Below are 144,179 nucleotides of genomic sequence, written 5' to 3' on the forward strand. Positions count from 1 at the left end.
GGAAATGTCTTAACTTCCCTTTTAATTTTAAAAGATAATTTAACCAGAAATCTTGGTTGACAATGTTTTTTTTTTTCTTTTAGCACTTTGAATAGACCTTCCTATTGCCTTCTGGGCTACATAATTTTTGAGGCAAAATCTAATGTTATTTTATTATTGAGGACTCCTCCCTTGCATGTGACCAGGTGCTTCTTTCTTGCTGTTTTCAAGATTCTTTCTTTGTTTTGGGTTTTAACAGTTTGTTTAAATGTCTTTTTCTTTCCGCCATTATGTCTTCAAATATTTATTCTGTCCCCCTTTCTTTATTCATCTGGGACTCCCAGTCCCGCTGTACCTATGGTTCTATGCCTGAGGGCATCTCACAGGTCTCTTATGTTCTGTTCATTGTTCATTATCTTTTTTTTCTTTCTGTTATGCAGACTAGACATCGCAACTGGGATCTGTCTTCAAGCTCACTGAGTCTTTCCTTTGCTGGCTCAATTCTGCTGCTGGGGCCTTTTAGTGAATTTTTAATTTTAATGATTGTACTTTTCAATTCCAGAATTTCTATTTGTTTTGTTTTGTTTGTTTGTTTTTAGTGATTTCTGTCTCTTCACTGGTATTCTCCATTTGGTGGAACATCATTCTCATGACCCCTTTTAGTTCTTTGGCCATGGTTTTCTTTATCTATTTGAACAAATTTAAAATAGGTGACTTAAAGTCTTTCTGTATGAAATTCAACTATTGGGCTTTATCAGAGCAGTTTTTATTAATTGCTCCTTTTTCCTATGTATTGGCCTATCTTCCTTGTTTCTTTGTATGCCTCATATGCTTTTGTGAAAACTGGATATTTAAAATATTATAATGTGACAACTCTGGAAATCAGATTCTCTTCCTGCCCCAGGGTTCATTTTCTGCTAGTTGTTGAGTTTTGTTTAGTTATTTTTTTATGAGCTAATTTTGTAAAATCTGTATTCTTTGTCATGTTTGGTCACTGAAGTATCTCTTCTGTTACCTTAAGGGTCAGCCAGTGATTAGACAATGTTTTTAGATTCACTCCGTGTATGTATTGGCAGGACATGTTCTTAACTGTCAGTGAGGCAGTTTGAACTTGGCCTTAGCCTTCACTTTCCACTTGTACCAAGCTTGAAGGTCAGCCAGAGGTGAGGGGTTGGGGCATTCTCAGGTATTTCCTGAGCCAGTAAGTGTAAAGTTCTGGGCATGTGCGTGGCCTTAGAGACCCCAGCAATATGTCAGAGGTTTTTAAAGTCCCCTTTCCCCAAAACATCTCATTCCTTACACTTTCCTTCTAAGTGCTTTGTTTAGCCTGTTTTACCTCAACTTTCTTCCACTGCCCCAGGCAACAGCAAATAATACATTTGTCTATAAATATTTTTGACAAACAGTGCCCTTTTAGCCAGTTCTCCAGGGAACCACCATGCAAGGTTAAAAAAAAAGAAATCCCTCAACCCTCAAAGTCCTTTTCTTTGCAAATAAGGTCCATTCTGCTTCCTCTAGTCCTGACATCTGTACTAGGAATGTGGCCTGTTATCTTCAAGGTCACGGCCATGCTAGTGAGTAGGGAATGGGACCAGAGCAAATTCAAACACCACAATACTGGGCTCTTACTGAGAATCAACCACATTTTTTTCTTGATCTAAGCATTCCACTCGTTGCTGCAAGCTATTGGTTAGATTCCAGATTTCCAAGATTGTTGATTCTGACAGTTTTTGTTAGGATTTCTGCTGCTTTCACGAAGGGACAGACTTTTTCATTTTTTACTGCACCATTTTTTCTGACCTTCTCTAAGCAAAATCTCCACGCAGGTATAAGTCAATGAAAGCTTTCTGTGAGCTATTAAGTTGTTTTTGCTATTGTCGTCTTACTAACACCCTATTATTTCATTTCGTTTTTTTAGTCGAGAGAGAATGTTCAATTTTATAGGACACTTTATAGACCATTTCCTAGAAAATAGCCATGCATAGAACAAGTTCCTCTTGCCTTCTAAACTCAGCCACTGACACTAAAAGTTGTTTAGTAGGGCTGACTCGTGATCGCGCCTATGGATAAAATACCCGTGACTGGCCCACTAAGACCGTGGGCATTGTGATTATTAATGCCACTTGGGGGGAAGGCCTTCAGGGTACACTTTGCGGTGTTCAGCTTATCTTTCCTTCTGAACACAGTCGCTGTGACACTGATGCATCCGACACTGCTGTGTTTGTATCACTGAAGAGTCACTCTGAACTATGATTGTCCCTTTAAGAGACTCGCAGGCAATGATGGGACGTAAAGACGCCTAGGAAAAAGAGAGCAGAGCGTGCAGAAAACAAGGTTAGTTTTCCTCACTTGACCTTTACCAGAGAGAATTAAGCTCAGATGTTTCAGCAGTGGCAGCTTTAGAGGATGCCGCTCTTCCTCTGTGTTTAGAAACTCCAGGGGAAAGGCTGCAGGGACTTCCGCTCTTCTCTCCTCTTGCTGCCCCCATGGGGCGCGACCTGATGTGAATGTCACGGGTTAGTCCAGAACCAGGAACGTCACCGGATCGGGGTTCCAGAGAAATGCCCTAAGTTCCTCCCCAGAGCTCTCGGGTAAAGGCATCCTTGGGGGTGCCTGCAGGTGACGGTTTGCCCATTTCCTCTGTGGATGTACACGTGAAGAGTGACTATAATAGTCGTGAGGGAGGCAGGCACATAGCATCCTTGTAATTTGCTATTTGAATTGTCACAGAGCATCAGTATTGACGGCAGGAGTGGCATTCCCGGTCACAGGGACATTGAGGGCCCAGCGGTGAAAGGAGTCCTGCTTTCCCAGGCCAGCGGTCGCTTTTGTTCAAGTTCATGCTCTTTGAGATAAGAACCCCGATCTTATTTTAGAATACGTGTTCTAAATCAATGGGAAAAATCAAATGTCTTCGGCTATCCTTAAAAATAAATTTAAAAGGGGAAGCAATAAAACAAAAAGAAAAATCAAATGTCGAAACTTAGTACTCAGTCTTTTCGAAAAGAAAAGGCATGCCCATGTAGGGACTGGGAGGCATACAGATTCCAAGCACAGAGTGTAAGGTTTTCAACCTAATGCCGCCCAGTCAGCCAGCCCAAAGGAGCACACTGTAGGCGCTGACAATGCCCCACTCCTTGGACACAGAGCAGCCCAAGATTTACTGGGAATGCACAAGGAGCCTTTGCAGAAGAGCAAGGGGCTGCTCCCGAAAGAGAGATTAAGATCCCATTTCCCATCCTTTGAGGAAATCCCAACAGAGATTAGTAGGCAAGAAAGCTCACTAAGATTTCTTTTGGGAGATGAAGACCTCATAGAGAGGGGCTGGCACCAGCAACAAAGCACGAGGTCAGGGGTGAAGGTCAGGGGTGAAGGGATAGTGCTGTCAGAGGTGAACTTCTTGATAGTGAAGACATTAGCAAGGGGAAAAATGCACAAGAGGCGGCAAGGGGCAGCACCCCCTGGAGAAATCAAAGAAGAGAGGAGAAATATGTGAGCTAACGAGCTGGAGCTGGACTGGAAATGTGGATGCTGGAGCCCGCTGAGGACCCGCTACGCAAAACCCCGGAGCTGAGAACCAAACTCCCAGCAAGCAAGAATGGAGGTGCCCGGCAACTGGAAACCCAGTGGAGCCTGCCCAGCACATGGCCCTGTCTGGGCATCTTCGGGGCAATGTGGTGTGGGGCAGGCCTCTTGGCGCTCTGTTAGGAAAGAGGGGGCTAAAAACACAGGCAAAGCTCCCAGTCTGAGCAAATGCCACATTCTAGGAGGCAATTTAGTTCTGCAAGACGCGTGTGTTCCTTAAATCAGCCTTAGGCGTGGCTCTTTGAACTTGTGCCGTCTGGTCAGCAAATCAAGGTGACTGGGCAGAAAGGCGGGGCCAAGGGGAGAAAGTGCAGGGCTTGAGGGGCTGTGCCCTCCATGTGGCTGGGGAGCCAGGAGGAGGGACTGGCCATGGGGGAGGATGGAGTGCACGGAATGGGTAAGACATCAGAGGCGTAAGGGTTTCATCTGACTGCGAAGCCCAAGGTGCGGTCCTCAGAGAGAACGAGAGGAGCAGGAGGCATATCTTTAGAGGTGAGGATGATGGACTTTGGCAGGCTAAAAGTCTAGCGTGGTGTGCATCATCCGTTTCAGAGCAGGCCAAGGAGGATGAGGGCACCGAGAGGAAACGGTGGTAGGGAAACACTATGAAGCTCACGAAGGAAGAGCCGGCCCGTAACTCATCACTTAGGCCATCGTTGCTGGAGGTAGGTCACATATTTGGCAATGAGCTCTACCGCAGGCAGAGAAAAGACAGACACACCATCTGATGACATATGCATAGTGGCCATGAGATAAGAATAAACCAGTGACTTTGGCAAATGATGTGTTTTCCTAACAGTAAGCCTGAGGAAAAATTCCTGCTGTGGTTCTTTAAAACGAATGTGTTATGTGCTGTTGTTTCTAGAGTCCGAGAGGAATTTAGTTTTTAAGTCTGTCATGAAACATCTACATCTCTGTACACACACACACACACACACACACACACGGTCCCCTGAGTCGATCCTTCCGTCACCCTTCCCTGGCCCCACAAATAATTCTCTGATTGTCCAGATCTCCCCATTACCCATTAAAGTGGCTTCGGTCTTATCCTGCCTTCTCCCATTAAAAATTAACTCTCTAGCCTAACTTTTCAGCACCCTGATCTCTCTAAGCAACTAATCTGATACACGGAACATTTTCCGGAAGCTGTGATAATGAGTTAATATGTTACCACTTCTGAAAACCGTATTAACTTCACGGCTTCTGGTTGTATGTCAGGCTAGAGATTTTTAACTCTGGCTTTTGTTGAGCAAGAACGGTTTTCCTTTCTTTTTTTTTTTTTTTCAAAGACAGTGTAAGTGGCCCGCTAACATGTCAGATGCATGCAGAAGGAGCTGCCAGGCTAAGGCTCATTTATTTTTGATTCTATCATATGCTCGTTTTATTTGTGGTGGGTCCTTGGTAGGCAAGTTACAATTTAGTCCCTGGTCAGGAGGAATCGAGTGGTGGTGGTGGCTGAAGCTTAAGATGAGCAGTTAGAAATCAAAAGCCATGAAACTACTAGTACGTTTGCAAGCTAGAATTACACCTTCCATGGAACATCATCCGAAAGAGACATGCACAGCAAGGCGCAGTCGTTATGAATTGCGAGGAACCGGAAGGTCAGGGTGGTCTGCTTCCATCGCGTGCCAGAAGGAAGTTCCCGGAGGGCTCGCGCATTAGGATAAATGTCATGCTTCTGAGCATAACCACGCACGGTGGTTACATTTCTGCGCCATAGACTAGTCTCAGCCGACTGGGGAAAAGTGCAGTAAAAACTTTTCCAATGGTCAGCTTAGCTTTATGAAATGTGGGTGAAGCACAGGTGAGCTTGTATATAAAGTGTACGTGGTCTATTCTCAAATATCTCGACATAATTGTGGATAGTGAATCCTTAGATTATTTTGTTAGTGTTGTTGTGATCGTTGGATTTTTAGCTCAACTCCCCAGTTGCAAAACAGCTTCCTGAAACAAAACAGAAAAATACCAAGACCCAGAGAAGAAATTTAGGGGCAAAGGGCCATTCAGGGGCTCTTGTGTTGATGTGGAGAATAACGTTCTCACGATCCAGTTACCGAAGGGTGCTAAATGGGAAGTCTGAGATTTTCACTGTTTATATGTTATCTGTCTTTTAATTGTAGAAAGTATCATGCATATGTAAAAGAGAACAGAACAGTATAAAAAATCTCTGTCCACTCAGTTTCAGTAGTTATAAAAGTCCTGCCCTTCTTAGATCTATCCCAGATTTCCCACTTCCCACACATACTATTAATCATAGTGACAATTACTTTGTGGGTAAAATCATGACTATTATTATTATTATGGGTCTATTTGGGGTATGTTACATCCACAAAAAACGAACTGAAATCTGGGCAGTGTAATCTGGCAAATGGGTACAACTCCATAACCCACGCCCACTGTGGTACGGGCCACAGAACACCTCCACCTCCTGGGGAGTGCCTGTGGTTCTGTTCTCACACCCTTCCCATCCCCTAGGCCCGGTTCTGACTTTTCTGCATGGTTTGACTGTTCTGGAACTTCAAATAAGTGGAATCTTAGAATTTACTTTTCTTAATTATTTTACACTAGCTGCTTTCATTCAAAGAAGGCTCCTGGGACAATAATTCATGCTAGTCCATGAATCGGTGATTTATTTTTTTTAAGATTTTATTTATTTATTTTTAGAGACGGAAGGGAGGGAGAAGGAGAGAGAGAGAGAGAGAGAGAGAGAGAGGGAGAGAAACATCAATGTGCGGTTGCTGGGGGTTATGGCCTGCAACCCAGGCATGTACCCTGGCTGGGAATTGAACCTGTGACACTTTGGTTTGCAGCCTGCGCTCAATCCACTGAGCTACACCAGCCAGGGCTAGTAATTCATTTTTAATGCTGAGTAGAATTCCATTGTATGACTATGCTACAATTTGTTCATTTATTCTCCTAATTACTCTTTTAATTTCTTTTTTGACCTCTGAGTTGTTATAAAATGTTTTTTTTAAATTGCCAAATATTGGGGACTTTTCTACTTTTTAAAAAATATCAATGGTTAATGATTTCTGATCTATTTCCATTAAAATTAAAGAGCATGACCTATAAGATTTCAGTCTTTTGAAATATATATGTATTTTATATATATATTATATATATACTGAGACATTTTAAAAATGTTCTAGGGCTCTACTATATGGTTTATCTTGGTAAATGTTCTATGTTCAAAAATTTAAAAAATGTCTATCCTGGCATTGTTAGAAATATTAGTATATGTATGTGTGTGTGTGTGTATATATTAAATAGTGTCAGTAAGCCAGCATGATTAATGGTGTCATTCGCATCTTGTGTATCAATCATTACTCATTATTTTTGTCTCCTGGCTCCACTGAAGAGGGTGCAGGAGTCTTTAACAATAACTGGACTTGTCTGTTTTTGTTCTGGCCTGTCAGCTTTCCCCTTCATGCATATTGAAGATGTTTTTCAGGTCACACAGAAGTATAACTCTTCTGTTTGGCTGATGTACTGGTACTTTCGCCATTTGCAGCTCACCTCTCTCCCTGTGGTTAAACCTGCCGTCTTGGAGTTGATGTTCCCCGACATATAATACAGCCAGTCTAGCTTCGTTGTTATTAGAGTCTGTGCAACGTAGCTTCTTCCAAATTCCAGCTTTCAACCTGCTTGTGTCTGGAATTAAAGCATTTCTCTTGTGGAAAATATATACTTGGGCCTTGCTTTTATAATCAATCTGAAAATCTTTGTCTTTTAATTGGAGTGTTTAATTATTTACATGTAATATAATTATTAATGCAATTTGATTTAGTTTTTCCATTTTACTATTTGTTTTCTTTTGGTCTTATCTGGTTTTTTTTTTTTTTTTTGCTCCTTTGTCCCTCATTTTCTGATTTCTTTTGGGAAAATTCAATTCTTTTACAGTATTTAATTTTGATTCCTCAATTGGCATTCCAGTGCTTTGCATTAGTTTTAAGGTGGCTGCTCTAATCCTGGCTGGTGTAGCTCACTGGATTGAGCTCGGGCTGCGAACCAAAGCATCGCAGGTTTGATTCCCAGTCAGGGCACATGCTTGGGTTGCAGGCCACGGTCCCCAGCAACCGCACATTGATGTTTCTCTCTCTCTCTCTTTCTCCCTCCCTTCCCTCTCTAAAAATAAATAAATAAAATCTAAAAATAAAAAGTAAAAAATAAACAAATAAAGTGGCTGCTCTAGATAATATATGATCTCTAAATGAACACAGTCAACTTAGTGTTAACATTATACTGCTTTACATACAAATAAGGAAAACTTGCTACAGCATGGTTACTCACAATTATTATTTGTGCTATTTTTGTTTAAGTGCTACAACTAGTCACATTATAAATTGCTCTCATAATGACTGCTGTGTTCATGAAATTAATAAATAGATTATATATGTGTGTATTTATGTGTTTTTAAATATTTACATATTTGGCTAGAGACTTACAGTTCTGGTGACCTTTATTCCTTCCTTTGGATCCAAGTTCCCACCTGCTGGGTAATTTCCTCCCAGCCTGACAACCTTCCATGAGCGCTTCTTGTGTAGGTCTGTTTCAGTCTGTCCTTCAAGAGGAGACCCTCCTCCGGCCTCTGTCTGGTTTTGGCAATTCTCTCGGTGACTTCAAAGAGCTGGGGGTTCTCGGGGAGCTAGGGGACAGGACCAATTTTGTAACTGTTATCTGCAGCAGGCTTAGTCTAACCGAGCCACGCCACCATTAGCAGAAGCTGAAATCCCACTGTTTATATTTTAACGTACTGAATTGTAGCCCTATTTATTCATTAAGGAAACACTTCTTAGGACGTTAAAATGTGCTGGACATTAACAAAGACATAGCTTATTCAAGGAATTCCAAGTGATTTAATGTCGTTAGGAGACAGAGCGTGCTGGGGAGAGTGAGGAGCTGAGTCTGTGGCGAAGAGCCTTGCAAACACGCTGGCGCCTTATCTGGTGGGAGATAAGGAGCTGTTGACGGGCCTCAAGCAAGAGAGAAACATAGGCAGATGTGGGCTTTTGAAAAACCAAGGGTACAGAGACCAGGGAGCAGTCTAAAATTCTCCAGCAAGACATGGCAGATTATCTACCAAGGAAAAGCATCCCAACGCCCTGAAAGAGGCAGCAGGGGGCAGTATTCAAGCTCCTGGACCCTGGAACCAGACTGCTGGGATCCAGGGTCTCTCTGACTCCGGCCCTGCCACATTAGACGATGTAGGTACCTTGTCCACAGCTCCGTGCCCTCATTTACATCCCACAGGTCACAACTGCTGTGTCCTAAGAGTGCCGGGGGTACGAGATGCATTAAAATACAGCCAGACACCTAATGAGCACTATATGACTATAATGTTTATTTATTCTCAGATCGGTTGGTAGCACTATTTGGTAGAGAAATACAATGAAATAAAAATTGTCAAAGGGCTTGAGGGTATATGGGGGAGATAAATGGTAATGGAAAAACACTATAAACATAAATAAATAATAGAAATGTTCAACGTGCTGAAGAAAAGATAGTCGATGTTGGGATTTTATTATCTGCTTGAATAATCATTTAAATACAAGGTTAGAAAACCAGAAAAAAATGTAATACATGTAAAGAAGAAATAAAGATTAAGGTATCAGTATTTGTAATTATTCATCATGCTCTGTCCACAAGGTATTGAGAGACTGTTAAATGCCAAGTAATCTTTTCGGTTATATTTAACTATATCGACATATGCTAACTAAGTTAGCGTTCACAGAAGCCCCACACGGAGGAGAGAGGTCACCCACAGGAGATCTGATGGGCAACCAAGAGCCGCCCCCAGAGCAAGCCTTGCCTGGGAGGCCTGCAAAGGCGAGACAGGCCTTCAACACGAGCCATCTGCTCCCTGCTCCCTCCTGAGCCTCTCCTCCCCGCACGTCTGTTTACAGACCTTATCTCCGAGAGGCGGCCCTGGAGCGCGGGTGGGGTGGAAGCAGACGCCTCTCTTTCTGCGGGGCTTTGGTTTCCGTCACCTCCCCTGGTGGGTTTCCTTCCACAGAAAGTGCCGACGCACGGCCGAGTCCAGGGCTGAACGAAACCCAGTATTCCAGCACCAAGGACTGGCAGGCGGGCGGGTGAGAGCACTCCCAGGGAGAGCACTCCCAAACACCACACAGAGCTCTGCTGTTGCTTTTGGACACGTCGTGCACACATTTCTCCCAGCGCTGGAGTCTCGGCGAGGGGTGACGAAAGACGGAGGAAGCGGTACTCAAGGTGGAGGCCTTGACTTTTCAGTGGCTAAGAAACAACAATCGTTGGTCAGTTATCCAGAACCCTAAGCTGACAATCATGAAACAAAAAATAGCTAAGGAGAAAGAAACCCCAAACATGCAGATCAGGCCTGGCCCCTGCCACCTAAATTAGTTTTCAAGGTCAGGGGGGCCCTGGCCTTGTCCTACAGCTGCCATTGTGACACCCAGCTCTGCGGTGGGAGCTCCCTCCATCCAAAGACTGTGGGCTTCTGAAGACTTCTTAGGGACCCCTAATTTTAAATCTCCTACAGGAATGTCAGTCTGATGATGAGAGGGTTAAGCTTTTTGTCTCTTTTAGCTAGGATGCATGAACCTAGGTATTTACTCTCTCACATTCTCTGAAGTTTCATTGCCGTTCCAGTGGTCAAAATCCCCCGAGATTTCCTCCCCACTGGGGTTCCTAGGCATTTTTAATGATGTCTTTTCCAGACGACAAAGTCTCTTGTGTTTTTCGGTTGCACAGTGGCTGCTTGGGGGGATATGGAGGAAATACAACTCACACACGCCTGTTGGTGGTAAGACTGATTACGTGGCATGATCCGCACGGCGTGTCCTGCCACATCTGCCCGAAGGGCGGCAGGGCCCACAGCTGGGGCACAGACACTGACTATGTAACCTTAAAGGGGGGCCTGTGCTGTGTTCACAATGTGAAAGCCAATGATCGCTCCTTTGAGTCTGCAAATACCACTGACCTTCTCCGCTTTGCATGAGGATCGCGAGTGTCAGAGACGAGCATTTCTGAACAAACAGCAAGGCCCTGCGACCTTCTCTTGTAACTAACCATGCGCAAGGGTGCCTGTACTAGTGGAGAGGCAGGTTGGCACTCAAGTGAGTTTTGTTTTTTTTGCTACTGTGAGAACCATAGCTTTCCAGCAAACAGAAGTGTCGTTCCACCTTGAAAACTAGCACGCACTGACTAGGCTATTCAAACCTCGCAGCAAGGTGTGAGCGCATGAGCGAGCTTGTAAGTGTTCACAAGGTAACACTGGGCCTTAGCCTCGGGCTTTTGCCCACGGCCACCTGCCCAGTTACCGGGATTAATCTGGCGCAGGTGGAACGTGCACCTGGAGACATCCTCGGCAGCCTTAATAACATGTTTTCACCAACACCGATAACACACAGCAATCCATTTGTCCTGCTTGGGGTGGGAGATTTCCCGTGAAAGGTTTGCAAGCTTCACCTGGAGGTTTCTGGTGCAGCTCAGTAGCCATTCGGAAGGGGCCGGCGATCACCCTCCGGGGGTGTTTTTCAACAACTCTTGCGATGCTCCAAAGCAAGTGTTGTGCCTCAGAGAGCATTTCTCAGCACGAACCTTGGAGAGTTTAAGGGTCAGTGGGAACTGGCGTGCTTGATACTTGATTGGAGCAGCTGTGTGGATTCCCACTCCTGTTTTTTTCCCCCTTTTAGTTTCACTCCTTGAGGGTGTGAATACTTTCCACCCCAGTGTCTGACTGTCGAGTGAATCCCCTATATTCTGACCGTGGGTGGTTCAGAGAGAGTGAGGGAAGAGCCGCAGTCACGTCTGCTCCGGGAGCTCCATCCCCAAGTTCTCTGAAGTGGGTGCGGGGCCCACCCCTACCACCTGCTCCCCACTGTGCTCATCTGTCTGTTTGGGGGCGTGGCTTCCAAAAATGGTGCCCAGGATTTACAGTCATTTCAAATTCCTCTGGTTTCGTTATGGAATTTGGGGTCTCTCAAATCATACGCAGGGAATTCACGGAGCTTTTTTCCATCTCATTTTCTTGGTCCCCGAGAACACATAAACAAATTGATGGACATTCGGAAGCCCTGAATTACATGTCCTCAGCACTGCGCATCGCTGTCTAAAGTTCTGCCCATCCTACACAGGCTTTGACAGTCTCTGAAAATCACTCTCGGCTCAGACTGTGATCAGGGCTCAGACTCCACCAGCAGGGTCTTCTTCTGACCTGGTTAACTTCCCGGTTCCTGGCTGCCTAGAAGGGGTGGGAGGCTGGTTGGAGGGAGTGTTGGGGCAGGGACCGTGGAGGCCACCGTATGGAAGAAGAGGAATAGGGTGATAAAAGCATTTAGGCTTAAGTTATGAAGTGGGCAGACCTAAAAGAGAGACGACCCCAGACCAATCAGCCCACAATCTCTGATGGTGCTCAGGTGTGCGCCTCAGTTACAGTCGGCAATCAATAACACATTAGCTGCAGGTACACGGCATGGTGGTTCTACATCCGTACAACTTATGACGCCATCCTGTGTGAAGTCCAGCACCCCCGGACATAACGCAGACTCTTGTGAACATCCCCACAGCTATTGTGAAACCCCCACTGTGCACTTTTTAACCCCCTAAAATCGCCTCTTGGTATTCCAAGTGCGATTAAAGCGAGAAACACCGAAACGGGGGATGGTTAGAAAGATGCGCCAGCTTCTACTTAAGCCTTCCCCCAGTCAGGTCTCAGCTGTCCTCTTTGTCAGGTTTAAAGGTGAACACGGCACACGGACCCAATTTGCACAGACCAGAGAGCGAGAGGGACAACCCACCGATAGCCCCCGCATCCCGACACATCTCAACGAGCTCGGACGCTGGGGTGGCCCCGAGGGGACACGTTTAATAAAGATAAATGGCAAAGCCCACGCCTGGGACACAGTCACCCGACCTCACAAAGGCAGGGCGGTGCGGGCGGGACGAAACAGCAACACCCAGGGAACGTTCCTGAGGAACGCAGTTGGTTTTACGTGGACCCTGAGTCAACGTGCGGATCTGGCCGCCAGGAAACCAACTCGGCCTGCGCTGCGCCAGCGGCTGCATTAGCGTCCGGACGCCGAAGACCCTTGCTTCGCGCCTGTTGGCAGACGCTGCCCACCGAGTCACGCCGTGAGCGGCGTGCTAAATGGAGAACAAGTCAAAATTAGATTGTGGCTGACGAGGAAACTAGGAGTTGTCCTGTTACATTTTTTTTCCCCCCAGGGAGAACATAGTATATTGCTCAAGACTATGGACGTTCGCTCAGGTTTATCACGTCAAGTCCAGAAGTCAAAAGCCATGAAGAAATGGAAGGCAAGGCTTTTCAGCCACCTTGGCCGTCATCATCGAGGGGAAGGGGCAGCCCACCGGCCTGAGGGCCCCCGTCCCTGCAGTGATTTAAGCCTTCACGTAAGCGATGCGTGAGGGGGTGTCAGAACTTGCACACAGTTCACCCTGATTAAGAACGCCTCCTCTCCATCGGAAAGTTTGTGATCTGCGTTTCTAAAGGTAGCTCCGCAGTGGAAGGGAGCCTCTCTTCTCAGCAGTGGTGAGCCGGCAGCCTGGTCCTCTGCCACCTGCACCCTTGGCCAGGCCCCGGAGACCACCAGCACAGTCAGCGCCACGTGCCCCCCGCCGCCCCCCCCCCCCGCCCCGTGGTGCTCCCAGGGGCCCATGCAGTCACTTGTTTGCAGATGTCACTTCTTACAATATGCTGACCACATGTCTCTCTTTATCAGCCCCTTGCTCGTGTAAACTCAACTTCTTGCAGAAAGTGACCCTGTGTCTCTTCGCTGTTCCTGACCATCTGGGCCCGAGGTTGGTATCTCCGCGGCCCTCACTGCGCTCAGAGGACTCGGCAGTTCTCGCCTCACCGGCTGCACCAAGTTCCCAGACCGAGGGACCGAGGGACAGAGGGGCCGGGCCCGGTCCCAAAGTCCCGGCGCGGTCCGCGCCATTGCGCTGACTCTGTCTGGGGCCCCAGCGCTCCGGGTCCATGTGCAAACCTGGAGCTGGGAGCGGCGGGCCGGGCGTGCGGGAGTCGGACAGGCGCCCGGGCTGCCCCGGACAAAGGGGCTCCCTCCTCCCCGTGAGCTCCTTTCTCCCGCTGCCACTCTGCCCAGCGTGGACGTGTCGCCTCAATGATGGGCCCGCGGTCCGCCAACCCCGGGACTGAACTGGCTCCTCCGGCCGCGGCCCCGGGCCGGAGGGAGGGACCCAGAGGCTGAGGAGGGGTGGGAGGTGGGGCGCCCGGGAGGAGGAGAGGGCATCGGGAGCTGGAGGGCGCGCGCTCCGAGGAAGCGCGGAGGGGAGGGCGGCGGGCCCGACACGCTCCCTCCCTCGGCCTTTCTCTCACATAAGCACAGGCAGAGGGCGCATCAGCCATGCCCAGCCCTGCGCCCTCCGCGCCTCCCCGCTCTCGGCCTCGCAGCCCCGCGCCCCGCCGCCCGCTGCGGCCGCCCGGCGCGTTCCACTCCTGGGAAGGGCGGGGAGGAGGGGACGCGTGCCCCGGGAGGTTGGAGGGGCCGAACATCGCGGGGGTGGGGGTTTCGGCCTGGCCCCCCTCCTTCCCAAAAGCACCAGCAGCCACGCGGGCCGAGGAGCCGTCCGCCCTCGCCCCGGCCTCACCTCGCCGGCCCCGAGCGCGCGCGGGGAGCTCGGATGTCCGGTTTCCTGTGAGGCTGTACCTGACCCCGTCGCCTCTCGCCCGCACTGGCTGGGACGGCGACGTGCGACGTCGCGAAGGCCGCCTGCGGCTCGCCCTCGGGGGTCAGCGCTGGGCTCTCGGGCGGGCGGAGGGCGAGCAGCGCGTCGCTGCGCCCTGGCCGGTCCACCATGCGCCAGCTGCGCGCCTTGTCCCTGGCGTGTTCCCTGCTCGCCGCCGCGCTGCTGCCGGGTCCGCGCCGCACGCCCGCCGCCGCCGCAGCCCTGGAGACGGGACCCGGCTTCTCGGACGCGGAGCCGGAGGAGGGCGAGACCCAGGTGGGTGCGGACGCTCGGGTCGGGCTGCGGGAGGGGGTGGGGGGTGAGGACCCCGGGCTGAGCGACGTGTGTGCGTTCGGTGTCACCTGGTGTCCGCTGGATCCCAAGTTTCCAAGCGGACTTAATGCTTCCTGGGAGCAGAGTTTTCTCCTGGTTTCAGACAAAGTTGTTACCAAGCAGAAAAGCGAGTTACGGGAGGGAAGGGCCCAGAGAGCTGGCTGGGGACAGAGATCGCGGGACCGCTGGGAGAGCCGTGCCCGGGCTGCGCCCAGTGGGTCTTGAATCGGCGCGGACCCGGAGAACCGGGTCCACAGGGGTCCCGTGGCTCTTTTGCCCCCGACAGAGTAGTGGGAATCGCGCAGCTCCGGGGCTGGGGCCGGGACGCAGCCCGGGAGGCGTGTAGCCGCACAGCCCCGGGTGGTCTCGGCGCGGTGCGCGGCTCCAGAGAGGGGGGGAAACGAGGAACCCAGGGACCGGGCTGGAGCGCCTGGGACCTCCGAGTTCCTTGCAGAAGACTGGTCGACCTTAAGCCCACAGGTCACAATCGGTCACGCCTTTCCAACTTAATAAGCTCTGCGTTTCTGAAATGGGGTCGTAAAGTTCTGAAAAGTAAGGTGGGTTTTGTTTCGTTTTAAATATGTGACGTTTTCACTCTTTGCCTAAAAAAATGTTTCCAAGAGACTTTGGAGACATTGTGATTTGCAAAGAGGATTCTGTGTATTTTTGCTTCTCACTCGCTCCCGTGAAAGGCTGTCTATTTACCTAAGAAGTCCAGATCTGACGTAGGGGTGGAACAGACGCTTGCGGACTCGAGTTCTTGAACTCCTCAGGTTCCCTATTGGACACATTCTGGGAAGCTTCCCTTCCAAAGCTCGTGGTCCCCTGCCGGGGGGTGGGGGCGGGGGGGGGACTGCTTTGCTGGACTTCAACTGGTGGGAAGAGGAGAAGCTGTCAACCCGGAGGTGACTTCATTGATTGACATGAGCTAAATATATAGAAATTAAATCACCGTTACAGCTTTATTTTGAGAGACGTTTTAAGGCTGAAAAGGCTTATTTAAAAAAACAAAAACCCAGACTACTTTTGCCTTTAAATTTTCAGGGAAAGTTTTCAAATATCGGACCATAGGGGTCAAGGAAAAACCTGTTGAGTCCAAAACAAAGTGTGCGTTAACTGCAGAACAGAATGCATCGGGTGAATTGTAAACTAATTTTTAACGCACGTGTTTACACAGGTATCTGTAACTAGTGTCATGGGGATGTCTTCCTCGTCCTTATTAAATGTCACCAAAAGGTAGCATCGGACCCACGGACACTTTCTGTAGTTTCACTTTCTGTTTCTGCCAAGTGGAACTGTTAAAAGCAATGCCCGTGGTAGCTCGCTTCGGTTTGCAGGAGGAAAGCGTGAAGCAGGAGGTAAAATGAGAAGTCTTTCCTGATAAGCTAAGAGCCCTAATGAGAGTCGCTCAGTGCTGGGACAAGCCTGGAGGAAGTGCATGCACGTGTGTGTGTGTGTGAGACAGAGAGAGAGAGAGAGAGAGAGAAAGAGAGAGGTGTAGGTGCATGGTTGGATGGTAAGAGTTCACTTATTTGTAATTGTCCGAGTCGTCTTCCTCAGTGATGTAATCAAGTGTTCCCTTTGTCAGGAAAATCTCGATGCATTTTTGTTCCCTTTTCTCGTGTCATCACCCTTTTATGTCCTGTATGGTGGGGGTGGGTGGGCACTCTGCGGGCAGGGCGGACTCTTGCGCACGTGGTGACACATCACTTGAAGTCCCTGAGTTCCGCGGACGGCAGGGCGGTGTGCCCTGCCCTGCACTGCAGCGTCCCCAGTGTTTGAGTAGAGGGTGACGGGCATGTGTCACGCATGCCCTCAGTGCACCTGCAGGAGGCGTGCCCCTAGTGGCCTAAACAATCGCCTCCTTTCGTGTTAAGCCCTAGCCAGGAGCTGATGGTTCCTTTTCTGTGAACTATGTAAGCCCCAAGAAGAGATTTCAGAAGGTAAATAGAAGACCCTAGATACACATGACCTGCAATAAAGGCAACTTTTGGTAATTTACACTCGGAAAGCTTTTTTTAAAAAATATTTAAAAATTACAAAACAACTTACTAGCTATGAACCAAGATTAGCCATCCAGTCCCTCACCACACCCCCAAAGCTGTTCAGAAAATTGGAGGTAAAACCACAGATGGAAACAAGATATCCTTGGTCCTCCGCTTACATCTGAATTTATTAGGTTCCTCTTTCCAGTTATCTGTGTTTGTACGACTTCCTCAAGAATTCTCAAGTGTCTCTCTGAAGGGTGTCAGCATCAGAACAGTAAGATGAGCACGGTGTTTCCTATTGTATAATTAAAATTAACTGTACGTGATGGGAAAAAAGAGAAAATATTGAAAATCATCATCACACTAAACAAAACTGCAAAACCTAGAAGAAGCACGAGCTTGCAGCCTACAGTCATTGGCAAACAGGGGATGAGGCAGGGCTGGTTTGTAAGGACAACAGAAGGAAGAATTACATCCCATGAAATGTGCCTGCAGAACTTTTCCACTAGAAAGTGGGTTGAACTAGGAGCGTAGACCCCGAGATCCTCCTGTGTTTTCAGAGCAGTAAATGCAGGGAGAGCACATTTTATATCCCAGGGGCCTATGTGAAAGACCAAGTTCAACACAAGATTTACGGTCTGTGTTCACTAACTGAATGAATAATCTTAACAATGAAATATGATTGAATAAATAAATGGAACATCTTATTTTCTGTTTTACACAAAGGACTTCAAACATCCCTACCTTGACAGTTTACATGGCAAGGAAGTAGATTAGCTTAATGTTGATAACATTAATAGCTATTTTTAGTTGCTGTAATAAAAGCACATACAGTTTATGGGGTCTGTCACAAGGAAACTTCATAATAATGACAGTGAGCTTGCTACATGCCAGCGTTTCTCCTCCGCTGTTTATAAATCTGCATACTTTTGTTCTTGATTGTTTTTTATTTACTGTTTTACATTCATCAGTGGGGATGTTTTTCAAAATACCATCTGTGTGCTGACGGCAGCAGAATTCCTTAGAGGTCTTGAATTTTTTGTTGTGTTTTTTTTTTTACTCTGACATCCATCAAATCCCCGGGCTTGGGTCGAGGCATATACCGTTTTACCCACCCTCCTAAGTCATTCTCTTGCACAAGGACAGCTCCAGACTCACCAGTCTGGGGTATGGAGCAATGATTCATTTCATGGGCTTCATCATCTTCATTATATAATTGTCGGGTTTGCAAGAGAAGCTATAAGTCATGGGCATCTTAAGACACATAAGCCATTTTTTTCCTCTCTTCCAGAAGCTCACAACTCAGGTAGAAAAGAGAAAGGCTGTAGCACAAAGCCTGTGGGGGACATCAGGAGAACGGGACCAAAGCATCGTCCGTGTCCTGAAGTTTGTGGGAGGGAGTCGTCCATGAGGCCCAGGGGGTCTGGGTGCCCGGGCAGAAGGCAGAACTTGAGTTGTAACTTGGACGAGAATTTCTATCGACCACAGGCGCCCCCTTCAGGCCGTGAGTGGGGCAGAGGCGAGAAGGCAAGTAGGACTGAGGGGTTGGTTCTACAGGGTAGGAGTGAAGGCTCTTCAGTAGCCCTGAGTTTGTAGAGGCGGATGGGGTCGCAATGCGTACGGCCAGTTGCAGGGATCTGGCCGTCGTGCTATGGGTCATGGAGGGTTGGTTATCCATGACCTGGGCACCTGAGAGACATGGCTAGTCAGAAGGCTGTTGAAGTCAAGTGTGGGGCTGATCGGTGGTCAGGACTCTTGCTGGGGTGGGGCATGGTCTAGTTAAGGAGCGACAAGAACATTCTAGAAGAGACAAGATGAATACAGTGCAGCGGGGGCCGTGAGAACAGAGGAAGAATCTGTTAGCGGAAGAACCCATAGAGCTGGTGAGCGGTGATGGGAAAGATGAGGGAGAGGAAGACACTGGTGTTGTCATCAGTGTTAGGATCATAGGACAGGGTGGGGCCTGTGGTGGGGTCGCAGCCTTTCAGAGGAGAGGCTGGTTTTCATGGACAGGTGAAGGCATTAGTTCAGAACTCACTATAAATTTGACTAAACTAAGGAGTCTTTGGAAAAGCGACTTAAGCTCTACAAATTTCCATCTCATTAAAGGAAAATAATTGTCTAGGATCAACTGGACTTACGCCGCATAATATACCAAACATATTTAAGTGTTTGACAAGTATTATTACAGTCCCTAAAGGAAATTGAACAGAATACGTCCCCCGTTGCCCGGCGTTAGAAATGAGAAGGTAAATGTCATTCAAGTACAATAGGCCATGAATGTGGCGGTGATGGTTGGCCCTTTCCTTGCGTCTCCTCTGAGCTTGGTGTTCAGGGCCCAGCACATTTCCCTGGGGGACTTCAGATCCCGTCCTTTTCGGCAGCCACCAACCATCAGTCTTCGGAGAGGAGGAGGCTCGCTCTCAGGGAAATGCGCGGTGTTGGTGCGCGCGGACACCTTTGGATGCTCCTCCTCCCTTCCTCGCGCTGCACCAGTCCGTCCACGTGAGGGGCTCGGAGTCTGACCCCTGCCGGCCCTTGCTGAGGAGGGCAAAGACTGCCACGGAAGAGTCGGGTTCTTGCCCCTTTATCCCTGGGTGTCTGATGCATTCGCCCTGAGTCTATAGCTGTTGCATTTGGTGTTTCCCTTAGAGGACAGGAACGGGTGCTGGTCAACCTCCAGTCTCCTAAAGGGTTGCAGGGCCCAACTCTGAGTGATGCGAGGGACTGATGTCTTTGGGCGTAGAGAATTCAGTTCTCTTGTTTTGCTTCTTTGTAGCCTTTCTTCTGAACTCCAAACATCTGCCAGGCAGCCATTGGTTCACGAGATGGGTAACCTCGACATTGCTGTGGAGGGCCCAGCTCGTGGCCGGTCTCGGCAGCCTCTCTGTGGGTGTCCCTTCCTTGCCCTCCTTGGGTGACCCGAGCAGGTGATGGAGTGGGGGAGCTCTCTCTGGAGTTGTCAGCGTGGGTCCCACCTGGACTGGGATCCTCCCCCTTCTTACCTGGACGCCTGGGGACCCAGGAGCGGGTGTCAGAGGGAGGAATGTTTCCTGTGGCCCCAGCTGTCATCATCTCCAGCCACTGTAGGGGACGTCACAGGCTCCGATGACCCTCTAGATGCCTTTGGATGTGTGGAGAAGGCGTTTCCATAACAGTGAGGTGAGATCTGCCCCACCCCAGCACTGCGGGTGCCCAGCTCCGTGCTAATCATGAGTTGGCTTTCCCTTTGCCGCTGCACCTCCCCCGGATGGATGCTGTTCCGTCTCATGAAAGACAATGACCACGGACTTAACCCGGAACAAGAATACAGCTTTTCGTTTCTTTTGAAAAAAACGTTAGCAGCATCTATTTTAGAAACACATGGGTTTGGGCCTTCCAGGATTTGGGAGACCCGCCGTCCACCCTCCCTTCCTCCTGCGAGTTGCGTAGCCACGTGAAGGCAGAGAGAAGTGTGACTGTGGGTGAGGGTTCCCTTGTGCATGTATGCGTGCCCCCATCATGCCCCGCAGGCCGCTCGGAAATAAACCTGGGCTTCCTTCCGGGACGTGCCGCCCTGACTAACGAAAGCACACACATGGCCCACTCCGCAGCAGTGTCGTAAGGGTGCAAGGGTGGCGCCTAACTGGGGTCTAATTGCAGTGAAAGGCTGGGATCGCACCTACGCCCAGGGACCTGTCACAGACAGTTGGACTTGGGAAGGACAGGTGTTAGCTGGCGGAGGTGCCGCACCTCCTGCGCGTTCCGAGGCTGTGGTCTCACCTCTCACTGGTCACAGGACCCGCCGTACACGCACGCTCTGCAAATACCACAAACACGCCTACACTCTGGTGCATAACACAGACTTGTAACTTTGGGTTTGTGTAAATCGCTAATCAGGGGATCATCGACACATTGAAAATCATGTAGCAGAGAGCTTCATACAACAAGAGGTGACAGTTCTTTTGATTTACAACGTAATTCCAAATTACCATAAATACTTTACATTTGCGTAATGGTGTCTCCTAAAACCGACTCGCAGAAATTATCTGGGTAGTTTCTATCTTCAGTGGGTCGATTTTTTTCGGGGTTTGTAGTTTGATGATTAGAGAGCAAAGAGACTGTTACTCAGTTTGCTTTTTGGAGTGCCCACCCCAAAATCCATCAAATAAGTGCCTTAAACCTGCCTCAAAACATGGGTGGATTCGTACCATTCCATTGTGCGGACTGTGGCTTGGGGTTTTTCATGTTAGCAGGGCTTCATGAACCCCTTGCTGCAGTCCTGAAGTCCAAGAGCTCATTTCCCCAGATTATTTGGTGCTGTAACCCTGGCAGGATCTGATGTAAAGGTATTTGTGGTCTTTACATATGCTCTGTGTTTGAATACTTCTAAACTTCATGCAAGAACTAGCATGGTAGTAAGTCTGAGATGCTGCCACAGGCCCTGGGGGAGGGTGGCGGAGAGCGCTCTCAGCTTGCCCCGTGGGTTTCCTGGAGACTTTTGGAACTTGGGGTTCTTGCTGTCCCAAGGTCTGCGGCCTCTTTCGCAAAGGGCAGCCTCAGGCCTCAGTCACCCGATTGTCCCAGGGACCCCCTGGCAGGGAACCTGGAACTCTACACGGAGGCCGCGTGCACACGGCTGACTCCCCTTCCCCACGAGGACCTGGGTGATGCCTGTTTCCACCCATCGGAATTCTCCCGGTTCAGTGCGCTTGCTTGCAGGGGCGTTTTAATTCGTTCTCGCCAGCGGGAGCTGCAGGGCGGGGCAGGAAATTACAGCACAGCCAGGGACTGAGAAAATGCGGAGTGGGTGACTCCTCTCGGTCACAAGCCTGCCCTCCTTTCTGAGAAACAAGACGGGAACTCAGTAAAACACCGGAAAGAAGTCAGCCTATAAAATGCCTGTGGCATCAGAGACTTTGTACCAGTCTGCTGATTTAGCAGAAGTTGTGGGCCCGGCTGCTGGGGAGTGCGTGGCGGGTGGGGGTCAGGTGGGCTGGTGTCAGCAGAGCTGGGGCAGAGCTGGGACAGCCGAGAAGAGAAGCTGCTGGTGGCACACACCAGGGAGGGAGGACCTTTCAGAAGGCACCACTGAGTGAGAGTGGAGACCAGAGGCAGTGACGTCAGGGCGGTCAGGGTGCCGAGGACCTGGGGATGGAGCTTCAGGGAAACTGAGGGGACCCTAGGAAGACCGACCCGGAGCAGGACTGAGAGCTGAGCTTAGGTGGAAAGCCCCGGGAGCCACGGAAACTCTGCAGTGAGATTCTGGAGTGGAGTGGGATGTGGCTTTGTGTGGACTCCTGGTGCAGATGTGCCTGGACAACCGGATCAGAAGCTGGTCACCAGCGTCCCCGAGGCCCAGTGAGCTGCGGGCTTCCCTGGGTATCGGCTGCGTGACCCCACCGCTCAGGTGGTGCCCCGTGTGGTGCCTGCGTCCCCCGGAGGCTGCCGACTCCTGATGGGACCAGGGACAGCCTCTTCTGACCCTGGAAAACACCCATCACCGGACTATCTGGAAACACTTACGAAGTCTATTAATAACAGGCATCTCTGCTATGGTGGCTCGCATTCCAAGCAGAGCAGTGTAAATAGTGGTCACGATTAGAAACACTCACACATACACTCACACACTCACACACACACTCTCACACCCCCACAGCCCCCCCCCCATACACCTTGTAACGCTGTTCTTAAACAGCGTCACCTGGACTGAGTGTATTTTCCTAAGTAAATATTATTTTTAGACAATCTATTAAAAGACAGTGTTTTTAAAAATCAGAGCGTATGAGATTAGGTTCTCTGTCATTTCTATGCTCATTTGCAGGCCAGCTGGCAGTTAGGAAGAAAAGAGAAGTAACCCTAAGTTGTCCCAGCAATTTCTTCTTTTCAAAGGATACTCCTGAGCATTCTTGCTCACAGCAAGACTGGAAAGAGGGGGCAGAGAGGAGCTCTCAGAGGAACAGCCCGATTACTTTGTAGCTGCTCTTATCACTGTTTTCTTAACGTGCCAGAAAAATTCACTCGCACTGGGAGGGCCCTGACCAGAACACGGACACGCTGACAGAGGAATGCCCAGGCGTGGGGTTTGGTGTAAACAACGGCACCTCAGAGGGTAGGAGGCCGACGTCTCATCAAGTTCGACGTCCGTATTGTCCTCCGTTGGACAGGTGGGGAGGAAACACATCTCGGAGTCAGTCAAAGAGATGCGGCTTGCCGTTTCTGTATCATCAAGTGCTTTACCGTGAACTGTCCCAGGCTGCCATTTCTGTGCATTTTATGCGGTAGCGATGCACACACTTGGGAGTGGTCGGGGCTGCCCACGAAGCTAGCTCTTCTTCTGACCTCAGACCACATGGTGTGGGGGGGGGGGCAGGGAGGGGGAGACCTTGCTTCACATGTCCTCTGCTGGCGCCCAGCGCTGTCCGTATCTCTGCTTGTCTCAGTCACGGCACCGTCCCTTGCTCCGGTGACCCAAGGCCTTGGGTGGACAGGCAGTGAGTGCGGTGGGGAAGGGCACAGGCTCTGGCACGTGACTCTCTGTGCTCCAACCCTGGCTACGGGGTTTCCCATCCCGCCTTTGCCACTTACGGGCTGCGTGACCTTGGGCAAGTCGCTGAACTTCTCTGTGCTTCCTCTTCTCGAAAAGCAAGTCAATGACTAATGCCCACATCATAAGGTTATTCAGAGGAATGGAGAACAGAACAGAACCATCTCCTAGCACCGTGGCTGGTGCATACAGCATCCCGTGCATTTTTGTCAAATCGAAGGGCTTTGTTATCCAGGGGGGAGCACAGGTGTCAGTACTGTGAGGGCCATAGGGTGGGGGTTCACATCGGGGGTGTGATCAGAGCCCCGGAACCCGTCGTGAAAGGAACTGCGGCGTCCTCTTGCTCAGAGCTCCTTGGAAGTAGAAGTGGCCCATTGCGATCACATGCCAGATGTGCAGTGGTTTCCGACCGCTAGTTTACTTGACCACAGCGCTGTTGCCTGCGCGGAATATTTTTAATTCTTTCTGTGTGTGTCTGTTGTGTGTATTTAGTTACTTTATCCGTTCAAAGTCCTCTTCCAAGTTTATGTTTTGAAAAACAGAACACTTATTTAGGTTCATGTTTGCTTATGGGTAATTTTATTTATGGCTTCCCTAAAAAAACAAACGACTCCTGTCTCAGAGCCAGATTGGAGTTTCGGGGACGGGAGTGATTCATTGCCTGTTCTCTCTGAGTCCTGGGCCTTTCTTTGAATCTCGGCGTCCCTCCGGGCCAATGTAGAAAGTTGTTCCAGGCCCAGTTACTCATGAGTCATGACCGTCACACTTCAAGTTGGGCAATTGGAAGCCGCTTCAGGGTAAATAAATGTTCACGCGAATGACATTTGTCCTTCCTCCTACACGCAGGCAGAGTGAGACCTGTACCTCTGGAGACCAGCGCTGCGCTCCCGTAGGAGACACACCTTTGTGTCTGGACCCCGTGAACACAGCGATGTCCCTGTGGGACACACACCTGGCACCTCGGTTAGGGGGGTGGAGGTGCAAATAGTTAAAATCGGCACCACAGGCGGGGGGTCCTGCCGACCGGACAGTGCGTGCTCTGCTGTGATCCTAAACGGGGGACAGTGGGAGTGGGGCAGCCCCCAGTCCCACGGGGGCCCTCCAGCTCCCTCCCGCAGAAGACACCTGAGAGTCACCTGTTGCCTTGCCCTTGCTCCTGATTCTAGCTTTGTTCCGCCTCTGCGAAGGGCCCACGGCGCTGTGGTGGGGAAGAGGTGCACACACAGCTCATTTGTCCAGTCCAGTCCTCCTGGGGCTGACCGAGGCTAACGGGAATTTGACTTTCTGGTCAAAAGTTGCCATGGTGACTCGTGAACCAAGACACTCGTGAGCTCACATTGGATCTGCACTGTGCACATGAATGGCATGCACCACCACGTGCCCTGCGTGTTGCACAGAGGTATCCCGTGCTTGCTCAGTGAGTGGGTCATAAATGAGTTTGACTGGACATCTCTGTGAAATGCCAGGCAGCCCGTTGCCACTGGTCCAAACCTTAAGGAGCCCCAGTTACATAACGTATATGGGTGAGACTTTTCTATTTTGAAGACAGTGTCACCCAGACGTCCTAAACGTGATTTCGGTACATGTCGCTGAGGGTTTCCTTCAGACCTAACGGTGCACGGGTGTCTGAAGCCGCGTGGTTTCCCTTACGTTGTCCATCCGTTTCCACATTCAGACTGTGCCTGGTTTCCTGAGCCTGCACCATTAGAGCTTCTGTTAAGTGAGTGCAAAGGGGGCCGTTTCCTCTTCTCCGTCGGTGCTTGGCTGTCCCGCTGCCACGTGAGCCGCCCGTCCTCTGTGCAGTCGGACGAATGGGCGGGAACCCCAGGCTCCTGGCCTCCCTCCTGGAAGGTTGCAACGACCCCTGACTTAGAGACGATGCCTCTCTCCGAAGTGTCCCACGGGGCGGCTGTGCCCCAGGTGCTGAGAGGCCTGACACCACTGTGTCATAAGCCGGCATTTCGGACACATCGCACTATCTACTCTCCTTTACAAACTGCACGTGCCTTTCTTTCCCTTTATCCCATCTTTTGACTCTAGTATAATACAGTGCCGTTAAATTAAACATTTTAGATCCACTCCAGGCAACTTTTGTTCATGATAAAATACTCATTTTCACCACTGCCAGGAATTCTTGTTTATACCACCCTGCACTGTGATACATCAATGTCCTCCTACAGAGAACGTTACCTTTCAGACTGCAATTAGATTTTCTTAGGGTGCCTTTAAATTTGAACTTAAATTCATTTGGGAAATTGGGTTCTGCAGACTCTGTAGTCTTTACCTCAACACATCTTCCCACCATGTTGGTGCATAAATGATACTTTAAATCATGCTGGCTTCGATTTTAGTTTAATATGACCTGGGTTTGCAGCTTGAAAAACTTAGTATATATACTGCGTCCATAAAACCAGGAGTGCTCACTATCTGTATATGGAGTGGGCATTTAATGCGAACAACCAGAATTTTTTCCAAACTCTCATCAGCTCTTTTTTTTTCTTCTTCTTTTTATTGTGGTGGTGCGGAAGTCATTCTTTGGAAACATGTGTACTTTTATACTGATTTTATCAAATGGATTTACTTCACTGCTGCCATTCGAGTTCAGAAGAGTTCAGGGGATATGGCTAGACTGACTGATGGGGACAGACAGAACCTGTGCACGTGACACGGGAAACTGAGCAGGGGGGTTCCTGGGCTTGCAGGCCGCAGGGTGTTCTGGGGCGGACCAAACGTCCTGCAGCAGGGGCGAGGCGCGGTTAAAACACAGCTGAGTCACGTTTGGTTGTGAAAACTTCTGTCTAATGAGGTGGGTAAGTAAGAGATCAGTGTCGTTCACGATAGCCCTTAGAAGGCTTTAGCATTTCAGCAAAACAGCGGATGTTTTAGTCCAAACTGTTTCACTGGGTAATTCCTACTCGAATCACCACTTGACTAGAATAGATGTCGTCCTGATAGATGCCTGGGGATCGTGGACTTCAGTAGTTGGAGAAAGGATGCTTTGCGTTTCCAGCCCCTGCCCTCCCACAGCATGCTTTTCTAGGGGAGAGTCGTTTCCTTACTCGGTTCACTTTTCTCTCGCTGTGCCTTTTCTTTACGTTTGGCATTGTCTGCCTTGCTTCCAGGTATAAATGGGAGCGAACGTCAGTAGCGAGTCCTCGTAACTTGCGGCTGGGCTCGCTCGTCGAAGCTCACCCGCAGGGCTCTGCCCGCCGACCGCGAGAACCGAGTGCGCCGCGCCAGGCTTCTGCGCCTGGGAGGCACGTGTCCTGCGCCCCCCGGGGGCTGTGTCCCTGCCCGTGTATCCTTCCGATCGCAGTTCAGGACCCTGGTGGTTATAATGGCGGGCACAAGAAAAAGCTGTCTTACTTTGAACTATAAACAGATGACACATCAAGTTCTTAGGTTGGGGGAATCATTTACAACTTGGTTATAACTCCAAGCAGAAGGAGCCAAAGAGTTAGGTTTTGAGGCACATTCTGACTGTAAAATAGGTGCCTTACATGTGGCAAGAGTAACTTTTATACCGGTGTCTGTCACTTTATAACATTTATTAATTTCACTGAGTAGCTGTTGCCTTCCACGTGTTCAGGTTGAAGGTATTAAGGAAAATAGGGAAAAAAATTCTATAAAATTCCAAGATGTACTGTTTCATGTATTTTAAAGTTTACATATACATATATATATAACTATGTGTGTTATATATATACTATATATAACTATATAACCATATATATATGGTTCAATGGAAGTATATATATTATATATATAATAGTGATTAATTTTTTAAAGGACTAGCTTTTTAAAAAATAATTTATTTATTTATATTTAGAGAGGGAAGGGAAGGAGATAGAGAGAGAGAAACTTCAATGTGCAGTTGCTGGGGGTCATGGCCTGCAACCCAGGCATGTACCCTGACTGGGAATCGAACCTGCGACACTTTGGTTCACAGCCCATGCTCCATCCACAGAGCTACGCCAGCCAGGGCATGATTAATTTTTATGAGATGCAAATATAAACAAGAACTGAGACTTAAGCAAAGTATAACTAGTAATCTAGGCCAGTGAAAAAGGTTATACAAACCTCAGGCAGTGGCTTCAGAATTCAATGAATTCACAGCATCTCCATTACTGGCAATGCCAGTTAGCAAGTATCGAAGTATGAAGTGTCTTCAATGAGATGAAGAGCACGAACTGGGCCGTCTGTAGTTGAAAACACTCATTCAAGATAAGTAGTCTCATAACTCTAAAAAGGAATACTGTGTGAAAGTTTGTACCAACAAATCCAGGTTGTTCATTCGATACATCCAGAAAGACAAAAGCAAACAAAATGAAACAAAATGCAAGCGTGGTGAATGCTAACAATTTTCAGTCTTGCCATTATCCCTGGGTCATCGCGTCCCACTTTATTCGAAACGACAGCCCGGGAGCTCCGGTGTGGTCCGATGGGGTCAGATCAGAGATGCTTCTCTGTCCCTCCGTGGCCCCCTGTCCCGTGTGCTGCAGCCCTTGGGCGGCCAGCCTGCCCGAGACCTTGGCAGCACCTGGGAAGGATCACAAGGCACAGGCGTTGGGGTTTTTGCTCCTCACAGACCTGGTCATGTGATCATACCTTGGCTAGGCTGGTTGCTGTTCATCTTCTTAGTGTAATTCAAAGGGTTCAATGGAAATCTTAAGCATAGTTGAGACCAACCTCTGACGTCTTGTGTTGCCAAGTTAAAGAAAAACTTATTTCCCAGCTCTCCTTGCAGCTAGTGCTGCCATAGGGTCGTTCTGGCCAATGAAATGTAAGGCAACATGTAGCCAGGGATTTATGAAAAAGTGTTATTTTTCTGATAAGGGTCTGCCTGTCTTTCTATTTTCTGCCCTGGAAATCAGAAAATCCCTTCTAATTAAAAAAATTACTTTATGCTTATCAAAAGAACTCTTTTAGACTTATGCAGACTAAAATTTTTATGGTTATTAATGTCAGTCAGTGAGTATGGAGTGCCTTTCTAAATTTGTACTTAATCCCTTGCCTCTGGAGCTAAAATAATTTAATGTGCAAGTTGGATATAATCTTTATATCCAGCATTCTTTGCTGACTGATGGAATCCTTTAAAATTCTACGTTTGTATTTTGTAAATACTTTAAGAAGTGGCCACATTTTGAATAAATAAAAGTTCTGTGTATTAGGAAAACTATACCTTTGGCCCTTTTTGCTGTGAAAAGGGTTAATCCCTTGGGTGTGACCCTGACCAACTCTCATTGTTTTGAAAATGGAAACCAGAGAGAAGAGAAAGAGGATTCTCACAGGCTCAGAGAGAAAGTTAGATGAGAAGTCTCAGAGTGGCTGGGGAAAAATGTGCAGACAAGAAAATATTTTTATGTCTTCCTCCAGGTTAATGAATGCTTAAACACCTGGGCTATTCAAAACTTGCGCTGGAGTGTGGGCTTTGGAGCCTGGGTCTGTTGTCCTGCCATGACGATGGGAAGTTAGGAAAGGATGCTCGTTTAAACCTGCAACAGCAGGGTGTGCAGCCCACGGCACATACCCCAGGGGGACGTTTAGGGGTGATTTCAAAAATGGGTCTTCTAACCCACAGAGTAGCCATTCCTAACCCTTCACCCAACACAGAACGTAAAGGCATATAATCCCTCCTCCATACGGGTGGCTAACATTCAGGGGGGAACATTCACCACCAAATAATAAATACACGATACTGAAGCTTAGTTTAAGGAATAGTTTACTTAAACGTTTTTACAGAGCCACGGCGTGATCACATGACCAAGTCTGTGAGAAGCAAAAAGCCCAGCAACACCTGTGCCCTGTGAAACTTGTATTAGTGTCTAATAATAGTTTATGTTTAAACACAACACATTTCTCTTTTAGTTAGGTTTTTTTCTTCGCTGTCAAATGTGGAGCTGGAGCCCACGGGCCAAGGGGTAGTAACTCAGGGAGAGCAGAGATTTTCCCCCGGACAAGCCTTCTCCCTGAAGGTCACTTTCTGTGTCTTAGAGCTGTGGATGTGCTCCCTCCTGTCCGGGCCGGGGGTCTTCATGCTCTCAGCCACACCATTCCCTGCCCCGTGGGCTGTCGGCCTGTCTGGGAGGAGCAGTGTTTGGGCCAGGTCCCCCTGCCTCAAGGTGCTGGGACTGTATCCGTTATTACAGTCTGGTCGATCTTGGTCCCGGTCTGAGGCTGGACCAACTGATGCCCAGGATATCCTCCCCTGATGGTCTAGGGCATAAAAGCCAGCACCCGGCATGAGCCTGGTGTCAAACACACCATGTGTTTTAAATCCTTCAAGACAGCCTCTGGGCCGAGTCTATTTTCACTTCCTGAGTTTCTGGAGGGAGATCATTTTCATTTCGAATATTGGGCGTCTTTTCCATTTCTTGGTTCTCTGACATGTAAAATTTCAGTTTCATATTCTGCTTCACAGGCTGTAGTCATTTTGCATATGCAAAGATCCTTTTTTGGGCACAAAAACACATGTCAGACAAACTGAGCACATGCAGACTGCTTGGTGTCACCGAGCATGGCACACTCAGAAGCCCAGGTGACAGAAGGAGATGAGGCTCTGGGCGGCCAGCACAGGACAGGGTGCACAGGTGGCATCTTACAAAGTGGTCCACCTGACATTTATGTGATGTTGCTAGCCAGTGTTACCTCGATCCCTTTAATTTTAAACAGAAGGGATTCTTTGGTTCTGGCTTCTGAAGTTATTAACTACAGATTGTTTTCAATCATATTTAAAACCTAATACCCGTAAAGCTGCCTTTTCTAGTTATTATTGAGTTTAATAACTCAGTTGCATCAGCTAGAATTTTTATGTAACATACAGTTTCAGTCTGTTAGAAATCATATCCTAAATTATACATTAAGTAGTCCTGTGGCATAAACTGTCCAAGAATTATAAGTAATGGCATGTTGTAAAATCAACAGATAATATGTATCATGGATTATCTATATTTTTTTCTTTTTCTTAACCATGTGCTGGGAAAAAGTAAATTCTAATAAGTATATGTGCTTGTCATTTATTCAGTATTCTAAAAAATGAGGTTGTTTTCATAAGCGAATTATCTGGATACCTGAGAATTAGCAATTTTAAGTATTATAACTCAGATTTTTATTGCGATGATTAAAGTATATGAAACATAACCTCATCTTCAGGATTTGCTATAATTGTAACAAGAGTTACCGCTACTTCCCATTCCTGCCAGCACTGCTACTGGGTGCAGATGTCTTTGTACTTTTTAAAAAATGTGCTTTTATTCTGTATTTTTCCCTTCCCCTAAGGCCTTTCTTTACTTCTGTTCCTTGATGCTGGGCAGGTGTTTTTGTTTTTGTGTTTTGTAGCTATGGCCACACCATGAAAGAACAGTTTGTGAGCTTCTGGCAATCTTACCAACCAAGAGCATCGGTTCAAATCTAGCTGCACTGGCTTAAGCTAATTTTAGTGGATTTTTCTCCCTAAGGGGGAGCTAAGGGCTGGTGCACCATGGAGCTCCATTCTGCTCTCAGTGCCCCAGATGCCTGTTTCTCTCCCCTCATGGTTGCTAAGCGAAGCTGATTCCTGCAGAAACATGTCTGGTTTCAAGGAAGGAAGAGGAAGGAGACAGGAGGTTGTGCCTTAACAGAAAAGGAAGGCATTTCTCAGAAGCCCCGGGTAGATTTGCATTTACACTTAACGGACAGGCATCTCTAGCTGCAAGAGAAGCTGGAAAATCAAGTGTACGCCTATCAGACAATGCTGGGGCTCTCTTTGTAAGGAAGAAAGGAGGGCGGATTTTGAGCAATAGTGATTGTAACATTGGATTGATGATTTCTAGATTCCGCCCCCCCAAAAAAATTTACTAATTTTTCCCCTGAGGCTTGCGTTGCAGCCACGGTCCATTCCTGGTGTACTCTTCTGAGAGATTAATGCTTTTAACCCAAAAGACTGAGAATCCGGTTTGGAGATACAGTTCTTATATGAAGCAGGTATAGAACATGAGAATTTCAACTTGCTGGTTTTATCGTGTCAGAAGTTAAGAGCAGCCACAGAGAAGGGGAACACTTGGGCAAGCAAATGTTTTTGAAAACTATTTCAATAATGTCGATATCAGTATGAGATAAATGAAATAATGCCAAATTAAATAAATACAGCATTTTTAAAACTGAAAAGTTTTAATAGATTGGTAGTGGTTTTTCTTCTACTCTGTGTTTTTGGTAAGGTTGGGCACAGAGGATTTTCAGACTTGACCTACCTTCTTTCTAATGGCGTCATCTCCACTGCTGAGCATGTGAATGAAGCAAGGCTTCCTTCATCCGCACACCCATTCCTCCCTGTCCAATGAGCTGGACCAACTTGGTGTTAGAGGAGATCCCCATCTTTCTTGTCCTCGCATGGGTCCCTATGAAAAGCGGGGAGCAGCTGTTGTCAGCTGATGACAGTCCTGACTGGTAGTCCTGACCACTGCACGGTCCTCACAGAGGACGAGCAGCGACCACCCTCCCAGATGGAGTGTCCAGAACTTACCACCAGACGCCCGGAGGGTCTGTCTTCACCCCGAGTGGCCCCCCTCCTGTGCTGTATCCTTCACTCCCTGAGACAGAGAAATGGGGGCGTAAGCTTCCCTAAACGTAGTTAGTGCATTTCTACTGCTGTTGGGAACCTTTCTTTGATGCTCCCCCATTTTCCTTAATATTTCATCCTATTGATTTTATTATTCAAATCTGTAACCATATATATGTTAAGCATGTTTTTTCCAGGAAGTGAACATGTATCAAACTTAACGAGAATTTGACATGAAAAGACATTTCAAAGAGGGAGGGAAACAGCTATGATGAGAGTATCTGAACTTCGAATCTGACCTTGTTCAATTTCCATAGCATCCTCTCATACATGAGTATGATTTAACCGGTTTATATATTTTTTAAAAATTTCCCTTGCCACTGAATTATTTGTCCTTAATCTCTTGAAGTATTCTTCTTATTGTGCCTTACAGGCGATTGTCATATATGCTGATATTTCAAAGTAGTCCCCCAATAGAGCGTATTTGATTTCAAATACTGACTCTTTTTAAAGTGAACTTTCTTGGAAGACGTACATTTTGCATGTGTGCTGGTCATTTGCGCATTCAGGTGAATGAGACATGAGAGCCGTTGTGTTGGGGGAGAAGGAGAGAAGAAGCGGGCCACCCCGAGGGTCCCCTGGAAACCTAACCGGAGCCAGTGCCCCGCTCCGATGGCGTGGGAGGGGCAAGCAGCCGCTCCCCGCAGGGAAACCGAGATGGGACCACAGGCCGCAGTGTGTGCGGCTTCTGTTGGCTCCACATCCTCATCACGTTAAACCAACTCAAGGACACACTGTCGCTCACCCAGGAGCTCAGTTCTTTTTCCGAGGCAGCCGTCCAGAGCACACCAGGAAGGAAGTAGACCCTTTCAAAGGTGACAATGTATCCAATACTGTTTTTTTTTTTTTTTTCTGGCTGGAAAGTCTGCGCTGAGACTGTATTCCATCCTGCTTTCTCAGGAACATGCCCCATTCAGGCCACTGGAACAAACATGCCGGGTTTGAAAGCTGACTTCATGTGTAGCCAAATACACCTGCGGAAAACATTTAGAAAACCGTCCTAGTGACTAATATCTTAAACCCTTTCTACAATAGCGATGCCGGTAATATTAGGGTGGACCCTTTGCTTTGGCTTTGACTTGTCCTGTCGGAAAGCAGACTTCGAACGGATAGCCAAATATACTTGCTAAGTGTGATTAGAAGAGATTCTTCTAATATACAAACTCCTTTGAAAGCCTGTTCATTTTAAGCAATGATATGGATTGAAGTCTTTAGGTAGCTGGGAAGGGACATTAAGCTACTTTCTGTTAGTTTAACTCTTTTTTTTCTTTTTTAAATTTATTTTTTATTTTTTAAATATTTTATTTATATATTTTTAGAGAGGGAAGGGAGGGGGAGAGAGAGAGAGAGAGAGAGAGAGAGAGAGAGAAACATCAATGTGCGGTTGCTGGGGGTCATGGCCTGCAACCCAGGCATGTGCCCTGACTGGGAATCGAACCTGGGACGCTTTGGTTCCCAGCCCATGCTCAATCCACTGAGCTACGCCAGCCAGGGCTTAGTTTAACTCTTTAAAAAAGTTTCAGTGAGTGGGCAAAAGGAATAAGGTCCAGATATGATGTGAAGTTTGTATGTCTCGCTTACTTGAATTTTGTTTTTCTAAATTACCGTTTTCAAGATCACACAGGACAATCAGGTAGCTGTTAGGTTGCCTTGTAGGAATGCGTGCTATTGATGTCTCTTTGGCACAAGTTACTGAGAAAGGGTGTTTTCAGGGAGCACCGGGCCCACAACCGGCCCCCGGAGAATGCGAGTGTGCCGACTTGAACCCTCCTGTTGCATTGTATATTGTAGAGCGCTTAGGGCTGTTGAAATGGCCCTCGGACTTCGGGGTCAGAACTGGGGTTGAATTTAACCCTGCGCTTAGGAGCTGTGTGATCCTAGTATTTCGGAGTCGGTTTATTGTAACTGGGTGAAATGGTGTGTATCTTATGGCATTGCACGCGAATGCCCTTCAGGCACTGCCCTCGTTAGCCCCTGGGGGAGCGTGCGTTCCCATCGGGGCCCGTCACAAGTGTCCCGCCCCTCCCCGTGGTTCTCACGTTTGCCCGCAGAGCCCTGAGTCCAGGTGTGTGTCCCCCACTCAGGTTCGGAACAGAACACCTCCCGCGCCTGCGAGTGTGGAGCAGGTGTGCTCCTTCAAGTCTTCCGTTGAGTTTTGCTGGCTTTTGCACTTCGTGTAAGTGGAATGATGTTTAGGCATTCCTTCGCAATTTGCTTTGTTCACTTGACATCAAGTCGCTGTGATTCATCTGCGTCGATATTCTGTAGTCATAGCTCCTTCATTTCCCTCACTTTCCAGTGCAAGATTGCACTGCGAGTCCATTATCCCACCTATGTATTCTCTTATGAATGGAAAAGGTCCATTTTTGGATACTTCACTTTGGGCTCTTTTTCCTTAACTCTGCATTTGAGTGGGTTGAAGGTGAATTTCTCTGGAGCAAATGTGTGTTGTTGTGTCAGGCACCTGCGGACAGAGTAAACACAGCCCACTTCCTAAGGTATGTTTCACGTAAGCCTGCTGGAACCACAGGGGAGACTATTGGAGAATGCAGACCGGGGTGAGACTCCCGTGGTGACGTCACAAGGAGGCGATTTCTGCCCTTCTTTCTCCTGGAGCAAATGCGGAGACCTTGAACTGTTTTGCTGTCTCCTGTGGACATGAGATTTTTTCCCTAGTTTGCCTGTGGGTTGAGAAGACGCTGTAAACTTGGGGGGTCCTCACCTAATACGGGGATTTTCTATTTGACTTCCCATTCTAGGGGAGTTCTGGGGTCTGTCTCTTGAGACGTGGTCAATCTCAACACCCAAGTTCACCAGCCAGAGCTCCTGCTCCCAAGGTGAATGTGACCGGAGTGCTTGCGTAGTCTCTGATTCCCCTCTTTCCCTTTAGTTTTGATTTCCCGGGACCTTTACTTTCTTTTTGCATATTCATTATAATATGGAGACACATACACACATTCATTCATAGATAGATGATAGATAGATAGATAGATACACTTTTTTTTTAGAAAGAATCTCTTCCAGCAAACTGGTAGACACAGAAGTAACTCATGCATATTTTATAGGAGATTCTAGATTGTATGACCTGAAGGTGACCTGTAGGGCTCCTGTTCTGGGTCTGCGTCCGCTGCCATCCGCTGCCATGGCCCCTCCCAGCTGCTCACCCATGGGCCTCTGGGGTCACCGCCACAGGGTGAAATCAACGTACTTTCTCACTAGTGTACTATTTAACTTTCTAGTAATTTTAGGACAATTCCACAGAAGATCAGTAATCCTAACACTGTTTTTCTCCCAAAATTTTTCACTCACTTTTGTTAGACCAATAATAGGAAACTGTAGGACCTTTTCACTTTGGGTGACAAATCGCCTTAAATTCCTGGCGCCCTTGCCCTTGCCCATTGAGCAGGCAGATCTTTGGCATGCAGACTCCCTTATACTGACTTTGAGGGATCTTGCCTTGTGGGAAACAAGTCCTGTGGTACCCTGAGCCATAACGAATGGCATCCTCGCTGTGATCGATGATGTTCTCTGGAGCTGCCTCAGTATGGCGTTTGTTCGGGTCCTTAAAACATAATTCTTGGTTTCGGAATCAGCATATTACTTATGAGTGGCATACGTCTAGGGAAATTAATGCAACTTTTTCAAACCCTACACGCAGGAGAAAAATGGCCAGAGAAATGACTGATTCATTGTGTGTTTCACAGAGCAGCTTTAGGTTCGGGATGAAAAAAGTTCGGGACCAGACTTGTGAGGGGGAGGATGGATAAGAAAGGGAAACAGTAAAATCTCATGATGGAGTGGAATTCTCGTTACATTTCCTTCTTACGCCCTACTCGAGGGAGGCTTCCGGCACTCAGCTGATAAATATTTAGGCATAAGCATAAAACATCTGAAGACATTTCAGCTGCTCTTAATTGAGTCAGATTATATCCTGTAACCACCGAAAGGTGACTTTGCCTGGAGAAAGTGCTGCTTCTTTGGGGAGTGGCTATTAGAGAAAAGCCTATTGCTCAGTAACCTAATTGAAATGTGTGCATAAAATTTAATGAAAATAGCTGTTTATTGTGAGTTATTTTTCTAAAGATAGAAAATTTATAGAACTTCCAAAATTTTTTAAAAAAGAGAAACATATTTTAAAATTATCTGTAACATTACCACGGGAACTTATCATTCTTTGCTCTATATTTTCCCAAGCCACATTCAGAGAAAATAAGATCATGCTTAAAATATCATTTTATGTAGCTCACTTTTAAAATGTAATATTCTCGATTTTTCAGATCCTGAACTATTCTTGAGAATCTGATTTTAATGACTCATCGCCTCATTTCTATTTATTTATTTATTTGTGTCCTTGCTGTTAGCTATTTTCATTTTTTTGTGTGCAGTACATATTTCTTTACACATTTTCTCTAGTAATTTGGAAGGTCTGCCTTCTTCAATGATATTTACCTTTTACGTTCTAAAAAGCATCTTCATCTAGCTTATTGTGATTATCCCAGTGACGGACTTTATCTCACGGGAAGACAGGATGAAACATTTGCTGCGCTGCTGTCCCCCAAGAGCATGTCCAGTTTGGGTGGCGTAGTTGGAGACTCAAGACCTAAGGTTGTTTTTATTAAATTTTCATATTTTACAGTTTATAACTTCATGGAAATTACAAAAAGTTTTACAACCACATTGCACACGTATTTCATGCACGTAAGTTTACACATGTGCAATTCATGTGGTTTATATGCAAATGTGTTTTACAAACACATTGTCCATGTGTTTGTAACCCCATTGGCATGCATGTAGACTGTATTCTCTGTGGAATGTTTCTGAGCTCCCTGTGAATTTTTTGTAAGTTATTTCGATTCACTTTTGAGTCTGTTGAATGATGCCTTGCAAACAAATGTTAAGGGAAAAAGTAGGAGTATATGAAATCAGTGCAGGAATTGTGTGTTTGAATCCTCACACACGCGCGTGTGTTATTCTCTTCCCCTTTACTCACACCTTAACTGTGAAGTACCTTGTAGTAGAATCAGAGCACATTGCCCCCCCCTTCCCCTCCCCACCGGGAACAACAGCCAAAAGCCCTATGAGCATTCTTTCATTGCTCTTTGGTGTTTATGTCACAGAACTGAAAGCTAAAAATAGAATTTCATCTGTGTAATTATATGATTTCCAGTCTTTTTGGATGTTTTAAATTTATTGTTGCTTTCATATTATGGGAGGCCCTTCTTGTCCTTGGAGTTTTCATGGCTTCACTGGGGCGTGTCTAGACATCACTCGGCTGGGTGAGCTCTCCCTGGTCCTCAGGCAGGTAAACAGTGACCGCTGTGCCGTGGAGCTTTCATGAACTGGGAATTGCTGTTAATAATGTTATTATCGTTAATATTAGTTCCTTAAACGGTGCTCGTCTCTAGTTCCTGTTGTTTTCGCTGCAATTCCTATCACATATGTTGAATCTCCTGGAATTATTTTTAACATTTCTAATTTTCCTTATTATTGTTATAATCTCATGCTTTTCCTCTGAATTCTGAAAGAATTTGCAAGGCTTATCTTTTACATCACTGATTTTTTTTTCCACAGTGTGTCTCTTTAGCATTTTTAAATTAAGTAGTCTGAAACGTACATCCATTTTAACTTTTCTCATTTATCTTTTGTTTCTGGCCCTTTTTTGTGTGTGTAATTTTTAAATAAAATCTTGTGTTATGCAGTACTTGAGAAAATGTTACTTATTTTAACTTTCAAAGTGAATTTTTGAGACTTGTGTTCTTACACAGCTGATATTTTCTTGTCTGATCTCCATCCTTATAAATGAATGAAAATTGCCCCAGAGTTCATGTTAAGGTGGGCTTCCATAGAGGTTATGTGAATGCTTGTTGTATAGAACATTTTACATCCAAACTCTAGCTAAAAAAGTTCTGAATTCTTTCAGCTTTATGTCTCTTGTTTTATGCAATTAAAACTCTCTTTGCATGTATTTACATCAAAAAGAATCTTGGAGGAATGGACTTAGAAATATGCACTCAAGTCACTATTTATATATGTTATATGTAAGATTGTAAAGTGAAAAAAAATAGCAAAAAACCAGACATCTATATGATGGGCTGTTGCAATATGCCACTTTTTAAAAAAATAATGTTCAAAATATCCTAATGGTTAGATTTTTCCACAAGTACCTCTTTTTCTCCACTCTCCTAAATGAATTGGCCGAACCCCCAAATACCAAACCTAAGAAGTCTTTCCAAGGGGAAGCCTGTCCAAAGAATTTCTAAATATAAACTGAAAATGTATCTCAATAATTTTAAATTTCTACAAATAGAAGAGTCATCGAGTTTCTACCTCCATAGGATGTTATTTGAGCTTTTTGTATATTTGTGGCTCGTTACTATTCAGTTGGGACTTTTTACTGATCATTTTAAGGAAGGAAGACAATTTTCATAACTTTGTAACAACGAACATTATCCTTCTAGAGGGAGTTGGTCAGCACTTTAGAAGGTCCCTTGGTCATGTCAAAGGGAACCCCTACTAGTATATCTGAATACAATGCTGTCATCCGCTGGTTGATGGTGACGGATCCCGGCTCTGCCGTCACTGGGCTTGGATGGTCGTGGGATGAGCTCACGAGAGCTGGGGAGTCTGGCAAGTGCCAGTCAAGTTCAAATGCATGGAGAAACCGGGGGTCTGCTTCAGGAATGGCCATGAGGTAGTATGAGCACAGAAGGAGATTCGAACTTGAAAACCCAGGGAGAAAAGAGATGGGCAGCTCGGGCAGGAATGAAGTCTGGGATCTGAAGGCCACACGGGGCAGGGGGTGGACACCAAGGGAAGGCTTCAGGCTTCGGCTACAGGATGTCAGCGACACCTGCTCGTAACCGGGGCTGGAAGAGGAGCCCGTTTTCTGGGGACACACTGCCCAAAGCAAGAAAAAGCTGCAAGTCCAGAAGGGGGCCTATTTGGGAAGCTACTAACTAATGTACTTCACATTCTCACGGGCATGGATCAAGATTGATAGCCACATTGAATTCAACATGAGTCAGCAAGAAGCAGGTTTCCCAGCACCGGCTGCCAAGACTAAAAGGATGGGCACGTCCCAGCACTAGAGGGTGTCCGGTGTGATTTATGCTTCGTGGTTGTGCATCTACATGGGAATTTACTGCTGGGAAGGAAATTTAACTGCTGGGTCTTTATTTAGTATTTCAGACCAGCATGATAACCAAAGTGTGGCGTCTCAGAAGGATGAGGGATAAATCTTAATAAGAAAAACTTAGTTAAGCATATTTATCCTCTAAAAGTGAGGCCTCAAAAATATGAGGGGGTATTGTTTGCTGCTGCTAACGAATTTTCCTTCCCTCTACTAATAACTCATATTTGAGAACATATTTATTTCTCACTTGGATGGGACTAGATCTAAATCATTTATTTTTCTCCTAGAGGTTAAACACAGAGGTTATGCACATGATCAGATGGTCCACAAATGTATGTCACTAAGTGAATGAGTAATTTATGAAAGATAACACCAAGACATAGGCTACATCATTTATGAGCTACAGAAAATGTCCTGTGAAATTATGCTTTCACATGTATGGAAGTAAAAGAAAAGGCAATATATTAAATATAATGAATAATATTTCCTGAAAAGATACCGAATCTATAATCAGGATAAATTTCAGATAAAGAGGACTATTGCGCTGAAACACAGGAATAATTATATGAGAACGAGATTGATGAGAAAGAGTTAAACCCTGATGAAAATGCTGAAGAAAATGAGCAGATGGTATATCCAACTAGAAGAAAGAATTTTAAGAACTCAAACTCAAAATGATGAATAATCCTAAAAATGTTAATTAAGAGCAGAAACTGTAATTGAACATGTTTTTGTTTGCCTGATACTCCTTCGAGTCCAGTAGTCTAGGTGGCACACACCTTTGACTTTACATTAGAATCTACCTGTGACTTGGCTAATGTCACTCTGTGTCTCGCTTTCTGTCAGTGTCTATTGAAATAGCTGTTAACAGATGAAACTGCCCATTATGGTCAAATGTCCTGTGCATGGCATGGCACGATGTAGGTGACAGCGGATGACGTCACTTCTGTATTGATGGCCTAGGTTTGTTTCTCAGACCCAGACACCCCCTGAGTGCTGAACCGCTGTACGGCCATGACCCTCAATCCCATTCATTGGGCATTTAATATACGTTACCTTCAAGACTGGCCCCATGTGCACGTCCCTTTACGGCCCTTGACATTCTCTGTCCAGTTCTGCTAGTGATGTGGGTGTGGATTCTAAATGGTGCTCAGGGGAAGAAAGTATTGTTAGTGAGTCATTGTACTATCCATGTCCTTCCTTCTCCTCTCTCTTAACATACTTTCTCCTACTGATCTGCCTTTACATTCTCCTGTCAACCAAAACTTATCACCCAGCTACCATTTGCTGAGTGCTTCCTGTGTGCTGGTTGTTGAACGAGGCACGTGATGTGTAGTTGTTACAGTGAATCTGGGAAACATCGCAGAGTTTTCACTTTACTGCACTGTCTACACCCTCTACCAGTCCATCAGCAAGTCAGTCTATTAGCGAGACAGCTTCTCTCCCCCTTAAATGTGTCTCAGCTCGGTGCGCCTCACCGCATTTCAACTGCTACCCTTCTCACTTAAGCTGTCTTCATCCCTTGCTTCAATGATTCTAATACAACATAATCGTCCTGTTTCCACTCTTCATACCCTTTGAATCGATGCCAATGGCAGCCAGGGTGTGTTTTCAAAATTGTAAACAAACTAATATCATCTGTCTGTCTCACCCTAACGCTGGCTTCTTCCCATAAGGTGTGGACTGAAGTCCAAGCTCCCCAACGTGGACTGTAATGGGAGTAAGACTATGGTTAGGGACCTGGAGATGGAATGGCGATTCTCCTGCATGATCCGAGAGGCTCCAGCATCATCGCAAGAGTCTGATAAGTGAAAGAAGGAGGCAGGGCCGGCAGCCGGGAGTGATGTGGTGTGAAGGAGACTCCCCAGGCCATTGCTGGCTTTGGAGAAGGAGTGGGGACATGAGCCAGGGAAGGCGGCAGCTTCTAGAAGCTCGAAAAGACAGATGGGTTTTACTCTGAATCCCCCTAAAAGGATGCGAGCCCTGCCAACACCTTGATTGCTGCCCAGCAACAACACTTTGGCCTTCCTACCTCCAGAACTGTAAGATGATTTATTTGCACCGTTTTTATGCAACTACATCTGTGGCCTTCCCCCCCCCCCCCCCCCCACCGGCAGCAGGAGGAAACTGACAGCTGTAATAAGACGAACAGACCTCAGTGCAAACTCACAGGTGTCAGGTGGCCCAGGCACACACATAGTGACCTGAAGTGCGTTTCAGAAACCAGGATGGTTGTCCTCATACGAAGGCATTAGGACACTGTTGGCTCTGTTCCCTGCGAAGGTCACTACATCCTCGTGGCTTTTTTGTTTTATAACCGGAAGTTTGTACATCTGGCTCCCCTTCAGCTTCTCACCCGTCCCCCCGCAACCGTACCCTCTGGCGACCATCAGTTTGTTCCCGGTGTCTATGAGACTGTTTCTGTCTCGTTCCGTTTGTGCATTAGTTGTTTTTATTTAAGACTCCACATATAGTGAGGTCCTACAGCACTCGTCTCTCTCTGACTGATTTCACTAGCTGGATGCCCTCTAGGTCCATCCGTGTCGTCACAAATGGCTGGGATCATCATATTGTACACCCGAAACTAATATAATATTGCACGTCATCTATACTTTTAATGCTTTAAAAAAACAAAACAGAAAATCCTAGTGAATTTCAAATATATACACACGGTGATGGACTTTGGGAGGAATTTGGCATCTGAGAATGCAGAACTGGTTTGGAATTCTGCCTAATTGCTCCCTATTTGATCTCAATCATTGTTGAATTTCCCTTAGCTTCAAACTCATCATCCGGAATGTAGGGACGGTGACCTCTTCTTGCTCCTCTCGGGAGTTCGTTGTAGGGGTCAGTTCAGAAAATCCACACGAAGGTACACTGTAGGCTCCGGGAGAGGGCGCGCCGTCTTTGCTGGCTTTGTTAGCAAATGGCAGTGCCAAAGAGTTCGTCTTAGAAATCAGAAACCCAAAGGATATAAATTAGGCCACATCATTCTAGTTAATGTCTACATTGCTTGGTGTTTCTGAACGAAAGGAGCAAGTATATCTTATGTTTACTATGAAGAAGTCATAATTCTCTTAAAAGATTGAAAAGGGTCATTATTTTTTTTTCTGTCATGTGTATTTTTAAGTTGCAGCTTTCTGTCCCTTGCTTAGACATGTGTTAGAGCAGCTCGTTTACGTGGGAAGAAAGACATTGTCGTGGGCTCTGAGATGCTGAGCTCCACGTTGCCTGCTGCGGAGAAGTTATAAACCTATGTTCTGGCGTCAGCTCTTCTAAAACATTAGCAAAACCATGTCCTGCATCTCCCTGTGCACGTGTCTCAGCATTAGCAAAGTCTCTTCGGGACTCAGGAGACAACAAAGCCCCTCTGATGACAAGGTCGTCGGAGCTGCAAGTCCCTGAAAGAACTGCCTGCTGAGCAGCGTGGCCACCGCGGCCCAGGCCGCCGGGACTCACCGGAGAGGAATCCACACCACTAATGAGTTCCAGAAGGTGCGGTCGCTGGTTTCTCTCTTCTGGAGTCCTACAGATAAGGGCTTGGTGCCCGGGGTGTTTATGCTGGGGGCGATACATCACTCTTTGACACCCCCTGCCCCTTCCAAAAATAAGCCCCGAACACAACCATAATAAACAACAGGCTGTTTGATTTCTAGACAGCACCGCCGTCACACAGCCCGGAGGAATGCCGCAGCTGCAGCCCGTCACTTCAGTGGCAGCCGCGCGGGCTGGGGCGGGAGGCAGGGAAGCCTGGGCGTGCCACGGTTTGTCCTTCTTGTGGATTTCAGACCACTGCTGGCAATGCCAAGTGGCTCTCAGGACCTGTCCCCGTGTGTTAAGTCCCGGCCCCATCAATACATTGCGATGTGACTCATTCATTGGACAAGCTGTGTTGCCATGCACTGTAGTTTGGGTGCTGAGCTAATTTATTTCTGCTTTTGTGTTTCCCGGTATTTATGATCCATAAAAAGATCAGCATCATAGTTCACGTAAAGCATGATTCAAATCAGTTTATTTCACTACAGTGACCCATAACTTTGATTTGTATCCACCTTGATTGGTTTCTACCTGCATCTTATGCCCCCATGTGCCCCTTGTTAAACTTGCAGCACCATGCTCTTGGATTTTATACACGATGGCACAGGTACAACCTTGTGAGGCCTGTCGATGATGTCAGAGCTCTGAATTCGGAAACGGGAACCGAGAGCTAGGAGCACGCCCCTTGCTCGGCACGCACTGTCTTGCGGCGTGAAGCGCGGTCCAGTCCTGCTGACTGTCTCCCGGTCTCGCAGCCTTCCGTGCAAGCCTCGGTGGCTCCGTGCTCTCAACCAGTAAAGACATTCTGCATCTGCTTAAGAAATAGAGCAGACCAGAATTCATGAGCATCTGGCACCTGCCTGACTTTCGTGGCTCTGTGGGAATAACTGACGCAGGGCGCTGACCTTTGATAACCTCCCGTGGCTGTTTGGGATTTCAACAGTGGCTTAATATTGTTGGAGCTCTATTTAGAATTTTAATGCTGGGACCGTACTAGAAATCACAGCACTAACCAACACAGCTCATGTCAGCTGCATAATTTTCCAAAAATATAAACACGAACAGAGAAAACAAATCAGTGAAATAGAAGAATTAGGAGGAGGAGGAGGGGGAGATTTTCCAGAAGTAAATTATTACTTAGCAAGTCACAGAAACTGAGTTCTTAGTAACTGGTAAATCGAAAGGGATTGTTTTTCCCTTACAAATATTGATACTGCTGCAGTCCAGAGAACCAAGTCAAAACTGCATCACCAAGACTCTGGAAGGTTCTCTCGGATAGATTTGCCTTCGGGCTGTTCAGTTCCAAAGCCCATGTCCTCTGTATTTTCTTTCCAAGTTCAGAATTTCCATAGGGCGAACTCGGGGGCGGAGCGTGGGCTCCTCTCTCCTGCTCAGAGCGAAGGGTAGCCCAGGCTTAGCTGAGGGAGGGACATTCTTTGTGAACCAGAGACACTCTGCCTGTCTCGTTGATGCGAGTGGTTGCTGTGAGAACACAGCTACTAATACACAGGAAGTGCCCTGTGGGGTCCTTGTCTGAATTAGGGGTTTCTGCTCCTCCATCTCTGGCCAGGTCTCCTCCCCGCTGTTTGATGTTGGGCCCACTGTTTGACTTTATGCTACTGCAAAGCCCTAGGAGGGACAATATTATTTTTCAGAATGAACCCCAAATTTGCCCTCATTCCACGGTTCTAGCTCTGTCCCCTGAGGAACAGAAAACAGGCCTTCGCATGTCAACCCAATAACCATTTGCAGGAAGGCATCACATCTTCCTTGGAATAGATGCCGCCCGGGCCGCCCTGGGCATGGCCTGACCTTCAGATTCTTCCTGTCACTGCTGTCCTCATTTGGGTCATTCCCGGCCGTCTAAAATGAGCTGTCCACCACGCAGGGCTCCATCTGCAGTCTGCCCGTGACAGACCCAAGAGGACCCCGAGGCAGTTTTAACAGGACATTGCATTGTTGACTGGTGATGAACTTGTTTGGAACTAAAACATCCAGACTTTTTGAAGCCTGCAGTGCCCTTGTAAATACCTCAAACCCAGACTTTTGCACATTAGCTACCCCTAGGCCTGGGTGTTTGGTGCGTGATTGGAGGCCATCATGCAACGTGGCCGTTTCTGGAGACAGATGATGGAGAGGACAGGAAACGCGCCCTCCCCCCCCCCCCCCCCCCCCCCCCCCCCCGCCAGTCCCTGCAGGCTGGGGCTGAGCACCCTGCACAGGCTGCCGTGGGGGAGGGGTAGCAGTCGCGGGATCGGAACCACAGGCAGCGCTGGTCCAGAGAGGGAGAACTGGAGACCCAGTGTCTCCAGGAGGCGGCCCAGGAGTTCGTATTTTTAACAACAAGGGAATAAACTATGTATGTATAAATTAAAGCCTCAGAACCACCGGTGTAGTGAGGGAGAGCAGACGCCATGGCTGTTCGAGCTCGTGGGTGGACTCGAAGGATCTGAGTGATAAAGCTTCCCAGGGGACTCAAGGGAAAGGTGACATCTGGAACTCCCCACGGAGACGTGGCTGGGGCGGACTCAGGGCGACCTGTCCGGGGAAGGCCACTCCATCGGAGTCTCCCCATCGTCCCACACGCTGGACGCGGGGAGGAGTCAGACGGAAGGTTTACCTTGTGCAGGCTACAGCCCGGGATTATAAAACTGTGAAGTTTAGGGATTTCTAAAATTATATAGACAAAGCAAACTATAGCGCAGTTAGCACAGGCTGTGAAGTCCTAGGAATGTGGGTTGGGACCTTGTCTTCCCTCCCCGCTGGCCGTGCACCCTGTGCAAGTTATTGAACTTTTCCAAGTTGATTACCTCCATTACCTCATCTGTGAAATAAGGGGAACGTTATCTACTTTGAAGGACTGTTGTAGAGGAAGTGATATTGTTACCGAGCTAGCACGAACTCTGATCCTCATCAATAACAATATTAATAATTATGCCTTATAACAAGGTTATGCGTATCACTTGTCCTCTTCCTCATCAACATTATCATTGTTACGTATGACCAAAATATTGGGGTAGAGATGCCGAGGTCACTCCTGCTGGACGTCATGCTTGATCCTAAAGGTCACATCACCTGTTGCTCTGCCTCACACTTGCCCCTGAGTGGTGAAGGGAATGGAGAGCTACTTTGTCATTTACAAAAGGACCTTGATATTTCACAAGGAATGTTAGCACTAGGCACTTTAAGAAAAGGTGGTATTTCTTTCTTCTTAAATCCTGTATATGCTTCCTGGGATTCTAGGGCGTCCAAACCATGGCCCACGGGCCACATACAGCTCAGGGTGGCTATGAATATGGCCCAACACAAAATAGTAAATTTACTTACAACGTTTTTTTTTTCTGCTCATCAGTTTTCGTTAGTGTTTGTGTATTCAATGTGTGGCCCAAGACCACTCTTCTCCCAGAGTGGCCCAGAGATGTCCAGAAGGTGGGACACCCCTGTTGGAGGTCCTGATCGTTCTCTGACTTCCGGCTAGAAGCCTCACTCAGCACAGATCCACACTCACGTGAAGTGTGGTTCTGGGGAGAGGCTGGGATTGGACCACTGCCTTCACTAAAACAGTCGTGTAACTGGTGACTTTGTGGCCAGACAGAGTAGGTGAAATCACAGCAATGTGTTTCCAAGATTAATTCGCTGTCAAATATTTCCAACACAAAGTGATTGTTCTTTCTTAGCATGGGACCTTTCTTACACTTAAATTTTATTACTGCCCTCAGCAAGCGAAGTGCCCAGCCAGGTGATGACTTTAACAACGGATGACTAATGGCAAAGGTTTCTTGAAATTGTGGCTATTTTTTTCTTTCTGGGGGTGACCAACATTTCTGGACACCGAGACTCTGATAAGTGTGTGTGGCTTTAAGTATAGTACGGGAGTTTGGGGTCACAGGTTAGAAACAGTGTTTGCTCCACATTTACTCTGCTGAGGTCTGATGAAGAGTTCAGAAGGGTGATATTTATTTAGCTCACAAAATAAATGTTTGGAAATCGCTGAATAATATACACTCTTAAGTGCCTACATGCATTTGTCATTCATGAGAATAAAACAATAGAAAGATAAATGTAACATAACTCTCCATGCTGCTGGATTTTCAACTTTATGTATATAAAAGGTTTATATGACATACATTATTTATATATCATTGTCATATATATTGCTTTATATGTTATATATTGTTTTGCACATATATTTATATATTATATAGATTTTACAATGACTACATAATTGGCCATGATTCATCCTATTTCTAGTCTTTTGTGATTGCAAGGCTTTTAATCATTTATCCTTATTTTATAGTACTGTGTAACTTTTATTGACCATCATTTCAATTATTTTAATAAGCAGGACATAGCCATACTGCTCATACACTTTATCACAGATATTTCTCCCAAATATTTTCAGCATTTGTATTTTAGTAGATAAAAATATATACTTTGCAGACCCCCTCTTACCACCGGCTCGGTCCTGGAGCTCAGAGGGTTGTGCGGGGGCAGGAGGGAGCACGCGCAGTGAGAGCAGGGCGGGGCTCAGTACCGTGTTTTCCTCGGCCTGCCTTCTCCCGGTCTTCCCTCTTCATCCGGTCGTCCTCTTCTCCTTCCCCTGGGTGGGGGGTCTTCCTTGAATACCTCTGGCCTTCAGTGTCTGATCCTCCCACTTCCCTTCGTCCCTCACCCACGTGGGCTCCCCTCCAAGCTCAGCCCGCCCTGGTTGCTTTGGTGTCCGCGTCACTCCTGTCTCCAGCTAGGAGACGCACATTCTGCTCCTTCTCTGCTTTCCTCACGTGCAACTCATAGAAGTATACAGATGTATTTTAAACCGAACTTGGTTATTTTATACAATGGGATCCGTAGGTTATTTTACAATAACATGAAGGAATAACACAGTATAAAATAAGTTATGAGGAATGGCAGTGATTTTTCAAGGAGACTTTTATTAAGTAAAAAGCAAAGCTGTCCTTTAAAAGTTTTATTACAACTACTTTAAGATTATTCTGTTCAGAACACTCATTCATATTGTTTGTTTTGGGTCCTTTTTATCAAGTAAAGAAACATTTTTTCCTCTTTAGGTAATATTTAATCCTGAGAATTATGTGAACACTAAAAGGCAAATTACTTCCTTGGAGACATTGAATAAATTCTGGATTAATTTATATCTTACTGATCTAAAAATATTTCATATTTCACATCTCAGCATTAAATGAACAATGGTAAAATATTTTTAGAATATTTTCAAACAAAATTCCTCTATTAAAATTCCCTCTTCCTTTAGCAAAACATCTTTACATTTTTATGCTAGTTTGCATTTTTTTTCATTGTAGCTTTACATTTTATTTTAGGATGTTTATCAGTTAATGTGAGAAAATGGGGGTTCTGCTATATCATCACTCAGGTTTATAAGTAGTGCATGTTCTGTACAACCATCTAAAATGTATACATGGATGCATTATATATTTTGATTAAGAGTAGTGTTTTGAAAATAATTGTTATCATTTGCTGAAGTAGAAAGATTACTCTTTTAAAATGCATCCTTAACAATAAAATGAGTTATGCTTCACTGTGGAGCACACTGGTAAATATTTAGTCTATAGTATCCTTCTATCGCTCTCTGTTTAGCTAAGAATTGTTTCTAACTTGGTGAGTAGTCCCCTATTTAGAAATATGAAGAACACTGAAGCAATTATGAAATGCTTGATTTTTAGAAGAAGAAACATTTTAAAAATCACAAGAGATATTCTCACTGACATGAATATTTACATCCAAGGCAGTCTTTCATGCCTTATATGTGTATGAATTTCACTTTAGACACAGCGGGGAGGAGGGCTGGGGGCTGGGCGGGGACGGGAGAAGGGTTAGAAGCGCAGATTGGCAGCTGGACAGCGGTGACGAAGACATAAGTACAGCAGAGGGAGCAGAGTCAATCATACTGAAATCACTGTGGGTGGTGCCAGCTGGGCACTAGGATTATGGGGGGGAGTCACTTCATACATTATATAATTGTCTAGCGACTGTGCTGTACACCTGAAACCAATACAAACTAATGTTGAAAGCGAACTATCGTTGAAAAATAATAATAGCAAATGCATACTTCCCTTGGAGCCACAGAGAAGATATCTGTACACTTATGGAGTGCTCCTTATGTACGCCTGGAATTATACTACATTCTAGGTACATATCATCTCATAAACGTCGCAAGAAGTTGTAAGGCAGATGCGTTTATTGTATCTTCTTTCCGATGAAAGTAATTGCGTCACAGAGAGACTAACTCATGTGTGTGCTGCTGGGTTTTACCGCTGAGGATAAACCTAAAAACCCTGTTCTTCTATATTGAGTACATAGACAGGCTAATCGTTTTTTTAAGGTTAAATCAAGAGAAAACATCACAAAATTTAACAGCAGGATAATTATACAAAACATGGTCACCTGATAGTGAAATACAGCTGAACCTTAACAAATGATGAAATTCACAACCCTCATTGTCCAAAGCATGCAGACTTTTATTTTTGTTTTAGTGATTTTGGTGCCAATTATGCCCATATTTTCCTTCTTATTTAAGAAATAATTTTCAGGCCTGGCGTCCTTACAGAATTCTCCGTTTACAAAAATTAAGGCAAGAGTTTCCATGGTGGTGGTGATGGCCCAGGATGGAGATGATGCCTCTTTCCTAGCCAGAAACAATGGATACAAATCCGTGTTTGAGTGAACAGTCACATCTCTCTCAATTAAAGCCAATTTGTTTCCAAAACATTGCTATTTCAGATATTATAGGAGGCTATTTAAATGGGCCAATTTATATAAGATAGATTTCAAAAAGATTGTGAGAATTTTATGTAGCTCATTGAAAAAAATGTCCTACTCCTTTGGAATAGTGATGTTGAAAATGTTGCAAAGGACAGGCACGTCTATCAAGCAGCGGATGGGACGCCGCCCGGGCAGCGTCCCCTCACACTAGCAGGTCACTGTGAGGTCCTCAAAGAGTACACTCGCGGTGCTGTGTCCAGGATGTCACCGTTCAGCACGCTGAAAGTCCTTAAAAGTGATGTTCCGCAGTCTCTTGCTCCATCGGATTCTCCCTGTGCACCAACATGGGCAGAGATTATAGGCAAAGATAAGCATTTCATCTCCGGGAAGATTTGCTCAAAGAGCCTCTGTCCAAAACCTCTAGTGCTGAAAAAAATAAAAGCTAGCGGTGGTGTAGATGTGCTGGGATTTTGTTACTTTTCCTTTCCCGTCCTGTTTTATATGGTGTAAAGGGTAGAACTGGATCAACTATGAGTTAGAATTCTTTTGACATCCAAAAAAGGACAGAAGTTATTCCATACTGTCAGACTTTAAATTGTTTAAGTAAAAACACATGCAAAGAGTAACCTGACCCTGGGAAAGCAACAGGAGTGCAAAGCCATGAGATATTGCATATTATAAGGGAGGGGCAGGTTGGCGTGTATTATCCACCACCGACAGTGTGGGGAAAAGCACTGCATGAAAGAATGTCTGAACAGCCTCTGAAGGAAGATAAGGAAAGGAAGACGTTCTCATTTGTACCTGAAAGGGCAAGAGAATGTTGCTGGTAAGGGATGTGTGTGTATATGCATGCTCACAAAAGCATGTGCCTTCTAAACATTTTCTTTTCAAATAGTTTTTGCTCTCCTTTAGGTTTCTCCCACCTAACTTCTGCAATTTTTTATGAGATTCTTGTACACATTCCTTTCACTCAGTTTTCCCAAGAGCAATTAGTCAATGCTGACTTCACATGAAGCTTTGATGACCCATAAAAATAATCATTAGTTTAAAAATTTAAACATGATGTTTATTTTAAAAGATTTTGTGTATAGCCCTCAAATGTGTTTACCATACCTCCATGCCGACAAACAGAATGGTTTCTCGGACAGAAGGAGAACTCAGCAAGGACTTGTTGAATAATGATGACGGAAATTGCTACACATAAAAAGAAATGAATAATCAAGAGCCAAGATATGAATTTCAAAATATTGCTTAAGTTGCCAAAAAAATGCAAGATGGAATGACCATGTAAACATGGTCTTGAACAATGAGCACGGTTCTGATGAATGAGGAGAGGAACGAAGGGATTGAGGAGAGACACGGATTGCTAGTGTCCCTAGTGTCCAGGGGCAAACACGCAGTGCCCTAGGCAGCCGGTGTCTTATGGAATCGCACAGCTGACACCCATATACATTATTCACCAAACCAGTGTCACCCCGATACACTTAGTTACGAAGCAAAAATGAAAAAGGTAATTGCATCCTCTTTAAAAAAGCAGCTAGTTACACATGTGGACAATAAGAACTGTTTGTCACAGATTCATGTTGGGGACAGAGGGAGAGAAGCTGTTTAAAAGGTTCAATCTTACTTACGGAGGCTCTTGAAACTTGCATACTCCGGTGCAATTACATATGCTCAACTATCGGGTTATGCCCCTCAAACTAATTGTTGAATTATAAGTTTGATACTTTTTAATTACATGATACACAAGAATAGTTAACAGTACAATAGTGTGATAGTGTCACAGGGCTACTCACGGAGAAGCCATGCCCTCCCACGGCCTCTCCTCCCCTAAGTCCTGTGCTTCAGAAAAACCACCTCTTTCTCATCTTTTCATGGTTGCTTTCGGTCGTGACCTTCATAGCATCATTCTGGGACTTCCTTGACTGTTTTGCATTTAGATGTGATCTCTTGGCTTGTTACTAAGAAGACAAGGGTCTGGCCCATATCCCTTCCCTTACCTCTCCTCTCATTGCCCCACCCCCGCCCAGTCCATGGACACATTAAAAAACTCCACTGAAAATTGGTGACAAAACCTAGCAGTTGATGAATGAACTCCATTGTCTTCTTTTCTCTCTGCTGGAGTCCTCCGTCTCTCTCCCGGCAGCAACCAGTGGGCTCCAGGTCCTGGGGGCAGCTCTTCCTGTCTAGGAGGAGAGCGCCCACCTCCCAGACCGTATGTCTTCCTCTCCCTCAGCTGATGCCCTCGTTTTCGGAAGACGGCCGTTTCTTCACAGCTTTGTTGCAGTAGAATTTACATCCCACCCAATGTACTCACCGTGATCAGTTAATGATGTACGGACACACAACAATCACCATAACCCGGTGTTCTAACGTCCTCACCACTCCAGAAAGTCCCCTCGTGTTCCTGTGGTCACCCCCTCGCCCCACTCCCAGGAGCAGGCAGCCACCAATGTGTTCATTTCCTGTACTTTTGTAATGTTTTGAAATTGCTTATAAACAAGATTAGACAATATATTGTCTTTTGTGTCTGGCTGTTTTCACTTAGCATGATATCGTTGAGGTTCCTCCCCGCTGTGGCGTGTGTCAGTAGTTCATCCTCTCGGTTGCTGAATAGTGTTCCGCTGTGTCAATAAAGCACATTTTACTTACCCATTTAGACAGTTGACGGAGTTTTAAAGTGTTTTCCAGTTTGGGGTTACTATGAATAACGTGACTAAGAACACTCACGTACAAATCCTTGTGTGGGCAGTTCACTAGCAGTGGAATTACTGGGCCATATAAGTGTGTGTATGAATATTTTAAGAAACCGTCAAACTAGCTTCTAGGGCGTGTATGTTTGCGTTTGTATGAGCAACCCATGAGGGTTCCAGGCTCGCCACCGCCTCACACATACTCGGTGTGTCATTCCTCTGATCACAGCGCTCTACCCAGTGTGAGTGGCAATGACCTCCTGCCTTTAGCTCTGATGCCAGTAAATATTATGGATAAACTGACAAAATGTGTATACCAACAGCTGTGGTCTAATAAAAACTAAAACCCACAAGTTGAAAAGTTTGATATTACTTCACGACATCCTATTTGTCATGACCCATCACTGCCATGGCTTGTTAGCTGATCCAGGAACTGGCACCTTAGAAAAGCCTGTCGGGTGTTTTGTCATTGCAAAGGTGAGGGACATACAATCACCTATTTAATCCTCACCGATGCTGAACTCGGGGAGAGGTCCCCACTGCCGCGTCCTCTGTGGGCTTCGTGGTTGTTGATCTTGCTTTCTTGTTTGGTAGCTTTTTCTTTGGGTCTTTTACAACCGCCTTTTCCCCTGCTTCCCCTTCACCTGTAACTAGCAGTGTGGCAGGTCTCCCATTCTGATGCAATGGGGACGGTTGGGAACCATTATTTTTTTTAGCTAATAAGAGGTTTCAGCCAGGTAGGGTTTAGGCGGCAATCCAGCAAGGCTCTGCACACTGGAGACACAGATGGAGCCGAAGGGAGGAGGTTCCCCGAGGTCCTGGGCTTCAGATTCAGAGCCTGAGGGAGAGACAAGGGCGACGCCAGCCTTACTGAGCTCTGCAATCAGTTTGCAACTCTGCTGTCTTTGGGGAGAACGGAGCCTAGAGGTGTGATGTTTCCGTTGCAGCATAACTCTGTCTTCCCTGTTCTGCCCCAAACCATCGACTTTCAGAAGGCAGTCCTGCGGCCCTGTGCTTTCACTCGCCTGGCATCACATAAGGGAAGAAAAAGGCAATTAAGTGTTTTACATTTTTCAGTGAAATAAACACTGAAGGGGTCTTCAGTAGTACCTTGTTAAGTAGTCCTTGCACGAATAAACACTCTTTTTGTTACTTTTTATGAGGCCTGTTTGGGTCAGGCTTTTTCCTTTCTTCCTTCCTTCCTTCCTTCCTTCCTTCCTTCCTTCCTTCCTTCCTTCCTGTCTTTCTTGCATTTTATTTTTAAAAGATGGAATTTTAAACCTTTTTAAAGAGCTGACTTCACATTTTTTCCATATGAAAATGAAATAGAGCAGTTTGAATATTAATATGAAATAACTGGTTAAAATACAAATGTCATACTGTTTCTTCAAATGTGATGTTGGAAAAGAAAGTTGTGTTTGTTTTCTTACTCTCTGATTCAGGCTAAAGAGGGAACGTTCCTGAATGAAACCTTAGTCACCTTAAGAAAACAAACACATCATTATCAGTAGTTACTGCTTGGCAATTTCAATCAAATTTGAGTTAAATGGCCTTCAACATTTTGTCTAATGTTTCTCTTTGGCTTTAGGAAAGCATTATTTGTAGAGTTGTTCCATGACATGAAAAGCGACAGGAAGCTGCTCACACCCCTCACACCTATTCCGTCCCTCCGTGCCGGAGGCCAGGTCTGCTGCAGAAGAGAGTGTGCACAGCAGGTGACACAGCGGACCTGGGGGTGTGAATCAGGTGAAGAGTAAACTAGCTGGCGTTTGCAACGCCCAAATGAGACAAAAAGAAAAACAAGGCGGGTGCTAGCATCGATTGTGTGAATGGGGTTATTTGGGGAGAGGGGAGAGAAAGTTGGATGAGGGCATTTCGGTCGAGGGGCCAGAACACTGCAGGGAAGCTGGGCCGTTTCAGCTGAAAGTGTATCGAAGAGAAAGCACCAGCCACGACTGGTGCCAGGGCAATATAGTTGTTGCTGTGGGAAACTTGAGAAAAGGCTGGGAGCTTCGGGGACACCCTTGTCCTGTGAGGGTGGGTGGGGTGCCACAGGGCCCACCCCTGAGAGGGGCCCATCCCTGAAGCTGCTGAGGCAGAGTACATGGGCGAGTGGTGTCATTTTGTGGGCGTGTATCAGGGATCCTTCTGCTTTGTGTGTGGCGGAGACCCAGCGGGGCAGCTGAGGGGACCCATCGGGAGGGTAATGCTAAGAATTAGCCAAGACAGAGCGAAGGCGTAAACCAGGAGGTCGGCAGTGGACTTGGAGAAAACTGGTGTGTTGTGGAGGTAAGATGCTTAGTGCCTGCTGATAGATCCTAGTTAGAAATGAGGGGGAGGGAGATGAGTGAGCCCCGGCTCAGGCAGTGGGAGAAACAGGGGAGGAAACAGATTTGGAGAGGAAACTCACCGATTCCAGTTCAGAAGTGTGACCGTGGGGTCCTGAGGACTCTGGTGGCAGCGCCTTTGAGGAGAGGGTGCTGGGTGCTGGGTGTCGCGTGGAGCCCTCAGACGTAGCCCTTCCCTGCAGTGTCAGACCCGGTGGGGGTCCTCGGAGGGGAGCGTGAGCTGGGTGGTTGGGAAACTCTGAGCCCGGGGAAGTCTTACAACACCTGGGATTATGGCTCAGAGAGGTCAGCAGAGGTTACTGAGAATGGCGGCCGCTCCGGGGAAGAAGAAGCAGAGACGTGTGATCTCGGGGGACAGAGAGCACGTGGCTTCCAGGCAGCACCAGCACGGTGATCAGTGATCACAGGACGGAGGGCAAAGCAAAGCTCACAGGGGAGTTGTGGGACCCGGTCCCAGGGGGCTGATGGGCAGAAACCAAGGTGGACACGTGGACAAGGGGCGGGAAGTGGGGAACGGCACAGATACAGACAGCGCTCCCCAAAACTGTGCAGCTGTGAGGGGGAGAAGGGACATGGGGGAGGAGCTCAGGGGGTCCTCCGTTCCCGGACAGTTCTTCTCTCTGTGTGCACGTTACCTCTGACCGCGGGCTCGTACTGGTTTTTGAACTCGGGGGAGCAGCAGGTTGGTAAGTAACAGGAGCACTAAGGTTGGGAGAGCGTGTGTAGGTGGGTGAGTTGCTGCCCACCGTCTTCTGTTTTCCTGATGGAGTGTGAGCCAAGCTTGTCCACCAAACGCAGGGGTGAGAGACGGAAGGGAGGGCGGTGATTTGAGATCAGCAGGAGGATGAACGGGCGTAGAATAAAGGGACTAGCCGGGACAACCCTTAAAGGAAACGTCCTTCTGATGCTTGTTAAAATGCCGAAGGACGTCTGTTCTTCCGGACTTGGTCGGGCTGAGTGAAGGTGTGTCTAGAGCAAGCAGACAGGGGTCTCGGGGTCCCCCGCGAGGTGTGGGCGTGGCTGTACTTTTCCCGAGGCTGGGGGAGTGGTTCTGCCCTCAGGCGAGCTTTCCAGTTCTTTAATGATGAACTGGATACGAATGATGAATCTGTCATCCTTTTTCTAGTTTGCCTGAGTACTGAGTGTGTATCCTCAGAATAATCCAACAACATACACACACACATGTTCACACATACATGCATGCACACACACCTTCTAGAGTTCAACTGTGGCCCAGAACGAGCACCATATAAAATAAGTGCATGGGTAAGTGACTTTACAAATAAAAGCACATAGACACTGTGTGCTTTTGCCAACCTGGAAAGAAATTCTTAACTCGGTTTTAATTATAAGGAGACGTTGCCCAGCCCAAGGGCTAGTAAAATCACAGGCTGGAATTTTTGTGCTTCAGACACAGTACTTCTGGTTAAATAATTCGGCGTTGTTTTTCACTCAACACTGTGTCATAGCAACAGATTCCATGCCCTGCCACTCCAGCCCACAGTCTGGAACCCTTTAGCCACACAGGCGCGTGTGCCACACAAGCGGGTCATCTGGAGTGAATCGCCATATACAACACAGGTGTGCCTGAGAGCCCACAGATTCCCTGGAAGGAACAACTTGAAGAATCTTAGCGTTAATATTCTCAGTTCTCAGAATAAATGTGTATCATTTCTAGCACGCAAAGTCAAGGGAAGGAGAGACTTGGTTACAAATGGCAAGCCTAGGACAGTCTTTGACATACAGTAGTCCTGCCATAGATGTCATAAAGTCATAACATTTTCCATCCTTTGCTCTTTATTTAAAATAGCTTATTGGAGACAGGTGACTCCTTAGTGTACTGGCCTTCTTCTTAAGTGTTTTACAGATGTCTTACTTACACATATAGTAGCTTTGGAAGGTACATTTTCTTGTCTATGCTTTTTAAAAGGGGAACCAGAGTTTTGAGATTTTAATAATATCACCATTATCAACACTTACTAAAATTTTACGATAAATAAGCATGGGGCTACTTACATGCCTTATTTCAAAGTACCTCATTCAGTTGTTACAGCCATCCTCCTAGTTCCTATGGGGCTGCGGGCCTGGAAGGCGCTCACACACAGAGTGAGCGGAGACGCTGAGACCCCGCACAGGTCTGTCTGTGCCCCCAGCGCACGCTCTTAGCAGAATGGTGCAGCACACATGCGCGGCTCTCCAGAATGCGCGGTCTGCTTGAAAACTCAGAACTCAGGCCGTCATTTTATTAACAACGTGTCTCCATGCATGCATCATGTAGTTTTAAGTAACAGGTGCGTGTGATTGGCTAAAATGAAATTTTGTACAGCACACAGGTTTTAAGTGAGTAAGAGTTACTATTAAAGTATCCTGTGAGAATTGAGGCTTTTAGGATGTTTAATGAATATCCCCTCACATAATTACAGGCCGTGTGTTTATTGCTATCACCGCACTGTACAGTGAGTAACTACAGCTATCCTTGCGTGCCTAATGCATGCAAGACACTGAGCAATATATTTAACTTATATTATTGAATCTCCTCAAGTCCCTCGGATTTGTTGCAGAAACCATTATTGACATTGCATAGAAGAGGAAGGAAATGAAATTGCAATTAATTTTTGTACATCAGTGATAAAACTTGGGGCATCACAAGTATAAATCAAATAATGTACTTAATCTCAAGATTAATTATAAATGAATTAATCTGTTCTAGTGTGGTAATGGCATAGGGCAGGCAAAAAAAAAAAAAAAAGCAATGGTAAGAATTCAGAAGTCCGGAAGCAAACCCAACCTGCAAAGTCATGTGATTGATAGCAAAGGGACCAGTGCAGTCCTCTGAGCTTTTCAATAAATGGTGCTGGATCAATTATATGTGAGAACAAACAGAATCTTGACCTCCACCTCACACTGTACTTGGAAATTAAGTCTTAGTTAATTTTTGGTCCAAATGTGAAAACTAAAATAATAAAGACTCTAGAAGATAATGTAGGACATTTTCATGACTTTGCGATAGGTAAAGATTTTTTTAAAGAATGCACCAAAAGCACTTACCATAGAGAAAAATCCAGACATCATTTATATTCTGCACTTCAATTCATCAAAAAAAAAACACCATACAGAGAATAGTAATACTGTTTCCATAGTGGAAAAATATGTTGGCAATACACACATCCAACAAAGAACATACACCCAGAATATGTTAAGAACTCTTACCGACCAATAACAAATAAGACGGCCAACAGAAATGAATAAAAAGCTTTTAACTGCTCCCTCTTAGAACCGGGTAACCAATGTCCAAATGACATGCAAGCGCCCCGCACCACCAGCCCTGTGAGGACCACACACTGAAACCACAGCAGGACACATCAGCACGTCCACGCCAGAATGGCTAATGCTGAAAACCGACATGATGCATTGTTGGCAAAGACGGGGCGCGAGGAAAATGTCTCTGTGACTCCAGGGCATGTAAATTGATAAATTTTCCAAATTAGTTTGGAAAACGGTTAGATCGTATTTATAAAGCTAAGCATATGCATACCTCATGAACCACCAATTCTGTTTCCACTTATATACTGGCCCCCCAAAGTACACGCTGTCCATCAAGAGGATGCGGAGTGTGGACGAGAGAAATAAACTGCAGAAATCCAGACAGCAGAGAGCGAGACAGCAGTGAAACCAGCGGCTCCACAGAGCAAAGGTGAATGTCACCAAGACCAGGATGAGAAAAAAGACCCAGCATGCAGTGCTACATGCTGTAGGGACCCCGTTTATGCATAACTTGAAAAGGACTAAAAACTAATGACTTTGGTACAAAGTAGAAATGCAGCCAATGGTAACCCTGGTGGAGAGTTAGAACTAAGGACAAGAAGGGGCCCTGGGATGTGGCCCGTGCTCCATGTCTCGGCCTCGCTGTGATGACAAGGGTCTGTTCAACTTGTAAACCTTCTTCTGACTGTGTCCTTGCAACTTGTTCGCTGTTTGGTGTGACTATTACTTGCCAGATAAAGATTTTTTAAAGCATTATAATTGCTTTCTGTATTAGAGAGCATTAACATCAATTGGTCTTTAAAATATCAAAGAAAAAAAAGGAACTTTGCAAAAAGGAAATATTATAACCACCCATTACAGTTTTTAATTTCAAAATAATTTTCTGAATAAGCATTTTTTTTTAAAAAATATGTAAAACCTGGTTTTGAGATTGGTTGACTTTTCGGCAAAATAATTACAAGCAATTAAAGGAAAATGGTTATGAAACATTTGAATTTATTTACCCAGGAAGCCTGTGTCTAAACCACTACATTCTCTTCTTGTTATGAAACAAAGACTCTGCTGAGAAATGCTTGTGGAAGAAGGAAAATCATAAATTACCCTGGCCAATAAATACTTCCCCCTAAGAATGTTGCCATCACTCAGTGCAGCCACTGCCATTTCCCGTCCCCTCATTCCCTCGTTCTGATGTCCCTGCGGGCTCCACAAGGTGAAGTTCATGCAAATGCTGAGCCTTGGGACAGTCTTAAGAGTCCACTAAAGACAGAGCCCACTCTTACTCAGCTGTGGGGTTTCCCAAGAGCAGCCCCACTCTCCTGTTGGCCCAGATAACACGTTTTGGGGGGGCCCTCCTGTGCACACAGAATGTGTAGCAGCATTCCTGGCCCCTACTTACCAGTGTCTGTAGCATCATCCCCCTACCCCAGACTGGAAACAAAAATGTCCGCAGACCTCGCCAGGTGCCACTGGGGGACAGTCGCTCCTGTTGAGGACCCGTGCTTTTCCAGATGGCCACCAGAATATCCGAGAAGGAAGTTTCAGTTCCTTGGCCTTCCCTCAGCAGGCAGTAAATGTTCTTATTTTTGGCTTCAAATACCTGGTGCTGTTTTTGTTTTTGCAATCATATCTGGGGGGGAAAGTAGGAATTAATGTTTCTGAGGTCATTTTGCCCTTCTGCAAGGAACGGAAGTGGATTCCATTTGTGAGTAAGCGGCAAGCAAGTGGCTGTCGGTGCTCAGTGCAAGAAATCAGCGTGCACAGTATCCACGGCACTGATTGCGCAGATACGACCGATCGTCCACTTTGGCATTAAAGTAGAAACTCCTCTCAAAAATATGAGTGGTTAAAATATTCTCTAAGGCTACTGAACTCAGATTTAGATGAAATAAACATTTGATATTTTCATTTAATTCATATAGGTGATACACTAAAAAAGTAACTTTTTCTTTTAAAAAAATAAAAAATGTATGCTATCAATAATAGATATAAAAAGTCCACTCTCTGTTATGGCATTGTTTTCAAAATTTATACTAAAACATTTCTGAGGATTAGGTAAAGTCTATTTGAAATGTAAGCATCCCAAACCAAACCTCCCAGTGTTAAACGGACATTCGGATACTCCTGTTCCCAGGGTCATCAGTGTGACACATCAGGTTGGTGCAGACATGGGTGGTGGGGAACCCGGGGTGGGGAAGAATCCTGATCCGACACCTTCACCGAAACATCAGGTCAGATGATGTGCTGAGCTTCTGTAAAACATTCCCACACTTCCACTCCTGGGAAGAATGCCACTTGATTTTCCACGTTTATTTATGATTCTCTACATCTCCGTTCTGCCACCTAGCCCAAATTTTGCTTTAAAAGGGTCACTTTATTTTTTAATTTTTAACTCTTTTTTTATTGTTGTCCAGCTACAGTTGTCCCATTTCCTCCCCTTGCTCTCCCCTGCCTAGCCCCAGCCCTGCTCCCGTAGTCAGTCCCCACTCCGTCGTCCTTTTCCACATTTAAATAATTAGAATATACTTTCAAAATTGACAGATTTGCCTAGCAGGGATTGTTAGTGAGAAGAAACAGGACAACCTCAAGTTCAACTGTCACACAGCTACCATAGCTGAGTCAGAAGCGATGAATAAATGAGTCCCTTGGCTTTTTCGGGGAAAGAGTAACTTCAGCCACCGCTGATTCTAATGATTGGCTCTGAACCTATTTTCAAGGGAAAAAGAAAGAGCAGCTAATGGGAGCTTAGCTTGGACCGTGACATCTGCCGTATGATAGATTGATTCCCACCGGTAATCTGCTTTTGTAGGGCAAAGAGACGATGAAGGAGATGAATAATATGAAAAATATTTCCTTTTAAAATTTTTAGGACATTTCCTATCTTATTAAACTGATACTTTGACCAAGTAATCTTCCCTCTGCTTCATTTTATGAAATTGTCCATGACAATGTGCATTTTTTCAAATATAAAATATTACTTAAGCCAGACCTTTAAAGATAACATTTGCATTTTAAGATAAATATAAGTGTCCCTTACTTTCCTTTTGAACATTGGCTTGTTTTTCCCCTTTCCCCCTAAGTAGAGACATGATAGACAACTAATAGGATTTGCTTAGGACTCTTTTTGGTCACTTTGTGAAAATGCAGTAGTGTGCCCATGAATTTTTTCGATGGACACTTGCCCATTCTTTCAGTTTTGAGTATTTGGGAAGAGTACATGCTTTTAAGTGAGAGGAAATTTTCCACAATTCAACCATTTGCCTTTTTTCATGCATTTTCAACACTATGAAAGTATTAAATGAATGTTAAATTTGCATATAGCATAGCCTTTAACTTGAGCGTTGTTTAAAAGGACTGTTGACACTGGACTGCCATCTCCAAAGGTGCCAACATCTGGGTCACAGTGGTGCCAGAAGGAGAAGAGCAAGAAATTGAAAACTGATTTGAAAAAGTAATGGAAGAAAACTTCCCTAATTTGGTGAAGGAAATAGACATACAAGTCCAGGAAGCACAGAAATCCCCAAACAAGTTGGACCCAAAGAGGACCACACCAAGACGCATCATAATTAAGATGCCAAAGGTTAAAGATAAAGAGAGAATCTTAAAAGCAGCAAGAGAAAAGGAGAAGGTTGCCTACAAAGGAGTTCCCATAAGACCATTAGCTAATTTCTAAGAAGAAACTTTGCAGGCAAGAAGGGTTGGGAATGAAGTATTCAAAGTGATGAAAAACAAGGACCTACAACCTAGGTTACTCTACCCAGCAAAGCTATCATTTAGAATGGAAGGGCAGGTAAAATGCTCCCCAGACAAGGTAAAACTAAAGGAGTTCTTCATCACCAAGCCATTATTGCATGAAATGTTATAGGGACTTATTTAAGAAATAAAAAATCAAAACTATGAACATTAAAGTGACAGCAAACTCACAACTATCAACAAATGAATCTAAAAAAGACAAACAACCAGCCACAACAGGAAAAGAATCATAGATATGGAGATCATTTTGAGAGTTATTAGCTGAAAGGGGGGAGGGGGAGAATGAGGGGAAAAGAACAGGGATTGAGAAGCATAATAGGTAGCTATAAAACAGACGGGGATGTTGAGAAAAGTACAGGAAATGGAGAAGCTGAAGAAGAACTTACATGCATACCCCATGGACATGAACTGAGGGGAGGGGCTGCTGGAGGGAATGAGGGTGCCAGGTGGAGGGGGGCAAAGGGGGAAAAATTGGAACAACTATAGTAGCACAATCAATAAACTGTACTAAAAAATAAATAAAATAGTGGTGAAAATCTTTTAATTAAATAATATTTTTATTTTTAAAGGAAAGATACTGATTTTGTGCTTCAAATATTAGAAAGGGGAAACTATACCTATTTAGAATGTATTTTCCCCATCCCAGATGCTTGGCTGAGGGTGAGGGGAGCCGTTACCTGCATCGTTAGCAGGTCCAACGTCCACTGTTCAAGTGTCACATACCTGGGCTCTGGAGCCGGGGCGATCGTGGCAATGTAAAACAAACAGGTCACGTTGCATTTCACTTCGCAGATAAAATTAAACAAAGTGCCATTTTTCTATAATTTCAAAGCATGATTTTTAAAAATGTATTTTTCTTGGGTATAGTAACTACTGGAATATAATACGGATGTTCCACTTAATTGGATGCATGAATAGAGACATTTAACTATTTGGAAGCAGAATTCTGATCACACTATGTCTTCATACAAGAATAAATATTGATGATCAGTTTTTTTGGAAACACTGGAGGATCTGCCAATATGTAAACTTTTTGTGATGTTGATGTTGAAATCCCATTCTTCATAAGATTATCAATTCTAAAAGAGCTTCTGTAAAACTGATTCCTAATTTCAAGCATCCTGCTTAATTATATTTTATTGATGCTGATGACTACAAAGAAGCAAAGGATGAGAATGAAGTTCAGTTTAATTTTATTTCTGTTGGAAGGTAACACAAGCTTGAATAAATTTTCAAACTTATAAACTTTACATTTATGTAAAATAACTATAAAACAAGCCACTTCAAAAATTATTGTTAAAATTATATCACACACTTCTTGTCTTAAAAACAAAGTATGTATTTTAATGGTGGGATTTAATTTCATTTTGATTGTGGTGACGATTCAAATTAATGTACTAATGAATAGATTGCCATGAAACTTTATATGATTCAGGGATGATTCAGAACATTTTACCATGGATCCAGCACACATAATGTTAAACCTAAAGGTCTTTCGGTGGCCCTGTGTACAAGTCCTGCATTCCGGTAAGTACTTGACCTTGAGTGTTTCTCCGACAGGCGTATGCGGGCAGAGACCTGGAGGAGCAGCTGCGGGAGGTGTCCAGTGTGGACGAGCTCATGACCGTGCTCTACCCGGAGTACTGGAAGATGTACAAGTGTCAGTTACGGAGAGGGGGCTGGCAGCAGGAGGAGGAGCAGCCCAACCTCAGTACGAGGACAGAAGACACTATAAAATTCGCTGCCGCACATTATAACACAGAGATCTTGAAAAGTAAGAATGGGGAACTGTGTATCTAAGAAGGGTTATACATACATCAACCCAGTGTGGGTTGCCGGCCTCGGCCTTTGATTTCAGCATTTGTACCACTGAATAGTTTGGGGCCAACAGTCAATATTGTTTTTCAAATACAGCATTTTATGATTTCACTGTGAGTGGTTGAGATAATTGTTGAAATACGGATAAAGAGAGGAGAGTGCATGCCTATCCGTGCACTTTAATGTTTTTAATTAGGTGAAATGTCATTGCAAAATTTTAAAACATGTAGGTATATTTTACATTGTGAGATTAATCATGCAAACATTCTGTATCTTGCAAAGTAATTTAGAAATGCTTAATTTCTAAATCATTCCAACTCATCTTTTCGAGTACCACGTGTTGCCTTATTGGTTCACAAGGAACAGGCTCAAGAGGGTACTTTGGAAAAGTCTCTGAGAGATCCAGCAAAACGGGTCACAAAAAATTATGCTGTTGCATAAATTGGCATAGTATAAATTGGTAGATTACTTTAAAAAAGTAATTCCCTTCTGTTATTAGAGATTAACTTCTATAAACATTTGAGATTGCAAACTATTTTCAGAACAAAGCCAATCAAACAAAATGGCTTCCTGGTTCAATAATGAATAGTTTGTCCTTTTTTCCCCATAGGATTTTATTTTAGGGGAAATATGGGACAATAGACTAGAACATTTAAGACGTACATCATTTGTAATGCAGTAAAGAGTCAATGGTGATGTGAGTAAACCACTAAGTCATTGGAAGCAAAATTCTGAGAAAAAGCATGAAAGGAACAGGAAAATTTGACTTTTCTGAAAACAAATGTAGCTTGGAATGCATGTTCCAGTTGATGGAAAATACCCTTGTGTTTCAAGTAGCTACCACCAACCTTGACATTACCCAGAATTGCCAAATAGCCCGCCTGAAACTGATGTTTGAATTGAGCCCAAAACCATAGCCGTGTTCTCATTTACACCTCCGTTGAAAAAGAAAAGTCAAATCCTGTTCCTTTTCTCTTTGAGACCATGCAAACAGTGCATATTACGGCAAATGAGCATGACTGCCTCTGCGAACCTTGGCAACATCTCCACGTTAAAGTGGTGTTTTCTTCGGTGGAGAAAACCAAACATAAGTGCTGGGGAGTGTTGATGTTATTTTAAGAAAGCATAACCCTAATTCAGCTTGATGCATGGCCGTAGAAATTTGAAAAACACATCCTTAGCTACTCTATGGTGTTTGATAGTGGATGCCAGTTCACGGGGCCATTTAGGATGCCGTCAGTTATTTCTTTAAAGTTGTCTCTGCAATGTTGATCCTCAACCCTGAAATCAAATGTCAGTGACATCCGACTGCTGTGGGCTGTTTCCGCCGTGGTGGCTTCTGTGTAACCTCTGGCCTTCCCTGTGACTCGACAGGTATTGATTATGAGTGGAGAAAGACTCAATGCATGCCGCGTGAGGTGTGTGTAGATGTGGGGAAGGAGTTTGGAGCAGCCACAAACACCTTCTTTAAACCTCCATGTGTGTCCGTCTACAGATGTGGGGGCTGCTGCAACAGCGAGGGGCATCAGTGCATGAACACCAGCACAGGCTACCTCAGCAAGACGGTAGGTGTCTCTGCCCGCAGCCCCGCCCCGCCCTCCCCAGCCCTCTGTTTAAGCCGTGCGCCCCTTACAGGACCTTCGTGCAGTTCGGAGTGTCGGGTGTTCTCTTTGGGGATGGAGTTCACTTCTCGGTATTTTGCGGTTCGGGTGATATGATATCACAAAGTAACTGATGCCCAATGAACTCACACACCGTGGTGTCAAAGCCAAGTGGAGAAAAGAATAAATATGCATAGGAATGTGTGTGCATTCGCATGCACGCAAACAGATACACGCATGCATACACATACACACACATGTTGATCTTTGAGGACAAAGAGTTTCACTTGGCAATAAATTATTTTTATTTTTAATCTATTTTATTGATTATGCTATTACAGTTGTCCCATTTCCCCCTTTATTCCCTTCTGCCCTGCACACCCCCTCCCACCCGCATTCCCCCCTTAGTTCATGTCCATGGGTCATACATATAAGTTCTTTGGCTTCTCCACACTATTCTTAACCTCCCACTGTCTGTTTTCTACCTACCATTTATGCTTCTTATTCCTTATACCTTTTTCCCTGTTCTCCCCCTCCCCCTCCCCACTGACAGCCCTCCCTGTGATCTCCAGTTCTGTGGTTTTGTTCATGTTCTGGTTGTTTGCTTAGTTCATTTTTGTTTTTTCTCTTTTTTTTAGGCTCAGTGGTTGATAGTTGTTGATTTTTCTTTCCTCAGTGACATATCAGATACTGCTCAAAACTCTCCAGAAACATTGCATTCTTGGGACGGAGCCAGCACTCAGCTGGGGTGTTGATAACGGCTCTTTTCTGATTGGACGGCTCAGGCCAGCTTCAGTTCTGATTGGCTGGCACAAACATTCTAAGTTGTTAAATATTTTGAAGGACACTCTTCCGTAGTTGAACTCCTTTCACACGGTTCCCAGGGCCTTCAGGGTCCGGCTGCTACCTACATCGGCAGCCTCAACTGTCCCAGCTTTCCCCATCAAATACTACTTTCCCCCAGCTCCGAATTACGTTATTCTTTAAGTCATGTCAATATCTCTTATCTCCAAGTCATTACAACACTGTGCCCTGGGTTCGAAACACCTCCCCGCACCCCATCCCCGGGGCTCCGCTGGTCTAGCTAACTGCTACTCTCACGTAGGCCTAGACGCAAACGTCACTTCCGGTCCGTGATAGCTCCCCTTCTGCTTCTGTTGCAGCACCATTACCTTATCTCTCGGATGGTTTTACTCCCCAGGCCCTAAACTCCACGAAAGCAAAGCTTGTGTTGGGCTATCTCCCTGGGGCAATACAGCCCAATAGTTGGCACACCACGAGCAAACGCTTGGCACTGGTAGAAAGGAGCCTTAAAGAGAACAGATTTGAGGTCAAAGTTAGAGCACTGCATATATACTGATTTTGGAGAAGGTGAGTGGCATGTAGGTGGAGCGATCAGAAAAAGCCTGGGCGTATCATCCTAGAACTCCACAGCAGTGACTGGGTCAGTAGCTGCAGACTCGGAAGGACACACACCACATTGATAAATGTGGTTGGAAGCCCTGGTGTGGCTGGCACTGCTTAGAGAACCGATAGATCAGGAGAGGAGAGGGAAAGCCAGGATTCGATCCTTGATAGTCCTTTGATTTTGTAAGTTCACGCCCTTCCCCCTCCTGAAGAAGCCACTCAGACTTTCTACTGCAGTAAAAAAGGGTAGTTTTAATCCGAATTGAATTGTGCGAGTGTGGCGAGACCCCCACTATGTGCAGTGGGCCCACGGGGACACGTGGGGCCTAAAGGAGTGGGGCTTGCAGCTGAGCCAGCCGATCCAGTAACAAGAGCAGGCCACGTGTTGGCGGAGAAGAGCAAAGGTCTGCGGGAATGCAAGTCAAGGAGAAGTACACACCCAGGGAGAGCGAGGCGGGAGACTCCTGAAGGCAGCGTGAGCTTGCACCAAACGTTTTTACTGTTGTGGAAGCTTCTAGAAACTCGTGCTCAGGGAACGCCTCTGCCCGAGTTTATTGTATGATGTTTTCAGGGCAGTAGAAACGGGAGTGTGGGGCGATCCCTTTCAAACACAAAAGGAAGTTTCTTCACTGCTCTATTTTCGAAGGAAACAGAGTTTGTGTTTTGTTAAAGCGTTCCAGACACATCGTTTAGCAACACAAGTCACCTGTTGGAATCATACACGTCGTAAGGGCAATGGACCCTGAGTCAAGTGACACCCACGTGTTCTGTGGAAACGTCACAGGAATGCCTTTAAGGGCTGCACGGAGGGCGTGTTATCAGAGTGTGTGAGGAGCCTGGTTAGGTGCAAAGTGGAACCATCTGCACCCAGCATTCCAGGGGCCTAATCAATAGCACCTGCTCTGCGACAACCCCCTCCCCCACACACACATACACACTCACCCAGGGCCACTGAACCCTTCGGGTGATTGGATGGTTTTGCCACCTCTTCCACAAACAGATCCTTTCAGTGTGTGTTCTTATGAGCAGTTGTGTATTTAAGAGATAGAACCAAAGAGTAGAAAGTGGATTCTGCACAAGGTCGAATGATTCTATGATGAATGTACCAGCAGAAGAAAGTCATCTGCCTCTGAGCCAGACATTTGGATTGAGAAGTCAGTTAAATGTTAGCATTTACCTTATGTATTTGCCCTGAAGACGGGAATGAAACCGAACTTCTGAATCCCCGGGGCTTTCGTGGGAATCGGAGCCTCCTCGCTGTGGGCATTGGAGGCAGGAAGGGAGGCGGCTCCACCTGGGAGTTCGGTCTCTGGCTCATCCCGAAATACCTGAACAGGATCAGTCACACTTCTATGTTACTATCTTCGGGAGCAAGGGCTCTTCTCTTTTTGAATCATGTTATAAAGAAATAATAAAAGCACAAAAGCATTGCAGATTATATTTGAGTTAAGCTGGGGTTTTCATAAAATTTTCTTTGACAGCAACATCTTTTAAACCTAAGAACAGTGCACAATTATGGACTGAAACTTAAAGGTGCCATTTTGGACTACAGACAGGGATGGTGCTTCCATTAATGAAGCAGAACACTGTGGCTGTCTGAAAAATTAGCTGATTACATTCATATGTATTCAACAAGTGGAATGGGTTTGTTTTGAATCTTCGGCTAATTAATATTTGGCATGCACACTTGTTGAAAATCAGGTTTTATCCAGATGGGGAAAACTCAATACCAATAACAGCTAACCCAGAGTTTCTTTAGGAGTTACATTTGCCTCAAGAAAAAAATTAATGCATCTGTTATAAGTAGCACTTTTTTTGTCAAGTCAAAGTACTGATCGTGCCCACAAATTTTATGCAGTTATTTCTAAACCTCTTGGATGGCATTTTTGTTATAGTGTTAGCACTGAACATACATTTTATGGATGATAATATCTTAAAATTGATGCAGGGCCAGATGTAAATCTGTTAGGGTCTGCTCGCCTATGTTCTTCCTGGACCAAATTAAGCTCCACAGGCCCTAGGTAGTTGGCTATGTGGATGATATGCTCAGTTGAGCAAAAAATAAAATGCAAAAAGTAAATGCTCAGTTTTCACTTTTTCCCATTTGGGGGTGGGGGATTATTTCTTTAAATTACTGTGTAGTGTTTCTATCCAACTTTGTCATTATTAATCACACACTCCAGTGGCTACAGATTGCTTCCACGCTTAATTAATAGACTCCAGGTTGGAATATTTAAATTAAACATGGTTGTGAGCCACCATGCTTTGGAGAGAACCTGGTTCTATTTTGGGATGTGAAGGTGTAAAGGGAGGCATTTTTTGGTTGCCTATTTGTACGGAGTTGAGCCAGGATCTTCTCAGTAAGGAAGCCCTGCACCTCTTTTCTTGAGTAGCCCGCAAAATCAGCAGAAATGGGAATCATTGCTTTACAACTGTTGCTATGCTGGGTAAACAACCCATTGTTTCAAAAAGTGGCTTTTTTTGAAGTTCATTCTTGTCGGTGAGAATCAATTCTTAAATATTGTTATTAAAAAATTCCAGTTGATAGCAACAAGGAAACTCTCAGTCGGAAACGATCGCCACTTCCTTTTTAAATTACAGTTTTGCAGAAAACACAATCAGGGTTTTTTTTTTATAATTATTATTTTCCAGCCTTGTTTAAATGCCCCCTTTATGTAAGTTCTTTTGATCCTAAAAGCCGGCAACTCATTAAATAGGCATATATTGATAGATTAGCATCAGTCTCCATAAGGAATTTTACAGTTATTGAAACCCTAAATTAGATACAAGTGGATATCTTAAGAACAATTCACTTTATAGCATAAAACTATTTTAGGAAAATTGTCATGCTCTAAATATCAAATTCCGATTGCCACCGTCAGTCCATGCTGGCTGAGCACACATATGCATGCACACAGTGTCAGCTCATGCCGAGTACATGAATCTTGCACTTGATGAGCATAAATCTGAATTGGAAAATACTATTATGTACACATTAAAGCCCCAAAATAGTCTGACAATAGTGTAAGAATTCTTATTTTATCAAAATGTAAAGAACCTATTATTGCCTCAAACACTGATGTGTTTGAATAGATCGTGACCCTTCCAGAGAAAATTATAGAAACTGTGTTGATTTAGCTCTCCATACAATGGCAAGCACAGGTTTCCAGAAGAGGGTAAAACCACAGGGTTTTGCTCCCTGACAGCATTTGTGGCAAATTAGGGGGTGTTTTAAAAATTCTAACACAGCATCGTCAGCTGTGTGACGAGTTCTCTAGTTCACTCCCATCGTTAGTTTTGCTCACCTGTGAGGTGCACAGATTGATATCACTCAATCTGTGTTCTTGACAGTCGAGCAAGGCACCTGGCATGTGGTTTCTTATAGGTTCTCAATAAGCAGTTACTGAAAAAAAAGATAAGGAACAATGTTAAACAGAAAATTTAAAATTTGTAATTCATCTACCAAAGGTTCAACTCAATCTTGAAGGCAAACGGGGAAGACACGGGGAATCCAAGCAGCCCTATTATGAAATCCCCGTATTATTGTCCCTATTTTATACTGCAGTGGTGGCCAAGGGAAGTTGGGTAATTTTTCCAAGTCATGGGAGCGCTAAATTGGAAATTCAGGACTCCCATTAATGTCTGCCTGGTTTTGAGATCATCCCCTTGGTTATTCTTACCTCTCTCGTGGAGAAGGGAACCCGCCAGTTATTTTAACAGCATATCGATTTACTTTAGGAGGGGGATGTGTGAGCTTATAATGTGATTCTAATTATTAATACTTTTAGTTCAAAGAAATTTACATTTTTAAGCACCTATTATCTGATTAGGAAAAAAGACACATGGACATTCTTAGTAGCATAGGCATTACATATAGCTATATAGAATCCACACTCACTCAGTAAAGAAAACAGAACTTACGATGCTTGTTGTAAAGGTAGTGATTATGTAATCACCGGAAATGAAGACTGTCAATCAGTGCGTGCACTTATGCACAGAAAGATCTGGAAGGTGGCAGACGCCGGTCGCTGGCAGGAGCCGGCTGAGGTGCAGTGACTTCCCGCACCTGCAGCGCACTCTCGGATGTCCCTGGTTTTTCTGAAATTGACACTCACATCAAACTCAATTATTAAGAATTTCCCTACTTTTGATATGGGTCACAGACACCTTTCTCTGGACCCCACCCTCTGTTCCACACTGCGGCTCGGTTAAGTAGAGAATTAAAGAAACTCCCTGAAACATTCAGAGTCAAAATTTGGAGGTAGAAATGTTTCATAAGTTTTTTTCTTTGCTTTACTGTTTTGACCTGTTTATTCCTTTTGATAGAATTAACTGAATTTAGCTGATTAGCTGCCTCTTTACACTCAAACAAGAGAAATGAAACACCAATCATGAAGGTTTTTAATTTTATTTAATTAGTTACACTATGGGTATGTTTTTCTCCCAAGCTTTACTGTAGTTTTTAGCCAATAGGAAATAAAACACTTCTCTGAACAGTGATTATTTTTTTAAATCCCTCTTTACCTGCCCCTTTATGCTTCTAGTAGTGTGTCTGCCAACATAGATCTCTTCTCCTTGGAAATATAGAGTCAGGCTTATTTTTCTAGGAAGATACTTACTTCGTGGGCATTTAACGGACCTTCATTCCACTGGAACGTTCTTCCCAGCCCCAGGTCTCAACACACACTTGGTACTCGCAGGTGGGTCCCAACTGTGAGCAGATGCCCTGGGAGCCACTTGAGTCTCACTGTGGCAAGATCTGAGCTCTTGCTTGGGGACACGGGTTGGGTGGGGTCTGGAATGGCCACCCTTAGGCCTGGAAAAACATCCTTCACTCCTCCGAAATAGCCCTTATCTCACACAGCGCCTTATCCTCCCCTCTCGGGCTCTGTTCTGCCTCGTGTCACTTGAGACATTGACAAATCCTGCAAGGATCACTTGCCAGCGTAAGCCAAGTGTCCCCTGCAGCCAGAGCCATCCGAGCCCGTTCCTCCAGTCACATGGGCTGTCTCCTGTCTGTCCACTGCACGGGGCTCTTGTCCTCACCGCCCCTGTCCTGCCCCAGTCCTTAGAGCTGCTCCTGGTGCCCGGTTGTCTCCACTCTGGCCTTCTGTACTTGGTGTCCCTGAGCTCCTGGCCCCTGTGACCTCAGACACCTTTCTGGAGCTCTCCTGTCATTCTCGGTCTTCCCTCGGTTTAACAACTCCCCCGTCCGATTCTCTGCGTGCCCACGCCTTCCCAGTTGTACTTACCAGCTCATCTGCCTCCTTCCACCCCTTAAAGGGTCCCCGCCCCAGGTGTCTTTGACTAGAGATTTTATGATCTCACCGGGTAATCTAATCAATGCCCCAGACTTCAATCACAACATCAGTATGGGTGATTTTTAAATGGCTCTTCTAAGCTCCAGGCACAAATATCTACCTGCATAGTAGACAGAAAATCTAGGCTCTTGTGAGCTGGGCTCGACAGCTTTCCACTGCTGCCACTGTCGCAGAGCTTAAGTCATTTGCAAAAGTTAAATATGGAACATGTTTATAAGATAAGAAATGGCTCATTTTCTAAGTCACTTCCTATTTGTTTTGTAACTCAGGTTGTTCCTGTAGGGTCCACAGATGTCATGAGGAGTACTGTTCCGTTTGTGGGCACTGCAAAATTATCGTTCTTAAAATAGTTATGCATGGTGTAAAGGGCTTCTGCCAATGTGGCATTTCACCTAATAAAAGTTTTTATGCACAATGCATAAACAAATGTCTCTTAGAGAAGAAACAGGTCAAAATCATACTGCTGGGGTGCGTCGAGGTCACATGCTGAAATTATTTATGTAGAACGGAGCATTCTGTTCTATTCTGGAGCATAGCGAGAATCCAGAGAATACATGCAACCAATTAAAAACCCCACACCTACACAGTAACCACTGTGTGTGCATCACATCCATATGTATTAGCTTATGTAGTTTTTATAACGTTCTCATGAACTCTGGGGCCAAATATCCTCTTCAGCTTTGAGAAGTTAAATGATTGTTCAAGCTCACACGACTTCCAAGTGGGGTTGCTAATCCAAGTGTCCCCCTGGGTGTCTGGGAGTGACCTTGTGCCCGTCCCTCCTAAGGCACCGAGGCTAAGAAAGCAGCTGGCATTTGAAATGTATACATTTTGAGTGAAAAAAGAATCTGCATTTTGTAATGTGGGCATTTCTGGATTTCCTTCTTCAGCCTCCTTTCAGTAGGTCTCTCTGTAGTATGGACAGCATGGCCAGTAGTCATGTTTCCTGGGTGTTTTCACTGACCTCCCACTGTCGGTGTGAAACCGCAGCCAGGCACCGAGTCCCGGGGCTCTGGACTGTGTCTTCTCTCCTGCGCTGCTCCGATGGCCATAAAAGTAGCAAACAGCACGTGGTTCCGCTGTGGTGACGTGGCTACGGGCGGACCTTACCAAGGAGCCGCTGGCCAGGGCTCCGAGTTCACCGTTGTGACTGGCCATCATTTAGATTTTGAGGGCCTTGAGAATTTTTTAAGTCCACGCAGGTTTCCTTAACGACTCATTTGTCCCCTTAAATTTAGTTTTCAATGTGAATGGTTTAAAGCCTTGTTTCTGTAGAAGGAAGAGAACTGGAATTCCCCACAAGGAAGGCATTCAGAAGGAGACTTTGGTTAAAGTAACTTGTGAGACTCTAATGCACAGTCGTGGAAAATGTCCTGCCTTATGTTAGGCTTATTATTTCCCTACTACCTTTGTCAGCACGGCAGAAACAAAGCTTTCTCTAGTCAATACTAGATGTGGCTTTTTTCTTCTTTTAAACATAATACATTTATAAGAGATCACAAATGCATGTAGAACTGCCCCGGGGGACAGATGCAATTTGGAATGAAAACCAGTTTTACGTCTGTGTGTATTCAGTTTCTGTATGACAAGAGTTAACCAAACATTTCTAGCTTCGCTCTTAGATCACAGAGAAATGTATGTCAGTGCCACTTTCTCACCCCCTGGAACAACCTAAGACGCTGAAATAATTATTTTTCCTTGAAAACATTGGTCTGCCACATCTCTGCTCTGGAATCATTAGCTGGTTAACGAAATTCTAATGTGTTTTACAACAGTGACAGGAGCTGAGTGTATGGACTGTGGATGAAGCCGATAAAGGGTATGGATTGGAAGCAAAACAGTTTTTGCGCCGTGAACATAACACTTTCCTCGTGCATGTAGCAGGCAGCGCTTGACCTAATCATGAAGAATTCCTCCCGCTCTTTTCGGACTCCGGCATCCACCATAACATGCTGCACACCACGATCTAATGTTTTCTTCTCTCTGTCCCTTCTTTGTAGTTGTTTGAAATCACGGTGCCTCTCTCTCAAGGCCCCAAACCCATAACGGTCAGTTTTGCCAATCACACGTCCTGCCGCTGCATGTCTAAGCTGGACGCGTACAGACAAGTGCACTCCATCATCCGGCGGTCCCTGCCGGCCACGCTGCCGCAGTGAGTATGACGCACGCTGCTTTTGTCTTGTCTGCGTCCTGTGCCGCGTAGGCAAACGCTGTTCCGCGTGACCCAGTGTATTCAAGGGAGTTTTGTGAAGTCTGCATTAACGCGTGTTGCCTCCAACACAGAAGAAGACAGATTTAATCATGTGCCAGGAAAACAGCATTAGAGAAACAGGGAAGCCCGCCGTCCAGCACTTGCATGTTTTACTCATGTGTCCATAGTTTCTCCTGCACCATACTACACTGTTTGAGGCACGGAGGGACAAGCAAGAGTAAACAGACCCCGGGCCTTAGAGGAAGCCAGGTCTAGACTTGAATGCAGGCCCGCCACCAGTGAGCCGTTAAAGACCGGGTATTTCACGTCTCTGAACCTCAGTTTGCTTCTACAGAAAGTGTCAGGATGCAGAGAGAATTGAATAAGGTGCTGAATGCTTTACAGTGCTTAGCACCATGTCTCGTATCAAAGAGATTATCATAAAGGGCGGATGCACTTTTATCACGAAGATTCACACCTGACTCATCTCCTTGTCTCTGTGTTTTTCAGTGTGTTTTTTTCACCTCTAGCTACCATCAGAAATGTATTTTATATTCCAAGCCAGTGCACACATAACTATGTGTGTGTAAGGCATATACATATAGTTTTTTAAAAGATTTTATTTATTTCGAGAGTGGAAGGGAGGAAGAAAGAGAGAGAGAGAGACATCAATGTGTGGTTGCCTCTCACATGGCCCCCACTGGGGACCTGGCCCTCAACCCAGGCATGTGCCCTGACTGGGAATCGAACCTGCGATGCTTTGGTTTGCAGCCCGCACTCAATCCACTGAGCCAGCCGGGGCACATATACATACAGGTTTAAAGTAGACAACTCCTTAAGGGGACAGGCGTGGGAGACACAAGTGTAGGCCTTGGGAACAACGCATGTAGGTTACAAGGGAGGAGAGGGTGTGTCGGTAATTTTAAAAAGACAGGAATATGAGTTTGAAAAGGATTTAGTTTTTCACGCGTAGTTTGAGTGTCTGTAAGAAACCAACGTGACTGTTCAGCAGGCAGTGGGGCGTAGAGCTGGGAGGAGGGGGGTGGGAGGTGTCCACTCATGTGGTGGCTAGGAGCATATAGTTGATAGAGAGCAATTGGGAGAGACGAACTCAACCAAGGAACGTAGAGGAAGTAAGCAGAGAAAATGAAACCAGGGGAAACATCAATATTTAGAAAAGCATTAGAGAAACAATTGTCTATGCAGGGGACTGAGAAAGAGCTATCAGGAAAAAAAATGAGGGCTCAAGACTGAGAGAGAAAGATATTACGAAATCCAGAAGATATCACAAGAGCCAACCAGAGTGCAAGGACACAGGGGTGGTGAGGCGACCAACTATTAGGAAAAGCTCAAGAATGAGTCCGCTCGCCAAAGGACGTGCAGTCAAGATAACATTGCCCGTCATGCATCCTGTCCCATGTGCTGGGAGAGAGGGAGCGTGTGTCTGAGGAGGGAGGAGAGAAAGTGAGAACGGAGACTGATTCCGAGCGGCATCTGAGAAGCAGAGCCACAGGGGTTAAGTAATGTCTCCGGCGTCACGGGACGGCAGTGCGCACTTCACAGACTCAGTCTGTGCTTTCGGCCAGCTCGTTCCTTCGGGGCTGCAGCCCTCGCTGCATTGTTAACCTGGCTCAGTCAGAAAACTTCCAGCATTTGTTAAAAGATGACAAAAACAAAAATGACATATCTGTCTATGCCAAGTCAGAATTTACCAATTTTTTCCATGTTTACTTAAGATACAACCCAAAGGACCAAGTCACCATTCTTTTTTTTTTTTTCACTTTATTTTTATTGTTGACACTGTTACAGATGCCCCTACCCCTTCTGTGCCCTTCCTCCACCCCCTCACCCCTGCCTCCTCTCTGGCCCTCACCACACTTGGGTCTGAGTCCATGGGGGATACACACATGTTCTTGGGCTGATCCCGGCACCTCCTTCCACCAGCCCCCTCCCCTCGGACAACTGTCACTCTGGTCCGAGTCACTATTCTTAATCCCCCAGTGCCGGAAGTGATCACTACCAGAAGTTGTATTATTTTCATCCCTGCTCTTCTGGTTTTTTGGAATATGGGTGTGTTAACACGCCACAAGAGATTGTATAGTACAGCTTTGACTGACTAACGTTTTTCATGTTAAAGTGGCCACCTTGCCTTTTTCTCTCAGCAGTATGTTTTAATCACATTGAAGTCTGTAGGTCCGGTTTGTTCATTAAGTAGCTGTGCAGTATCTCACTGTTTAAATAAGTCAGCGGAATAGTCATGCTTATTCTGTGACAGTACAGTACAGGGAAGGCCGTCTGCTTACATATGAGGAAGAGAAGAAAATGTCGCAGGTGAGAGATGAATGCACTGAAGATAATTTTATCCGGTGGTAGATTTATTGGTTAGTTAATTGGTTATCATTGTCAAGGTCCCTCAGTGTTTCCTAAAAGAATTAGCCCATTCTGGGGACAATGAATAGACCAGAGTAATTTAATTGGGTTGCAATCTTAATTCATACATTTATTCTCCGTTTTTGTGTAACACCATCCAATGAATGCCTATTGATGTGAATCAATTTTCTCGGATAAGAGACTGCAGACCCTGAGGCACGGTTTTTCTAAGAGGAAGCTCCCTGTGCTATAGCGGGAGCCTGCCATTGGCCTGCCTGCTCCGTGCCCCTAAAACGCAATAACCAGCATCCCCACGGCTTGCTGATTGGCAGGCAGGAACCACAGCAAAGAGCACGTGACTGGGAAGATCGATCAGTACACCCTCTGCACGGAGGTTGTGTCTGTGAGGTTACCCGGAGGTGAGAGCTGTCAGATCAGGAATGTTGTGAAGCTGAATGTCAGGTTCAACCAAAGCACATCGATGATGGTTCTTAATAAATGTCCATGTTATTAGACTAAGTCTGCCAGTTGTTTTCTTAAAATTCTTAATAGCATGTTTTAGCAGTTATAGTTACAGGAAAACAGAGCAGAAAGTATGGAGTTCCCATCTAACCCCCTACCCCCTCCCCGGTAGCCCTTATTATTAGCACCTGGCATTAGGGTGCTGTGTTGGTTACAAGGGATGAACCATTATCAACACATTGCTAACTAAAACCCGCACCTTACCTTACGATCTTTTGGTTGCACACTGTGTGGGTTTTGACAAATGTATAATGAAACGTACGATGACAGTACCATACAGAGTATCTCACAGCCCCCCAGCCCCCTGCCCTACCTGTTCAGTCCGCCCTCCCTTCCCCCAAGCCCCAGGCACCAGCCAGCACTCTGACGTCATAGTGCTCTCTCGTGCCCTCGACACATGTTCTTATTGTCATTTTTTGGTTTTCTTGTATTGTTTTTCTGTTACTGAAGCGTGGCTGCGACAAGGCAATGAGACCAGTAGCTGTCGTTGAAGGACCTTTCACTGAATTCTTGGTTCCTTACCTTTATCTAATTCTGTTAGTTCCAATGAAACACAGAGACAAAAACTGGCAAGCTGGTAAATCCAGTGACTGCTAAATCCCCCTCTTTTCAGCCTACCGCACTTTCTCCACTCCGTACATCCAAGCAGGCGAATTCAGAGTAAATACAGGAGAGTGGGAAAACAGGCCTCTAGACTTCTCTGCTCCCCTGGGCTGCTGTGGCCCCCTGCTAGCGGCGCCCCACTCAACCACCAACAGCCCCGGCCCGGGCCAGCCAGCTGGTGACCAAACGGTGTGACTCCCGTTTTACAGCCAGATCTCAGCCGGTGGCTGAGCTTCTGCGTATGTCAAGTTACTGCTTTAAAACCATCATTTCTAGCCACATGAAAGTGAAGGATTAGATTTATAAGCCCACTTTTTCATATTAATGCAACTGTCTTATTAGCCTGTCAATGATTAAGCCTGGAAAAACAGTTATAATGAAATGGTTAAAACCATGGAGTGTTCATTTATCAGTCCTACTTTCCCTCTACTCCTTCCATATCCTGCCCATCCCCTGCTCCATCTACTGTTCTTCCAGTCACAGGACTAATGGGGCATGAGCAAACAGTAACATAAACAGACAGGAAACAGAAATTAATGTGAAATCGATGATAACCAAGATAAAGAAAGACAAATGTATGCATTTCATTTAGATACATCTCTGTTAAATATGTACCTTTTGTTTTAGACAATTTGTACGGAACCTGAAAAGGAACGCGTTTCTGATTTCTAGGTGTGGTATTGGAGATGTTCTTTAGTAACACTGCATATATTTAGCTACTTTCTGTCCCACATTAACCACTCTTGCAAAAATATAAGCAACCCCTTGCCTGTGTAGATGGTCAAGCGTATTCAAGACCTGCCACGATGAATCCAGTAAGAACACCATCCGAAAGGCTTTGCAATAGCACTGTTGAAACTTCTCCCAGGGCTCCGTGGTGGTGATAATGACAGAGTACGGTTGCCCTCCCAGCAGCTGTCCTGACAGCAGTCCAGAGCCAGAAGGGCCCGGATTGATGCCGTCCCAGAATGTGATAACTGCAGGCTGGAGTCATGCGTACCACAGTGGTCCAGATGACATCCACCGTGGGCATTTAGGAACTCAAAATTCTGTTTGATACTTATCGAAAATGATCGATGTGGTCCAAGTTCTCCTCATTGGTTTCCTTAATGGAGCACAGAGCATCCTACTGGATGCCCCACTGGAGGCTTGAGGATGCTCTGAAGGGCGGAGAGAGCTGGTAGTGCACGCTTTCAAAGGGATGTTCCGGGATCCCGTTCCACATTTAATGGGACTTAGCACACGTGGGCCATTTAAGGAGCTGCACTGTGGGCTGTAGGAGCTACATGGTGGGCAGAATTTGCATCTGTTGGGTTGTCGAGAAAATAACTTATTCAAGGAGCTGCCAATGAGAGTATCTGATTAATAGCACAGTCCCTCTCCAAAGAACGAATGTGCTTCTTAAAGAAGCCAGTGAGTGCTGCAAGTTGCATTTGCATTCAATTAATGTTAACATTCATTTGCAATGATCTATGAGATGTTTAGTAAAGCAGGTCAACAGTAGTTTACTGTAAATCAAGATGCAGTTAACTTTTTTCCAATGAGAAGTGTATGACAAAGATTACGGTTCTTGGGAAAGCGGCAACCTTCCAGCTCTGTTCTAAGTGGTGCCACGTGTGCGGTGGCGGTGTGTCTTCGTGCCCTGCACAGGGACTTGGGGAGTCAGGGAATTTCCCAGTGCATAGCAGCTCGAGTGCCAAAACTACAGAAGATGAGGGTCGAAGAATTAGTACTCCCCAAAGTCCCACTACGCTGCTCACAGTACGAGAGCCAGGATCACGACCCGACATGCACAGTGTACTCTAACGGAGCACATTTGCAGCAGATTAATCTTTTACAATTTCAAAGAAGAGATAAGTGGCAAAATAAGACTGATTTTTATCATGCAAGCATTGTTCTCCAACACACATGTGTATCCTTACATTTTTGTCCTCTAATTGTAAGTAGCAATGACTATCAAATCAGCCTAATGACTTTTTAAAATAATTATTGAAATGATTCTTAGAAAAACATCTCTGTCCTTCATATAGATTATAAGCAGGACTGTGGTTTTGTTTGCAGGTTTGTGGGTGGGAAGGGAAAGTAGGAAAGTCGGTTTACTTACACAGGATTCTCAGTATACATCTTCTTACTGATAATTGCACAGTCTGCTTTGCTTTCCAAAATGTGTCTTTGAGTCAGTGTTTTATAAATACCCTATACAAAATAACTAATTTGTAAACATTGTAATATGTTCCACATTAATATTCATAACAAAATTTTAATAGGATAAATGTGCTCTGGAGATTACGACAAGTGGGATAGGATTGTGCTAAATCTTTTATCCACCATGAAAACATTTCCTTTTGTACTAAAATGACAGTATTTTGGAAAGTGTGTCTCCTACTTTTTTAACATGAGAAGCTTTAAATGCTAAGAACTTGTGACTCACATTTGGAGCAGGGAACTTCTAAGTAATTGTGAAAATGCATTTCATCCAAATATATGTTTCTCTAATTAAATGGTATATAGCAGGATTTCAAATTTCGATTTTGAAATATTTGCTAACATTGACAAGTAGCAGTTTCTTATTTTTGGCAGTTTCTGAAGTCATGGTTTTCTAGAAATTTAAGTTTTAAAAATATTAAAATAGTCTTGTTTTATACAAGAATTAAGTTTATCCGTGAACAATAAACTTGTTCAAGTTTACCTTGAACAAGCCACAGGTAGCAATAGAGAGGGTTGAGTGGGCACAGTGTTTACCATGCGACATAATTGAGTGTTAGTCTGAAAGTTCCATTTTTATCAACATGAAGTGCAAAAACTAAGGAGTTAGTATAGACAGATTATATGAAATTATTATTTCACTCTATAAAACTAGATATCTTGCTTTGTATGACATTTCCAGAAATATAGTCTTACACTTATTCCTACATTTATTTCTGCACACAGTCTGTACATTTAAATTTACATTTTTGAAGACATTGAAATGTTAGAGAGAACAATATAGTTTTTCCTCACCACATGCAGGGAAATTGTTTTGTTTCCATACCTGCTTCGGATGAACAAGTGCATGCACATTTGGAACCCCCACACAGACTCATGAAGACACACCCCTGCGGCTGGAAACCTCAGTGTTCATCAGTCCACTTGGGCTAGTGAATCAGATGACTCCTGACGCTCTTTTTGGCCATTTCCATAGTTTTGATAGAGGACTTTGTCACTTTTCCGAAGGAAGGAAGGCAGGGAGGGAGGGAGGAACTGAAATAACAAAAACCCTGGTCTTTCTGGTGGAGTGTCCAGTGGGAACTTTGCATTAATGGACCCTTGACAGCTATGGGCATCTGGGTCTCAGAAAAACAGTCAGTGAAGGTGCCTGTGTGAGAACGTTTCCTGTAAAATTCTTTGAAAAAGCTAAGTTGGAAACAACTTCAATCACTGCAAATAGGGGACTAATAAAATAAAAAATAATACATCCATTTTATGGACTGCTGCAACCCCCGGGAATAATGGAGCAGAACTTCACAAGATGACACACGAAGGTGTCCATGATGTTTGTTTAGTGGAAAATGAAATTCTGGAGTGATACGAAAGGCTTTGTCCCGTGTTCACACAGACCAGAACACTGCGGTTATGCAAATAATGCACATGCCTTGAAGAGGTCAAAGTCTGCAGTGATACAAGAAGACCACACCACGGACACTGGCCACGTCTGGGATTAGACTCTGACAGTGGGTGTGGGCGTGGCACTTCGCCATGCTTCATTTCCTGTGCCCGTGCATCATTTCACAGCATTCCGTACTAGCGTGTGTTGATGTTGTGACACAGAGGTGACAGATTCCGTCTTCTCCATGCCACTTGCACTAACGCTGACTCGTCTGTGTCCCCCAAGGTGCCTCGCTGCCAACAAGACCTGCCCGACGAATTACACGTGGAACACCCACGCCTGCAGGTGCCTCACTCAGCAAGACTTGGCATTTGCCTCTAGCGCTGGAGACGGTAAGCAGAACGGTGGGGGGGGGTTCTTAAGGTTGTATTTATTTATTTTTAGAGAGAGAGGAAGGGAGGGAGAAAGAGAGGGAGGGAAACATCAGTGTATGGTTGCCTCTCGTATATTTCTGGAAATGTCATACAAAGCAAGCTATCTAGTTTTATAGAATGAAATAATAATTGCATATAATCTGTCTATACTAACTCCTTAGTTTTTGCACTTCATGTTGAATACTGGACGTATAGTCTGCAACCCAGGCATATGCCCTGACTGGGAATCGAACCAGCGACCCTTTGGTTCACAGGCCAGCACTCAGTCCACTGAGCCACACCAGCAGGGCCAGAAGGGTGTTTTTTAGGACTAAATGTCCAGGGTCTCTATTGTGATGAACAGACACTGTAATGTTAGTCCCATGCACAGGACCGAGGGCATCGTACCCTGAGTTAAGTCACTATGTGATCGGACCTCCGTGGCCTCACACTGATGTTAGGCTGAACTCCTTTGTAAAGCAGCATGCCCGGGCTTGCGCACAGCCCTATAATGAAAACCCTAGAAGGGAAGACACTCTTACTGCTTGTAGCTGCTTTCCACCACGCGAAGCATAGTAAGATGTCCCGCCTGTGTTTGTCTAGACTCGGCGGATGGGTTCCATGATGTCTGCGGACCGAACAAGGAGCTGGATGAAGAAACTTGTCAGTGTGTCTGCAAAGGGGGGCTCCGGCCTTCCAGCTGCGGACCCCACAGAGAACTAGACAGGGACTCATGCCAGTGCGTCTGTAAAAACAAACTTTTCCCCACCTCGTGTGGGCCCAACAGAGAATTCGATGCAACCACATGTCAGTGCGTATGTAAAAGAACCTGCCCGCGAAACCAACCCCTCAACCCCGCGAAATGCGCCTGTGAATGTACAGAAAATCCACAGAAATGCTTCTTAAAAGGAAAGAAGTTTCAACATCAAACGTGCAGGTAAGAAATCTTCATAAATCATACTTACTTCTCTTCCCTGGAAATAGTTTTCTCAGCCAAAAGCCGTCTTCTCAACCCAAGTAGCAGCTGCTTGTTGTTAGCGTGAAACCGGTAAGTGCTGGAAGATGAACTCGGATGTTTCTGAACCAGCGTCAGACTTCCATGAGACAATGTTTGCTCCCAAACAGCAGGAAGGGGCCCTGGAAACCCAAACCAGATCCACGCTCAGAATATCCTCTGAGCCCTCGTCCCGGAGGCGAAGGCAGTGGCTCCCAGCACCCGCTGGAGGGCAGTCCCCTGTGGAGCACTTTCAGATACAGCCGGGCGGTGCACCCCGGCCCCCGCCGGAATGACGACCCCATCCGATCTTAATCAGAGTAGGATGACTGTTCTAGACACAGATGATTTTGCCCCGATTTATAAAGGCTGGGACAGTGCCACTTCCTGTGGGATTGAATCTAAACCTAAAAATATGCAAGCAAAGCGTTCCGTGGAACTAGAGAAATAAATTAATGTGCTGTTTCAGGTCACTCAGGGCTCATGCCCTAAACCTTGATTGTTTTCCCTTCTTCACCAAGAAAAGAAAAATGGGGCTTTTGGACTCGAACCCTTTCGAGGCGGGTCCTGAGGTTCTTCCCCTCTCTCCTGAGAGCAAGGGGGCAGCCGGGGAAGCCAGATTGGCCCTTGGGCGTTCCTCCCACATTCCTTCAGGGATTCTCCGCCAGTCTTGCCTCTCCTCTCCTGACCTTGAACACCTGAATGCTGTTGTCCTTTGCCCTCAGTTTATAAGTTTCCAAACATCTTCTATCTTACTGGCATCTCCCTGTGATGCAGGACACCCTTGAGCAGCCAAGATCTGTCTTCCTTCTTTCCTGAGTTGCTCCAAGGCTTCTGTGTTCGCCTCGTTCTATGTAAAACGTTTTTGCTATTAAAGTTGTAAGATTGCACAGGTTCCCAGTGGACGGCATCATAACACATCCTCAGTATGTTGCATCGTGTGCTCATCACCCAGGGTCCCGTCTCTTGCCCTCACCGTATATTTGTCCCCCGCCCTCGCCCCTCTGGAAACCGCCCATCCATTCACCTCTTTCATCGCTTACTTCTCCACCAGCTGTCATGTGGCTCATGCCCCAGGGTTGCACGGTGAATGTCTGCTTACGGTGTCCATGGACTCTTAATTGCCAGCTCCAGTAGACGCTGTGGTCTTTACGTGAGCTGTCCTTTCTGTGGCCTTCCTCTCAGCTTTCTTCTGGGTTTTCACTGACATAACGTAGTCCTTTCCTGGTGTCTCTGAGTTTCCAGATGTCCGTTCCTCATCACCTTCCCTGGCTCCTCCTCTTCTCTTCCGTCCACGCTGTAAAGACGGTGACAACACCCGTTCAAGGGGTGACTGGTCATGTGACTCGACACTTACTTTTCCGTCATTTATGATTTAGTGTCTGCATTCGCACATCCATCGCTCTCTTTTCCTCAGTCAGTAAAGCACCCATGTTTTTGATTCTCGAAAGTTTTGTGCTCTCATCTTACTTTATATTTCTGATGATCTGTCCACACTCGCATTTTAGCTGCTACATAAAGAGACTTCAATGAATCTACATATGTCATCGATGTCTTTTTCATTGTTTCAGGACACCTGATAAGGAGCCTTTTTTATCTTTAGAATATTTTAAGCAATAACTATATTGTAATTTTACTTGCAAATCCCTACTGCACCAGGGTATTTCAAAAATGCAGAATATAGATGTTAAATCTTATTAAACAATTTTGTGTATTGAATCTTCTTGAGTGAACCTAGTTAGAATATATCAAAAAGCTTAAAGTTCTTATGCTTCCATAGTCTAAGCAACAATTCTGTTCTTCTCCTGAATTCTTATATGATTTTAGTCAAAAAGATTTCTATCATTGTATTTCTCCTAATCCTAGCTGCATTGTTTCATAAAGATTTTCCTCTACTGCTACTTTCTCTGTGCTCAGTCTTCTAAGTGTGTACTTCTAGGTTTCATGCATATACTGAAGCAAAAAATAATTTACCATGTTTTTCTGACCATAAGACCCACCTAGGTTTTAGAGGAGGAAAATAAGAAAAAAATTTTTGAAACAAAAAGTATTTAATAACATAACATAATATTTTACCAATGTAAATGTAAACAGAACTCAACAGCACCATTAACAACCATTATTCCTCCCAAATTTGGGGGGGAGATGCATCTTATAGTCTCAAAAATACAGTATATGTTGAAAATATTTATATTCATTTTTTCTTGATACTTACTCCAAAATTGTGGTGGGCAGACTATATATCCTTTGGCCCATTGCCTTAATCAACAATTTTCATTGCTCACTGGGAATTGTATTTTTTAGTGAAGGAGTAACAGTGGTCTCCTAAAATTGCACTTGTATTTAGAAGTTTAAAAAATAATATTTTAACTGCATGTGCTGTCTTTGCTGAAGCACAAGAAATGAAATTATAAAATCACACTTACAGTTTTTCTGAAGTGCATTTGCATTTCCATGTCAGGTCATTTGCATTTTTCCTTGGACCCCCCTGCCCATTCCCACGTGTTAAGCAAACACAACTCAAAAAAAACAGTCATCTTCAAAGAAGGCCCCACCCCTCAGAGCAACAACAGGGCATTGGATGTGCTTGGCTGCCTGATCATGTATTCTCCTCCACCACCAGACCCTGGAAGTCTAGCGGAGGGGGAGGGGTCCCCACGGTGACCTGGTCCCTCCCTTTGCACATGGAGCCCAGGTGGACCGGGGCTGGCTGGGTTCAGGCGCTGCGAAGTCAGGGTTCGCTGCAAGTCTCAGACGCTAATGAGGTCTGCCTTGCTTACGTGATCACACTAAATGAGCAGACCTTAAATAGATGCTTCCAGCATTTCCATTTCTGTTAGGAAGCAGAGAGCACTTCAAAAGCACTCATGCTGACAGCTCTTCATTCTCCCATTTGTTACATCAGCAACCGAGACGCTTGGGGGTGGGGGATGGGGGTTCCATTCCTCTTAAACTTTGTGATGGTAAGCATGAACTTGAACACCTTACCAACCTATAAACCTAAGGGCAATTTTATGACAAAATGAGTGACTTCGCCCTAGTTTAAACTTTAGAAAACGCAGGAGTGTGTTTGCAGCCTAACCAGTTCCTGGCCTTGGTCTTGACCAAAGTGTGCGTCTCTGCGTCTCCCCAGTTGTTACAGACGGCCGTGCGCGACCCGCCCGCGGCACTGCGAGCCGGGACTCTCGTTCAGCGAGGAGGTGTGCCGCTGCGTCCCCGCGTACTGGAAAAGACCACACGCGAACTGAGAGTGGGCTGGTTTCCAGTCCCTCGAGTCTCTGCCGCGGAAACCCGAGCTGCCCCTTTGGAACTGTCTGGGGACAGAGAGACGTCTGAGGGGCCACGGTGTCACGGTGTCAAGGACGGGAGCAGAGGATGCCTGACCCGCGGGGTCGCCGCCACGGCAACGGCTGGGACTCATCTGCCAAGGGCCTCTCGTAAACACTGGTTTCCCACCGAGGACCCAACAGCCGAGGTTTTCCTGTTATGGTTTAAAAAAAAATAATGACTATATAATTTATTTCCACTAAAAATATTGTTTCTGCATCCATTTTTATTGCAATAACAATTGGTAAAGCTCACTGTGATCAATATTTTTATATCATGCAAAATACGTTTAAAATAAAATGGAAATTGTATTATAAGCCGCTAAGTTCAGCCCATTAGCGTCCTTGCCCTGTAAGCAGAACTCACTGTGGTGGAACGTGCATCTCCCCTGTCCTGGTCCTTTCTCTCCAACCAGATGGAGGCTGGCACCGCCATGCACACGTGGGAGCCCATGCAAGAAAGTTTCCCAGGGGTAGCAGCTGCTATCATATTTTATTCAAAGTTATCTCTTAATATATATCGTGATTCAAACCATTTCAGCACATGACACCCTTGAATGTAGAGCCCAGTGAATCGGTCTGGGACGTGCCACCTTCTTAGACAGTCTGCTTCCTCGGGGCGGCCACGTGACTGAGCCGTGTGGTGCGCGAGAGCCCTCAGGATCTGGTCGACCATTTTTAGCTTTGATACGCTTTTAAATTCCATTAATTGTTTAGCTAATTAAAAAAAAAAATCTCAGTTTGGAATGAGCCCCTAAGGCCATGGAAGGAATATTAGAACCTGATACGACTGTTCCAAGTTATCAGCTTAACAGTCATCTAAACTATGTGTTAACAATTAGTTTCTCAGAAGATACAGGGTAAGCCAAAACATTACTAAGCCAAATATTAAAGCACAAAGCGTGCCAGAAAAAAAAATGTTTCATTTGTCCCAGGAGATGTAATAATTTTGGTCAGAAGCAAAAGTAACATGGACAAAGACGATACATTGCCAGAGAGACTTGCAATTTTATGTGGACTGTAAAAACCTCACTGCACCCCATGGTAATAATCGACACTTTGTGGTGCCACTTTGAAAGATGGCCTGGAGATACGGTGTAACGATGACGTAGTGTGTATTAGCAAGGCCGACTCAGCAAACAGCTGAAGCACACCGTGCAAGTGTCCACAGCTCTCAGAGACCCTCCGGATTCCCGTCCCACCCACCTGCAGGGTGAAGAGCAGGAGACGCTGGGACTTCCCAGGGCCGGTCACCACATCAGAATCTCGGGAAGTCTGTAAACCGAGTTTTACGTCTAGAAACCTAGGGCTGCACACTCCGTTGAGAAGTCTCCAGGGAAAAAAAGATTTTGGTATGCAGTTGTATAAGGTCTAGTTTCCAGACTTTCTTTTTTTGGAGAGGGGTTTTGACGCTGGCTGACTGGTTGAGGGAAACGGATTCCAGCATGCGAATTTCTAAAAATAGCCTGGTTCCCCGATTTGCACTCACTGCACACATCAGTGTGCGTGCTGACCAGGGACAGCCTTCGCGGGCATCCCAGCGTGCACCTCTCGAAGGGAAGGGGGCAGGGTCGCGCTCTCTGGTCCTCCTCCGGAACCCCTGCTCTGAAGGAGCTCTCGAAATGGGTAGGAGAAAGGAAGCAGGCGCAGGTGAGAGGCCGGGCGACGGCGGCTATTTGAGTGTGTTGCCAGAGGTCATGAATTCCGTACCTACGAAGTTCCAACGTTCACCTGCCTGTGGAGCATGCCCTACTGTGTGGTCCCCTGGGAGCTGGGCTTTCCTTGCAGGGGTGTTCAAAGGATGCTGTTCAGGGAGTTTACTTTTTGAACTGGAAATGAGAATGATGTAAAAATAGTACATTGCTTTGCTACGGTAGAAGAGAGAGCATTGATATGTCTGATTTTCACAGGAATTCCAGAAAGTTCCAAGTAAATCCAATGAGTGTATCCTAAAAGTGCATATAGTACACCCAGAAAACTGTTTGAGGGAATCAGCGATACTTAGCTTTATAAAGTGATTGCTGGCTGATCTGTTCTTGAATTGTTTGTATGTTGGATATTTTTAAAGAGGGGAATGATTTTCTGTTAACTTGTGTAACAAGTGCAATTTGGTGGCCTGAAAATCTACAAAACCCAAGGTTCGCATGCTCTTTTCTATGTGTTCCACAGAAAACCTCAGTGCTTCAAACACACAGAGGAGCGGGGACCCTGGACTGGGAATGACAGACCGGGTTCCTGATCCCGATTCCTTGGCCGAGTCTCACTTCGTCTCCGAAAGGAGGGAGCTGAGTTAAAATCGTGTACAAGGTCCCTGCTCCGATGTTACAGAGTCTGTGCTGGAACCCTTCCCAGGGTGGGTGGGGGAGGAAGAAGACAGAACATTAGTAGGAGCTTCAGGGGAGCCCCATTCTTCCCATCAGTGACCCCACGAAGGGAAACTATTAATCTGGTAAAAGTATTGCTGTGTAAAAATTGTAAGTGAAATATCTGTCTCCTGTAATAATATAATTCCAATCCTACTTCTTAAATTCTAACTAGTTTAGTTAGCTCTAAGCACTGAAATTGTATCACACGTGGAGACTTTGGAAAACTGCTTTCAACTGTTGAAAGAAGTAGTATCTTGAAAAAGCACCACCAAGCCGTTTTCATGAAGCATAAATTAAGATTCTGTTGACCACTCCCAAACCTCGGTCAGATGCACATGTACTTCCTGCCTGTCACCCCGACAGGCTGTCAAAGCAGAACCTGACTTCTAACGCTGTGCCTTCCGGAGCCCTGATTCCTGGACTTGGTTGGCTATGGGGCCTGGTCTCTGAGCACACAGGTCCCGATGCTGGATGCTGCCCATGAGCTCACCCACCTGGGCCGATTACCTGTTGGGCTGGAGGAGCCATGGTCCACACGGGCACCAGTGACGGTGCTGATTGACGGGAGGGATTGTGAGACACCATGACGCACTTCATTTAAATTCACAAAACAATGAGTAGCTGGGTAAGACTTCAAAATTGCCTCTATCAAAAATACTTCATTTTACAAATGCAACATATACATACTTTTCAGAGGAGGAAAAACTGCACACGCTGCACACGCTGTGTTGTCGGACTTGAGAACAATATTGTGAAAGTCATGGCATCTGTTTCACCGTCTTAAGGCAGCTGCCTGTTTTCTTCGTCTTTTTGAAAGTTAATTTGCCTCGATTTCAAATGAACCTATTTAAATTAAGCAGAGATGTTTTTGAGGGCATTATTAGAAAGGCAACTAGTAGCTGACATGTCTTTAAGGTTTTAAAAAAAACCTTCAGAGCCAGGTCAAGTCTAAATCCTCCTGATGGGGATGGCAGGGAGCCCGTGTGTTTCCATGACAACTGACCCCCCCCATGCGCCTCATCCTTTATACTTCTTATCGCCTTCCTTTGACAGCCCGCCCCCACCCCAGGTGCTAATTTTTTCTCTTTACATTTTAGGAATCTTAAATAATGACCTCTAACCCCTCTTTTTCTCCTGCTCCCATCCCCCAGTGTTTCTGCTCCACAGTATCTTGGGGTCCCAGTGCAAACACAAGCACCGGGAGCAGACAGGACTTAGGGGGCACCTTGAATGCTCCTACTCTCTCCCATGCTGATACCCCCTTAAGACGGCAGTGTGTCTCCATTTCGATGGTGTGTGTGGGAAGCCCATTCCTCAGTAGGACGCAGGGCCAACCAAGGACCACAGATTCGCATTTGGAACTGCTAATGTGAAGGAGGAAAAAGGAAGAGAGAAAAGAAATGAAGAAAACGTGAAAACAGGAAGAGGGAACCAGAAAAAAAAGGAGAGAAGGTCAGAAAGGGAAACAGGGAAATGAGAGGAAAGGCAGGCACACTAGAAATGTAAGGAGAAGAGGAAGATGTCTCCTGACCCGTGGGGACAGGGATGGGAGGTGAGGTTGAATTCTGGAAAGGCGTGGGGAACATGTCTGCCGTGTGGGAGCGAGAATGTCAAAGGCAAAACGACGACAGTATCTGTCGCGCAGTCCTGGAAGGGGATGGCGCTCGTTACTAAGGAAACGAGATACATGCCTTGACGGCTGTTTGAAAAGGTCAATGGGAAATAGCCTGAAGTGGGACACTGGCGGTATTTGGCACGAAATGACTTCGGTCTTGTGCACATAGACACCCTGAATGCCACATCCCACAGCGTGATTCCCAGGGCCGCCCGTCGCCTGTGAGAAGGTCACGGCAAACAAAGAACCTCCTCATCTCCGAGCTGCAAGCAGACGTCTTCATAGGCATTTCAGATCACGTGAAAATGTCATCGCGATGTGTTTTTCCTAACAAGTTAAATGGCCGGTTTGGCCCATGTGAGAGAGAATGACGGGCTCTGTTCTCTGGGCTCCATGGGGTGGGCGGTCTCGATCCCCTACCCCCGCCCCCCGGGGCACGAGGCACGAGGAGTCTGGCTTCCTCCAGATGCCGGTTTGCCCATCCCGGGTTCTCTGGGGGAGCCAGGGCTTCTTCCGTGAGCTGAAGAGGGGTTGGAGGGTGCAGAGGTCTCTTGGACAACCCAGCCTCCTCTCTGCACCTGGGACAATTCCAGGACTTTCAGTTAGGCCTAAGAGGGGTTTCCAGACGACCTCCATGAGAGGTCGTCTTCTCATGTTCACAAATAAGGCACCTGTCACTCTGAACTGTTCAAGGTTCCCCCTGAGACAGGCAGCGGAGTGGCAGAGTCCGTATGAAGACACGGGGCAGCGACAGGCTGTGCGTGACCCACAGACGCCCAGGGTGGGCACCAGACCTGCCCTCCTGGTGCCACCAGGGCTGCCGTGATTCTAGTGGGTTTATGCCAACATCTTGGGGGGGAAAAGATTTTGTTTTTTTTAAAGGCCCTTTGCAAATTCTTTTTTCAAGCAGTGTGAAATGCGACATTTACCTTATTGGATTACTTGAACGAGCTCTTGCTGTCTGCCAACGCCAGCATCTCCCATGGGTGCAGCTGTGGCTGCTGTTGAGGCAAAACCCTGGAGCATCGCGGTGCCTCTTCTTGTCCCGGGAGCCCGCCTGTCCTGCACATGCCCAGTGTTTGTCAGAAGGCTGGCATGGCCTCGGCTCGCTGTTCAACACGCTTCGCTCTGTGGTCGTCTGCTCAGCTGCCATAACAGAACGCCACCAACTCGGGGCGAACCCACAAACACCTGTTTCCTCACAGCTCTGGAGGCTGGAGGCCCCGAATTGAGAGGCCAGCAGGCCCGGTTCCCGGTGAAGGCCCTCTTCCTGGCTGGTAGACGGGTGCCTTGTCTCCAGCTCACTGAGTCCCCACGTGGTCTTTGCTCCGTGTGCCCCGGTGGGAACGAGAGCCCTGGTGTCCCTGCCTCATCATGTAAAGACGCCAGCCCTTTTGCATCAGAGCCCCACCCTTATGACCTCGTGTAACCCCAATTACATCTCGGCACCCTATTTTTAAATGTGGCGACACGGGGGGTGAGGGCTGCAGCATATGGAAGTGGAGGGGACATGGTTCTGTCCGTAGCAACCCACCCTTTACAGGCAAATGTTAGAAGTCCAGAAAAGGTAGAATATGATCGAAACACTTTGACACCAAAGAAAGTGTTTATCCAAAGGCAGATAATGCACCTGGATGGCTTTGGGGACTGGACTGAAGGAAAATTAAACAAGATCTGCAGAGAGCATAATTAATTCTAGAACATTCAAGCTATACCTGAAACTCCACCTGAGAAAGCTGGTTGAAAAAATAGGCTAACTGAACTATATGTAAAAATGATAAAATACCTGTATGTAGAAGCTGGGTTTTGCTCCCAACTTGGGTCTTAAATTTATCTGCCTCTGTAGTTGGTACATCAAGATAGCTCAAGTTGTAATGAGCTTATGTTGAACCGCAGCCTGATTCTTTCAGACGTAACTGAGACTGTCCTTACAATGGCAGAAGGCACCTTGGAGATAACTGTGGCTGCCTATGGTTTCCGAAGCAAAAGGTACAAGCTGGTGACCCCAGGCAGCATTACAATTCTGCAAATGACCAGAAAGCAAAGCCTCAGTTGTTGATTTCAAAGTCCTTAATTTTTTGGTTGCTGATTGAAAATGGCAAAGACATCCATGTTTACAATAGTGTTCACTCTGCAATAACCCCTCAAGAAGTAATTTCAATCATTTCTGGTAGTTGCAAATGCCAAATCCTCTTTTTAGCCAGAATTAAAGTGTTCACACACTCAGACTTATTTACAAACTTCAACAAAGTTCTGAGAGAGCAAATGTTGGTATTCAGCAAAGTACCAAAAGATCAAGGTAAATATTCTAAGAATGAGGGGTATTTTGAACATCATATTTTTTTGTAAAAAAAAAGCACAGACAGAAAGAAAACAGATGTGAAAAGAATTTAAAAGCTTCGGAATATTAATGCCATTAAGCTAGAAATAAATTTTGTATTCAAATTTCTACTTGATTAAGAATTTCTCATACCATTGGCAGAAATTTCCTTCATTAAAAAAAGTGCACTTCTGTCAGAGACTTTAGAAAGTCAGTGTAAGTCAGTGCTTTTCAAACATTAACTCTGAGAGAATTCTTGCTGCATTTTGTGAAGGCGACACGATCTGGAAAATGTCACCGAGCAATGGCCCATGTTCCTGGGCATCCGTCAGAATGCAGGAGGCAACACCGGGTCCTGAACAGGCAGCTGGGTTGCAAGAGCAGACGTAACTATTAAAGAGCCGTCGGAGGAAAAATACCATAACTCTGATCTAGCTGTGTTGGGCATTCTCATCCATTTCTAGCAGATTTGACCTCGATTTTATATTCTTTTTCCTCTCAAAAGGAAATAAATGTATAGAGAGTCCCTGAAATCCAGAGTACCTTTTCTGACAGAAGAACAACAGAAGGTTCAGTCAATGTGGTTCAAAGCACAGTTTTTTCAAATGGGATCAAGGTCGTTGACATTCTTTGTCAAATGACCCATGACCCTTGGCATTGCCTTTGGCTGTAGGTGTGGGGTGTATGAAGTGCTTAATTGTCCAAAATTGAAGACCTGAAAATACGCAGGATCGTCATACTCTGCTTGTGACATAGTCAGTGTCTGAAGATTGGGATCTATTGGAAGGGAAGAGACTTCTCACAGGCCAATTGAATTCTTGTTGGTGATTGATTGATCTAGGAACTTGAGGTGGACCATTAAGTGTGCTTTAATTATGATCTTATATTTTATATGTATCTACACTGATTCACTAGGCTTTTGTTCAGGGATAAGACCTTGTCTTTGGAGTTGGATATTGGCTTTTTTGGTTATATGGTACTTAAAACACTTTGTATATTTTGGAGGTTTTTACTGCATTAAAGGGGATTGAGAAACTAAAGTCACTTGCAAAGGAATCCAAAAAACAATTCTTTTCTTACATTTACCATAAACATTGATAGTTGGCTGCCCAGAACTAATCGGCAACCCTTTTTATAATTGGCTTTCCTTGACTGAGCTTTTCCAAAGCATTTAATCTGTGTCCTTAGAGTTTATATTAATTTTTCCATGCATTATGGTTACTTTTGAAGAAAAACATTGAATAATTATGCACCCATTCATTTCGCATAGTAACTTAGAATGTGGACATGACCAAGTTTGACTCATATAATTCCATAAGCATGAAAAAAAGCATTTTTGGTAACTAAAATAGATGTAAGCATTCTTAAAAGGTTTCACACTATGAACTATGATGTTTCAAAAAGCCATTCTTTCACTCTTCCAGACTTCCCTTAAATACATAAAAACAAACAAAAATACGAAGTTAAGTGTATGGAAGCAGAGAACCTAAAACTGATAGTGTAAGTTTGTCAGTGGCGGTCTTCCTAGATTTTCTCACTTGCTGTCTTCCCAGTGACTTCGCAGTCACTCGGGACACACTCAACACTTACATGCTTACCTTCTTGGAAACGTTCATTCCCACTGCCCTTTTCACTTCCTGCACCCACACTCTCCCCTCCCAACCCCCCCCCCCCCCCAGCAGCAGGTCTCAGCTTATCCCTGGGAGACCTCAGAATAATGTGTCTGGTTGAAAGCTGAATAATGTCTGTTAAAAGCTTATGCTACGTGGGATAAAAATAATAAAGGAACAAGAATGTGACCTCTGACCTCTCTGACCTGTCAAGTTGCCTTTCCGGGTCCACTGCCATTTACGGTTTCTAAACAGAAGTCAAGTGAGTTGTAGGTAACAGTAATTTAAAGCATTGTACCCAGAAGTCTTTTATGTGTTTTTCTTTCCATAATGTTGGTATAAACAATAGTCGTATTTGAAAAAAAAAAAGGAAGGACCGTAGCAGAAATAATCTCAAATTTTACTTTTCTTTCTTGCCCTATTTTCTTCCTCCTTTTGTGCTTTGAGCTGAGAAAACTTCTGAGATGCGCACCCCGCAGATGCGCCCATTTGCTATGGAGCCATGTGCCCGAAGGAGTCTTAGACTGTCAAGCGTGATTCCAATACATGATTTCAATAAATCTCTAACCATAATTTTATTTTGGTGTGTGTCCCTTCCACAGACTAAAATATTCAAAGGTCAATGTATCTGTTCAACTTAAAAATATTTAATAAAGTCCACCATTTCTTTTTCCATCACCACCAAAGGGACCGGATGAGTTTTCTTCCGCCCGTTTGCTGTGAATGAGATGGAGGAGCTTCGGGGCATCAGACAGCATCTCATCCGCCCCTGTCCCGCAGCTCTGCAAGGACGTTGCGGGGGTCAGGCCTCACGTTGTCCTGACTCTGTACTTGCATGCGTGCACCCTGTCAACCTGGCCCGCCCTTCGAGAACAGTGTAAATTCCCCGTGGCCTCGTGAGCTCCCACACTACACAGCTCTCTCTCTCTCTCTATATATATATGAAACCAGACATTTCCACGTAATTCCATATTCTCTCCATTGTTTTCTCCACAGCCAGTAAACTCAGCAAGTTAACTTGGAGGTCATATCTAAAGAGAAAATCTCAGCTGCCTCCCAGTAAAGGAATGGGTTTCATTTAAATGTTTCCTGTTTTCCGTCTATTGCCCGATAGGACCATTGTGTGTAACACAAAGTCCGCCTCGATTAGAAACTGGCCTGCCACAATGAAGGTGCGGCTGAGACGCAGAACAAGCACAAGAAAGGTGAACCACTGGGAAAAGAGGGTGGATACAGTTCTTACTTGGGAGCTTGGAATGTCTCTCGTGGAGGTCCAGGACGTTTGTCATTGGACTGACAACTGGAAGCCATTGTTCAAAGACCAAACAAATGACAAATGAGGAAATTCAGTTTATTTTTATTGTTTTGCATTACATAGATGGAAAGATTGGCCACAAGCATTCACCTGTTTCTATGTCGGACACGTTATACCCTAAGCCATCTACCGAGTTGAACGGCATGGCGCCAGGGTATCAGCCCGCTTCAGCTCAGAACATTCCCGAAACGAATACAGTTTGAACAGGAATGTCCGGCCCCTGTTTGTGTGTGTCTGTGGCGGGCCTGCGAGTTCCTGATGCTGACTCAGCTGCTGGTGTAAGGATGAAGAGTGTGTTTTTGCCCGTTAGAGCGAGATGCTTCAAGTGAAACAGGAGTGAAAATGTCTAACACAATATCCCCTTGCTCCTCTTCGGTGCTTTTAATCTTAAAGAGCTGCATTGTCTGGTGGTGATGTCTCCCTTTTTGTCATCTGGTTGGCAATTGCCTCTTGGTTTTCAGTGTTTCCTCACCCACTTGTTTTAAGCTTGTTTCCTGAAACCAGCATATGGACTCTGTCTCCCATAGAAGAGTGGGACATGTTCACATTTTCCTCAATGTCTTGTATTAGCCGATGTTATTTTTCCACTGTACTTTCTATCATGCTTTCCTTCTTCTTAGTTTCATTGGTCTTACCCACAAAATCCACCTCAAATGCCCACTGCATTTGTGAACTTCATTTTCTTTCCTGTCGGTCACAGGTGTCTGTTCCACCGTCTGCCGGAAGCAAGACAAAACAGACAAACACCTTCTTCAATACCATCCGTCACCCTGCAGCCCCCATCAGTGAGACAACAGGTTAAAACCTGCTCGTTCCCATCCTTTCTTCCCCATGGGGCCAGCTCCCCTCCCCTAGGCCGGCTGGGACCCCTCGGTGGGGTGACCCGCAGCTCCCACGCTCACCTGCGCAGGGTCTCCGCTGTTTTCTGGATTTCACTTCCCAGCACTGACCTGAGGCCACCCACCAGGTTTTGCCGATGAAAGGTGAGTGGGAGTCCTCCGGGTGGGGTCTGAGCTGAGTCAGTGAAAAGCTTTGGGTGCTTTTCCAGCCTCTCCCTTCCTCCTTCAGAAAAATCATGCAGCAGCATTGTCTTGAGATGGCAGGGCCACAAAGCTCAAGTGTTTGATGTTTGGGAGCCGGCAGAGGTCGGCTGTCCGGCCAAGTCTCAGAGAGTGAGGAGGGTTATGCGTAGAGGCAAGTGAGAGGTAGGTTTTGGTTGCAAAACAACCACGGGAATTTGGGGGCTGCTTCGTGCCAAAACGGAGTCTATTCTTTGGTTCCTGTTCACGACTCCTTGTTTGCCGTTTGTATTACGTGTCCTCCTGAACAGGTTTTTGCTGGCTCTTCAAGGCCTCACATGTAAGGGGCAAATCAAGGGCACTTCGTCTGAGCCCTAGTGGTAAATAGAATAGAATTGGATGCCCGGCAAGGAAGCACCGCCAAGACAAAAACCCCAAACAGGCAGGACTTGGCTTTAAGACTATGTGTTGGGTAGAAATCTGAAAAGCTGTGCAGAAAGTTGAAAATCTTCCCCAGGAGACACCCACCTACCTCCTCACGCCTGGAACCTGGGAACCTGACCTTATGGCAAGTCCTTCCCAGGTGTGATTAAAGGAAGACTTTTGCGATGCGGAGATGGTTCGGGTGGGCCTCCCATGCCGCCGCATGCGCCTGGTGAGGGAGAGGCGGGGGGAGGCCGGGCACATGGAGACGGGAGGGCACAGACCAGAGGGCGGCCGAGGCAGCCGGCCCAGACGCTGGGAAAGGCAGGGTGGGTCCTCCGCTCGCGTTTCCAGAGGGTAACCAAAACAAGAATAGATCAAAGAGTACAAAAGCCAGGGGAAGTGACTGAAGAAATGTTGGAAGAGTGAATGGACAGAATGCTACCAATACTGTGTTTACATGCCTCCACAATTTCAGCAATTAGGCTTCTCGTGGGCTATAAAACTTCTGGGAAGGGCTAATGAGGCCAGCTAGCGCTCCGCACACTATATGCAGCCTGTGAGAAAGAAGGCAACATCGGATGTATAAGAGAGTGGCAGGGAGAAAGCCAGCCCAATATGTTTTTGTGGGATCATTAGATGCTTGACAAAATGCAAGCCAGTAGTTTGTTTTCAAGTGGCTCCGATTTGCCAAAATTCCAACGATGTTTCAAGCATGCGTGTTGGAAGTGGGGAGAAGCGAAAGTGGAAAGGAATTTTAAATTATCAAGGAAAGGTTCAGCCTAATCCATCTTAATGAAAACAAGACTTTATAGCAATTTGCCAGAGTCCAGTGGACTCGGAGCATTTTTAATTCTCCACAGTCTGCGAGATGCCTTTTCTGTGATCGCACATCCTCTGTGAGCGCGTTGTAACCGCACTCCAGGACCAGGTAGGCCTTCACCTGTCTCACTGAAAACACGGCTCACTACCTGTGCATGTAAGAAATACTGGGTTTCAGGCCAAAACCCACCCTCTTCTTAAACAGATAATGTTAAAAAAAAAAAAGAAAAAGTAAAAGGTGACAGAATCCATTTGTTATTCTGATTTGGCACGAGTCAGCCTGCTGGAGTGAAGCAGGAGACTTCCCAGGGAGGAAATCTCTTCACCCTGAAGGACAGCAAAGAAGCGATGGCGGCCAAGTTCATGATTAAGAGTGGTGGGGGAGCAGCACTGGCGTGTGTCGCTAAGGGCTAACAGTGTGAATCCGATCAGCCACGCAATGTCTTAGTTCTCCGTCGCCACATAAGAAGTGATCAGCTTGTGGCAGCGCCCATCTATGACCTTGCATGTCTGTAGCTCAGAAACCCAGAAGGGTGGATTCCCACGCTCAAAGCCCCCGGCTGACTTCATGGGGCCGGCTGGGATGGGCTCTGCCTGGAGGTTCTGGGGCAGAGCCTGCTCCAAGGTCATTGCCGCTATTGGCACCACTCCGTTCTTCCTGGAGGCCGCTTGTCCTTGCCCCAGGGACCCTCCCTCTCAACAGGGATGAAATTTCCTCCCACAGACTCCTCTCCTGCTTAGAATCTCGGTGACCTACTCATCTTCAACCCACTGGAAAAATTTTTTTAAAGGCTCACCCTGATAATCTCCTTATTTTAAGGTCAACCGATTAGTAATCTAAATGTCTGTAAAGTCACAGGATCCAGGAGGAGCACCAATGCGGGAGGTCATTGGGGTCATCTAAAATTCCGCCTGCCGCACCTAGTAAACATCGTGTGGTTACAGCAGCAGACAGACTCCATTCCCTGCCCGCCCTTGCTCCTTACTCGGGCGGCCAGCCTCAGCGCCCGGGAACCCGGGCCCACAGGCGGGGGTCAAGTTTCAGAGTCAGAAAGCTAACTCTGAGTTGCCTTCGGTCTCGGGCCAACTGGCTGGTGATGGCGTATCCATTCATCACAGGACCTCAACTTCTACACCTGCAGCAAAAAAGGAGGAAATGATAATACACTTCGTAGGGTTTGGTGAGAATTAAATGGACAAATAAGGGGAAAGAACGACTATTTCCAGGCTTCCTACTACATAGTAGTCACTCAGAAGAAATCTCCAGGCTCTGGCTGCCCCTCTGCAAAATTGCTGGTGGGCTGTAAGCACAGTGTTCCTCTTTCCCACTGTCCCTTGGGTAGCAGGAGAGAGAAACACTTTTTCACCAGTATCCTTTTACTGGGGATCCATCCGTGTCAACCCCCCGCTTTATGTTACACTCAAATTAAAGCAGAGCAGTGAGCCACCAGCAGATGCGTATTGGAAATCAATCTTGTGTGGACCAATATTTATGGAGTTGGGCTACATCAAGTAATATCAATGGATATTTAGTAGAAGAATTCAATATTGAGAAGGGAAAAAAATAGAGAAAATCTGGTAAATTTTAAGTGTCATGCTAATGAGCTCTGGAAATGTTGTATTAATTTTTATAACAATCTTCTTTGTTGGAGCATAGACTCCAGTACTGATCATATCTTTCTCTATTACGTAGAGAGTAAGTTACTAATATCTGTATTTGTCGTGGTTCAAAATATTTTAATGATGTAGATAAGCATACTCGCATCTTGCTGATGAAGCTTGAAAATGATTTACGTAGCTTCTCCAAGGTCGTTAAGTAAGTTCATGGCAGGATCCAGAACATTCCAGAACGATGACCTCCTGTTGCAGAACAAGCCCCGAGTCTTTCATAAACTCATGGGCTTAATGTGTCAGTGTCATTCCCAACATCTCCCAAATGTTTCGGTCCTCAGATGCATGGAGACGGCCTGGTGAAAAGAGACGAGCAGAAACCAGACTCAAATGTGTGCTGACCCGGGTCACTGTTGGCTCCGTGCAGAGCCGAGAACCACTGGCCAATCAAAAGTTCATACCCTATGGGTTCAGAAATACCATATTCCCAAGTTCATTTATTCCCACTCTGTCCAGAGCATCCTAGAGAAATCACTCACTTTACAATCAGTTGTTGGTAATAGGAATGGACTTGGAAAAAGTCACAATGATTTGAAGGAAAACAGACGCCTCTCTCTTTTTTTGTCTTCACAAACGCTGAAACAATAACAACAGAAAAACACGCCCCGCTTGAGTGTGTTTGCACCACAAAAACAAAAGTGAAAAAAGAGAGTGCATTTCTCCGATCAGTGGGTTCAAAACTACTACCAAAATAATCACAGTGGACTAGACCAGAAAACTGGCATCTCTGTTGCCTCATCGGAAACTACTCCAGAACCCAGGAAGCCACGGAGCTGGTGGCTATCATTGGGTTTTGGAATGGAAGAGAAAGCTGAAAGGATTTTGGAAAGATGTCCCTAAGTAGAACTTCCCAATTAAAAAAAATGATTTATTTTTAATTCTTGAACATTTTCTAACTTTTGGAAATGTAGGTGAATTCCAGTATCAGAATTAGGAGTTTAAATAAATAAATGGCCAGTTTATAGACTAAAGAGTCACGCTTATTAAAATAAAGTTTGAAATGAGCTGTCAAGAGGAAAATGCAAATTACCTTCCTGTTTAGACAGTTTGTCTGAATCTCTGACTCTGTTTGTGCCTTGGGCCTGGCCAAGGCGTTTCCAGGGAAGGAACTCCAGCTCCATGACCCTCCTCTCGGGCCAAGGCCTCCCCTCCAATCGCCAGGCACTCACTGGTAACCCGAAGCGGCCGCCACAAAACTGCTTTGCCGATGAAAACATTACCGTGGAAATTTCCCTGCTTCTTAAAACCAGTTAACGTGACAAAGACTTTATCTAAGAAGTACCTAGTATACAGAAACTGCATTGTAAATAAGGCTGTTTCTTAGGGCGTCAACATAAGAAATATCCAAAGCTGCAGAGAATTTCTATCAGCTTATTTGAGCCAAACTGATGACTGTTGCCAAGAAACAAAGTCCCAATGGATTGAGAGAATACTCGGAAAAAGTGTCAGTTCTACCACTTGCTTTGTACATCAGATTCCATGGAGAAATCACCGGGGGGGGGGGGGGGGGCGTGTTCCATGAACCCCATGGGTGGTAGATTACAGAAGCAGGACGAAAAGTAAGATGATAGATACACACCTCTTCTACCTCGGTGGGTCCAGGACAGGTGGCCGCATTCATGGCACACACAGATGGAACTCCTGGTGTTCCGGAGAACAGGACGACAAAGCAGGGTTCTGGGTCTCGAGTGCTGGTACTTGGTCTGCCCTGAGGGGTGTGGAAGAGGAGAGTACTCCTCACATTCCAGAGGTGTGTTATCCTAGAGGCAGGCGGCCACTAGGCCAGCTCAGTTAAGGTAAAGATGGACCTTTGTCAGGGAAAGGACCAGCCTAGGGTGTGACTCCCGCCCTGACGTGCCTTCAGTTAGAGAGATTTTTCCGTCAGACCGTCCTCGTTGGTTGCACTGGGCTCTGGGTGTGTAAGGCTGCCGTGCTGGCCTCCCCTGGGCTGGTCCGGTTGAACATGCGACCCCTTTTTGTCCCTGAGGATATACAGAGAAACGGGTAGGTCTTTGATTCAGGAAGAATGTGGTACCACTAGATACTATTTATTGCATTATTTTTCTTCCTTATCCTCAGCAAAGCTGGCTTGACTGTCAAATTAGTTCATGTTCATGGTCAAACATCCTTCATTCTAGTAAGTAAAGGGTAAATAGTGGAGTATTATTGTATCTGGTCTCGTCTAACCTTCACCCCCCCACCCCCACCCCGTTTTCCCTGTGTTCCAAATTAACCATCAGGAGTGCAGTGATCTTCCTGGAACACTGCCTGAGTAAATGCCCTGCCTAAGCTGTTACGATTTTCCCCTCCACCTCTGACGCAGAATCCTCCCCTCAGCGTTCAAAGCACTCCACCGGAATCCCACTGGGGTTTTCCCACTACGCCCCAGGTTTTGGTGAGTCCAGACCCTCCGCTTCTCCCAAACAGCCCTGCACCTTCCCCAACACCATCACCCCCTGCTGGTGCCGCTCCCTGTGGGAATCCTCTTTCCTGGCCCCACCCACGTGACTGGTATCTTTACTAGTCGTGCCATAGTTGTTCACAACCTGTTCTTGTATCAAAGCATATTATAAAAAGAATATTACTTCATTATAAAAGACAATAAGTGAATGTAAGCTTACACTCACTTTAATTCAAGCATCAAGCCCTATGGTTGGGCATCAAGCCCTATGGGTTACATTTTGATGTAACACTCTTGGCAGGCTTTGTGGTTTTGCCGTGGTATACACTTGAAAAAATAGTCCCCTACTGTACATGATATGCCTCATCAGCTATATTCTCTTTCGTGCCTGCAACACAGACATGCTCATAAATACAGATATGTCCACACTTCATTCCACGATTGTGTCTTTAAAGCGGAGTGTCAGTCACCTCCGTGTACCTTGCAGCACCCAACGCAGTGCGGCATGCGGTCACGCAGAGCCGTGAGGGTCTGGGCCCGCTGTGCCGGCCCCAGCTCCTGGCCACCCTGCGAATGCGTGCTGTCCACTCGGTCCTGTCTCCACAGCCCTGCTCAGCTCCTGGGCATCCGTGCCTGTGGCTGCTTCTATGGAGCAAATCCATCTCCTATTTCGTCTCCCTCCTTTCCTGCCGCCTCCGGTGTTTCTAGCATTGTTGTCTTTTTCAAAGAGCCCTGCCTCACGTGATAGGCCGAGAGCCATGCACCATCGGTTACCGATTTTGACTTTGCAGCTTTTGTCTGCTTACACTAATCAGAACAAAACCAAATCCAGTAGTGTTGAGTAACTTTTCAACCAGATTCTATATAAAATTTTGTTTCATATCAGAAAAAACATAAAATTCGTTACCTAAACAATGGATTTAATGACATATTTGTATTATTATATACATAATTCAAATAATCAAACATTGTTAAAATAAATTGAATCAGAAAAGAATCTAAATAATAAGATGGTTTTCAAGGGAGAGAAGATTCTCTAAAACAGATCAGACCCCTTGTCGGCCCTGAATGGGCGGGCACTCCATCGCCCTCCGGGGCCTCACTGATGCCGCCGTGGACGGCAGGCGCGGGAGTCCCTTCTTCACTCTGCACATCCGTCCCTCACTGATCGGTCCCTGGAGTGATGTCTCCCTGCTGCTGGACCGCTGGGGTGAAACCCCTCCCCGACATCAGCTGAGCAAGGAGAGAGGAGGGATGTGTCAGTTCTGACAGGCCCCCTCCACTATCTCCACATGCACAGTGTGTGGGGGTGAGGAGGGGCGTATGGTCACCATCTGGCAGAGATGGAAGTCCCGGCTCCACACTTGACCTTCTCTGACACCATCCTGGCGGGGAGCTGGGGCACCTCATTACAGCCCGCCCACTGGCGTTTTATTGGCATGAGTGGGAGCGGGCGTACACTGTGTTCTGGGGTGTTTGGCTAGAGTAAGAGGGTGCTCTCTAAAAGTCTTATTGCAGCATACCCTTTCCCTGGCCCTTTGGCCAGAAAGAGGAGGCGTCTCTTGGGACATGTTCTGTCTGCACCTGTCGCTGGCCCTGGGTTGCCGACTTCCTTGTCTCCGGGTCTGGGATGCATGAGGCTCAGAGAGAAGCCAGGGGATGCCCATCACCCCCCCCCCCCGTGGTAACCCTTGGGCCCTGCGTCTCCTACCTGCTCTTCCTACTCTCCGTGTTTCAGAGCGTCTCTTGTACATAACGGGTGTGATGTTTGGTTGTCCTTAGGGGAAGGATAGGAAACATTATGTCTATTCCTCCTTCTCAGAGCACCGTCGATTTTGAAATGGTGCTGTTTCAAAGGCATGACTGGAAAAATTTCACATTATTAGTGAGTTTAAGCACATTGTTATCCTCGAGTTAAACCTGTTATTGAAGAACCTCTATGAGAAATTACCGTTGGAAACCTACACAGAAAATACTATCAAGGAGCATTCTTATAAATTAAAGTCATGCTAACGTATGCAGTTAGTCCATATGTGAGTGTTTTTCCAATTACCTAAAATTTATTTGAAGAATGAAGCACTGTTGGCAGGCTACTCCAAAGTGATCATTCTTTCTCATCGTTTCGATGGGAAAAAAGCAAACCATATGATACAAGAAATGCCTTTGTGTCATTGGCCTGAACTAAGTGACTTTTCCCACAGCTGGTCCAGTGTCTAATTATCGTTATCACCTGGCGATGTCCACCCCGTTATCAAGGAGGAAGTCACCTGAGCTTCGCCCTTGGGCAATGGAGGTGTTCCAGCGAGTGCGGAGACCCATAAAGAACTACTTGCATTCCAGAGGAGAAAGTAAGTTTAATCCATGTTGTTTTTACTGAAGAGGTTGCCACATCATAAAAACAATAGATGTTGAAAACCCAGAGAGAACTGGTCACAAGAATAAAAGTGGCCTGACGGATGAAGAGGGCTGTCCACAGTATACGCTTCAACATTGAGTTTAAGGAATCCGAAAGGACATCATCTCTCCAATGGTCACAGCTTATGGCGCCTCTCCTTGAGGCCAACATTCTGCATGAAAAATACTTACACAGGCAATCTGGTGGCGGTTTCTTAATGATCCAGATTCTGACTTCCTCTAAGCGTGGTCTTGATCAATTTAAGTACATAGTACACAATGCATTAAAATACACTGAGATGCTAAAGAGGAATCTAAGAATGGAAATGGGAAGGAATACAATTAAAATAGCTCAAGTGTTTTCTAAACATACGTCTTAGCCTCTAACTTTTGGTGACAATTGTATATGCTCTGGGTTACAGTTTTCGCAACGCATGGGGCTACTCTCAAGATTTTTCGAAATCTATTTGCAGGCACGTACCTCACTGTGGGGAAATCTCTGCTCTATGTGACTTTTTTGCAGTGGTTCGATATTTCAGGGTCACTAAAAAAGGGCAATTGAAGCAAGATGTAGGGGTCTTTCATTCTATTGACAAAGGAGTTGCAGTGATGGTTTTTGGCTAATGTAGACATCCTACATTAAACCTAAAGATGCATGAGGGGCCTCAGCGTGCATGCCAAGGCACCAAGAATCTGCCCCACCCGCCTGAGGACTGCATCAGCTTCATAAACGGCATTACCAGGTCTCCTTTAGTAATGCCTCACTGTGAGTTCTCTCCCAAACGTCTTGATCGCCTGTTTGAAGTCCTTCCTGAGACATTCCAACAAAGTGCACCCCTCTCTCCTCGGCTCCCCGTGATTTGTTACACGTATTTAGTCAGGTGCTTCTCAGCTGGAGGTTATTTTGTCCCCAAAGAAACATTTGGTGAAGTGTGGCGATATATGAGTTGCCACAGCCGAGGGTGTGTTATTAGAAATGAGCAGGTGGAGACCAGAGATGCTGCTCAGCATCCTACAGCTCACGGGAAACCCAAGAAATGTACAGCCTACAAGATGGATTCATGGACAAACAGAAAACCTGACCAGACTGATCACGAGTAAGGGATTGAGTCAGTAATCAAAAACCTCCCAATAAAGAAAAGCCTGGGACAGACGGTTTCACTGGGGAAGTGCACTAAACATTTAAAGAAGGATCATCACCAGTCCTTCTCAAACTCTTCCAAAAAAATGAAAGGTAAGGACTACAACCTGGCAGGCGTAGCTCAGTGGATTGAGCACGGGCTGCAAACCAGGCATCGCAGGTTTGATTCCCAGTTAGGGCACATGCCTGGGTTGCAGGCCACGGCCTCCAGCAACCGCACATTGATGTTTTTCTCTCTCTCTCTTTCTCCCTTCCCTCCCTCTCTAAAAATAAATAAATAAAATCTTTTTTAAAAAGTGAGTTTAGTTTTTTTAAAAAAAGGTAAGGAATACTCCCTAACATTTTATGAGGAGAGCATTACCCTGATACCTTAGCAAGAAAAAAAAAACACTATAAGAAAAGAAAACGACAGTCCAAAATCCTTGATGAATATAAATACAAAAATTCTCAATGAAACACCGGGACACTGAATTCAAAGCACATTAGAAGATTCGTAAACCATGATCTAATGAGCTCATCCCTGGAATGCCAGAGTGGTTTCACATGTGCACATCAACAATATGCTCTATCACATCAACAGAATGGAAGATAAGAATCAGCTAATCATTTCATCCTTCAAAGTTCTGATAGGTATTGTTCTTAAAGATCATCATTTGAGAGGCCTCCTGCTCCCTAATTAGTTTTTAAGTATTCAATCATTGCAATTAGCTAACTAATTCATTGAAAAACTTTCTTATAATCAGTAGTTTATCAGTTGAAATGAATAAGTGAAGGCTGTGTGGAATAAATGATTCCTTGAACCTGATGTAATATCAAGTGTTTGGGCACCTTCCTAATTGATTTTATCTTTACATTATTGCCACTTTTGTACTTGTTTATCCACTAGATATGCATTGGAGGCAAGAATTAGATCTTACCCAGTTTTCTATATCCACTGAGTTATTTAACCAAGTATCTTCCTGCACATTATTATTATTAATTTCTGTGGAATTTGACATAATTGCCCTGGGGCTTATTTTCATAATAAAATTAAAGTTTAACCATAATGGGTTAAATTTTAAGTTATTTTACTTTACCTGTATTTTCTATATACTTTTGAATGTCCAATCATTTGGTAATAGAAAAGAAATAAAATACTATTTAGTTTGGAGTGAAAAGGAGAAAATATAGCATTCACCAAACTTCACATCAAAATTAGCTAAAATTTTGGACAGAAAAGAAATAGATAGAGAGTTTTATCCCAGCTCTTTTCTTTCCTTCCCCTCAGAGAAAAGTTCAAAAGAGCCCATTGATTTGGAGCACTTAGGAAAACAAGTATTTCGTAAATTCACATTAATAATTACAATAATGTTGCCCTTCCAGAGAGACCCACTGAACACTCAGTATAACCTATATTTAATTTTTTTGGATGTAACCTTGATCACTCCTTCAGTATGTGATTATAAACCCCTGAAACTACGATGTTAGGAAAGTTTGGTGAGCTCCCAGGGCCGAGCATCAGGGCCCCTTTACAAAACGAGCAACGCATTATTATCAAAAGCAGCATCAGTTTAGATGCCTGTCCAGTTAGAGCTCCTTATCTCAAGCCAGGAGGCAACAGAGTCCTGCCCCTCGCACACATGGGAGGAGTTCTCTCTTCTGCATAATTATGCGATCATTCTGCGTGGGCGGCTGCACGGCTTTAGTACTCACTTCCTTGCATGCACACGAATCTAATCAGAATGCACAGCCCGGAGGGGAAGTGACCATTTTTCACAAACTCCCTTATCTCCGCCAGACTCACTGACGTGCGTGCCCTGTGTCAGGCGGGGCTGCCTGGGCTTTGTGCCGGGGGTCACAGGCCTTGGTATTCTTCTACGAATGACACGGCGCAAGCCACCGATCCTCCAAGAGAAGGTCAACGGGTTGCAAGCCCTTCCTTCCTCGTTCAGCAGTGACTCCGTTGGGTGGTGCCTTCTGCGTTAGAGAAAGTCCGACGCGGAGGACCCCAGCCTTGATGCCGATAGTATACAGGACCTTCCCAGGGGTTTCTGTTGTGACAGGGCACGTAAGGGCATGCCACCGTGGTCACTTCGGTCACTGTGAGAGCCTGCAGTGTCCCTGGGGAGCTTCGGAACAATCAGCTCCTCCTGCAGGAAATGAGAGGAAGTGCCGGCCCGGCGGAAACGCCTGGATTACCTGTTTGAAGACTGCTCAACAGCACGGCATCCCTCTGACCGAGCAGCCGGCGGCTGCACAAAGCAACCTGAGACTATTTTCCCGCTGGGCAGTGACAGCCGTCCGGACAAGCGCTAAGGAGTCGTTTGTTAACTGCACGCTCCCCAAGAAGGAGGAAGGCCATGCGGCCATGTCCAACCAATTAAGCATCCGTGAAAAACTGTCCTTGACCCAACGCTCGCTGGAAGTCTGCTCCACGTGGACCTGGTGAAGGCTTTGCCGCCGCCATCCCGCTGTGCCGGGAACTCCTATCCTCGGGGTCAAAGTTTAACAGAAAACCTGCCTGGGATCAGCTACTCTCCAAACAGGGCAGGTGGCATGCTTGGATTTGCAAGCCTGCGGACAACTAAGGATTGAAGATCTTCATCATTTTCTCTCCTTCCCAAGGCAGAGCTGAGCCCCAGGAATGGGGGGCGGAGGGGTGCCCCTTAGCCCACCCTTACTTTCTGAGTTAGGGCAGGTGGCAGCACCGGGCTCCTCCTTTGGTTTTCCTGAGTTAGCTCTGGGTGACTGCTTCGGAACTGTAACTCTCTGTCATTCTTGCAAAGCACATACTTCTCCTCTGATTTCCTCGGCCTGTGCCTTCTTGTTATAATGTGCTCTTTGTCTTCTTTTGAAAGTCTTCTTCCTTCACAGGAACACTGTTTCCTGTTTGAACGCCGCTTCCTGCACTGTTTGAACACTGTCTCATGTGCGTGAGAAGACAGAAAGGAGGAATTTAGCCTCAAGACTAAGAGAGAAATCCTGTCTGAGTATCCACCCCACCCGGACAGCCCTGCAGGTTTCAAACCCAAGATGGTAATGTCAGCTCTCGCCTCGTTTCCAGTCTGCCCGCCTGCCCGCCTGCCCGCCTGCCCGCCTGCCCGCCCGCCCGCGGGACTGCAGATGCACAGCCCCGCCGTCTTCATCAGCTCCGCACCGCGGGCTAAATAAACACCTCCCCTTGAGCCTGTGAGTAACAGGCCCCGGGCTCTGGAGGCCCCTCCAGCACCTCAGCTGGTGCAGGCCTCCTACCCCTGGGTGCTAAAAAGTTTCCGTTTGCATTGTGAGTCTGCGAGGCACCCTGAGGTCCTGCTGCTGGAAGGCCCTGGAAAAGGGGTGTCCTCGGGGGATCGCACCACACCATCGCAAGGCCAACCTTTGTGTCCACGCACAACAGTCACTGCGAACAGGAAACTGCCTCACACAGGTGTTGGCGGCCACGCTCCCCCCAGAGGACCCTGCCCACGGGCCCACGGACACTCAGAGAGCCCATGCACACAGGACAAAGCGTGGAAACACAGACAGAGGGACCCCCAGGGGCAGGCCCAGGGAGCAGGGCAGCGGAGGGGTGAGCAGGCTCTGAGCCTGACCGTGGAAAGTGAGGTGTGGTTTGAAGAATGAAAACTTGGTAAATTTAGCCAAAAGAAGGACCCACGGCCTCCACAGGGACAAACTTCTGAAGGGGACTCCATGGATGGAGGACCAGCTGCAGGGTGGCCTTGGGAGGCTGAAACCGAGGGTCCTTATCACCGTGATTAATTTAAGCTTGAAATCCTAGCTCTGGAAATCATCTCTCTCCCACCGCCCCCCTCAGAGCCCTAGCCTTTCCTCCAGATAACCAGCAACCCCCGAGGCAGCAGGAGAAGTCCCCTGGCTAACAGTCACAGGGTCCAGACCTCCGGCAGACCCAAGGTCACATCTTGACCTAAGTGATGTGTCAGCTCCTGAGCTCTAAGGTGCAACAACCCCCCAGCTACGTGCCCAGGAGACAGGACAGAGAGACACCGGTGCAGCCCTCAGCACTGTCCCGGAGACCTGAAGCAATGATGCATCACCTTTACCTCCCCTCCAACCCAACAGCCCCAGCAGGACCCTGAACCCCGACCCACGGTGTCTGTGATCTTGTCCCGTACAATCTGTACCCTACACGCCATCGGGGAGTTCGGGCTTTTGAGCACCAGCTTCCCGTGGTCCGGGGTGGAGCCGCTCGTCAGTAAAACGGCCAATCTTTCTCCACCGCACGTCTCGGTGTTCGCGTCTGGCTCTGCCCGCGCCGGTGGATGAACTCTCTCCGTTTGGTTACAAGCTGTATGCTGAAGGCGAAAGGCCCCATGAAAGAGGGAGACGCATCCACCGAGTCGCCCCCAGAAAAGAGCCACCCCAGAGTGACTGATGCCGGCCACCTGTCTGTAGTTCGGAACACTTGCGTGGTGAGTTGATGTGGATATAAAATAGGTCTAACCCCACCGTGTGGGGCACTAACCAGGGGAACGAGAAGACACAGCTTGAGACCCCAAGCTTTAAGTGGGGAAAGGCTGAGCGGTCTCATGGGCCAGTTCAGCCACTAGCTAAAACCCATTCCCCTGGACGCTCTACTTCTCGAATACGGCTTTGTGGTGGAGAGGGCATAGTCTCATGAACCTGGCTGCGCAAGCAGGAATTCTGCACTCCCCCACCCGTGTCGTTGAGGCCACTTGAACAGGAATGTCGTGTTCTCTGGGGCACAATGCTTCAAGTACCAGAGGTCCTGGGCCGGGTGGAGCTGGAGCCAGTTACCCTCCAAGTAGCAAAATGTAGCAAGATGCCCAGATCCCCTCCTGCCACGCCCCACGCCCTGACCAGGACATGTTCAAGTGCCACCTCTCCCCACCTGTGCCTACCGCTTTTATTCCGTACAATTTCTCCTAGAATTTGCTCCTATTCCATAGGCTGCTTTAATAATAATTCTAAATAGTTCAACCCACGGTTCAAATGTTCATGGGTATACATCCACTTCGTTTTAAAATGGTTCCCAGGGAAGATTGCTTACTTTAAAAGTATTTCTCCCAGATAATTATACATAATTATAACGATGGACTCGTGTTCAGGCACCGTCTGTGCAAACTATACCCGAGCCATTAAAAAAGACATTACGGATGATCCGCGTTAGCTAAAGGAGCGGCAACCGTGTTCCTCACAGGTGTTTCGTAAGAGCCCTGAGTCCCATCTTCCCTGGGACAATCGCCTAGAGGCGGCCCAGGTGCCTAAATAAAAAAAGGAAAAAGAAAAGTTTCTCTTTTCTTAAGCTTGCCTCTTCTGCTTTAAACATACAGGAACAGTCTCCTCAGACAAAACTGGTGCTTCCCCCAAGCTTTCTGCTCTCTTAGGCAGAGTCAAGACTACGGGCGCCAGGACGAGAGGGAGCACTGTGGGACTTGGGGATGCGCGTTCTCCCGTAAAAGCCTCAGAGAAGCAGAGGTCTGCGGGACCAGTGTCGGAGGCTGCGTGTCCTCACAAGGGAAGCTCCCCTCGTCCCCTTGCCGATGATGCACAGGCTAAAACCTCCTCGTTCAACCAATTCCGAGGTAACTCGCCCACACCCTAGGAGGAGCCGTGGAGCCCGCCAGCCAGGGAGGTAAGAGATGCTCACAGGAAGTGCCCTTGAGGGACCGGCTGGGGCGCAGGCACCGCCCACGGTCTGCGTGCGGTGGTGAGCAGAGGTCAAGCAGCACCATTCTGCCCCAGAGGTCACTGCGGGGCTTATCTGCACGCTCGTGGAAGCTCTCGGAAAACAGTTCATTCCCGGTGAGTCCCAGCCATCCACACATCCTTCCTAGTGTTGACTGACCACATATGAGCCTTTCTCCTAAGATTTGCTTCTCGTCTTCAGGCCCATCATCTTTGTTTAGTGGCTCCATAAAAGATAGAAACACAGCCTGCCAAGGGATATAATTCAGTTGTTGTTACTCAAGGAGGCATTTGCTCCGTTACCCCGCGGAGTGTTCCGCAAATCTCTCTCTCCCTTAAGAAACTGATGGAGCCGAACCTGTCAAGAACAACATGCTGCTATGCTTGGCACCTCCCCAAGTTGTGCTAGGAGGACCTTGAATGTGACTTTGTTATCTTAGGTTAAAATATTTCAGCTCTGCCGGGAAATGGGACAAAGCAGCCAGAGCAGGGAGAGGAGTGTGTAAACGTTTTGGAAGAGAAACACGAAGTCTTATCTCCTGCAATGTGTCACTGGCTAAGATTTTTAAGTTAAATGTACAAGTTCAAGTTCATACCAGACTTTACTCCTTAAAATTATGACTTACTGAGGTTTAGAAAATGCAGCTAGCTTATAGAAATAAAATAGCCTTTTTTTTTCCTGAAATCTCATGGGTTTTATAGTTATAAATACCATGTTTCTGAATTCTTGCATGACATGTATTATTCCCACTTCACTTCCCAGGTCATTAAAAGAGGTGTCTTATAAAAATAAAAGTCAGTTCCCTCATTCCACAATAAAGGCATCTTTTCAATGTTTGCTCAATGTATTCTATATATACAAGTTACACATGTACGGAGATGATGACCTCAAATGACCGCTAAGCCGGTCTCTTCCACCTTTGGTCCACAATAGTCATCTGTTCCTAAAGAGCCACTCACAGGTCTTTACCAGGAAGGCGTGATGCCAACCGTGTCCTAACAGATTGTGATGGGTAGAACTTCAGCCAACATGCTCTGGAGCCAGGGTACAGGAAACAGAAAGTTAACAAAGTTAAATTCATTTGAAAATCTCTGAGCCAGTTGACACCAGGTAGCCTAACAGGACCTGGCAAATACGAAGATACAGCAGTATGCACGAAGCATTAAAATAGCCCAGGGGAGTTCTGGAGGGAGTCTAGCATGAAATGAATTAAACTCAAGGAGTGGAATCAACAACTAAGTGTAGCATATAAGGACAACTCCTAGAAAGATATTTCAAACTTAGGGTCATTTTACTTTCAAATTTGTTTTTTTTTATTTTTTAAAGATGTTATTTATTTATTTTTAGTGAGGGAAGGGAGGGAGATAGACAGAGAGAGAGAAACATCAATGTGTGGTTGCTGGGGGTCATGGCCTGCAACCCAGACATGTACCCTGACTGGGAATCGAACCTGCGACACTTTGGTTCAAAGCCCGTGCTCAATCCACTGAGCTATGCCAGCCAGGGCTTCAAATTTGTTTTAAACTTGGTTTTTCAAGTGATAAACTACCAGCAGGCTGTGCAGCAACTTGAACTTTGATAGTCATTAGTGTTGCAGTGGGGCAGATTTCCACCACCATCCGCTTCCTTTCCTGAGGTAGATCTGGACCCCACACAGCCCCTACACTTGGGAGCTGGTTTCTGCCAAGTGACGTAGGGGCCTTCTGCATAGGCTACAGTGCACCCGAACTTCATCATTTGGCAGGAATGTGTAGGTGTGCATATGTATACACACATATTATTCTCTGAAGATACGTCTTTAAAATCCACACTTTCCTGTCATCTATCTTAAAGCATTGAGGTCTCATGAAACAAATACGCTCCTTTAAGAAAACATCGTCCCCATCCCATTCCATATTTCACCCCCAGGTCAGGGTCCCCAGCTGGGCCATGGCCTGGAAAGAAGTCCGGTCCCCTACGATTCCCTTTGTGTTTCTTCACATGTCATACAAAACAGAGAACAGAGAAAGGCGTGGCTTCTCCTATGGCTTAGTCGCCTTCTGGCAACCTCTCACTTTGTGGGACAACGCCCAGACAATGGAGCCATACCGGTCAGAGCCATACCGGTCAGGACAACACCTGGGTTCTTAGCCATCTTCCAAAGGACCACACGCGGTCACGTGCAGGGAGGCGCCACTAGGCAGTGGGCACGGGCTTCCTGAAGCTTCATTGCCACGCGAGGCCGGCAGTGTGCCTGCTGCAGCTTCTGTGTCCCCATTCTCGTCCCCCGAACAACGTAAGGCACATGGAGGGTAGGGTCTGCTGCTGCCCTGGCAGGAGGAACTTGGAGCTGCTGTCAGAACAAGGGATGTAGCAAGTGGGGGTTCTAAGGAGCCAGCCACCAAACCCCAAAGCCCCCAGGATGACAGGTAGTAAGGCAATGATTAAGTTGGGATCCTAGTTATACATACAAATGCATCCTCAAATTCAGTTAAAGCTGACTTTTAATTCAGGAAGCAGTGTTTCATTATCCCCAACTGGTCACATTCTCCCATGTTTCTTTCTAGACCTTTCTTCCTCTCTACCTAAAACCTCTTAGGTACCAGATTACTTCAGTTGCCAAGGCAAGATCTGGTCTCTCCTGAATGAGCTGACCATCTCCAGAACCCACTGGAGAACTGACATGAGTGTTGACCTGGCGCTCATTCAGCATCATGTGAGCTGGGTAGTTCATGCCTCGTGACAGCCCGGTGGCCAGGGCCCCACCACCTTTTCTCCCCAGCCACCAAAACAGAGAATGAGGAAGATCGAGTAACCGGCCCACGGACACACAGCGATAAATTCCCCAAACTGTCGGGTTCCCAATCTCACTCTTCACTGCCGTCTTTCCATTGTGGAATATTCAGACGGAACACCCAAGTCAACTGAATCTCACCTGAATTCCTGTTTGCCTGTGGAGTGTCGCACCGGCAGCCCTCAAGCCTGCTGAGGTCACGGAGCGACTGTGTGTGTGCCCAGCATGGCATTTACAAACATTGGAAGTGGTTGCAGATAACTAACACTGGGAGACAGCGCATCTAAATTGCAACGTTGAGCTTCTCTTGAACACCCCCTGTACTGGGCCATAGACCATCAGTTAACCCCATGGGATGCCCACACAGCTGAGGTGGCGAAAGTCCCGCAGCTTGTGAGTCTGGAGCCAGTATGTTTAGAAATACTCAGCTGCTGAGAAAAGATGCTGCCCACCACACAAATGCTCACAATTTTCCTCGCGCGTTGCCACTTTCCGATCACGCTCGGGAGAACGTGCTTGCTGTAAACGGAGAAGGAACAGACACGATGCTTCAATGGGAGGCGAGCTCCGAAGTGGCTTCGGATGGGCTTAATCTTCGCTTGACAGACACCAGCGGCGGGGCCAGGTCTCGCTAAGCACCTGATGCTGACGAGCGCTCTTCCCAGCTCTGGGCAACAGCGTGCATTACTCCTCCTGCCTTGGCAGGAAAATCCACCTGAGAGTCTCAGAGGTCTTTTCTCTACAAGATCTACCGGCCAAGATCTGTGCTTCTTACTAGACAAAATGCCCACCCAGCAGTTCTGCACTTGGCAGCAGCTTTAAAATATAATTCTCTGGTTCTAAACCTGTCCTCGTGCTAGAGTTATCTGATGATTAAGAAGCTTGTGTCCATGTCAAAGGGAGGTTCATTTCCCATAAGTAAACTCCTGGTGGGCAGGAGGGTGTCATTTATAATCCCGTATTCAAACACATAAAATGGAATAGATGTCATGGGAGTCTCCATTTAACTAGAAATAAAGATGTTTCCTTTCATCTGATAAGTGTTAAGAATTTTCTATGAGCCAATGCCCCTGGTCGCACCCTCCACCCCTTTTCCCTTGTTTATTTGTGTCCCAGAGGCCTCACATCCTGAACCCATGTCTTTCCTCAAGGCCCCCTCCCACCGTATTTCATCGAGTGTGCCTCCAGGATGACACTCTCCCCCGGTGCCCATCCATCTCTCTTGCTCCTCTTGTCCCTGGTGATCAGAGGCGGCATGCCATCAGGCTCAGGAGCACGGGGTCCCAGAGGAGCCGGGCTGCGATTATTTGCTCCTAATTGCGTGAATGTGGGCACGTGGCCTCAATGACCCTGAGATCCCTGCGTCTGTAAAATGGGTGAGCGTGACCACAGAGGTGTCTCGTGAAAATCAGATGAGATAGCCTGTGAAAACGACCCCCCATGGAGCCTGGCACCTGGTGCACGGTGCATTTCCTTTGCAGGCCTGTTGAGAAGGTGCTGCCTTCTCTGATGGGAGCCAATGTAAGCTAACACAGATTGTGTCGATCACTTGTCTTACACCCAAATCATCCTATTTCTCTCCTCTTCAGTCTGCGCATAATAACACACAAACACACCTCAAGAAAAAATACACATTTCGAAACACAATTTTTAGCCTCATGGAAAATTTGTCTGCCTTTTTGTCCCAACCCATACATAATTTTAAAAATAAACAAGATTGGAACTGAATCTTACCTTGAAGACTCTTTAAGAATCCAAGTTAAATAAAATATTTGGTTCAATGGACCAAATATTCGATTCAATGGACTTCCCACATCCCACCCCCACCCCCCAATTTAACAATAAAGCTTTTGGTGAGAGAACCTGCACTTGAGAAAGAATCTGACAAACAAAAACGAAATTAACGTTGCACTCTCTACGTGCTCTGAATGAATAATTGAACCGAGTGGGAAGGAAATTACTTTCAAACAACGCTTTGCGGATCCTAATTTACAGACGCAGAAAGTGAGGGTGAGGAGGTTAAATAACTTGTTGAGGCCGTGTAATTAGCGGCCTGTCACAGCCCGTGGCTGAGGCGGGGTCAGAATCCAGTTCTGTCTGCCTGGGAAGTTCATGTTCTGCCTATAAATCACGTTGTCCGGCGATTTCCCACCGGACTTTCCAGCACCGCATCTTCAGTATCAGCGAGCTGAAATGTAAAAGCAAATGCACAAAACGCAATTATTCTTAATTCATCCTAAGCTGTAAATGTTTTCAGAAACGTTCACTTCAACATAGCAATATGTGAGGGTGGAGGTTCTTAACTGAGGACCATCTCTCTCTGCAGGGGGCAGGGCTTGGCAGTGTTTGGACACGATGTTGGTGGTCACGACTGAGAGCGTGTGGAGTGGGCGGGGGGGGGGGGCTCCTGGCATCTCACCCGCGGGCGTCCCTGGCACTGCTAAGCACCTCGGTGCACGCAGGGCAGCGCCCGCCCGCAGGGAAACACCTGCCCACGCTGTCCCGAGTGCCAAGGGTGAAGAGTCCTGATCTGAGGGCATCTGCGTCACGGCCAGTGAAATAATTGAGGACAACTTTTACAACCCGACGGCACGTGAGTTAATATTTTTTATACCACCGGAAGTCGAGTGAAGCATGATGGACCCAAAATCTGCACCCAGGCAACATTCCAAGGGGAGAGGCTGGCGCAGAAAACCGTCTTCGCCCCGAGGCCGTTGACTCATCAGAAGGAGCAGCCACGAAGCAGAAGTCCAGTTCCCCTGATTCTTCTGGAAGGGCAGCGTCCCGGGGGCCACTCGGTGCCAAGCCTCCATCGGCGCCCTCTTCCAGTCTGACTCTGCAGCCGAGGGCGACCCCCCCCCCACCCGGGACAGTGAACTAGAGATTCATTCGCCTCTGTGCAGCCTTGCAGCCCGATTTGGTCTCTTTCAAATGAAGCTCTCCTTTGTTTTTACGACAAGGCTGGCAGCGCCCAGGGGCGCTTGGCAGAAGCCAATAAAAAGTCTCCCTTCAAGATGGCACAGTGACTGGAGGCCTCCAAACTCCTTAGGAACGTGTTTACCCACTGCAGTGAGCACGGTGGCACCAGGAATAACCTGGCAGGTAAGTAAACAAATCCCCACGGTAAGATAAGCTCAAGACCGCTGAGAACAGAGGCTCAGCATGGTGGGATAACTGGACACAGATGATGAAGTGACTGCGCACACTCGGGAGTGGACACTCCTCCCCGTCCCCAGTGTCTGGCTGTGTCGCGCATCCTGCACCCACGAGGGTCACCTTTCTTGACCTCTTGAAACTGGGAGCAGCCATCCGCCCTTCTTTCTGTCGCCTCTAGATGGCGCGGTTTCGGCTGCAGCTCTATCCAGAAACCCAGGGCTCAGTTCCATCTCGTTGCAAAGTTAGCTGGCCCACGGAGTGCGAGAACGTTTGGTCCCGGGCTGGCCCTCTCCGACTCACACCGGCTTCTCTGCAGGGCTCTGCTCCTCCGCCCCAAGGGTTCTCCTAGCAAGCCTGGGTGTGTCCGAATTACCAGGGACGGGAGAGTCCAGACACCGATTTAACGTGCTGCTTAGACGTCTGTTTTGTTTATGGTTTCCTCATACAGCCTACAACTCCCTGATGGAGGACCCCGATCCTGGCCCAGGCTGTTCAATTATCCTGTGCTTTTTGGCCTGGGCACAGCACAGAGAAGCGAATATACCTGAGGGGTAGGGGTGGGGATGAGGGGACAAGCCCCCTCCAAAGGGTATCACATAATGTCCCCAGGAGTGACAGTGCTTGGCCCTTTGGCTAAACATCTGTAAGGTGCTCCCTCATGATTGAAACCAGAACCACAGTTTCAGGACCTCAAACACGCACTTCTGCGGAGGCAGAGGGAAGCAGACTTTCTCCACTACCCCAGAAAATGCGGGGCCTTCGTTATTTAGTAGAAGGTCTTTGCTACTTAAAGACATTATTTAAAGGATCATGTTCTCCAAGAAGTTGCCTCGGGCCAGGCTAGGTTGCCATGGAGAGAGGATTCCATAAACAGAGCTGAAATACCCCCTGCTTTGGTTGGCCAGGGTAGTGCCATTGTTCCGCAGTGGGTGAAGGGGCAGGAGGGCTGTTTGGGGAAAGAAAACACATCTGGTCTCTTGGAATTTTGTCACTGCGGAGGTCCACTTCAGAAACCTCGGCTTACTGATGGATCTCTCCTTTTGAAATATAAGTGATTTCATTAAGAGCCTTGCGTATCTGATCTCTTTCATGTGAACTTTCTCTCCCTCGTTTGATGCTGATTTGTTATTCTGCAATGTAATGTGCTGGATGTCATAACTGGATGAGGTTTAATTCATCTTGACTCGGAGAGAGCCCCCGTACTTGAGTAATTAATGCTTCACAGCAAATGTTGTGGGATCACCTTATATTGTATGTGATTCATGTCTAGAAACATTATTAAATCTAGGAAATGTTTGGTTCCCTTGTTCCTTTCCCAGACAGGGAGATGCCCTGCCATGCAGAGAAAGGAGATCTCTCCTTCAGGGTACAACACGTGGGAAGAGGAGCTGATGGCCGCCTGGCTCCAGGGAGGATGAGCTCGGTGGCCTGCAGACAGCCACAGGCCAGAGCTTGGGACCACTCGCCTTCCTAGCCGTTCCCTCTTCCCCAGGAGGACCATCTGGAACAGTGTAAAAAGCATTTACCTTCCTGGGACCCCTGGGGTCCTCCAACAATAGAGGTTGAAAAGGGTGAGTAGTATCTCTCTCTCTTAACGTAAATTCACGTGCAATGCCCCTGTATCCGTTTCCTATGGCTTCTGTAAGGGAGGGCCAAGAACTAGGTGGCTTCAAACAAAAATGGTATTTTCCCATCATTGTGGAAACCGGAGCCCAAAAGGGAGGCCTGGCCAGGATCCCTCTGAGGCTTTGGGAGGGACAGTCCCTTGTCTGTCCCCCGGCATGTCCACTTCAGAAGTGGTGGACATCCGGGGCCCTTGGCTGTGGCAGCGTCCCTCCAGCCTCTCTCTGGGCATCCATGTGTCCTCCTTCTCCCCAGGACACTGGTCATCTTGGACCACAGGCTCACACTGCTCCTGTTCATCGTCCTCCCTCTGAGGGCAAGGACCGGCACGTGCAAAGACCTCATGCTCAAGTGCGCTCACTGTCAGCAGGACCGGGTGGGGCTTCAGCACGTCTCCGGGAGACACACGTGGCCCTGTAACAACTGCTAACAAGGACCAGCGTAGACCAGGCTGAATCTCCCAGTTTTTTTTCACAGGCCTGGGCAGGGCCCTGCTGCCACCAGAGACGAAATATACCGTTCCGTGGGTCACGGATGCGAACAGGCCAGCGCTGCCGTCCGCTTTCGACCTGATGGAAAAACTTCCGCAGAAGACGGTGGTGCCAAAGAGACACAGGAGACAGAAACCCGGAGGTGGTGACGCGTCTCCTGAGACAGAGAGGCTGCTGGCCCCACGCAGGCTGATCTCGAACCTGCAGGTGGAGACAGGTGCATCCCGGCCCTGACCGTTCCCACCAGGTGCAGCGCGTACACACCTTTCCTGCCTCACCTCGCCTTGGGTTTCCTCTGGAACCGTGTGGCTGGCCCCTGCTCAAAGGCTCAGCAGTGACGGGGGTGCCTCAGCATCGTGGGGAGAGGGGGATAGAGAAGAAGTGGGGGCGGGCGAACTGGTGGGGACCATCTCTTCCCCAAAACAAAGCCAGGCAGGAGGCAGGGAGCCGTTTCCCTGGGAGGTAACAAGGAGGTGAGCAGGGAAGAGCCATCGCCGGAGGCAGGGTTCAGAGGTCATGTCATTGACGGGAAGGATGCCTTCGGGTCACTGGCTCTGACACACGATGCGGTAACTAGAATTGCCGCCCTGCTCTTTGTGGTTGCCCCCCCAGGGGGCACGGTGGAGGGCGGGTGGGGCTGGAGGGACGGTACAGTCGGCATGCCTGCTCAGTGACAGAGGACCCAGCAAACTGGCATCAGGGCCCCCCAGTCTTGAGGTAACGATCCTTCGCTACTTGGCCAGTCACTGTACAAGGTGCACGGTCACTTTTTGTCCCTATGCTAATAATTCACAACCTTTATGACTCTCTTTTCCTATGATCGTTCTGCAGTTCTTTCTACCATCGTTTACATGTCTCGCTTTTTTTGGAATTGTTGGGGTTTTTTGCTGGAGAATATTTCAGGTCTTCCCATTCCTCCATCTATAGTTTGGGCAAGGGACGTGGACATCTGCTCCTCAGAGCCACGTACAAAGCGTGACCGTGCTACCCAGGGAACATGTTCCACAGGGAAAATGTACCTACTGTCTCCTTCTGGAACAAAAAAAAATGGGAAGAAATGAGCAAGTGTGGTACAACATATTTTAACTTATCATGAATGAGAACCGTTGCGAATACTTTTACGTTAAAGAGTGCAGACTGAATGTGTTCCTTGCCAAGTCTCATTTAAACAGTTAGTTCATACCTAGAGGGCTGTCCAAGTGATCTCTGACCTTGGCCATGAGGCAAGAGCAGCATTTTCCTGAGGATAAAATGTTCTCCAGAAATATCTCAGGAGAATCGGACGTGGCCTCGCTTTGCTTTCGTCACAAACCATGTGCCTCTCTGCCTGTTTCTCTTCCTCGGCCAGAGAGTAGGGGGTCTTTTCAAATAAAGGTGGGAAAATGTCCTGCCAAAAGCTCCGCCTCTTGGATTAGGGGTGGACTTAATAGAGTCCTGATGGAAATCATCTTCTCAGGCTGTGAGTGTATTTTACTGCTCTTGTGGGTGAATGGCAGCAAAGGATTTAAATCAAGAACAAAGCAAGCCACAACATTCTGAGATCAGTCCACGGGGAGCAATTTTTTTGGTTTGTTTGTGTTCTTTTAATTTTAATGTCAGTGATCCCACGGAGCTGTTCATGTTCACAAGAGAAGGGTTTGTGAGATTCTAATGAGTGGCTGGTTGAATCAGTTAGTTAATGATTCAGTGGGTAGATAAATGGGAAAATAGAAAAAATAAAAATATGTTTAGTGCTGTGACCTTCCTCATCTTTTTAGATTATGTTTTAAGTTTGGGGGATTGAAATGTAATAGTTTAAGTGAATGTATGGCAGTCTTAGATTGTCATAACATTCTAAAATATTATTTCCTAGAAAAATAAAAACTTAGAACTTTTATGGTCTCCATAAATTTTTTTAAGATATAGTTTATTTTTGAAATTCAAAAAAATCACATGGCTCTCATCAATGATTTGTTTTCTCTGGATCCTTGCTGAAGTAGCCACTGGTATGAAACATTTAAAAAAAATTTCTCATGCTTTGTTTAAACTAGAGATTTCATGTCTAATAACAAGCAGACTGGTGACCACCAAATTGATTGCTACATTAACACTCACTCAGCTATTCAGAATGAATAATTAGAAAAAGGTGTTTATTTGATTAAATGAAGCCCGTTGACTGAAAGGAAAAGCCAAAAAGAATGAGGTGGAAAGATATTATTTCATGTATTTCAGATCTTAACCAGTGATGGGAATGGACCTCATTATTTCTTTTGAAGAAATGAATAAAGGAAGAGGAGACCTTATGTAACAGGGTGCAGCCAAGAGGTGGGACCCCAAATAGGGATTTGCAATGGGGTCCAGAACTCAAAGTGTTCAGGAAATATTAGGATCTCCTCACCGCCCCTCCTCCCAGGTGTGGGTTGGGGGAACAGACACAGGGAGCAGGGCCATTGAGAGCTGTTTTGTTCAGCAACAGCTTTGTGGCTAATCCACAGGCATGGTCATTTAACATATGTATAACCTTTAACTGGTTGCATAGATATGCTAAATAGCTGTGGCCATGCTCTGAGCCAGGGGAATGAAAGTAACTTCCCCACCAAGACGGAACTGGGAGCAGGTCCCCCGAGTTACAGGGCCTGCATGGGAGCTTGGAGAAGAGTGGCTCCAGGACGTGGGGCCACGCCTGCCCAGACCCAGGATGGCAGCCCAGTGAAGCTGGAAGGATAGGGGATGCTGGCAGGTGTAGCTGATTGTGGGAGGAGTCGGAAGTGGGGCTGCGGAGGAGGATTGGTGCAGGGATTTAAACCCAGACGCAGCAGCCATTGAGGGGAGAATCACTCAGTCTTTAGCAGAGTGGGGACTCCCACAGCCCTGCGAGAGACAATCACCATGAAGCTTTAGCAGAGAACCGCCACTTGGCTTTGGCAGAGTGGCAACCCCCGTCCTTGCAGCCATTGAGGGGGGAGAACCACATGGTTTTGGCTGCGTGGGGACTCCCGTGGCCCTTGTGCAGAGAGGACCACGCGGCTGGGGCAGTGGAGAGAGAACCTCGTGGCTTTGCCAGAGTGGGGACCCCTGCAGCTTTAGTAGGGGGAACCACCACTCGGCTTTAGCAGAGATTGCGGCGACACAGCTGATGGTGCCAGGAACCGAGGGAGGCCAACCAGCTGAGACGGATTACTGGGAAGAACCGGGGGCCGCCTGAGCCACGGACTTCTATTTCTTTTCCTGAGACACCGTCCCCCAGACTGGGCAAAGGAGGAAGGAAGGGCTGTGTGTGTTTGTGGGTGTTTTAAGGGACTTTGGGATTTTGATGAAGACATTTGGTCACTACTTTAAGTCTGTATAACATTAAATAAACGTTTCCTTTCCTTTTCACAAATCTCTGGCATTGAGAGGCCTCTGTCCTCTGGTGGCGGACACAACGGACCTGGGGGGTTCCTTTCGGCTAATAGTATATTGCCCTTGTCCCCCCTCGTCCCCCCTTGGCCCCCCTGGTTGTTCTGTAGCACTTATGTAAATGGTATTTTTCAATGAAGAAAAACAGATTATTCAGATTAAGTGCATCCTCCACATTTCCTACAGAATACCTTCATCCCAAGTGTGTACTCAACAACTATTGATACTCATTGAGCTCCTGTTGTGTCGGACACGGTGTTTTGAGGAACTAAGACTCAGAGGTGAGCAAAGCAAAGTGGGGGGCTCGATTCCAGTGAGTGAACAAAGCCTGGCATCTCTGTGAAATTTTGGCAATCCAAGGATAAAGCGAAGGTCCTAGGAAATTGCAGAGGTGGGGAAATAAAACGCTTCACAATAATCTCATTGGCTTCCACATTCTTACCGACAGCCCAGAGCACCTGAAGATACGGGAGACTCGCCTTCGGAGTTCCGAGGGAGAGCTCTCTGAGCTGAGAACCCCACGCCCAGCGAGGGCAGCCACCAAGCACACAGCAAGCTCTGCCCTGGGCACTGCGGCCGACAAAGCACACACCCTCCCTTCCGGCCCCTTCTCACCTGCCAGCGGGAGGATCCCTGCTCCCGGGGAGTCCATCCAAAAGAGATGCCCTGTGTCCCTTCACATGTTACAGAGCAGCCTCATTGGTAGTTGTTAGTCGATAGTCTGCTCTCAAACGCAGAAACTTCTCTCTTTGCAAGCCTGTTCCTCCCGCACACTCCTGCACACACACACACACACACACACACACACACACACACTGCACCTGGGCTGTGGCCCCAGCATGCGGCTGGGAAGCAGAGCGGGAACCATGTCCTTTTCTCTTTCTCCCTCCATGCCTCCTCCTGTCCAAACCCTTCTGCTCTTTCGGAAAACCCCGAACGGGGCAAAGGCCGCCTTCATGGTCAGTGATGTTGTCTGGTAACCGTACAGTGGCTGCCCGCGTCTGTCCCCACAGACTCGTCCTCTGGTCACCTTCATTACGGTGACCCTGCTTAATTGCATGTGTGGTTGTGAAGAGGACCAGGAAATTAATTCCATTTGGGGAGCCTCCCTAGTTTACTTCACAACCGATCAGCACACCACCAAGTTCTGTCTTGGGTTTCTCAGTTTAAACGTCACTTCGCATCAGCCGGTCCCTTGAGCCTCACGTCCGTCTGAAATGGACATGGCAGGCGTGCGTACTCCTGTATCGGAGGATAGACAGCTGAGTTTCAGCGGGCTCTGTGAGCAGCCCGCGGCCGCAGGCAGGCAGATCGGAAAGTCAGCTCTGCATTTTTAGACTGAAAATCGTTCTCTCCATCTCGCAAATTCTCTGTCTTGTTACTGCTCAGACTCAGTATTGCATCAGCCTCTTCCTACATTCTCGTGTCTCGGGGAGTCTCCAAGTGGGCTCACCAGCGTTCAAGTCCAGGAGCAAACGTCAATCCCTGCCGTCTTCCTTCTTTCCCAGGGGGAAGAAATGCCTGGAAGCTTCGTACAGACACGTGGGCGTGTGGTGTGTGCATCTAAGGACGGTGCTCTCACGGCATGGGCTGCAGCCCCAGAATGTAAGGGCGCTCTCTCCATAGTTTCCTCCAGGAGTGACACGTTTCTGCCTCCTTATGCAGCACATATTTAGAGGATAGTTAGTACATGTGAAAAGCGGAGTATTCTTTAATGAGTGCCTCAGTGTCCCCAGCAACCCTGTGAGGTACCGTTATCACTCTCATCTTACCAATAGGGGAGTGGAGCCACAGAGACGAGAATGACTTTTCCTGGGTCACACGACGCGCATGGGGCAGAGCCGCAGATTGGTTGGAGCCCAGTCTGCCTCCACAGCTGCTTCCATGTACTTAGCTCTCAGCCCGTGCCTTCCTTGCTGAGACGATGTCTAGATACGACATCCTATATAATGTAGGGTTCCACCACGTCTTCCTGTCTTTCTTTAAAACTGCTGATGGAGGTTTCCACACGAGCCTGTGTTTCAGGCCTAGTATTGTGACATCCATCGTTCTGTGGCTGTCCCCGAAATTCTGTGGGAACGTCAGGAAGGGAAGGACTCCTTCTCAACCTTTCAACACAGTTGAACTTTTATTAGCCATGTTTGCCATAGCTCTCCATGCCTTACTTTGCTGACTGGAAAATCCTTTCAGCCAATGGGTAGAGAAGAAAACAATTTTTTTAAAGATTTATTTATTTATTTTTAGAGAGGGAAGGGAGGGAGAAAGGGAGAGAAAGAGAAACATCAATGTGCGGTTGCTGGGGGCTGTGGCCTGCAACCCAGGCATGTACCCTGACTAGGAATCGAACCTGCAACACTTTGGTTCGCAGCCTGTGCTCAATCTACTGAGCTATGCCAGCCAGGGGAGAAGAAAACAATTTTTAACCGAAGCCACAAGCAGGTTATTTTTCCGTAGGACTGTTTGCCTGATACCTTTTATGCCGAGTGAGGAATACTGTTCCATTAGGAACAGTGGAATCTGGGTCTAGATTTGTCTTGAGCTGAACTTCAGTATCTTCAGCTGAAAAAAGGGCTGTTGAAAACATCTGTCTTGTCTCTACGTGGAATTGTTCTGAAGAAATTTTAGCTTATATATGAGAGGTTTTCTTTAGCATACATATTGGTATTATAGTGCATTAATTCAAATATATATTTGATATGTGTGTCTGATATGCCAATATCACACACACACACAACATTTTCCAGGAACTAGTAAAAACACCCAAAATCAATCATAAATCTAAAATCAATCACTGATCCTAAAATCAACCATAAAGATACCTGTGCCATATGAATACTGAAGACTTTGGAGAGGTCATATATACTTCCAATCTAAAATTCAGAAAAGACTTTAAATGCAACTAACCTGAAGACAATTGTGCATTCATTTCACGTTAACTTACAAACGGCTGGCCTTGGATCCCCCCACAGGACGCGTATCAAGGGAGACAGAGAATGCGGAAGGGGTCGGTTTTGACAGGTATAAGGAGCATCACACGGAAGGGAAACCAGGGGAGTGTGTGCTCACCCAGAGAGCTGCTGTAGATGTCCTCATCCCATGCGGCCTGTGGTTCCGGCCACAGAGGCATAGACTCCATCCAGGTGACTGGAAGAAGATGCTGGTGCATTCCCGTCCTGGACCACATCGCTGTGATGTGTGCACTTGAGACTCTGTCATTAAACCTTGCCCTCCCTGTTGAGAGACTTATTGTGTGGCTAATGTCACACTTTACGTGGCTTGCTAAGGTCACTCTGGGGCCCTGCCATTGGCTGCCTCCCCACAATGCCGTGGTTGCTAAACTGCATTCCAAGTGGGTGAGACTTAGTTCAGATGAGTCTCTTCCAATAAGGGGAAATAATTCAATCTTGTAAGTGCTTCACGATGTTATGTCAGAGTCACCACAAATTACACTCTGATTCATTTATGACTCAGCTCCAGGCTTAGGCAATGCATTGACTCTAGTATTTTTAAAGGTTTTGCTCAAGCTCAAAGGTCCGATGTGGGGTCTCTTCATGAGTAGGTTTCCCAAAGTGTCCTCTTTGCTCTGAAAAGGGTGCATCTAAAGTTAAAATGTAGTGCTTATATAATACTCCAGATGCGAACTCCAACTCCTGACACTTTGAGACTTAATCTGCCTCCTGAGGCTCCCACAGAGAGTGCTAATAAGATTTCATGGTTGATTATGGTTTACTCCATTCCTGTTGCTGTTTGCTCAGCGCTTGTTTTGGAAGCACTAGGCAATTTACAGATCATCAAATTCCTAAGTTGGCGAAGTTTTCAAACCAGCCCCCGCCCTTTCCCCCTGCACTGTAGGCATTTACCCTAGTCACCTTGTGTTACATACGGACAGCAAAAACGACCTGGACATAATAAAATCTCTGTCAAAAATTCCACCGTGTGAGGCTGATTCAATCTGTGCTTCACTTAAACATTAATAGTAAATGCCCCTGTGCTGTGAGCGTGAAGTCTGTGTAGGTGGCCTTTCTGCTACTGTTCCCTGCATCTACCTGTGCGTGTGGGCTGGGGAGCAGCTCATGTCTCTGTTTAGGGTTCATGGGGTTTGAACCACTTCTAACCTGAGTGACACCGTTGACTTTAAGTGTCATTTCCTGCACTCCAGGACCTCTGTGGTGCTCTGTTACTTGTACATGAACTTGTAAAGGATCACATAATTCAGCCTTGTCTTTTGGGGGTGGTTCTGAAAATTGTGTGGTTCCCTTATTTCCTAAACCTTAATTCCCAGTGATATGCACTCATTGACTAATACAAATACATTCGAAATTGAGAAAATGTAAAGTGGAATAGAAGTAAAAACTATACAAGTACAACTAATCAACAATATTCTTTTTTGCTGTCCTTCATCCTAGCACCATGGAAAATGTTTTCCATGAACCGATCAGTGTATAGTTTTTGTGACGAAACACTTACAAAAACCATTGAAAAGTAATTCATAGTTTATGTTAAATATCTGTTTCTGCTTTGGGCATCACCAAATTCTAATTCCAGGGCTACACAGTCCACCCCCCGCTACCCCCAGTATCTCCACTATAACCCCAGGATCCACAATCCTTTGCCCTCAGTCGCAACATAATATAAGGAATAAGAAACTGCCATGATTATTGCATAGTTCTTCCTGCAAGGATTTTCTCTTCTTTTTTAAAAATACATTTTATTGATTATGCTGTTACAGTTGTCCCACTGTAACAGGGTGCAGCCAAGAGGGGAGCCCCAAATAGGGATCTGTAACAGAGTCCACAAGAGCTTGGAGATAATTGGCTCCACACCACAGGGCACACCTGCCCAGAATGCGGGCAGCTGTGGCCAATTGTGGGAGGAGCCGGAAATGGGGCTGCAGAGGAGGATTGGTGCTGGGATTTAAACGGAGGCACGGCAGCCATTGGGGGTCTCTCTTTTTGGGACCACGCGTCTGTTTAGGGTCATGCGGCTTTGGTGTCTTGGTTGGGACCGTGAGGCTTGGGTGAGAGTCAGGACCATGAGGCTTTGGAAGTGCTCCCTTTTGCCACATGGAGAGTGCTGGGAGGACCATGTGCATTTGTGGGAACTTTAGTTTGTGATATTTCAGATGAATAATAAATTCATTTCCTTTTCACGAATCTCTGGCATTGAGAGACGTCTTTCCTCTGGTGGTGGACATAACGAACTTGGGGGGTTCCTTTCGGGTAACAGTATATTGCCTCAGCTACCCTTGTCCCCCCCTTTTGTATTGTAACACCATTTCTCTCCCTTTTATTCCCCTCCACCCTGTGTAACCTTCCCACTCACATTCCTCCACTTCAGTTCATGTCCATGGGTCATACATATAAGTTCTTTGGCTTCTACATTTCCTATACTATTCTTAACCTCCCCATGTCTATTTTCTACCTACCATTTATGCTACTTATTCTCTGTACCTTTTCCCACTCTCTCCCCCTCCCACTCCCCTACTGATAGCCCTCCATGTGATCTCCATTTCTGTGATTCTGTTTCTGTTCTAGTTGTTTGCTTATTTTGCTTTTGTTTTTGTTTTAGGTGTGGTTGTTAATAACTGAGTTTGCTGTCATTTTACTGTTTATATTTTTATCTTTTTCTTAGATAAGTCCCTTTAACATTTCATATAATAAGGGCTTGGTGATGATGAACTCCTTTAACTTTAACTTGACCTTATCTGGAAAGCACTTTATCTGCCCTTCCATTCTAAATGATCACTTTGCTGCACAGACTAATCTTGGATGTAGGTTCTTGCCTTTCATGACCCCAAATACTTCTTTCCAGCCCCATCTTGACTACAAGGTTTCTTTTGAGAAATCAGCTGCTAATCTAATGGGAACTCCTTTGTAGGTAACTGTCTCCTTTTCTCTTGCTGCTTTGAAGATTCTCTCCTCTTTAATCTTGATCATGTGCCTTGGTGTGTTCCTCCTTGGGTCCAACTTCTTTAGGACTCTCTGAGCTTCCTGGACTTTTTGGAAGTCTGTTTCCCTTGCCAGATTGGGGAAGTTCTCCCTCATTATTTGTTCAAATAAGTTTTCAATTTCTTGCTTTTCTTCTTCTTCTGGCACTGCTATGATTCTGATGTTGGAATGTTTAAAGATGTTCTGGAGGTTTCTAAGCCTCTCCTCATTTTTTTTTTTTTTTTGAATTCTAGTTTCTTCATTCTATTCTGGTTGAATGTTTCTTTCTTCCTCCTGGTCCAAACTGTTGATCTGAGTCCCAGTTTCCTTCCCATCACTGTTGGTTCCCTGTACATTTTCCTTTATTTCACTTTTCATAGCCTCCACTTTTTCCTCTGTTTTGCGACCATACTCAACCAATTCTGTGAGCATGCCGATTACCAGTGTTTTGAACTCAGCGTCTGATAGGTTGGCTATCTCTTCATCATTTAGTTGCATTTTTTATGGACCTTTGATCTCTTCTTTCATTTGGGCCATTTTTCTTTTCCTTTTTTTTTTTTTTTTTTTTTTTTTGTCTTGGCCTGCCTGTTACATAGTAAGGGGCAGAGCCTTAGGTGTTCACCAGGGTGGGGCAACCCACATTGCTGCACTATGACGCTGTATCTGGGGGAGGGGCCAGAGAGAGAACAGTACTGCTTGCTCAGCTCTCTGCCAGTTTTCAGTCACTTTCCCTGCTACCCACAACAAATTGGGCCCTTCTGGTGCCGATTCCCAGGTGGGTGGTGTGTGTAGGTTCTAGGACCCTGTGGTTTCTCCAATGGACTCTCCTGCGAGGCTGGCAGTTTCTCCCACTGCCGCCTCAATCCCCACAGGTGTTTTCAGTCAGAGGCTTTGAGGCTTTATTTCCTGGAGCTGGAACCCCAGGTTGCATGGTTTGTCTTGCTCCCCAGTTGTTCCTCCCAGTTTATCTACACACGAATGTGGGACCACCTAGTCCTCCAGCCGCTGCCTTTTGGTGAGTCCTTTCCACCCAGCTGCCCGTCTCCACCTGCCTGTCCTACTGGTCTGGATGAGTGTTTCTTCTCTAACTCCTTGGTTGCTGGATTTCCATACAGTTGGATTTTCTGGCAGTTATGGTTGTTTTTTGTTTTTAAATTTGTTGTTGTCCTTCTTTTGGTTGTGCGAGGAGGCACAGTGTGTCTGCCTATGCCTCTGGTTTGGCTGGAAGTCCCTAAGAATAGGTTTTTTCTTCTTATCAGCCATCTGTGGAACTCTCTCACCTAATTACCTTATAATGACTAGGGGCACATGCACTCAGGGTGGTTGGCTCATCTCAGCCCTAGTCAATGACTATGCAACAGAACAGCTCATAGCTCATAAGAAGCTATGAGGCGTTAGCATAACCCAAACCCAACAGAGAAGCAGGTGTCTGTGGCTCTAGTGGTGTTCTCCACCAACTACTTGGATGGGCTCCAATAAACCACTTAAATTTTCTGGGCTTTATCATAAAAGGGGTTAAACCTACTCAGTGACGTGGAGATTTTAGTGCATATCCAAAAATAAACAGATTAATAGAATAAATGGAGGGCACACAAACAGACCCTAATAACTGCATACATTTATTTTATGAATAAAGTAGTATTTCATAACAATGCAGGAAATACAGTATTTCACAAATTATGGTTGGGCTCTTAGGAATAGTTAATTGTATCTCTTGCTTATTTTCAGGCCAAAATGAATTTCAAAATGGCCTCCAAATTTAACACTACAAAAAACAAAACCATAACATTTTAGATGAAAATACAGAGAATGGTTTTCTCATTTGTGTGGGGAAACCCACTATAGAATGTCACAAAACTTAGATAGTTTTATGGAAGGACACACTTAATGTATTTGATGCATCAGTTTTAAAGTCCTGAATCAAACCACAGATGAAGTTGGAATGCAAACAGGAAACTTAATAAATATTTGCAGTAGTTATTATGTACGATTAATTTCCTTAACATGTAAAGATGTCTGAAAAATCAATAAGTAAAGTTAATTATTTTAAGTGGTTACGATATGAAGATGCAGCACACAGAAAAGACTACACAAAGGGTTTTTAACATAAAATAGACTCAATATCAATCAAATGTTCACACATCACTTCTGGGAATAATGACTGAAGCACTATTATTTAATGCTTATAAATAATTTCTCATTGATTGATTCCAGGTTGAAAACCACTGAGCTAGAATTGTCTGAGGTCCACTAATCTGAGGTTATGTGTGATTACCTTGTCTTTGTTCCCACCTGTTTGCTGTGCCATCTTCCTCCGTGACCCACACACAGCCCACGCTGTTACAATCACATAAGCTGCCCTTTTTATTTCTTTAACTGGGGCCTAGATGTGGCAAAGGGAAAAACAGTACCGTTTTGGAATGAGACTCTTTTGAATTCATGCTTGCCAAGTTTGTGGCCTTGATCACCTTCTTCAAGACTTAAAAAACAATGTTGGCCTTTCCTTCTTGCATTCACTTCAGCTCTATCATCCTGAATGTTTCCAGTTCTCACTCTTGCTCAGCTTGCTGCTTGTTCGTTTTTACCAAGTGATCTCGTCTTAACCCACAGAGATGACAGAAGCTACCCCTTGGTTTCCTGAGCGCCACTCCATCCCCAAGTGCAAATTGTCTAGCATCTCTATGCTCTTTTTGTCCTTCGTTTTTGCTGCCAGAGGAAGATATGTCTCTTGTGTGTGAAGGGAGCACTTTTATCTATGTTCTGAAACCCAGAGCATCCCATATCACTGGATTCTGCATTATTATTTTTCTTCTCTCTTAAATTATCAGGTTTCTCCACTGCCTTCTCCTTGAGTGAAGTGATTATCAACTGAGAACAATTTTGCTTCCCATGGCAATGTTGGGAGTTATTTTGGATTATCGCAATGGGGTGCTCTTGGATCCAGTACATAGGGGTCATGGATGCTGCTAAACATACTGCAATGCACAAGACACTGCCCCCCCAAAAAACACCCAGTGCCATTGTGTTACCTGGCTTGAGGCAGTGCCAAGGCTGACAGACCCTATAGCCCATAAACATCTTCCTTTTCCTTCCTTCCTTCCTTCCTTCCTTCCTTCCTTCTCCTTTCTTCTTCCTCTTTCTTCCACACATATGCATAAACACAATTATCTTTTAAATGCATTTTTCTTGATCCTTCATCCTCCTCTAGCTACTCTTATCTTTCTCTTTCTTCTTTCCTCAGCAAAATTTTTGGAAAAAAAAAGGAATAACCAATATCCATGATTTTTCAGCTGCTTTCTTCTCAACCATTTAAGGCAATCTGGCTTCACTGAGACCATTCTTGCAAAGGTCACCAATGAGTCAGCCCCGCCAGGTCCTGAAACAAGTCTCCAGCTTATCTCCGAATACTTCTCTAAGGCATTTGGCCTTGGCTTTTTGCTTTTTCTTTCTTTTTTTTTTTGACAACTCCCTTTTTGAAATTCCCTCATTCTATGTATTCACCAACCTTATATTCCTAGATCTTGGGATGAGAACTTTCTCATTCTCCCTCTAATTATCCCACACTTTCTGATTTTGGTGGAGTGGTATTCCCTACTCATCTGTCTCTGTTGTGGTCTTCTCTTCTAAGGCTGCATTTTCTATTTTAAGCACAAAGTATCCACCGTCTAAAAGCTGATGGCATGCAAACATATAACTTTAAAAACAACAATTCTATGGAATTCCAGTGCACATAACCAATCACCTATTAGGATCCCATTCTGTGTACCCCTCCCCAAGGTGTTTCAAGTTTTATATACAAAAAAAATGAACTATCTTTGCACTTGATAATTATGTTCATTTTCTGTCTTTTCATCTTATTACAAACAGCATTATCCAATCAATCTTCCAAGCAAGAAACTGTACACCTGGGAGTCATCCCTGACTGTCCATTTCCTGTCACTCCACACGGTCTGATCAGTAGCAAATACTATTAAACCTACACCACCAATACCTCAGACATGTCCTATTCAGATATGTCCCTCAGTATTCAAATATGTCACTGCTAGTGCTTTGGGTTAGGCCCTGATCCTCTCTCACTCAGATAATCATAATACCTACTCATTGCTTCGCCTACCAGTAACCTCTGTCCATGGGACCAAAGGTCAGCTTCTACAGCTTTACTCAACCATGGCTACCTTTTTTCTAAAAACCTCTCTTAGTTCTTCATTGCCTGAGTCAGACTCTGAGAAATTTTACAAACCACACAAAGCTTCAGTAATCTGACCCTTGCCAAGCTCTTGAGCCTTACACCTTCGCCTTTGCTTCTTCTAGTTGTGTTCCAGTAACACCCACTGTCCATAGTTTCCCGCTATCATCAAATTGTTCCTACCTCCTCCCCTTTGAAAAGTTTTCATCGCGGTGCCGGAACCCACTGGCATGTCCCATGGAGCCAAGTTCAATTCTGTATTTGAGACACAGACAGGTGCCTCTCCAGAAAACATCCCGTCCTGTTCTCTAAGACTCAATTGCTCTCTCCTCACCTCATCGCCTCTCTGCTTCATCCTTTAAACCTTCCATGTGCCATGCCGTGTGCCTGTTTAAAATACACGTTTGCTTCTCCTCCTAAATCACGGCTCGTTCAGGAAGGATCTGTGTCTTGGTGGTCAACGATGCAGCACTTAGAAACGTGCACAGGACTAGGCATTCTGTGAAGGTTTTCGAAGGGAGAAAGACAAGCGCTAAGGGGCTAGGCAGCCATGACATGTTTGCTAGCGTAACTTCAGCATCTGAAGCATCGATCAGGTGTCCAAATGGCCCTGGTGGTTCACTGAGCTCCATAAAAGGCAAACTATTCTAACTGGCGACGTGGGTCTTAGGTGAATATAAAGCAATAGCTCACCCTTACGCTTGCTCAGTTTGATGTATGATGCAGTCCTGTCCACTGGGTGCCCCACTACCAAATTACCCTAGCCATGTGGTCACCCTTTCTCCAGTGTCTTAGCAGATATTTGCTTTCCTCAGTTAGTTCTGGTTGCTTAAAATAAGACCCAAGTTTCTTCAAGTGCATTCCAAGAGACCTAGCCCTCCAAGATGTCCTCAAATGAGAGTCTTGTGGTCTGTGTGTTTGTGCAACATCCATGCCAGGCGTCTGTAGTGAACATGGGGGATACACTCAAGCTCAGCAGAAGCTCAGAGAAGGTTCCACAGGAAGTCTGTTTACATGTGTCGACTATAATGTTTCACAAACTCGTTTATTCATGGAGCCTGTTTCCACGTTTCATCTCTAACACCTCATGAAACTGTTGTCCCGTGACACAAGCTCTGGGGAACACAGGTCGGAAGCGTTGTTTAAAAACTGTGGAAATGCCACCCCATTCCTCGCTCATCAGTCCTCGCTGCTACGTCGGCTCAAGTCGGGGAAGAGGCTTGGGGTCGTAGCTAGCGGATGTGTATTCTTTTGCAGAATCTCTCCCAAAATGCTATTGTTATCAGAAATAGTTTTACCTGCCCTGACTGGTGTGTCTCCATGGATTGAGCACCAGCCTGCAAACCGAAAGGTTGCTGGTTCAATTCCCAGTCAGGGCCCGTGCCTGGGTTGCTAGCCAGGTCCCCAGTTGGAGGCGCATGAGAGGCAACAGATCAATATTTCTCTCCCTCTCTTTCTCCCTTTCTTCCCCTCTCTCTAAAAGTAAATAAATAAAATCAGTTCAAACATAGTTTTACCTAAATGAAAAATAAAATTGTGTAATCAGGGTGGAAATTGCCCCACACTTTTAAAAAAATCCAATATCTCTTTTTCATCATATATTATGGAATGAGAATGCTATTACTGTTTTGCTATAAGAATTAGCAGGCAAAGGGAGATCCCTTAGTCACTTAGAAGGTCGTTCATCAAGCCGACTGTCTCCAAATAAAGTAAATGAGAAGCTGAAGGATCCTAGCTTCTAATTAGGTGGTGTGACCTCAGGCTTCCCCACTTCATCAGGAGTGTGTGCACGGAACTGCACAGGGAGCTGGAAGGAATTCAGACATCACCCGAGTGAGCCACTGACTGTACCAGCGCGGAGGCCGAGGCCCAGAGCAGGGCAGCGGCTGAGCACACGTTGTTTGTGGACGGTGCCAGAGGGGCCGAGAGCAGAGCCAGCCATTTCCAGTTCAGTGTTTTCCCTCCACCCACTTCCTCCTACCCCGCATTTAAGTCAAGGAACAGGGGTCAGGGTTGGAATAAAGTTAAATGTGCACCCACGTTAACCTGATCCGTATTCCATCTCACAGTGCGTATAAAATGCTGACAGATTTATTATCGCATTTGACAGTCCCATCTGCCCTGCAAGGTGAGGCGGCCGCCCTTGCCTCCTTGTTACCAAGATTTACAGCCCAGTCGGAGTGAAAAGTTCCATCCCCAGGAGACGGTGCCTTGTTAAGATGGAGAGGACGTTAGCTGTGCTTCTGAGGGCCGCATCGGGGATGATTTATGCGGACCCAGGAGGAGGCAGAAACACTTCCATGCAAACTGTGGTTCTGAGAAAACTGTGGCAAACCAGGGGCCCTGGTAGCCCACCTCCTGCCCTCACACCTCACAGGCAGAAGCCCAAAGCCCTCGTGGCTAAACTTACGCCTTTTCAGAAATTGACGTGTTCAATTTGAATCGAATCTAGCATCAAAGAGAGGCCGTCTGGTGCACAGGGAGCCCTTCGAAAACCACACTGTCCACCTCAGAGGGACACAAGGTGGATGGTGAAGTGGGGTCCTTCTCCCAACCGCTCCCATCCCCAGGAACTGAGGCCCGCCCGGTGCAAATGCAGACGGGAGCCTTATGGAAGATTAGCAAGTGTCTGCTGCAAACAGCGCTGGGATCCACAGGCACCAGGGCACCGCTGTGCAAACAGTAGGTGCCCCTCCGTGAACAGATAAAGCTATCCAGTCGGTGTGGTGTACGCAGACCGACAGCAGAAGCCAGCGTCCTCCCCGGATGGGGCCCTGTGGACACAGCACTGACCGCTGTGGAATCACACTGGCCTGCTCTTGTTTAAGTGACCCCTTTTTTCTGGAATTGAGCCCATTCATCGGCAGGGTTACCGGACATTCTGGGGGGCCCACAGTGAGTTCCAGATGCTACTCCGCACCCTCGAGCTCTGCCCACACCCTTCAGAAACTAACAGCTAATCACACTGTGATTTAAAAAAGATGCTCAACAGAGTGGACCTGAAAAAAAAAATAAAGCATACAGAGAGCTCACGGGCAGACTTGGGGGATAATGAGACAGCAACACTAGGGGAGCAAAACCAGTCCTGAACTGGAGTCACTACCGTGCCCTGGGGTCAGGGTGCACGGTTTATGAAGTAGCCGGCATGGTTTGCAGAAGTCGTTAATTCTTTCCCACTCTATCACAGTATCCTGCCCCCCGTGCTAGCACGCACCCCCTCCCCAGCTTCACAGTTACCCCAAGGAGGAGGGAAGTAAGCAATGAACAGAGAAGGGGTCTACCCCTCAGACCAGCATGGTATTGAAAGACAGTCAGAATGGATCCTCCTTCCTTTTAAGTGTCTTTCAAGACCTTCTTCATGACTACCCATGATTAAATACTTGCTGGGTTTCTCAATGGCCTCTCCCTCTGCTAAACATGTGAAAAGTAACATGCTAAAACATGCTTCCTGCTCTCCAGGGGTGCAAGTAACATGTTCAATTATGTTTAAGATTGCGAAGTGTTTGAAATTATATACCCGTCTAGGATTCCCTCGTCCTATAATGGCAGGAAGTAGAAGAAAGATGGTTAAACACATTTTCCCACAAATTTGTGACTCGGGGGATGCCTTTATACAGTTTTCAGGGATTATGGATCGGACACCTCTTGGTTCCAGGTTCTGCTGACACACAGTCAGCTGCAGCTGTGGTGACGAGTTCCATGTGGGCTGCTGCCACTTTAGCATGGGCGTAGCCTGGGGCCTCACCTCCAGCTTCCTACCCGGTGTCTTCCCTAACTGTGCAGCTTGGGAAGCCTGTGTAAACTGCTGGTACTCGGGAACGCACAACCCCAAACCGCAGCATTGCCGACAGCCTGTGGGACAACCCTTGAAACGTGGAGGGAGGAAGCGGACAGAAAGGTGCTTATTCACAGATGCCCCCAGCTCCCTTCCCACCCTCCCACACTGTGCCCAGGACCCCTGCACCTGCTGGCCTGCACCGTCCATGCCGCACAGCCCCTCCCCAGGTGGCTTCCTACTCAGGCGCTGCCGCTCCGGAAGAAGCTGCAGATGCAGTCACAGGGGTCTGGCTTGGGGGCACGAGCACATCCCAGGGAATCAAACCAGAGTCCTCTCACTTTGCGGGATGACGCCCAACCCACTGAGCCACGCAAGTCAGGGCAAATTGTGTGCTTTCGTCTTCCTGAATGGACACGAGCTGCCGAGTCACTTCTAGCTCTAACAACATCAAAGTCAGTTTTGGGTGAAGTGTTTACTCAAATACATTCACTTCTCTGTTACGTCCCACTTCAAGCCTTGCTGTGAGCAAAGAGCGAGCCTTCTCAATTCCCCCAGCACGTGAGGTTGATGCCACTTGGCACGCTGAAAGTGACAACCTGGGCCTCAAAGCAGAGAGTGTTGTTTCATGAAGTAAACAGTGAGCATGTCAGTAAAATATGAAAACACCAGGCTTCAAGTACAAGTTTGGGTCCATCCTCCCTGTGCCTCATGTCCAGGATGCAAAGCATCTGTGTATTTGGAGACACCCAGATGGTGGACATGAACTTCCCAGGTAGCCTGTCCTTCTGTGTCCACAGCTGGGGAAGGGACCCGGGAAGTTTCAAAACATCAAATGGTTGTGTGTCAGCAAATGAGAACACACAGCCTAAAACGCAGCATCACCTTCTTGCTGGGTGGATCTCCGTGGCAATCAGCCCACGATAATGCCTTTACAGAGGACACTGACAAGTCCTCTGTGGTTTCCGGGACAAGAAGGCAGTGGCCCCAACTGTCAGGCTCCCAGGGTGCCCCCAGTAGACAAATAAATGCTCAGAATATATATATATATATATATATATATATATATATATATATATATATGAACATGCCACAGTTAATATTTCTGCACAGTTTGTTTTCTCGGCCATGTTTTGCTATCTAGGGACCAAAAAACAAATGTGTTTTTCTTTACAAGTGAGACATGATTGATGCTTTGCTGGGAAGCACTTTTCATAACCGAGCAGATGTCTCCTGACAAGAAAGTTATTGGTGCAAGCAAACTACATTATCGCAATAATGTCAGGGTTCAGACTTAAGCGAAAGATAACAAGAGAGTGCGGGGTAGGGCCGCGGGGGAGAGAGAGCAAGTTGGACTAAGAAAGTGAGGCACCGTTTGGTCAGACTCGACATCCTTAACCTGCCGTATTGACCAGCTCTGTGCTAAATCGATGAAAACCTGAAAAGGCCAATCTGGGCACATACTCGTTTGTTCATATTGTAGCAGCAAGTGCTTCTGTTTGTCTAAAATCTCTGCACTTTAGCATAGTGAGTGTTTTTGTGTGCAAACGAAGGGTGCTATTTCTTTCATCTCATTATGACGGATTCATAGAAAGAACCATGTGAGGTATTGAATCACTTGGAATTTTATTCTAGTGTTAATTTAACTACGTTTTTTTCATTATTATTGATTTGTGTAGGACATGTGTCTAGTACAATGAAGGGGACAGATTTTAGAACTAAGAGGCTTTCTGGGGAAAGGTGAAAAAGGAGGTTATACTTCTATGTCTCTGTAAAAAATGGAAGTCTTATACTTAAAAAAACCAGAGCTGAGCATTTAGTAGTAGATACTTGTCATAGATGCTGGAGGAATTTACTTCAAAAACTTGATTATGCAGTTTCATTAAAATCAGCTTTTATTCAACTCACCAAATGCAGTTATTAAGATCATGATACTATCTAGCAACAAGTCTGCTTAAGTAAATAAGTATATGCATGTACGGTTCTAGCAGAAAAGATCATGGTGTGTTCTGTTATAGGCAAAGTAATGTGTTGCTTGGGCTGCTAACTGCTCTCAGGGTAGTTTTCAGCCATCAACACTGTTTCCCTCCGTGCCTGTTAGACTCACCATCTAAATCTGCTCATGAGAAATTGGCTGTCTCTGATTTCTTTACTGTAGGTCGATTGTTACACGCTGCTGTCCTTCCTTAGCCGATCACCCCACTCGGTACCATTGGGGCTATATTTTAGGAAAACTGGAAAGCATTCCTTCTCCAAGCCCGGCTCACAACCACCTGATTTCTCATCACACTGTAGGGCTTCAGGATACCCTGCTGCCTGCCACCTGCAGGCCAAGAGGCCCATGACAAGCCCGCCTGCAGTGATGCCCGAGGGGCCTTGTCTGTGATGCAGCGTTCACTAGTCGTCTCTATGCCAGCCAACTCCAAACGCTCCTGAAGTGCTCTCATTAGCTCTGTGTCCATCAAAACTACGCTGCCGCTGCATAGCTTAAACATGTTCAGTGTTCATAGACCGTCAGTTTCCAGGAAAACCGATGCCAATGTCTCAAACCCCCAAGAACACATCTGGAATCCATGATGTGTCTCTCTGCTTCCTTGTTTATTCCTATAAAATTTTAACAGGCTTTGAGGATGAAGTTGGGTCTGGCTGCTTTTGTGAAAAACTCATCTCGTGATGGGTTTCTCTAAGTAACACATTAGTTTCTAAAGTTTTATTATCTTCGCAGACTTGGAATATAGATATATAAAAGATTCTGAAATTCTCCAGAGGAATCTTGATAATAATCATAGTGCATAGTGCATTGAATCATAAGCATTTTCCCCCCAAAGGGACATAAACATCCTATACCCTGATGTACAGGTGGGGTGGAAACCAGTGGTGTTTCGTGCAGACCACTGGTCTACCTGTCTACCTGTGGGTGGGAGGTTGGAAGTTGCTTGTGAGTGTCAAACAAACAAGCAAACAAAAACACTAGACATTTAAAAATGAAAGCACCAACAGAGCGTGCTGAATGAATCAGGCTCCACGGCCACACGTTGTTCTTGTGGTTCACACCAAGTCCAAGTTCAGCTGACAGGATAACGGTACCCTCAGCATAATGAGCAAGACATTTTTTTCAAGTTCAAATACAAAGAGGGATTTCCCTGGACCATGGGGAGATATGAAATGGTGTCAAAGAAAGAAGATCTTTCTACGGTTGGGTTTATCCTTCACAAACTTGCACTCCGAGCCAAGAGGAAACGCTTCTCATGAGAAAGGGCGGCCTCGAACCTTCCTTTCCGCGGCAGCGCGGCGGGCGGTGTGGAGGGCTGGGAACCGAGCGCAGAGGCAGAGACCCTGGACCCCAGCCATTCCCAGGATAGCACTCCCCGCTTGGCAGCCGGCCCTCTCCAGAGCACTTTAAATTTGTGTAAAAATTTATTAGCCTACGTTTAATATCTGAGGCAAACGTCAAGCTATTGCATCGGCAGAGACGGAGAATCTGCAAGTGGTTTCAGGCCTCGGCATGCCAGAACACAGCCAAGAGTCAGAGTGGGCTTGGGCAGGGCCTCCCCCTGAGGTCACCATGGTGACCAGGTGAATGACACCTTCCTGGGGGAGGAGACCTGAAAAGGCCCATCAGAATTACACACCCACTTGAGGGGGTGTACAGAGTCCTCTCCGTGCACCCCTTTACACACTTTTCTGTAGTTCTTGGAGTCGAGAATCACAGGGAAACCCGCCCAGATCGATTCTGCGTGTCACAGAGCAGTATCCTTTATGTTGTTGGGGGCATCTGTGGTCACTGGGGAAGATTTTAATTCGGTTTTTACAATCAGTATTTGATGTCTTCGAGTCAAGTTTATACATCTATATTTTCCTCAATTCTTGAAGTTCAGCTACTAAGTGACTTTTTTCTATTCAGTGATCTGGTAAATTCTAACAAGCATTAAGAGAGACATTTTAGTAAACATGTTGAATTGCAGCTGTCAGCTTACTGAACCTGATCTTCTTTTGAAATACTTCAAATGCCTTTCATAAACAAAACCTTTCAAGTACTGAAGCATTCTTATAAATCTAATAAGAAATTGGACTTACAACCGTGAGAACCAATTTTCCTAAATGTTTAACAATTTTATGAACAATATAATTTTCTTACACTTTCTAACTTAAAATCATGAGTCTAAATCAATTGTTCAATTATACTGTAAATTAGAACAGAAGCCAGATCTCCTGCATTCTCTAAAACACCAAATTATGTTGCAAATTCTTAAATATCACATACGCCAATATAATTTTCAAACTTAAAAATTATTAATGCTTTCAAGTTATTGCATTATTTCTCTACTTGTATCTGGCTGGAGTTAAAGCATACGTCCAGTGTATTAATTAGTGAATGAACAGAGCTGACATTCACCTGGAGTTCACTGACCCGGGAGAAATTGTCCTTCACGCCTGTCGCTTATTCTCACGGTATCAGCATCCATTCTGAGTGGCTGGCTTCAGTGGTGTGCTCAGCCAGGGTCTCCAGAACCACAAGCCCTAGTCTGTGGCATTTGCCAATTTCTGTGGTGTAAATACTGACCAGGGGGCTGTTTCAAACTACCAAAGAATTAATAACTGGCTGGTAAAATTTCTGAATATTTGACAGTTATTGGCCCTCATGACCGAGTGTAATTAGGCTTCAGCACAAAAGTGGTTGTTCCTTACGCTGCATTATTTCTTTAAATATGTTGAATATCACCTCCGGGTAGAGGCTCAGCTGTACAACAAAGAGACTTAAAAACACATTTGTATTTAACGCCCCTCCAGAATCTACATGTGGCCCTCCCGGTGCCAGCTGTGAAGATCACTCTAGTCCCAGTGATTGCTCTAGCGAGGATCTTAGCCCCCAAACGTGCAAGACCAGATCAGTAGCATCATCAAGCGAATATGAGCTTCAAGCTTATGTTGTCCTCCGTAGACGAGAGCTGAGATCATTTGGGTTTTCAGAAAGGACAAACCAGGCTCATTAAGGACCATCAAAACCAGCCATCGCGCTTGAACATGCTCACGTGGTGTCCTGCTCTTTTAGCCTCGTTGCCCAGGCGTCCGGAAAGGTCACTTTCATAAAGACCCCTGCTCTCTTCGAGAATTATTTTCCTATCTCATCAGTATCTTCAGTTACAACAGGAAGTATCTGTGTTAATAACAGTCCTAACTTTTTATGTCAGGATTGGGCACAGTTACTGAACAGCCAGTTATATTCTTGGCCAACCGTCAACAGCACGTTTGACCTGGTTCCCATTCGAATCTCCTTAGGCCTTTTCAGCGAAACGGAGGAAATAAAAATATCCATGGCACAGGGCAGTCGTGGGTCTCCAGTGAAAATGTAAAACATGGAGCACGTGGTAAATTCTCAGAAATGTTAGTAATTATGATTTTTAAATGACAGTTTGCATATTCTCAGGCAAATGTTTGCCAAATCACTGTGATTTATCACCAAAACAACCCTACTTCATCCAGAATATTTCTTAGTATGTATGAAGATCCTTCATATAAGTAAAATCATAGTTATCGTATTTTTACTGAATGGGGCAGTAACCTCATGTGTTATTCCTGCTCCTGCCCCTGCTCCTTATGCCCACACTACACAATCGCTTCCTCTATTTTGAGTAGGGCTTTCCTCTGGTGACTTTGGTGTGACAAAGGCCGGGGGTTGACTAGGACATCGTCCTCTTCTCTCTCTCATGAAGGGACCATTGGGCCCCAAGCGGGCACCTGAGGACATGCAGACTATGAGAAGACACAGCTGGCCCTGCTGTGCCCAGGCCCGTGTCCTCCCTAGCTGTGCGTGGTGTGCTGCGAGCGGGGGGCTGGTGTTGGGACAGCCTTCCAAGTGACAGCACTTCTGGGGCGGGGCGGCCATCTGCATGTCAGATGGGATGTTCTCTCGTGGGCTTCAGCACTGAGAACAGCCATTGCTCCTCACTCATCACACACGAAAATGTCAGCGAAGGTAGCCTCATCAGCAAAACACATTAACTGCTTCTCCATAAAAATCTAGAAATCAGGTCTCAAAAATAGAACCACCTTCATGTGTGTGAGTGAGCAGGTATCTGTTACCTACCTATGTGCTATTTTTCTATTCCTGCATATGTGCATTCACACATGCAAATCATGAACAAAATGTCTAAAGCAAGGACCGTGTGTACTCACAGACCACAAAATGATGGTAGAAACACTAATCCTGAATAAAGTCCATATTGTAGCCTGCATTTTCCTGACATGCTATTAGGTGAAGGCAAATCAGGGCAGAACCCGTGAGCTAGAGCCAGCCCTGGACTTGGGGCCAGGAGGCCTGCGCTTTGATGTGGCTGTCTAACAAGCAACTCTGAGACTCTGAAGAAAAGGGAAAAAAATGGTGTATATGGAACACATGTGGCTGGCCCTGAACACGATGCGATATCTACGCCGTATGAGTTACATAAATTACGGCTAGTTTATCGCTGAGAGAAGTTCACACGGTTATTGCCTGTCTCGGGAGAGAATCAATGAGCAGGTTTCTCAGCCAGCAGAAGGCACTACTTTGGGGAACAGGAAAGGTTCTCATCGGAATCCTGTCACATGACGTGTTTAGTGTTGTCACTGAGGACAGCGTGTGACACCATATGCCCACCTTGATCAGATGTTCACTAAAAGCCAATTAAAAGTCATTAAAAGTCAATTGCATTTTTTATGTGGAAACTACAATTTAAGTTGGGAATCCTGGGTCCGTCAGAGAATGGTTTGAAAATCGTTGTTTCAGCTCTGTGAGTCAGTGATTCTGTGTGCTACCAGAAAAGGACCTGATGGATGCCTTCAAATAAGAAAAACTGTAAGTGACGCGTAGGCTACCCAAAAAGAAAATTCTCATTACAATTACCGTACGTAATTTCCCTTCCAGGCAATTGGCAAATGCCCTCAAGTAACCGGGATGCTTACCCGAACCCCTCAGCACTGGTGTCTGTCGGAGGGGCTTTCCTCTCACCGGAGAGTGAAGGTGTACATCAAACCTCAGTTATCTGAGCTGGCCTTTCAGACGTGGTGACCCGGTCACCTTACCAGAAAGAGCCACTGAAGGATGAGCCAACCCATTTCTAAGGGCCTCTTGCATGTCATAGTTTGGGTCTGGGTCGTAGATGACATGCAGAAAGGATTTCACCTCAGTCTTATTACATGACGATGGGTGGTCACAGAGAGCTTAACGAAGGGGTGGAGTTGAGCTAAACAAGGGGCAAAGACGCATGCAGAGCTGCCACCCTTGGCTGGAGGGGACACGGGAGGGGAGGCTACCAGACACCCATCAAGGGCTGTGGCCAACCCATGTCTCGACTGACAGGGAGACGGGAGCGTGAATACCTCCGTTTTCTCTTCTCTCACCACACCCACTGGAACGGTTGCTGTAACCACAGAGGCCAGCTTCTCAGGGTACAGAGTGGCATGGCGGTGGGTGGAGAGCAAACCAACTACCCAGAATAATCACTTTCTTAATGGCAATTCATTTATTATTCTTTTATTTCTTCTTTGCCTGCATATTCGTGAGCACCAATTACGTTCATATACAGTCCTTTACGTAAAGGTTGGTACAGGAAGAAGGAGAAATATGGCCTAAGAAATGCCCACATTCTCAAGAAGTTTGCGGGATGGTAAGGAAAGCACACAGACACCGCCAGGTGGAGTGCCCCAGGAGCGTGAGAAGTACAGAGAAGGGTGTGGGAAGTGGAAGAAAGGGAGAAGGGCTGGGACAATCAGGAGCCTTCGTGGAAGGCAATACATTCCAAATAGGTGATGGAAATGTCCTCCAGGTAGGAAGATAAACAGGTGGGAAAACATGGGCCACGTCCAGGGACTTCTCACAGGAATACAGCGTGCCTTTCAGGAGGTCACAGGGGATAACACCGGCTAGAACCAGAATACCTGTCCCCTCTCGAACACACGTGTGTGTTCATGTCCACTCACCCGCACGTGCGTGCTCAAACAAGGCCGGGCTAGTGCCTTTCCGACTGACATACAAATGCTGCAAATGTGAAGTATGCAGTCTGGTGTGAGTGCACCCTCGGGTGTAAGACAGAATCCAATGTGCGCCGTGGGCATTGCTGCCTGTATCCAGGCTTTCTCCTAACTTCATTCCAGCAGTTTCCAAGGCAGAGGAGTGCTGTTGGGACACAGCACCATCTAGTGTGTTCTCGTCTCATGTTAAGTTCAAGGGCTCCTGGTCTCTTTCCACCGTCAGGAGACAGAATAATCACAAGAGTAACAAAACAAAACAAAACAACAGCGACAAACCGTCCCACCCATTTTTGGCTTTAGAACTTGTAGTTTAATAGATTGTGATTCGGGGGGATTTGTGGTATTTCTAAAGAATGCCCCCAAAAGAAAACCGCCTGTCTCCTCAGTAACTGAGATGAGGGAAGCGTACAAAAAAGCTTCTCCTCATTTTCTGCTTTTCCCACCCTGGCAACTGAAATAGGAAAAAAATATATCAATTCATTTGCAATAGAGAACAAATGACTATTTTATTTCTGAGTACAGCTCTCAACGTGTAAACCAAACAATCATATAATTACACATCAAACATCAGTGACCAATTAGTTATATAACATGAAACGCCATAAAAGCTGTGAGGACTATTTATTCTAGTAATCAGAATATGAAGGTGAACCTTGAGCCCTCCGTGGCAAACTCACTCTGGAAGATGACCCAACCAGGACACACAGACACACTCCAGGGAGCCTCCCTTTCCTCTGGCCGCTGGCACCTGCGCTAACGGGAGCCCAGGAGGAGGATGGGAAAGTGGAGAGAAGGAGCCGCAGACCGAG

General features: G+C 46.2%; 1 protein-coding gene across 2 annotated transcripts; it reads left to right on the top strand.

Moving 5' to 3' along the window:
- Positions 1-13,780: 13,780 nt before the first annotated feature.
- On the top strand, positions 13,781-85,633 carry VEGFC (vascular endothelial growth factor C). 2 transcript variants are annotated; one of them, XM_036011788.1, is made up of 7 exons: positions 13,781-14,526; positions 62,716-62,929; positions 64,348-64,538; positions 73,303-73,454; positions 80,860-80,978; positions 81,591-81,924; positions 85,115-85,633. In XM_036011788.1, the coding sequence occupies exons 1-7, from the start codon at positions 14,380-14,382 to the stop codon at positions 85,227-85,229; spliced, it is 1,272 nt and encodes a 423-aa protein (XP_035867681.1). In that variant the 5' UTR covers positions 13,781-14,379; the 3' UTR covers positions 85,230-85,633. The 2 variants fall into 2 exon arrangements, with proteins under 2 accessions (XP_035867681.1, XP_028382524.1); XM_028526723.2 differs by having other exon boundaries at positions 13,784-14,526; positions 80,860-80,966.
- Positions 85,634-144,179: the final 58,546 nt, after the last annotated feature.

Source organism: Phyllostomus discolor, chromosome 11, assembly GCF_004126475.2.
Source record: "Phyllostomus discolor isolate MPI-MPIP mPhyDis1 chromosome 11, mPhyDis1.pri.v3, whole genome shotgun sequence".
Lineage (NCBI taxonomy): Eukaryota > Metazoa > Chordata > Mammalia > Chiroptera > Phyllostomidae > Phyllostomus > Phyllostomus discolor.

Bases quoted from the DNA above. Each gene is read 5' to 3' on its own strand.
- VEGFC (XM_036011788.1), top strand. From the start codon at position 14,380: ATGCGCCAGCTGCGCGCCTTGTCCCTGGCGTGTTCCCTGCTCGCCGCC. The intron at 80,979-81,590 runs GTGGGGGGGGGT...GTGTTTGTCTAG, and splicing joins TGGAGACGGTAAGCAGAACG to ACTCGGCGGATGGGTTCCAT. The intron at 81,925-85,114 runs GTAAGAAATCTT...GCGTCTCCCCAG, and splicing joins TTTCAACATCAAACGTGCAG to TTGTTACAGACGGCCGTGCG.